This window comes from Lathyrus oleraceus, chromosome 7 (assembly GCF_024323335.1).
Source record: "Lathyrus oleraceus cultivar Zhongwan6 chromosome 7, CAAS_Psat_ZW6_1.0, whole genome shotgun sequence".
NCBI lineage: Eukaryota > Viridiplantae > Streptophyta > Magnoliopsida > Fabales > Fabaceae > Lathyrus > Lathyrus oleraceus.
The window spans coordinates 524,565,753-524,709,931 of record NC_066585.1 but is presented as its reverse complement, the minus strand read 5'-3'; the positions used below and the strand labels follow the sequence as shown (position 1 = coordinate 524,709,931).

The window sequence follows — 144,179 nt, the reverse complement described above, 5'->3', positions numbered from 1 at the left end:
GGTTCAGGGCTAAAATCAAACAATGTGCCTTAGTGTCTGTATACATGCAGTGAAATTCCCAGAGAACCTACGCAAAGTTAGAGTGATAAAGACATACCTGAATATCCCTCATGATGACAAATGTGTTTGACTTTTTATGCACTCACCATGTTAGGTAAAGCTTGACAGCATCCACAGTACTTCAAGTATGGTGCGGCTTCTTGCACAGGGAACCTACGTTAGTTAAGCTTTATAAGTTGTGTCCGATCTTTTCTTCAGCGGTATCGACTTTCTGGGAAGATCCTTCACAACAAGCAATAGTAAGTGGAGTGATCATTTCATCTACTATCGCTATTGATCATCACCTCATCCAACGATAATACCAAGAACCTGAAATACATGCAGCACGTGATACCCGACAGTAAAAATAAACCAAATGTGAAACGGTAAAGATTGGGAGCTAATCAAATAAAACATAAAATAAAACAAAAAAATAAAAGCAAAAAGCATAGTAAAACCTCCCCCACACTTGAACTAAACATTGGCCTCAATATTTTAGAACAAGATAGAAGGAGGGTGATTCACAGTGCCCTACTAAGGGGGCTGGGGCAGAAAGTGCAACATGCCCACATGAAATTCAAATTTTCCAAACAAATTTCAAATCCGCATGCCTGACACGGGCCGTGTCAGACTGCTGTTATGCTCATTTTTCCAACTTTTTCCATGTGAGTACCTTCGCCTTTTTATGCAAGGCATTGTGCAAACCTAAAACAACAAGCAAACACAAACAATAATTAGAAATAGAAACGCATGGGTTGCCTCCCATGAAGCGTTTCGTCTAACGTTGCATGGCTCGACGGCTTATTCCCCTTGTTATGGGGGGTACTTCAGCCTCCACACCTTGTTGCACTTCTTTTCCAAAACTAAGAAGTCGTCTTTTTCATAGGTATGGATTCCTTTGTGCCACGAGTCCTTTATAACCTTCATAACCTTACCTTGTTTTCGTTTTCTTTTGGTTTTTCGAAATGAGATGGGAGTCTTTCCATTCAGGTTGGCTAATGGCAGTGGTGATAGTCAAGAGGGCCTTCCTGTATCTTTCTTTGATGTTGGTATGTTACTTTGCCTTCTCGCCTCTGTCCTGATTAAGCCTAATTAATAGTGAGCTTATGTATCTTCCTCTAGCTCTTGGTCTTCAATAGCATTCAATGTTATTTCTTTATCGTAAACTTTAAAACTTAACATGCCCTTATCCATGTCGAGATTGCATCGACTTGTCTACATGAAAGGTCAACCCGGAATGATGGGTGCCTCTTCATCTTCAGGTATGTCTAAGATTACAAAATCAACAGGAAAATTTAAGTCCTCTATTGTTACCAACACGTCTTCTACATATGCATCCTTTCTCGAGTGATTCGTAAACTTCAGATTTGTCTTCGTATCACTGACATTTTTAATACCTAATTTGTGATAGATTGATACTGGCATCAGACTCACACTAGCTCCAGAATCTATGAGTACCCTTTTGAAGGTTCTGTCTTTAATTGTGCATGGTATTGTTACCATTCCAGGATCCTTCTGTTTGTTTGTAATTTTCTGCTCCAGTGAACTTGCAATATACTTTCCCTTCCAGGCTACCGGTTCTTCGGCTGTTGGTTTCTTTTCGGCCATTACCTCTTCCATGAATTTCTTGTATATGGACATTCTCTCGAGTGCTTCAAACAAAGACATATGACCCTCTACCTTTTTAAACATAGTCATGAAGTTCTCACAGTCTAACTCGTTTGGTTCCTTCTTTGTCACTCTCTGCTGATAGGGCAACTTAATCACCGGTTTAGTCTCCTTTTTAATTTTCTCTTTAGTTGGCTTGCCAAGTGGTATAATTGTTTCCTTTTTAGCGGCCTTTTTCTTCTTCGTCATGACAGTACTAATATTCTCCTGATTTCTAGGATTTTGAATTGTTTCACTTGGTAAGGAACCCGGTGTTCGAGAACTTGCTAGTTGTTGTGCTATCTAACCCAGCTGAACTTCAAGATTCTTTAGAGAGGCGATGGTGTTTTTATGATTGTTTCTGGTTTCTTCTTCAAATTGCCTATTTTGAGCGACCATGTTTTCAATGGAAATCTCCCAGTATGCTTTCTTTGGAGCTTACTGTTGTTGATATTGAGTCTAATGTTGACCTTGACCCTGTTGTGGAACATTCCCTCTCTGATCCTTCCAAGAGAAGTTAGGATGATTCTTCTATCCTAGATTGTACGTGTTAGAGTATGGATTATTTTGCTTCAAGAATTTTATTTCTTCAATTTGTTGAGGAGTTGCAAGGCGATAAACAGTGTGGTGAGGTCCATTACATATTTCACAAATGATGGTCTTAGAAGGTTGAATTTGAGCTACCTGTTGAGTACCTGTATTCATTGCTTTTAATTTCTTTTCTACTTCAACAGTGACTGTATCTTCCAACTGGATTTTATTAGCTTCCAGTTTTAGATCAATGACTCCTTCAAGTTTGCTTGTACACCTATTATATAATTCCAGATGCTCATTTGAGGTTATCTCTTCAATGATCCTTTTAATATTGGTGGCTGTTGAGAAATTTGTTGACCCACCAGCTGCTATCGATCAACTATTTTATCTTTTTTTCAGCCCATTAACAAGCATCTACGTTTGTTCAGTCTGATCCATATTGTGAGTTGGGCAAGCTACTAGGACCCTTTTGAATCTTTTGTAGGTATCTCCCAAAGACTCACCATCTTTCTGTTTGAAGTTCAAGATTTCGTATCTTTTTCTCAAAAATACTGATGTTGGAAAATACTCATTTAAGAAGGTTGTTTCCATCTCTTCCCATGATGTAATAATGCCAGCTGGAAGAGAGTAGAACCACTCTTCCACCTCTTCAGATAAAGTGAACGGGAACATTCTTAACTTCTTTGCTTCATCGGTATGACCATCAATTTTCAAAGTAGTACTCATGGTCAGGAATCTCTGCAAGTGCTTGTTTGCATCTTCATTAACCTTTTCGGTGAAAGATGTTCTTTCAAGTTGATTGATTATGCTAGGATATAGTTGAAAATTTGTCACATTCACCGGTTGGTTGACAATGGTTAATCTACCACCCGACGCATTTGCACCACCATAGTCACCTAGGAGTCTTTCAGGAGGTGGGGGAGGTGGAATCAGAGGTTTTTCAGCCATAGTTTCTTTTTCGGAATCTGAGTGATCGGAGGGAACTTCTTCTTTGGAATCCACTCTTGTGCTTCTGCGTCTCGGGTGAAGAGTTCTCTTGATTTCAACGTCAAAAAGAAATCATGTTTAGGGCTCTCCTCGCATACACAAATTAGTGAATGAAATTATATAAATAACAGAAAAATAATTTTATTGCAGAGCAACAAAATTTTAATTGAACTTAAAATTAAACTCTATATTTTGGCAGTCCCCGACAACGGCGCCAAAAACTGTATCGCAAAAATAGCAAGTCTATTATTTTGCCTGTTATAGTAATAAAGGGGAAATTCCCCGAATGTCGATCTCAAGGATTGCAAGTCAATATCGAGTTCAAATTATCATTCAATTAAACAAAAACTATGGTTGGGGGTTTTTAGATTCAGATATAAAAAAAGGCAAAATAAAATAATACTATAAAAATAAGGGTTTACAAGGTATGAGGAACAATGCCAGGGAAGGTGTATGATTTGTCCCTGTAACAACTCTGAGTTACTATTGCACCAACAAATATTAATTACTATCATTTCTCAAGGGTATTTTCTCCCAAGTCCTCGGTGAGAAAACCTTTAATCATTATACCCTAATTTCTATGTCCATAGGCAATTAGGGTGAGGTTAAGCTTTAATCATTCTACCATAATTGAGTCCATTGGATCTTCTCCGTGGACCTGAAGGGCATAAACACGAAAACCAACGCGTAAAATCACGAAAACACAAAATAAAATTGACAATTAATAAAAATTCTTAAATAACTTACGGGAATGAAAATTAACTTTAAAGGTACCATAATGCGTACACAGTGTCTCAAAATCCTTAGTTTCTTGTCGAATAAGCAACAAAAACATAGTGAAAATGGTGACCGAACAGTTGTAAAAGGAAACAGACTCAAAGAATGAGCCCAAGATGAATCCAGTGGGAGGTGCAGAATGCTAGAGGGTGTTGGTTTGGAGGTCCAAACGGGTTGGGCCCAATTGGCCCAAACCCTAATCACTAACTACAAAACCCTAGAAAGGAACACCACAAGGAAATGGAAGGTAAGAGGGCGACCGCCCCTCTCTATTGTCTACCATGCATCCTAATAAGGGGAAGAATTCAAAGTATCTAAATTGAAAGAAACGGTATTGATTATAGGCGGACTGCAAAGGGCAACATGTTATTATCCATCGGGGACCTTGACAGGCCCACAATTAAATGGCATATATAGAAATAATGATTTATTAAACAATTAAAGTTAAATGGAGTTGATTGTTGCTTTGGTTTGAAAACCTCATCAGCAGAATAATAACAAAGCATTCTCCTTTCCTCCTCTCTCTTCATCACATGTCATTTATGGCCTTTTTAAAAAACAATTAATGGAATCGAATGTTGCATAGTTGATATTCATGATGAACATACAAAACACATCCTTTTTCCCTCACAAATTAGATTTCCTCTCTCTCTCTCTCTTCTCTCTCCTCTCTCTCTCTCCTCTCTCTCTATTATATATATATATATATAGATATATATATATATATTATATATATATATATATATATATATATTATATATATATTATATATATATATATATATATATATATATATATATATTATATATATATATATATATATATCTGTGGTGTGTGTGATGCATGCTTCTTATCCTCTTCCCTCATCTCAACAGCGGCGACGCCCGCGGCCCAATGTGGCCGCCGCCGCCTCCTCCGGTGACCTCATGTGTGTGTGTGTGTGTGTGTTATGCATTCTTCTTATCCTCTTCCCTCATCTCAACAACGGTGACGCCCGCGGCCCAACGTGGCCGCCTCCTCCTCCTCCGGCGACCTCATCTGAAATCCAAAAAACATTAAAGCTAACCCCCCCCCCCCTCCTCAAATTTTACGTAGATTCCAAATGTGGTCTTACATTTTTCAAACAACTCCTCCACTCGACGAATTGGCCTTCCAGAATCAGAAACCTAATTGTACAAAAATCAAACCCAACTTACACAATTTCGCTCATCTCTCTCTTTTAATTAAACAATCATACACACACAAAAAAGCAGACCATCATACATAATACCCTTAATCCTCATAGAACCCTAACCCCATTCCATTATTTCTTATGTTACAACATACATATATCAAAAACGGAAAAGAGCATTGGAATTAAAAACAACAAAATTACAAGAACCAAAGGGAGCTACCGAGTGAAAGCTTCAAATAGGTAAAATTTGTCTTTGTTCTTGCCTTATTTTTCGTCCTCCTTCTTCTATGATTGCTTCTTTGTGTTGTGTATTGGTTGTTGTTAAATGGTTGAGTTCAAACTTACTCAAGCTTCAATGTGAAACTTGAGAAAAAAAATTGATGAACTTTTAGGTGTGAGATTAATGAATGATTTTAGCATAGTGTAGTTAGAATTTTTCTTGATGAATTTGGGTGTGTGACAATATTATTATATATGGGTGTTAGTGGTATTTGAGAGGGGAAAATTGGTGAATGAAAATGGAATTGGGGGGAAGTTTGTGAATGAATGTGTGTGCTTTTTATGATCAATGGTTGGGATGATTTTATTTGTGAATTTGGATTTGATTTTTTTATAATTTAAATGAAATGCAGATGAAATTTGGATTTGGATTGCTGTGAAACGTACATGAGTTTTGTGTTATTTATGTGGTCCCAACTCCATGTATGGTTATGCATGCATTCATGTATCATGCATCATGTTGATTTTTGCTTGCTGACGAACTTTTATTGTTTCATGCGCTTGGATGTGGTGATGAGCACGGAGATGATGGTAGCAAGAAGGAAAAATGCATGGTAAGAGCCGCAAGAGGACTTGATTTCTTTTTCTTTTTTTCTTTTTTTTATACTAGTATATTATTATTATTATTATTATTAGTAGTAGTAGTAGTAGTAGTAGTAGTAGTATTAATTTATGATGTAATAAAACAAATTAAATGAGAAATAGGAGAAGTTATGTATTATTCAATTTTTCTTTTTAGGTAAAGTGTAATTTTAATTCTATTCTTTTTTATGTAATGTGAAATATTAAAAAAAACTTATTCAAATTCTATCATTTTTATTATTAAAAAAACACTTAAGGGACAAAAATAAATGTGATAAAAAAACTATAACAACAAACCTATTTAAACTATTTTTTTTATTTTTTTTGAAATTTTCTAAAAATAAACTAAAAAACAATGCAAAAATAACCTAATTTAATTAAAATCAAAAAAACTTTTGTTTAATATATGCAACTTCTAACATTAACAACAAAAATGACTAAAAATGATTAATAATCAAGACATGCATTAAAGCTAAAAGTTGGAATAAACATGGAAAAACTAAAGATATGTATGAAATAGCACTTAAATTAATAAAGTCAAAAATCAAACAATGACTTTGACATTTCTTCACATGCAAGTCAATGGTCAACAAACGATGCATGTTAATTCATTTAATCAGTGTAGAAAAGCAAGGAAACAATTTAAACAAGGTCAAAACTTCAAACTTATGCAGATGAATGATCTTTGAGCTGAGGACAATTCATGACCAGATGAAATGACCATGTTGATGCAAATGGAAATAAACTGAAAAGGAAACAATGTAATGCAAAATAGGTAGGAAAAATTGGGGTATGACAGGAGGATCCTTTGTTTTTACTAGTTGCGATAGTGGTTTCAAATATGTAGTTTCTGAATAGGCAATATTCCTCAGTTGCTCTTTGATGTGTAGTTTTATGTTGTCATCAACATTCAAAAATCTCTCTTGAATCACTTCCCATTTATACATGATACACATATTCTATTTACCATCCTTCATTACACCATCATCATCAAACCATGTCCTTTTTAAGTGGGTGTAAACCTCATCCATTCGAATGGGTATATCCAATTCCATATTCTTAGAAATTAAACAAGCGCGTGGAAGATCATAAGCCTTCCTAAGTGTATACCATTTGAATGGCTATCTGAACCCACTTTCACAACTCGTTTAGCTTCGTGATAAATAAAATGTAATCCCAATTAGGATATATTATCCACCAACTGTGAATAAAGATTGATGTCTTTAAATCTATGTTCTAACACTATAATATTGTGACTAAATGTTGTTTGTATCTCGTTATGCCGATTTTGGATCATTTTGTTCACAAACTCTCAAACTCTACATGCATCACCTTTACTATTTCTTAACCAACTTTTCAATGTAGCATGAGGAGATTCAACTCTATTAGTTTTTGTATTTCCAAAGTGTCTAACCTTATCCTCCCAAGCACAAACAATCTTCTCTTTCACCTGGTATAGAATTGTACTTTCAACATATTTTTAAAAACCCGGATATTTCTCACACACCCTTCTAAAATGTATTACAGATTTGGCATATAACTCTTATGTAGAAGAATTTATTATAACATTCCAAGCATATAACATTTTTCCATCTTCACTTTTGATTAGTTTGGTCGTTACCGCAAGCTTAAGTCTACTTCTCACATTTTTTATTATGTGATACCTACAAAGTAATGTATATGATTTAGAAAACACTTTTGCAACTAAATTCATCAGTGCGGTATCGTGATCGATGACAATGACATTTGGTATATTTTATTGGTTCTTCAACAAAGTTAGGCACACTTCTAAAGGCCAATAACATTGTCCTCTTTTTTACTTTACAAAAATGCAAACCCGGGTGAAAAAGTTATCTTCATAGAAGTAACACCAACAATTTCCAAAAGTGGAAGCATGCACTTGTTGGTCTTATCTGTTGAATCAATAATGAGTGTAGTGGTAAATATGTTGAACAACTTGATAGAAGCATGATGAGTCCAAAATATATCTCTAACGATTTTTCCATCCTCGCACATTTTGTACCTAGATACATAATGGTTATCATCCAAAAGCTTTCACAATAGTTGCGTTCCAGTTCTTGGACCTCTTATCACTTTATTGTTTCAGGCACTAACATTGTATATTTGCTTTATATTTGAGATATTTTGAGGTATTTTTCGTTTCAAAGTTGCAAGTATGTTTTTGGCCTGCACCATGTTCAAGAAATAAGTTTATTCTCTCAAGTTTAAGGTTACATGCAATGCAATGTCTAACTAACTTGTAACATGTATCATGACTATGTACACCACAAATCACATTAAATCTCCATCTATTATTCTCCATAAGGTACCCGCGCAACTTAAAAGGACATTCACATCTCCTAAAACCGGTCTCATACTGTTTCAACTTCCTGATAATTTTTGTGTAATTACCATTTCTTTTGCATCTCGGTGTAACAAATGTTTGTCTTCTATCTGAACCATTATCTGACCTCTCGATTACAATGTCGAACCCCAATTTGACAGCCTTTATGCAGGTCCATTGTAGCATATGTTCACGAATAGCAAGCTCTTGTTCATTTATAAAAAAAATTACTAACATCTACCTTGACATCAACTGGTTTGACATTCGTAGATACAATAACTTTTGGGACAACATCAAAGGGAACCATATCTAAGGTCTCATAACAGAAAAATTAAAAAGTGAGAAAATTCAACGTTGAACTAATCTGGAATACAATTTTGTATGTCATTCAACAACAATCCAAAAATACATTTTTGGACGTAACGTTCGTTTTTTCAAACAGAAAACCATATTATAGCAAGTAATGAGGAAGAAAATACATATACATTACCCTAAATTACAGCTTCTTTTGCTGCTTTAGATTTGAAAAAACATAGAAACATTGTTTTAAAGTAGAAAAGTTGATTGAGTGTGGAAGGAGCTCTTGGTAGGGTTTGAAGAAGAAATGGTGGTATGATCATGAGCGAAGCAAACATGCAAGGTGATATTATATTAAATTCCCTACTTGATAAATTCGAAAATACACTTCCAAAATATTGAATGAGTTAAGAAATACATGTAAGGTGGCCTTTTTTCAAATTTCCGCATGACAAATTCAAAAATGCACTTTCGAAACTGTCACTAAGTTGTGAAATAAACAAAATTATTGTAGAGATAAGTCGATATATACACTTCTGAAATAGTTTTTAAAAAAAATAGGGGTGTGTCTCACGTAAAACGTATCTATTTCCAAAATTAAAAAATACAAAGTATTATTCACCACTAAAAGAGTGAAAAGAGCCCCCTTAGTCTAGGAGAAAGAAAAAAAGTCTCCTAATTCTTTTAGCTGAATCTATTTACTAACAATCTCATCACAAATTACATAACACAGTACAAAGTTATAATATTAAATGATAGCCGTCTCAAATTTTTGAAGACTTTGAGTAGGTTAGTCTTAACTATAGAAAAATAAATAAAAGATCTATTTAATCTGAATTTAATCTAACAACTATTTAATAAGATCCTATTTAATTACTCCCTCTGTTCCTTTTTAAATGTCATTTTCTTTAAAAAAAATTGTTTCTTTTTAATTGTCACTTGCAAAAAGTTTAAGATAGTATTAAATGTATTTTTGTCAAAATTATCCCTAGATAATTATTATAGAGACAGAAAAAGTAAAATGAATGTAATAAATGATTAAGGATATTATAGGTCAAAAGAGAATTATTATTTGAAAAGTAGCAAAAATGATTAGTTGTCTTGATATGAATAAAAAGTCAAAAAAAGACACTTAAAAAAGAACGAAGAGAGTAATAATTTAACCCTAACCAATTGAAAATTATGTGCAATAATCCTCTTTACACCTCCTTAAAGACGGTTGTGCGTCTTACACGTGAAAGAAAGAAAACACTTAAAGGAGAAAGACAATCAAAACTAGGATAAAGATTGTTATACCCGCTTTCGATAATTTATGGTTTATGATTGCACACCACCTCTTATGTAGGACACCATATAGTTAATGAAGTAGGGTCACACATGATTCTATCTCACATGATGGCATATTGATATGATATCTTCCACTAATGATTCCATTCCTTTCATGTAGATAGGAACAAAACAAAGAAAGTGTTGGGTCCAAGTCAAAGTCTTTAAGAGCCATGCCATTACCATGTGTGACATATAAAGTGATGGACATGACAATGTGTATGGTGGCAATATCATAATATAGTCATAGCCATGTGCTGTTGTAGTTCACTAGTTGATTTTGTAGGAAGTATACTTCTTATCTTATAGGAAAGAGGATGGAAGATTATACTAATAGACATGGTTTTTGATAATTATAAATACAATGAAAATATCCTAATTTGTGTTCAATGTATCTAAAAGTTTGTTAAGGTTGAGGTGATATGTCCAAATCAACAACATTTCACACGAAGACAATGTGATTGGATGATAAATTTTAATAAAAAGTTTTTTTAAGTAATTAAAAATTATTCAAAAATTATTATTTAGATATAAAAAATATATGAAAAATTATTAAAACAATATAAAATTATGATAGATTTTAAGGTTAATATCCGATTTGCCCTTCTATATGGGATTAATTGAAAGAAAGAAAAAAAATTGAAAAACAAAAACACAAATTTCCTCGTTGAAGTTGTAAGATTTTTCTATTTTGATTCGTTGTATACTCAAATTTAGAATTTAGAGTTAAGGGTTAGAAATTTAAGAATCTACTGAAACCAAATATCATGTCAAAATTCAAGATTAAACTGTATTATTTTTTTCCAAGTTCGAGTGAGATATTAATTCTATAATTTATCTAAATTATATTTAAGAAAAGTTAAAGAAAAGAAGAATTTAAAATTTTCTACTACTTTGTTTAATTTTAATGTTAAATTAGTTATTATTATTTTTTTAAAATTTGTAAGTTGATTTCAATATTTTTTAATATTTTTAAATTGACTTCTAAAATTTCAAAAAAGTTGTAATTTGGTTTCTAATAATTTTTAAAATTTACAAAGGTAACCCTTTTAAATTTTTAAAATTTGCAAATAAATCCATTTTAAAACAAAATTGTTTTGGAACAAAAATAAAATAAAACATATGTGTTAATCTTATTATTGAAAATTGTTTTAAAGATGAAAAACATTTTATAGGTTTATTTTTAAAAAATATTTTAAAGATAAAAAACATTTTATAGATTTATTTTTAAAAAATATTTTAAAAAATTAAAAAGAGAACTTGTTTTATACATATTTCATTTTTTACAATAAATTGTTTTATATCTTTAAATTTTACCTAAATATAATTCAAAAATATTTATAATATGATATTTATTATGTTAGTTTTTAAAAATATTTACTTTTTTCATCAATTATATTTATATATACAATGTAGATACTAAAATACACTTATTTATATCTAATCATCTCTATTTTACATTAATCATCTTTAGATTCACAGTATGAATATTTATTTGCCATATTATAATTATTTTTGTGAGTGTCTATGTGCTTGTATGTATATATTAATTATATATATTATATATATTATATATTATATATATAATAATATTATATATATAAAAGACCATTCATATACATTCATTTTATATTTAAAATTGCAGAGTATTACAAATATGCTATGAAAGAAAATTATATAATTTTTATTTTATTTTTATCCCAAATCTTACTAAAAGCTCTACAACTTATTTTAATTTTTAGGTTTCAATTATAAATAGATAGTATTTTTTTAAAAATAATTTTGTAAAGTTAGATAAAGAAAAATTTATATTTTCAAAATTTAAAAACTAAAACAATTTTATAAAATTAAATTAAACAAACCCTTAATTTTTCTTATTTTGGAAACTCTTTCTAGAATAAACTGTAAAGACTCATTTTTAATAAAAATTTTGATTTATTTTAATAAATTTCATCCACGTATTTTATTTAGAGATTAATTGAAATACACTGTCAGTGTAAAAGAGTTTTACACCATCACTTAATTATGGGCGTTGGATATTAAAAGAAGTTTGACTTTTATTTTAAAAATCTATAAAGTAATACAAACGGGTGATGATGATGAACCGACTGTGTAAAACTTTTTACACTGACAGTGTATAGTAATTAATCTCTTTTATTTATATTAGTTAGAGAAAAAATTATTTTATTTTATTTTTTAAAAAATATTAAACTCACAATAATTCTAATTATTTGCCTACTAGTATAAAAGATATAAAAAAAGTGTGTTGATTTTTCCTTACAATAGGAAGGAACATTTTTGTTTTACCTTAAAAAAAATAAAAATTTTCTTTATATTTTTAAAAATGGTTATAAAACCGTTTTTTAAAATATTTTAAATATTTGTATATTAATTTTTTAATTGAAAAATTAATTTTGACATCCTATAAAATAAACATACATTATTGAAGATCTAAACATTATCGAAATCGTAATTTTTTTTTTAACAATTATATCGCAAAAATAATTTTTATGAAAAACTATTTGAAATAGCTTCGAAATTAAGTGACATCCTATAAAATAAACATATATTATTGAAGATCAAAACATAGTCGAAATTGTTATTTTTTTAAATAATTATATCGCAAAAATATTTTTTATGAAAAATTATTTTAAATAGCTTCAAAATTAAGTGATTTTTTTAAAAAATTATATTAAAAAAATTCAATAAAATGATGAAATATCTAAATTAACATTTTAAGAATAACTATTCAAACCAAAATTTTATTTGAAGCTTTTATGAAAAATTTCTATGTAAATGTTTTTACACAAAATTATGTTATACTATAAAAATTATTTTTAAAAAAATGCAAAACAAACGGGTTATTTATCCCAAAATACAAAGGCAATTTATTTTCCCACCCTTATAGGTTCTCCTAAATCCTAGGCAAAAAGTTAAAAATTCCCCTTGTTTCCTCAATTTTTTAAAATTTATTTTGGAGATGCGTCTTCGTATTTGTTTTAGAGTTTGTTCGCATATGCATCTCTGAAATAACCCTTATTCAAAGGAATATTCAAAGATGCACCTCCGAACGTGTTAAATATATATTATATATATATATATATATATATATATATTATATATATATATATATATTATATATATATATTATATATATATATATATATAATATATATATAATAATATATATATATATATATATTATATATATATATATATATATATATATATATATATATCGCGTCAGACTCTCCCTCTTCTCCTTTTTCATTTTTTGAAACTTTTTCATCCTCAAATTCAAGGAACATTGGAGCTCGTAGAAACATACTTCCAGTCCATTTTTCAAGCTTCTTCAAGGATAAGCACTACCTCTACTTCAAACATTTCAATCCCAACTAACTTCACTTATTCATCCTCAACACTTTTTTGAGTAAGTTTCTCATTTAACTTATTTTTATTTTTTATTAATGTATTAGGTAAAATAGTTTGTTATAAATGCATTAGATAGTAGTCAAATTCGTAATAGATGGTTGTTAGAGACATGCACTATGATTTGATTGCATTTTGGGTTGTTAGGGCAAGTCTGATATCGGTTTCTGCCATTGATGCAAACACGAGCTTTTTTGGAGATGCATCTCTGAATTAGTGGTTTGCTGATTTTCAGAGATGCATATCCAAAATTGTCCTAGATGCAAACTGATGTCTTTTTCTCATATTGTTTTAGGAAAAATGCTTGCAAACAATGATGACGGACTGAGACTCAACAGTGAAACCCAGCACGCATCTGTTTGACGTGAGAACGCTAGGTTTCAAAATGAGCAGGCCAAAGTTAGGCGGGAAACATCCCTAGGCCTCTTGAGGGGGAAGCATCTACTTTTAGGAGCCGCCTATCACAGGGGTCCTCATCCCAAGGCCATGTCCCCCCTGATCACGTAGACCGGAGGAAGCTCCTACTGCTACACATGATGGTGTTCCTCCACTTGCAGACCCTTTCTCATGAGGGCCCTTTGACACCTCCTTACTGATATACCATAGAGATCATGTTGTTGGGTATGTATGGGTTGGAGAGGTATTTTTGTTAACGATTATTATTTATATGTTTTAAAAAGCTTGCTCTGCGACTGATATTTTGTTTTTTTAACAAGAGAACGATTGTTTGAAGTTTGTTAACCACGATAGAAAGATTATAAAGCTTTATTAGCCTAAGATCATTAGTTTCGGAGTGTTCTCTAGTACTCCGATTTTGTAGGTTTGTGTTCTTCCGGGTACAAGGCCATTGGCCATGGAATGCAAGGGGATTTTTCTGAGAGATGGCATAAGAAAACATCATCTTTCCACTTTCCCATTAGCGAGATGACGATTACACTTGATGATGTTGCTTGTCTTCTACACCTTCCCAACAGGGGGAAATTACTTGATCATCCCATGATCAAACGTGATAAAACCCATGAGATGATGGTCATTTATTTGGGAGTTGACCAAATGGATGCCTTGATGCAGTGTGAGAGCACCAGAGGTGCACATGCCAAATTTTCTTACTTGGAGACGGTATGTCAAAATAACTTGGAGTTGGTCGAGAATGTCGACGACAATGATCTACAGGTTACCTACCACCGAGAGTGTGCTTTGAGGTGTTTCCTCATATTTTTGGTTGGCACATCCCTTTTTGTGGACAAAAGTGGAACCTACGTTAATGTGGCATACCTTAAGTATTTCATCGACTTGTCAGTCATTCATGAGTGGAACTGGAGGCCGCCAATTTGGTATACATGTACTCCAAGTTGGGCAAAGGTTCTCTTTGAACGACAAAGAAAATGACAGACTCCTGCACCCTAGTAACGGTAATTTCCATAGCCACTATTAATATTAAAACCATTTTTTTACACTTGTTACTAATACTTTTTTCTTATTCATTTTCAGAGATGGATCATATCCCACTTTTACTGCATACACGTGTTTGATCGTGTGCTAGAGTATACTGAGAACTGACACTTGCTTAGGTATATTGCTCGTGCAGAGAGAATGATGTTGTGCGGCTGTTCTGTGTGTATACTGACCGAACTCAGCATGATAACATCGATTAGACACCATACAACACTCATGAGGACATTGTTCCATTCAACCTTATTTCATTTTACTCTGGATGGCTGGCATGTGGGACAAATCTGATGTATATGTATCTTCTGGAGCGATGCGTGCGTCAGTTTGGATGTGTGCAAATCATTTTCAGATCCCTTTTCGTGGCTTCTCCTAACAGCATCGTCCGCAGACAGTTTGATGACATACTGGCGGATTATGAGAGTCATATGGTACCAGAGGAGTATCGAAGTATGTCAGCCATAAGTCATTGACATTATGTGAACGGTTACATAACTTGGTTATATACTATGTCACACCATGTCATGACATCAGACGCTCCTGGACGTCCGCCTAGGCTTGCTCATGAGGAGATTTGGAGACTGAGCAGGTCAAGGATGACCATGCCATTTATGTGTTTTCGATATGTCATAATATTATGTGGATTACGCGTGAGGGCATAGAGTATGGGCTGTTTTAGAGAGGTGGCGATGATGTGGTTGCTCTAGCACATTTCATTCTTACTGAGGCACGAATTGTCTTAGGTTGTCGACGGGTGAGGAAGAGCCATGGGGTTAAGATTAAGCATATGCAGTAGATTGTGCTTTTATTTGTATTTTGGGATGTTTTAATTTTTTTTTCATACTTTGAGAATAATGTTTGTAATATGATTGGATGTTTTTTTAATTAACGCATTATCTTGTTCTGTGATATTCGTGTTTATTAATGTTTGAATCAAATAATGACAGTGTTAGTCAAATTAAAATGACTTTGATTCAAAAAAATACAAACTTAGGACAATGTTTCTGTCCAAGAAATATGCAGAGAAGATTTCAGAGATACATCTTTGAATTTATCCTAGAAATATTCACAAATGCATTTTCAGTCCATTTTATTTTTTTGCAAAAATGTGATGGCTACTTGATATACGAAGGAAGAAAGATGATTTCGGAGATGCATCTTCGAATTTGTCCTAGAAATATTTGCATATGCATTTCCAAATCAATTTTCGATAAAAATTAGATGGCTACTTGATTTATAAAAGATGAGGAGATTTAAGATGTGCTCGAAAATGAATCTCCGAAAATTTCTAATGACATTTTTATATTTTCAAAAGTGTAAAGCTACACCATAAGAATGAAAAAAAAATACCAAATATAAATCTATTTATAAAAAATATGTTAAATTTTTTAATAATTTTATTAAAAAATCTCCATTAAAAGAGAGATGATTTAGACATACATCTATAAGTAAAAGATAATTTAATTTTCATCTTACATGTCATCTTATAGGTTAAATAAATTAAGATCAGTTCAAATTTTAATAGTTTGAAGTGGTGTGTTAAAAATATCCTATTGTATTAAGAGTATCCTATAGTGGTTAGATTGCTCCGATAAAAATTAATAAGATTTGACCAATTCACTGATCAAACCAATGAACTGATGATTTTCTTGATTCAGCTAGTTGATATTTTTTTATGTTTATTCTATAGATTAATTATAATTTCAATTCTTTTTTTTATTTTTCTTAAGTTGTGTCAATATTTTAAAATCTGATTTTATTAATATTTATAATTATATTAATTATTTATAGTAATTAAATATTTTAAAATTACAAAAATATAATTTTGAAAGTTGACATTTTATTTAAGACTATTATTCAACTTATTTGCATGAATAAAATCAAAGTTCCTTTTTTATATTCTCTCATGTCTCCATAAGTATATTCTCTCATACTTAAGCCAATGTAAACAAATATGGAAATTCATAATTTGACACTTGCATTTACAATACATGCATCGTGCAACACCATAAGAATCTTGCTTTTGCCAAAAGGGATGTCCCCTTCTGTTGTTACATGTAGAAAGCATGCTCGTTAGTAATAATACTTATTCACAGCCTCTTGGACGAAATCGGACGAAATCATTACTATCGAGTGATTCAAAAAATTGTGCTTCACTTTTGAAGGCCAAAAAAATGCACTTTTTAACTGGAAAAAAAAGTTATATTTGCAAATACACTGCCTTTAAAGTATATATACTTCATTGTCATGCATAATAGTATGTTTTTAGAGTATACTTATTTTTGTGAATTCAGGAGAACTCTTAGAAATATGTACCTGGCCTTATCAATAGAGGTAGATGCTTATTGTCAAGGCCTAAGTCAACACAATGCCTATATCTAACTCATGAAAATATAGTCACTAATTGCTACAACCAAGCGACGGATTCGGTTGCGATAGAAAATAAAACCAATATGCACAAATCAAGATAAGCAGACAGACCATGTGGATTTGAGGATTCACAACTTAACTGGACTGAAATTTCACAAAAAATAATGGGATTTTGTGATTTCAACTTTCAGTTGGTGGTGTCAGAGTCGCTCTGGTTTTCATCTTCATCGGTGGAGGAAGCAGGATCGTCTGGTATAACTATTAAATCCGAAGAATCTTGTCCACGGCTTATCAGCATCCTTCGATATTGTACAAGCTCGAGCTTGTGGTCAGGAGTGTGTTTTTGATTAAATCGTCCTGGACGCTTTGAGCGGTTCTTATAGCAATCACCACAAAGATCAAAGCCGATACGCTCTTCACAGTCAACGCATCTATATCTGTCCCCGATTATTGGGTACATCTGTAGGGACCAGTTAAATACATCAACACATTGGAAAAATGGAAGCACAAATGGAATCAAGAAAAAATCATATCCAATAGTGTTGAATAATGCATCAGTATTTTAGCATAATGCAACTTTCAAGTGATACCATACAGACAAATTTTGAAAAACAACTAAACGGGGTGGTCTAATGCGCAAGGCTCCTACCAAGTGGAGTCTGAGGCGGGTTTATAGATTTAAAGATGTATGCAGCCTTAACCCTAAAGATAGTTTAAGGCTCCTACCATAGTCTGAGGCAGGTTTATAGATTTATAGACATATGCAGCCTTAACCCTAGAGATAGTTTTTATGACTTTGTTAAGAAATGCGGTTTAGGCCTAACTCATCTCTACAAAATGGCTTGTAGTGTGACAATTGCCCCCACTTATAAGCACATGTTCATATTTACACTTATATATTGTCCAATGTGAGACTCTAACTACACCCCCTCACCGCACCCCCTCACGTTCAGGAATGGACATCTGGAGCATGGAAATAAATGGTGGGTAGGTCGAAAACAGAAACCTGATAGCAAGTCGCCCATCGGATCTTAAACCAAATGTGGTTTAGGCAAACCACACCCTACAAACCGGTTTTGTAGGGATGAGTTAGGCCTTAACCACATTTCTTAACATGGTATCAGCGCATGGTTTTACCTGGCTCAATCCTACAAAACCATCTTATAGGATGAGGATTGCCCCCACTTATAAGCACATATTTAAGTCATATATTATCCGATATGAGACTCTTGACCGATTTTAACCCGTGACCTTCTGGTAAAAAAAAAAAGCACCAATCTCACCATGGTGCCAAAGCTTGCCTTTGCATTATCAAAACAGACTATGAGATAAATATTTCTAAAATCATTATTTTATATGGCAGTGGTCATCTCAAACTATATTGAATATATGTCTCCTAATTTACTAGTGTAATTGCAAAATTATAATTTTAGAGCCAGAACAGGGTTATAGCGATTAGCGGCTATCCGACAAAATTTTGTACTAAATAGCGTATTGCAGAACAATATCGGTAGGATTGTCTAAATTCCACTACAATATAGCAGCTACTTAACATTGCTTGACATTGATTATTGGAGCAAATGTTAGTCCCAAATCATATCTGTAACAGTCAACAAAGGCAAGCAGCCACATATTATGAAACAGAGTTTTGACCAAGTATAAATCCTCCTACTCACATTCCATACACTGATTTCAACTCTCACCAACCATAACTAGACAAAAAGGAAAAATAAAGCAAATCAACGATTGAATAAAATAAATGCTATGATAAAGAGATTTTACCCCGCAAAAATCACAACCAGCTCCTCTGTGAACCAACAATTCAGGATTAGACCACCAAGATATCTTTTCTCCACTGTCCTTAGGCAATGAACCTCGGAGAAAACAATATGAAACAATATCAAAGGAACACACATTTGCATATCACTGGTCAGTTGTTCTAATATTTTCTTTGTTTTTGTTTCCATGATCATTGAGAAAAAAAGAAATCAATATTTATTTATAATTCTAAAACGATTAGAAAGCATTATGAGAACTATTAGAAACCTAGGGAAGAAAAATGAGAAAATGAGAGAAATTATTGAGAAAGATGAAAATGAAAGAGCATTTAAGTGAATATATGTGTATTTTACAGAAGTGTTATGTCATAAAGACATGTAATACACAGACACCACTACATTGTTTACATTATTCTGAACCCTGTGATGCAATATGACCAGGATCGCTGGAAATGTGTGGTGTGGTTGAACTATTGGGCTTGAATTGGTTCGTAGGATCACAAGCTTTGGGTCATTCATTATGCAATGGTCCTTCCAGAAACAGGTCGGGTATTTTGAAAAAACCCGTGTTAGGTAAACACTTTGCTAAAACGCAGACTCTAAAGTGAAAAGAGATTAAAAAACCCTAAATTTGTCTCACTCTTGTTTGCGCGCTTGGTTTGCCACCTTTCTCTCCCTTCTCCTTTTTTTCACATGGCCCTTACTTCTTTTGTTTATGGCTTTATCGTGTACTACGTCTACTTTTTTGTTTTATTCTGCCTTTCCCTGTCTGAACTATGTAGTGTAACCTGCAATGGCTTCGAGTGGGTCTTAGGCCTTATGAATTATGTCTTGAGTTACTTATTAAGTACTTCTGGTAAGGTATGAACATAGTTTTGAGTTATTTAAGAACTCATGGGTTGATGGTTATGAATTTTTAATTAACTCAGTTTAATGTCGTGATTTAGAGTTTATTTTAGTCATTTATGATAGTTTTTATGCTTGTGTATTTAAGTACCATTTTCTCTTTCGCTAGGATCTTACTAGACATGTTAAGATCCTCACATATTCGCCTATTTACTATTTATCTCTAATTGTTACAGCTACTAAATTCTCTATTATTATTATCCCCCTTTGCTTAAGGAGATAATTAAGTTGTAATCTCTCTATTTAAACTAGTTCGTATTTAGGAATAAATCATCAGAGTATTTATCTATTTTCTCTAATATTATATGGTATTAGCACCTCTAAGTTCACAATCTAGGGAAGAAGTCCTAAGTACCGGCTGCAACGGAAACGGCGCTGGCCGCTGCAACGGAAACTGCGCCGGCCGCTGTAATGGAAACAGAGGTGATGCACACAACACTGCTCACAATGGGGACAATGGCAAGTCCGGTACTGAATATGGTGATGGCAACGGTGGTGGCAACGATTTCAATACTGGTTTCGATGACCAAGAGAGTTCCTACAAACTCTCTAAAAATCAATATCCCCCGGACGAATGGAGTAAACTATAGTCTATAATCAATGGTGTGATCACTGCAAACGCGCATGGCATACTGGGGAGACTTGCTGTAAACTCAATGGAAAGCATCTGAACTGGAAGAAGAAAGGTTGTAATGAGGGCCGTACATTCCATGCTAGTATTTCTAGTCAAGGGCAGGAGTCATCCTGAAGTACACTTTCATTCACTTCAGAACAGATGGACAAACTAGTCAAACTCCTCGAGTCATCAATTCCTTGCTCTATAGCACAAAAAGTACATTTCTTAATGTTAGTCCAAACCACATCTGGATAATAGATTCAGGTGTGCAATTAATCACATGACAGGTGAATTTGCGTTAAGTAGTCAGCAGTCTTCGATGCTCACGCGTGTGGGGCCATGCTTGACTATATACTAGTATATATTAACTTTTTAGTGCACTCTTAAATAGCACTAAATAAGTTCAAATATTTCAGTAGTATTAACTTTTTAGCAGTTCATTGGTACGTTATATTTTACGTATTCTGTTAGAATTTTCATGAATCAGTTTGCAAAAGTACCGTGAACCGGTACTCTCGTACCACTTTGTAGTTCTCTAGGGGGCCAGTAAATTATGTAGCAATGGTTTAGAGAATCCTAAGATATTTGAAGGCTTGTGTACTTGTGTTATTCCTCTTTATCGACAATTTCCTATATCAACCGGGGATAAGAGCCTGCATTTACTGGAGATTATATTTTGTGAGGATGAAGCTATTCAAAAAGCAATACACAGTAATATGTTGTCGTAGCAGTGTGAAGGATTACATAATGGCCCTGTCATATTAATTGAAAAATACGCTCAAGGGTTTTAGACACGTAAAATGAACTAATTACTTTCAGAGGGTCCAAAGCACCATCCTACATTAGGGATCATAAAACAGAACTCCACATTTTAAGAAATAGAGCTCCAAGTATCATCTCTTTGTTTGCAGAGTAGCAAGTTGGACCTAACTTTACATGTAGCGGGTCCAACCACCATGATCTCGTAAGGTGTTTGCATTAGCATTTATACAAGTGAGGGAGCTTCCTGAGGAAGTGAGGGAGCTTCCTGAGGAACTTCAGTCTAGGAATAGTTGCAGTTTGAATTAGTGATATACATTTCAGTTTCTTTCACATTGGGTTCCTCTCATATGCTTAGAGGAAAACATCAATAATTATATACATTTGTGTCAATGACTTAACAAAACAATAGGTTTCACACTATCAAAATATAAAAATAAAAATAAAAAGTAGTAGGCAAAGACACATACAAGAAGATATGGTCTCGGGTTGGACTTTCATTTGGCCAAGTTGAATTGCATCTCTTCTTTGGGTGTACTCTTCTAGAAATTGCTTCTCTAAAAATTGGTCAAGAGCCAAACAAACTTTGGGAAACCCTCTGGGATGTGGACTTTGACAAACTTTACATCTAAGCATCTCAAGAGATAAGTCAGTAATACAAGTCTGACAATATACTGCAGAGAATGAGCGCAAAATTGGTATAAAAACATGTTAATGAAGTAATTTGCTATTGATAGCTCTAATATATTATTAACAGGATAAAAAAGTAGAGCATCTACCATGACCACAATTAAGAACAACAGGATGAACCAGCAGTTGCTTGCATATTGGACACATTAAATCTGTAACTAATATTTTTGGTTGCTGATTATGCTCATTTTGAGGCAATGTTTTTCCCTCAACAGAAGGAGTTCCTATAATTTGAGGTTTCCTGTCAGAAGAGTATTCAGAAATGATTCCTTCATCTCCTTTATGATTTGCAGACCCTGATTGCTCCATAATTTCAAAAGATTCTGTGCTGCATGAGTTAGATGCCTGATTTATGATAGTAGAGGTAGGCAAATTCCCCGGACAATCACATATAATTTGAGGTGAGAAGAAACCCATTTCCTTTTCTTCCTCTGAAACATAAGGTTAAATTGGAAATTGTGGTGAAACGTTCCACAATCATAGTAGACAAATGGATTAATTGTCTTTTATAATAACTGCAATTTTATCAGAACACAACACCAGATAGTTATATCGATACATATACTGCGTGTGGTTCTAAACACCTGTCTGTAGTAAAAAAAAATATTATCAAAACTAAAAACACCCCTCTATCTTAGTAGGTCTGGAACTTTCCTTGCATTGTGTTGCAATAAAAGCCATTCTATATACATTGAAGTTCTGATTGCAAGGGAATATAGTTATATTTTATATTCCATAATGACAACAAAACCCAATCAGCAAAGTAGTCAGAAAGAAAGAAGAGTTAATCATATCTGCAAGTTACAACACTTCTAGTAATCCTTTTGCTTATCGAGTTTTGGGAGGTGATAATTCGGAGAAAAAAGATGGATCGGTTGTCAAGGGATCAAAAGCACCAGTATCCAGAACTAGAGATCCAACAGGTGTAATCTTAGAGAGGTAAACTGTAATATTACCAGTACATGCAACAACAGTGAAAATTCAACCTTTGGTTCAACTTTCAGAGTTTCTTGCATGATGAACAAACCAAAATGTAAAGCTGACGCATAGCTAGGGACAAGTAGAAGCCACAGTGACGAAACCAATTTACAAAAAAATAAATGAGTCAATATAATAAAGACAAACGTACATGGAACAAACCCAAGTAAGAGACCCTGAAATCAAAAGTGGTCTCAACAGAACTACGAATGAAAACAAAATTTGAATAGCCGGGCGACAAAAAGACGACAAGAAGATGGAGCTTGCACCCACATGCCAGCAAGAAACTACTTCTATAGTGGAAGTGCTCGAGGGAACAGTCAACTGCGGTATCTGAACCAAACAATGGGGTTTTTGACACCCGACGACCAAATAAGGTCAACCTCCTTGATGAATGGTGAACCCAAAACAAGTGTTTCTAAACAAGAAAATAATTGGACCATATTAAGACTCAATAATGAATATTGTATGCATTGGAACGGGGATGATTTGTACAATGTACAATCTATAACATAAAATTGAACAAATCAAATCCTAATTCCTAAACTTTAAGGATTAGAATCAGCTAAGTAAGGTAGGAAAGAATACAGTAAATACTATAAAATAGATATATCAAATCTTAAAAAATATTTCAGCATAGAGTAATTTTTCTAAATGAATTATTGCCATAAAAACAGTGTTGTCAAATTGCGTTAAAGCGCAATGGAATTTGAATAAATTGCTATTGTTCCACAATATGCTATTTAATGCAAAGTATTGTCAAAAAAGTGGCTATAACAACAACAACCAAGCCTTATCCCACTAGGTGGGGTCAGCTACATAGATCAAACTCCGCCATAATGTTTTATCTAGGACCATACTTCTATCCAACTTGTTAATCTCAAGATCTTTCTTAATAGTTTCTATCAGTTTTTCTAGGTCTTCCTCTACCTCTAGCGATTGACAACGCTACATGAAAATAACAACGGCTACCAATCCTTCAATTAGCTAAAATTCTAGTAAAATATGAAGATATGCTTTTACAGAAGACAACTTTGTGACACAATCTCCAAACTTATATTTGATTATGCTCGTGTATAAGCCCTTAGAAAGAGAAACATACCAAGTGTCTGATTTTCCCTTCTCTTGTAAGCTGCAGGATATGTCTTAAGAAGCAAAAAGTGAAGCATTTCACAGATTGTGGGAAAGTTATGGTATGGATTCCTACAAACTGGACAATGAGATTCACGCGAACTATTCATCGATTTATGGACACACCAGAAACATGATACATGACCACAAGCTACATACAAGAGAAATAATAATGAAAATTCATCACAATTTACTTAAATTAAGTATTTTTCAGAAATTGATGTTGTGTCTTACATAGCACAATGGGCTTGTACAAGAGATCCCTGCATTATAAAATTAGTCAGATTCAGTAAGGAAGGTTTGATAAAGTTACTATGGCAGTTTATAGACCAACTTAAACAAACACAATGATAAAAGTCAGCTACATCCTAAATAGACAACATAACTAAAAATAAGTTCAAAAGGGTTAAATATGTTTGCAGTCACCATAAAATACCCTCCTATCAAATTTAGTTCATGCATACAAATTTTCCATTGATGTGCAATCTTTGTCATGCAATGGAAGGAAAACCAAGTCATAAAGACCAAAAAATCCAGTTTTAACCCAAATAATTTTCCATCAATGTGCAAGTTTTTTTTGTAAAGATTATACTTGATTAGTGAATATTGTATAAGAACTAAAAACATGTTTTAACCCAAAGATCATAAATGTGCAATCTTTGTCGTGGAATGGAAGGAAAACCAAGTCATAAAGACCAAATAATTCAATTTTAATTATGCATATAAACTCAGCTAAATATCCAATTGTACTATCGAGCAATACACTATACAAGTGAAGTGAAATCACAGACTCGAGCAATCTTTAGACAAACTTTACTTACTTCACGACCAAGACCAAAAAAATGAATCTAACTCCTTGAAAGTAAGTGTAAACCGATAAAATCAATAGGTGTTATTTGGATTTTCAACAACTCCATGATTTGATAGTGCACATACATGTGATTACAACAACTTTATCCAAAATCATGTTTATATCCATCTATCCAAATTGTTAATTTCAAGATTCTTCTTAACAAGTTAAAATAAATTTAAAAACTGAAAAATCACTCTGACTTAACAAAATTCAAACCCTACATTCTTCCTCAACCGAAATTGGATCATATAATCAAATCACCATATCAATCTATTCAATCAAAACTCCAATGAAATTTCAGAAATCTAAATCACAAATTCCTAACATAAACACAACTTAAACTGAATAAAATAAAAACTAAGAAACAAGATAAACAAAAACACGAAGAACTAAAACAAACTCACAGGCAAACGCAGCAAACAAAGGATTCATAGATTTCTTGTTGTTCATTTACAACAAGCTGTTCATCTTTCAATGCGTTATCATCCATTCTCTGCAAAACTCAGCAACGAGTTGAGAATTAACAACCGATGAACGAACGAGTCAGGTTGAATCGAACCAACTACGCAACATAAGGTTTTTTTTATGGTTTAAATTCAGTTTTGGTGAAATTCAACTTAATTTTTTGATATTTAATATTCAAATTAAGTGATAAAATAATAAAGGATTAATTAATATGTACCGTAAGTGTCTTTACACTCTCGATTCATCGTATCATTCATTTAAATTATTTTATAAATTTTTAAAATGAAAATCAAATTTATTTTAATATTTAATGTTTAAGATTAATTTCTATCGTATTTCAATTAAATTATTAATTAAAAAATATAATTGAAATATAAAAATTAAGCGATATATATATATATATATATATATATATATATATATATATATATATGACAAAAAGAATAATTAATAATTAAAATTGAGATTGAATAAGGAATAATGTTATGGATTGAGTTGTCACTTCAGTATGATTAGGGATGTTCAAAATCAAACCAAACCAATAGAAAACCGCAAACCAAATCAAACCAAATCGAAACCGCAAAAAACCGCATTTGATTCGGATTCGTTTGGGTCATTTTTTAATAAAACCGCACGGTTTGGTTTGGTTTGCGGTTTGTATTTTGCAAACCGAACTAAACAAACCAAACCGCATTATGTTACAACCCAAAGTTCACTTATCCCACATCCAACCCAAACCTCAAACCTAGTATGCCTTAACCTTACAATTACAAACGATTTTCTCTTAATCACACTTAGGGTTTCAATTTCAACCTTCTTAAATCTCTCATAGTAGTATCACACATTCTTCTCATCTTCTTTTCCATGTAGGTCTCGCCTATTCTACTCTAATAAGTCATCTATTATGTTCTTTCTTTTTTATCTTTTATGTTACTATTTTCTCTTCCAATTACGTTTTTATTGCACTTTTCTTCTCAATCTCGCATCTCTTATGTTCTTTTTTTCATCTTCATTATTTAGTAATGTATGAATGACTAAACACAAAGTTATGTCGTTATTTATATGAGTATATATGGCTCAATAAAAATATTATAAAAAATCGAACCAACCGAACCAACCCAACCCGCGTTGATTTGGTTTGGTTTGGTTTGGTTTTATTTCTAAAAGTCAACCGAACCAAACCAAACCGCATGCTTTTTTCTCTTGCGGTTCGGATGATTTTTATCGCAAAAATCGTTCAAACCGCACCGCGAACACCCCTAAGCATGACTGTATGTTTTTAGATTTATAAAGAATAATAAGGGTTTGTTTGTTTTCTGTTTTTCTAAAAGTAATTTTTACAATATTATATAGTTTTGTGTAAAAAAAAATCTATTTTTTAAAATAAAACAAACAGATCTTAAATCATTTTTTTAAAAAAACTAATCTTATAAATTTGATTTTGAAAGAAAATTGTTTAAATAAAAAAAGAAATTTTTTTATTCATATACCCCACATTTAAAAAAAAATCATAAAATAATAAAATAACACGTTTTCAAACAAATTTTCAATCTATTCAATTTCAAAAAAAAAGTATTAAGATGTAGGTGTCAGACCAATTGACGGTTGTCCTTAATTTTTAATAGGGACGGCAATTGAATTGGCTACAGCACATGGTGTTGTCAATCCAATTGGCACTCATGTATGCTATATGAGAGGAGACGCAAATTGGTATGGCGCCTCAGTGTAATATGCAATTTTTTTTTATAAATAGAGTTGTTGTGTGATTCATTTTTCCACACCTCTTTGCATCATATTGCAAACATGTTTCGTATTCGTCGTCGCTATGGAAAAGTGATTTATTCGAGAGACAAGCCTCCGATGGAGATGCTCTTTTGGAATATGTGTCGTTTCGAGCAACTAAAGAGGGAGTTGGTTCGTTGGTTAGATGGAAAAATACCAGAAGAAAAAAAATTAGAAGTATTGAGAGACTCGATAGTGTATTTGGTTTGGTGCAAGTAAAAATTGATAAGGATGCTAGGGAAATGATGTTTGGACTAGATGACATCAGGTTGATTGTTGTAATCAATTAGAAATGTTGTTTTCTGATATTGTGATTAAGTATTTTCATTTGTATTCGACATTTGTTGTTTGTGTTGTTTATTTAGACTTGTTCGGTTTTAAGTGTGCTTATGTTGGAGTGATGTTTGTTGTTAACCTTGTTGTAACAAAAAGTTATTAATATATAAAAATCCAAGGTTACAAAAAATAAAATGAGGTACTAAATTATGATGTAGAGGTTGCTCCTAGATTGGTTCATTTGTTTTTATTGTGTCCGGGTTGACGACCTATATTACATAATCTTATCAATTTATCAGTCGTATCCATTTCTATTCTAATATGCGTCTTGTTTGACCGTCCTTTTTTCTTTCTTCGCATTTCATCGTTGTGCCCAGTGGCGGAGCCAGATAAAAAAAATTGGGATGACCGCTAACGTAAAATAAAGATTATAAATAAAATGTAAATAGTATTTTAAATAAAACATTAAAGTTAAAATAAATACAAAGTTAATTACTAAAAATTTAAATTACATGACTTAAAACTACCTTAAAGTAATGTTTTACGCGTTCCGAGTGACTTGAAATTGTCAATAATTAACTCCGAACTAATGTTTGCACTAATCTCCCTTTCAATATATACTGTCATGCTATCTCCAAGAAACCCATCATCCATCTTGTTTCTCAACTTAGTCTTAATAATTTGCATTGCTGAAAAAGACCTCTCAGTTGTGGCCGTAGAAATGGGAAGAGTCATGATAAGACGAAGTAGTCTATCAATCAAGAAGTAAGTTTCAGCCTGTCCAGATGCAACCAAACATGAACATAGTTCTTGAATAGTTGATAAATTATTCAAGTTTGATGCTTGACGAGCAACAAATAGAAAATGTTGGAGTTGAAATTGCAAATTATTCTTCTCTTGATCACTAAAATCCATAGGATAATATTTTTCAACAAAAGAATAAATAGTATCAATGCTAAAAGCTTTATATCCATCCTTAGGAGATAAAGAACAAGAAAGAGTTAACAAATTCATTGCCTGCTCACTGAATCTGCTATTCAACTCTTGTAATTGTTTGTCAATGGTAGTGAAAAAGATTTCAACTTTAAAGTAATGTTGAATTATGACTTGATTCTCTTCAATACGGGAGCGTCCAAATCTTGTTGTTGAAATAACATCATTAAGATCAGGAATCTCAATACCATGTTTTTCACAAAAAGATACCACTTTAGTAAACAATATATCCCAACCATTTTCTCTCAAACCTTGAATAAGATATTTTGTTGAACGAACCAAGTTCATAGCATTAACTACATCTTGATTTTTTTTTGTAAGGCTTGACAAAGCATATCTGTTATTCGCATTATTTCTTTCATCAAGTGCAAAATAAATATAAAATCAAATGCCTTCAAGTAATTGTAACAACTATCTGCATCCCCACGTGTAGCATAACTCCCTCTATCTTTTGCAAATTTTTTTAAAACTAAACAAGTTGCTTCATACATGTTTATCAAGCTAGAAATTAAATCGTAATGTGATACCCAGCGAGTATCTCCAGCTCGTTTCAATGTACCAACTTGATTTGCACCTTTACTAGTTACAATCTCATCAATCTCTAACAAATAAGCAATTTCTTCTAATTGGGCAGCTTGTAACTCATCATGACGCTTTGTAGAAGAACAAACAACATTCACAATAAAGATCAGCTTCTCAAAAAATTTATGAACAGGTTTGACTTCTCTTGATGATGTAACTAATGCAAGTTGCAATCGATGAGCAAAATAATGAACATAGTATGCATAAGGACAATCCTTCATAAAGAGGGCTTGTAAACTATTCCATTCTCCTCTCATATTGCTAGCACCATCATACCCTTGGCCACGAATGTTAGAAACATCAAGGTTATGTCGAGAAAGTATATCACATATTGCTTCCTTAAGAGTTAAAGATGTGGTGTCTTTAACATGTGCCACATCAAAAAATCTCTCTTGTATTAAACCAACTTTATCAACAAATCTTAATACAAGAGCCATTTGTTCCTTTTTTGACTCATCACGAGCTTCATCAACAACGATACAAAATTTGGAATCACCAATTTCCTCACGAATACTCTTTTTCACCCTACTAGAAAGAATTTGCAAGAGCTATTTTTGAATTTGATGTGAAGTATACTTGCAATTTTGTGGAGCATTTTCCAACATAACTTTTGCAACTTCATCATTGTAGGATGCTAAAAGTTTCAATAACTAAGAAAGTTACCTTGATTTCTTGATTTGCTACTTTCTTCGTGACCCCTAAAAGCACAAGCTTGTAGTGTTAACCAACGAACAGTGTCAATTGAAGTCTTGAGTCGTAACCGATTATTCATTCTTTGACTTGAACTTTGCACTTGAATAACATTTCTAATATGACCATCTTGATTCAACAAGTCTTGACAAGCTTTCATTGCACTGTTGTGTGGTGAGCAAGGATCCTTCCCTATGTTTTTAAGAAAGGAACAATATTTTCCATTCCTAACTTTCTTCCAGTTTCTAAAACCCATAGAAATAAAGACAAGTGATCTGGGACGTCCACTTAGTTTTTTTCTAAAAAGGTAACATGGTAAGCAATATGCGGCATCTTCAGATGGTGAATATTCTACCATGATGGAAATATGATAAACCAAGTATGTTGAAACCTTCTCGGATGATCCTCGTTACCGGATAAAAGATAGTTTTCTAAATGAATTTGATATGGACCCCATTTTAGATAAGCTCTTCGTACTGCATCCACTTGATTTGGTGGATATTGCCAAATCGGAGGACGCTTTCCAGGATCGCGTTCCAAAGAATTTTCAAAACCATGATGCTCTTCAATTGTTGGATTCTCAAGAACTGTTTCAAATTCGGATGTCGGGATTATAATTTCTTCATCTCTCTCTTCTCTTTCAATTTCACATGCTTTCCTTTTGAAAAAAGAATCATTTTTCCTATTATTCATTTTTACTCTTCCTATAATATCATATCAGATCCAAAAATCAATTTAGAGAACATAAAAATTAAAAGAGAAAAAAATTAATAAACTTAATTAATCAACTTTAATCCGTTTTCAAATACCGGTAACTTCACTATTAGAAATTAGCAGCAACAATGATTAAATAAACCTTATTACAGTGTATAACTATATTTGTAAATTACAGTGTTATGAATTGGCTTAATAAACCTCATATAAATTATTTTAACACATCAAGAAAGAAGAACCCTAAAAATCTCAAAAACACAAATCAAGCAATCACTTTAATTTGTTACTTTTTATAAAAGAAGAATGAATAAAGTTTTTTACCTGTTAGATGCCGATCACTTTAATTTGTTCCGATCCCAGTGCCGGTAACAAACCCATATGAGAAAGAAAGGAAAGGTAGGAGCTTTTTACCTTATCTGTATTTTAACCTAACTTTGAATGAAAAAGAAAAAATAAAAATTAATTTTACTTTGAAATAAGGATGTTTTAGTAATTTAATATATATGAATTAAAAAAAAGTTGAGGGGTGGTCGTGGCCTTCCCACGTCCCCCCTCAATTCCGCCATTGGTTGTGCCAAACTATGTCCCCTTCATATGGAGGTCAGTATTCCTCCATTGCTAGCACTGAGAAGTTTTTGTTATACACATTCATGACGGTAATGGCCTTGTAAACATCGGATAGATGGTTGTAAGCGTCCTGGCGAGTATGTGTGCATGCCGCAATGACATGGGAGCAAGGAATACAAAATGCCTGGAACTTTCCACAGTCGCATCAACTTCTTTTTAGTATGACAACATAGGATAAATTTGACATTCCCTCATTGTGGTCCTGTTTACTGTGGAAATTGGTAAACAACCGCTGGTCCTCCCTAGGCCTTGAGACTAAGGGTTACTTGCAGGATCAACCAGTTGATCCTAGGACATGTGCTAGTGCAAGTGTGGCTTATTCAATTCGACGGAACAACTTTATGAGGAACGGCTCCTGACAAAGTATTGAACAAGCGCAGGTTTTTCCACACGAATTGTTTAAACGACGCTATAACCTATGGGTGACTCGTGACCGACAGTGCTACAACATTCAAAAGACGTACACGACGAACACACTTTTGGTGAACTCTATTATCGTAATAGAATCAGTGTCGACAACGTAGACGACAACGTAAAGTGATAACTCAAAAGTAAATGAAATTAAAATATAATGTTCAACGGGAACAATTGAAAAGTAAGTAAGTTGCATTGAAATAAATGTGGTGATTCACGTACATAACACTCTTAAAAACTCTTGCTTCCTCGCGCTGGGAATGAGAAGTTTCTTATAAGTGATTTTTAGTACAAAGTGAACACCTCGAGCCCCTCGTGGGATATCCTATTTATACTAAACTAAAGAAAACTCCCTACAGGCTAAAAACTCCTAAAAACTAGCAGACGTCGTGCCACACGATCTGCAAACCGCTATACCCACGTTTTGAAAACTGCTCCATGTTCTGGCGCTTTTATTCTTCTTGTAACTGCTAGTCATTTTTCAATTTCAAATTTCTCCCGCCCAGATATTTAGGGCGACGTTGTCTTCTAGGTGTTTGGCACGATCCAAAATTCTTTAAGTCCCAAGCTTCATTTTAGTCGACGAAATGGCTTGTCGACCAAACGTGCTTCTTCTGTCGGCTTCATCCCTTGATGACTTACGTTTTTCTCAACTCTTGCTTATCTCAGGCACATCTCCACCCTTTGATGGGGTATAAACCCCAGATTAACAAGACCCTTTCACCAATTACGCCTTCAACATGCCTTAGATATTTCTCGTGGTAACAAAATGCCCCCAAGAGATGTCATTTTTGAATGTCGACGTTGGTGAGATGATGGCATCTTTGAGATGTCAACTTGCCCCTTACTGCTTCCACTTCTACTTAGTGGGACACCTGTTTTCCCCACGCTGATGACGTCATATAATCATGACGAACGTTTCCTTTTTTCCCTCGAGACGCACAAAATCACATCCCCATCACTTCACGTCTTTATGGTTGAGGCATGTTTACCATCTTAACTGCCTTCTCTCTTCTACGTGTCTGCAGACGTGGGAACATGGGTATATGTGTCGAAGATGGAAGATCAAACGTTCACTCTTCTTTTCTCAGGGTTTAACCCTTATAAAACCCTTGTTCTTTCTTCTTCTTCCCTTTTTTCTCCCTTTTGCTTCAGCACACAATCATCTCCTGCACTCTGTTTAAAAACTCTTCTTCTCCAAAAAAACTTCCATTTCCTCCATGGATAGCTCCAGTAAAAGTAAAGCATTTCCCTCCGCTGCTAAACTGACACATCCTCTCACCATTTATGGTAAGAAGTACGTTCCTGAGCCTCCGTTTGCAGAAGAGAAGGCAAAAATCTGGCGTTCTCAGGTATTTATCACTTTCTCCTTGGCTGACGAACCTTTAGCGTTCTTAGGTCCTCTTCCAGAAAATCGCCACCCTAAGATAACCAAAACAAATTCTTCCCTCTTCCCTACCAGTCACATCTCTGAACCCTTGGTTTCTGCCCAAAAGCCTTTTTCCCTTCGCTATGTCGACAGAAACTTCAGGACTGCTCCTCCCAAAAACTATCCTAAGTTTTGCGCCTGGATGGATCGATTATAATCAGAGAAAATCAACCATTGGAAAAGGATGGGCATCTACACCCTTCTACAGATTGCCCGTTGTGCCCCCCCCCAACCTTGTGGCATGTTACTAGCTGCCCTCCAATTTTGGGATAGTTTGACTAACTATTTCCGTACCAAGTGTGGCATGATTACGCTGACACTCTTGGATATTGTTGCCATCACTGGCTTAAAACCGACTGGCGAAGTCTTCGACTGTGAAGCTGCAGCGCCAATCTCTTTGCGGTTTGACATTGGTGACTCTCGCAAGCCGACGTGCAACAATTTCATTGATCATCATGCCACCTCTTCAGGCCCTGTGACCGACGAGGAACATGTGGCTTTCCTGACCCTCTGGCTATCTCGCTTTGTCTTTTGCTCCAGATCTATGCATATAGCCAAGCATTTTGCTCTCCTGGCAACTCAACTGCATCAAGAGCGTGATATCGCCTTGGGCCAATTGATTTTAGCTTCTCTTAATGAATCTCTGTCTGAGGTCATCTATCAAATCAAACTCTTTGACCCTGAGAATTCAAAGAAGAAAAATGTGTTGGTACATGGACCTTTCTAGTTCTTACAGTTGTGGCTCAATGCCACTTTCTCTAAAGACATAGCCCCATATGGGATGCGAAGGGTTGAGTGTCCCCTAGAGGAACGACACCTCGTTCAGAAGCGATTGATCCCTCTGACGCCTATCGACAAAACCTTCCCTGACCTCCAGGTGTTTCGCCTCTTGTTCAACATCATGCTGACCCGTGCCAACTTTCTCCCTTCTATGGCCCCTTTCAGCCATCGAACTGAAGGTCCTGCATGGTTCACCAGAGCTTTTCCTCCGAATGAAGATGAGCATAGAGATGAAACCTTCCTCATCTAGAGACGTCTTCTGGTCCCTCGATTTCTGTCGGCTGAAACCTCCAGTAGCAACCCTGGCCTAGTGGCTTATCATCCTAACTTGGTGGCCAGACAATTTGGCCTTTGCCAATTTATTCCCAAGTCCCTATTCTCTTCTCCTGAATTACTCACAAATATCCTCTGTGGTCAACCCTGGAGTGTGATCCAGGAGGATCTTGAAACCATCTGGGAAAACCGACCACGACTCCACTCCACTCCCTTTCGACCAGCCTTCTTCTGCACCAAAGAGCTCGATGATTGGTGGCAGTTGTATCTTATTGTTTATGTTGGTGCTCCTGAGGCCAAATTATCTGAACTAACTCAGGCTTTTGTTTATTTGCAGGCGAAATCGACCAAGTGTAAGACTCTCCATGCAAAACAAATTCGTGCTTTCCAAAACTATTTCTAAGTTGTGTATCGACCAGATAATCTTCGTCGGACCGTCTTTGAGGTCGCAGCCGAATTAAAGGAGAAAGTAACCGACAAGCTCCCAAAACTTAAAATCCCTAGTTACGCGAAAGGCAAGTATCTTTATGCCCTTCATTTTGGAAACATCAAGTTCCCTCCTTTGCCATCTAGCCCCTTGGCTTCGGGCTTTGGCCATTCGGTCCCAGAGTGGTTTTATTGTCCCATTTCACACGTACAAAATGCCTATAAGAAAAAGGCCGACAAAGTGGTCCCGACGAAGCATTATCTGCCTGACTACTCAGGGCCACTTCATATTGATCCTCAATATGTTAGCATGTTCGAATCCACACAACTTGGTAAAACTTTTCTGGAAAGTTAACACCTCCTTTCAATTGGATTTCATCGTTCACTTGTGTTTCTTCTGTTTATTTGTAGCGATCCCTCTAGACCCTATGGATCATGCTCTTGCCAAAGAACCTACTCCTTCGACACAAGAGGCTCAGGTTCGACTCTGGCTGAGTTGCCGTTTTCTTTTGCTTTTTGTTTTTTTATTCTTAGCCGTCATTTCCCCTTTTGCAGGCTGCTCCTGAGAAATCCTCTGATGATGATGAGCGCCCTATTGCTCAAGTCTTGAAAAAACCCAGTTCTTCGGTATGCACCTATATGAAGCAGTCTCATTTACTCTTGTGATTTTTTAAGGGAAACACTACGTGGTCTCTAATTTCTTACTTATGTGCAGGGTCAACCACGTTCAACAGACCTCACTGTCTCCTCTCACTCCAAAAAATCCAAAAAAACACAAACGCTCTGCCGCCACAGGATCTGAGGTATTTTTTATCGGCTTGTCTGATCTTCTGACCAGAATCTCTGCTTATAACCGCTCTTCATGTCTTCAGCCAACTTCCCAACCATCTTCTCAGCACTCCCACAAATCCAAAAACCACCATGGCCACAAAAGGAAGAAGCATGATTCTCCCTCTAGGAGTGGAGAAACCAAGAAAAAGAAACACCATAAGGTGCTCACTCTAGAGGCTCCTGCTTTAGATGCCGACACTATTGTGGTCGACACTTCCATTCTCAACAAGGCCCTTGATCCAGCTGTGGGGGCTTCACAGTTGACTAGCACCCCCGCTGCTGCTACCTTGGGGAAAGAAAATCCAGATGTCGTTTCCCCTGCATCGACACAGGTAATCACTTGTTTTATTGTCTATTCCCTTGGATTATTGTACTTCTCTTACAAACATCTTTTTCCTTACAGCAGGTTGATGCTTCTGCTGAGCCATCTCAACCTGTCGCCGACTATACTCCTTCGTCGCTGGCTTCTTCTCCAGCTCACCCACTACAATCTGTCTAAACCGCTGGTGAGTTCATTGGCTTCCCTATCCAGATTAGTGATAGTGACTCTGACTCAGTCACTAGTCATACAACGTACACGGATTCCAGTTCGACTAGTTCTGACTCTAGTCTTTCTTCAGCTTCCTTGCCTTTGCAGGATCCAAGGGGACTAGTGGATGTCGACACCACTAAGAACCCACCTTCTCAAACTACTCCACTGTCGGCTGCTTCTCCTTCTTCTCAAACTACTCCTTTGTCGGCTGCTTCTCCTTCATCTTTCCCGGGGCTGGCGATAAAGCCTTCTGCCTTGAAAGCAATTGCTAGGCTCCGTAACCTAGTGAGATCGTGTGATGCCTCTTCTGACTCTGAGCAGCTTCACCACTCTGGAAAAATGGGTTCTGAGGCGACGAACACCAAAACTTTAATGGACAAAGTTCGCTTTCACGCCTTGAATCTTGACCTCTCTTTTGTGCTCATGCATGAACCTGCTGTCGGTCCAGAAATCTTGCGCGTGCTTGCCCAACTTAAAGATCTTCAGCTCTCAGAATATGTCAAGCATGCAACGGCCGCTTTAGAACAACTTCTGGTTCCCATGTTGCGCCATCTCGACAACGTTAGGGAAACTGAATGCTAGATTGCTTCTACTGAGGCCTTTGTGAAGGAAAAGTGGGAGTTGGTGATGAACGCCGACGCGGAGGTCACCAAACTGCTGGGGACTATGAAGGAGAAGAAAAAAGAGTTGATCTCCAAACAAACAAGGGCCACTGAGATACGCCAACAAATTGATGCCCTTCGGCGTCAAATTACTACTTTGGACAGTGAGTTGGAGTCAATTACAAAGGAGGAGTCGTGCTTTATCGACGAAGTTCTAAAACATGCCCAGGCCACTGTGGAGCAAACCACCGGCGATGCCTTAGCGGTAGCTGAAGAGCTTTCGACTGTTGAGAAGAAGCTTGAACATCTTAAAGCCCAGGCCGACACCTTGGAGCCTACGTCTCTCCATTACAACTTTGAGCTTAAGTCTTTTCAATCCAAATTCGGCCAACTTTGACCGTCTTTATTATTTTTTTGTAATATTCGAACAATGGCTTTTTTCCAAATTAATGTTATCATTCTGTTTTAGCACTGTGTATTTATTTTCTGTGCCTTTTGTAGCTGGTTTCCAACATAGTTTTTCCAACATAGTTTATTCGACAGTCATTTAGTTTGTTACAATCTTGACCTCTTGAAGGAGAGGCCTATATTTTTTCAAGTACTTTCCATTTACCCTTAAGATTCGCCTGTCTGGTGCCAACTCTTCGACCTCGTAGGCGTTGTTAGAGAAGGCCTGCAGAATCTTAAACGGTCCTTCCCAATTAGGGGACCATTTACCCAAAACTCTATCATTTCTATCCATAGGCAAGATCACTCTCCAAACTAGATCGTCGACAACGGACATTTTTCCTTTCACCTTTTTATTGTAGGCTCTAGCGACCTTTTCTTTCTGCCTTTGTAGTGAATCCAAGGCTAACATTCTCTCCTCATCTAAATCGACCAGTTCGTCTGTCATCATGCTCCAATAATCTTCAGAAGGTATTTCATATTGCCTTTGGGTTCTGACTGCCTGAACCTGAATCTCTACTGGCAACACTACGTCGTGCCCATATACCAGTCGAAATGAAGTTGTTCTAGTTGCTTCTTTTGGTGACATTTGACATGCCCACAAAGCTTGATCTAACGTCTTATGCCAATTTCTTGGCTTCTTGCCTATATGTTTCTTTATTAGGCTGATGATCACCTTATTGGCAGCTTCAACTTGGCCATTCGCCTGTGCGTAATAGGGGGTAGAAGTCAATAATTTGATTCCCATTTCTTTTGCAAAATCTTGCACTTTTCAACCAGTAAAAACTGACCCCTGGTCGGTTGTGATTGTTTCTGGAATGCCAAATCTGCTGATGATATGACTTTGGACAAAATCTATCACAGCCTCTTGGTCTACATTTGTTAATGCCACGGCTTCGACCCATTTTGTGAAATAGTCGATACCGACCAAAACATACCTTTGTTGTTTCGACGAGGCTGGTTTTATTTCTCCGATAACATCCAGTGCCCACCCTCGAAAAGGCTAGGGCTTCACAATTGTATGCAACTCGCTTGCAGGCACATGCTGTATGCCCCCATGCAATTGGCATTCCTGACAGCTTTTGACAAATTCAATGCAATCTTTCAACATTGAAGGCCAATAAACTCCTGAGCGCATCAAGAGCCATTTCATCTTCAAACCCGCTTGATGCGCCCCACACGTTCCACTACGTACGGTAGACACAGCCACATATGCCTCGCTTTCTCCTAGGCATTTTAGTAACACTCCTTCAACTGTCTTTTTAAATAGTTCATCATTCACTAAGACGTAGCTAAGGGCCCTATATTTTATCTTTCGATCTATCGACCCTACAGGATTACGTAGATAATCGACTAGCAGTTTACGCCAATCACTTTCCCTCTCGTCGTCGACAGTCAGAATTTCAAAATGATATTTATCTACAACTCCCAACTTTATAATCGACAAATCTGATGGTGATAACAATGTCGCTCGTACTTTCTCTCTTACTTGGACCTCTTCATTCTAGTCTTTCGACGCTTTGTACCCTGAAGCCTCCTGCGCCAAATCATTTGCTCTCTGGTTCTCTTTCCGTGGTATATGCTGGAGGTTGACTTGCTCAAACCTCTTGAGTAATCTGATGGTGACCATAAAATACATGATTAAATTTTCTTTAACACACCTGTATTCTTTTGATACCTTCTTAATCACTAACTCAGAGTCTCCCATAATTTCGACATTCCTTGCCCCCAATTCCAGCAGTAGTTCAAGTCCTGTAATCAACGACTCATATTCTGCTTCATTATTTGTGCAGACCCCTTCAATTTTGTATTTGAACTATGCTGGAATTCCATCTGGAGAAATTATGACTCCTCTTATCCCAGATCCATGCTTATGTCTTGAACCGTCGAAGTATAATCTCCATGGCACTGTGTCTATGTAATTTTGCGCCATTTCGACCATTGAATGGTCGACAAGGAAATCTGCCACTACTTGTCCTTTCATTGCTTTCAAGGGTACGTATGTCAGAGAGTACTCCGTTAACGCCAAAGCCCATTTCCCAATTCGACTATACAAAATTGGTTTAGATAACATGTGTTTAATAATATCAAAGTGGGAAGATACATACACATCAACAGGCTTAATATATTGCTTTAGTTTCATACAAGAGAAATACAGGCATAGACATAGTTTTTCTATATCACTATACCTAGTTTCAGGGTCATTAAGCATTCGACTAAGGTAATACACAGGTCTTTCGACACATTTTTCATCCTCTTGGACTAACATACTTCCTATAGTCGATTATGAGGCTGCAATATACAACCTCATTGGCTTATTCCTAACATGAGGGGCCAGTACTAGAGGCCTAGTCAAATACTCTTTGATTTTGTCAAAAGCCTCTTGGTGCTCTTCTTGCCACTTAAAATCCTCATTCTTCAGTCGAAGTAGTGGGGAAAAATCTTTTGTTTTGCCACTTAAATTTGATATAAATCTTCTAAGAAAATTTATTTTGCCCAATAAAGATTGTAGTTCCTTTTTGGTCGACAGAGGCTTGACGTCCATAATGGTTTTTGTTTTGCTTTGGTTTACTTCAATACCCTTTTTATGCACCACAAAGCCAAGGAAATCGCCTGCCTGCACACAAAAAGCACACTTTAATGGATTCATTTTCAATCCATATTTCCTCATCCTTAAGAAGGCCTTTCGGAGATGTTCGACGTGAATATGTCGACCATTTGATTTTATCACAATATCATCAATGTATACTTGCATGAAATCTTCAATAAAATCATGGAACATTGAGTTCATTACCCTCTGATATGTTACTCCGGCATTTTTCAAGCCGAATGACATGACAACCCACTCATATGTTCCCAAGGCTCATGGGCATCGAAACGCCGTCTTCGGCACATCTTCTTCTGCAATAAAAATTTGGTTATATCCAGCATCACCATCTAACATACTTAAATACTCGAAACCAGCGGCCGAATCGACCAGCATTTCCGCTACGGGCATGGCATACTCGTCTTTGGGGGTAGCAACATTTAGATCTCTAAAATCAATACATACTCTTAAAGACCCATTTTTCTTGATGACTGGAACAATATTGGCCAACCATTCGACATACCTTGCAGTTTGTATAAACTTGCTTTTCAGGAGTCTTTCTACTTCTGCTTTTATCTTCGCCATGATCTCTGGGGCGAAACGCCTAGGCGTCTGCTTTACTGGTTTTCTTCCAATTTTTATTGGCAGCTTTAGCTCGACCAAATCCCTGCTTAAACCTGGAATTTCGTTATAATCCCAAGTAAAACAGTCTCTAAATTCTTTAAGTACGAATATTACCTCAGACTTTAGTTCTTTGTCGATGTTGGCGTTGATGTATGTTGGCCTTTTTTCGCCATTTTCGCCAAGGTCGACTTCTTCCAAGGGGTCTTTTGGTTGCATTTTCTCTGGTGCCTTTGGGACTTTTTCAAACCCTAAAGGTTCATCGTCATAAATACAGTCCAAACGCTTCATGTTGATGTTTCCTTTAGCCAAAACTAGCTTATCCGAAGGCTCTGATCCAATAGCCACATAACCCTCTTTATTTAACACATAGGCTTCGACAACCATGTTTTCTTCATCCTCTAGAGCCGACTTTATTTTGTTCTCGGCAACGTATGCCGAAATCCTTCTTAGAGCTTCTAGCTCAGTCATCATCAGTGACATCTCCCCAGCCTGTCGGTCGGATACCTATATAGGGTGAATCATCCAAACGTTCCACATCCCAAATGAAGCCATGAGTCTCGTGTAAAGTTAGAGAAACGAAAGCCTCACTCAGATGAGCATATACATCCTCAGCTGGAAAACAAGGAGAAATGTTGGCCATCTTTCTCTCGAATTCCTTCTTGCCGACATTATTCACGTCATCCATGAAGTACCCTTGGTCGACTTCGATATTTTCGACCACTCCATCTTCTCTCCAAATCACCAATCTTTGATGTGCTGAAGACGGTACGGCCCCGACACCATAGAGTCATTCTCTTCCAAATAACAAGTTGTAACTTGGCTTGTCGTCTATCACCATAAACAATGTCGATCTAGTTATTTAACCCACCGTGATGTTCACCATAATCACACCCATTGTGCTTTTCGTTTTTCCCCCGTAGTCAGACAAGACCACGTTGTTGGATCTGATGTCAGTATCATACTTGCCAATCTTCCTCAGAATATGGTGCGGCATGATGTTGACAGTGGCGCCACAATCGACCAAGACTTTGTTGATAGTTACGCCTTCCACTTTGGCCCTAATCAGCAATGGTTTCAAATGATTTTTCATAGTCATCGTGGGTCTTTCGAAAACTGCTTCTTGGCTTTCAGCAGAACCATCGTTTAGCACAAAATAGCATCTTGGCTGGTGCAAAGCCATTTCTTCAGCGTCAGCATCGTCTATCGACTCCTCCACTTCAGTCACACAATTATATTCTTATGGTAGAATTGACACCACGTTGACCAAGATGTCGAGACTTGCTTCGGACTCTGAATTGAAGTCATCAGTAACTTCATCAGAACATTTCTCAGTTGGTCGACGAACATACTCTCTGATCCGTTCTTTTGCTGCTGTGTCGACCTTCAAAACAACCTTCTTTCCAGCATTCGCCCCATTGGCCATGCCTCTTCCAGCTATCCCTCTAGCAGCCTCTCTTTTGGCCTGCTTACGCCTCTGGAAGCGTCTCCATTGAGTCCTCGACATGGGGTTCTTCCCCAAATAATTTTCAGAGACATGAGTCCTTTTTTCAGACTTGAACTCACGCCTGTAAATAATTGCTAGACCTCCTCTAGCAGCAACAACAACCCCTTGTGGGGTCTCTTGTTTTTCCTGAGGTTTGACCCAAGTGCCTCTAGGGACACTTGCCGACGGTACAAAGCTCCTAGGCCTCGCCTGAGTATTTTCCACAGCCTTTTCTGAGCCTCTTTCATTCTGGTGCTCTCTGGTCGGCTCGTTTCTTTTGCTCTTGCCCAACTGCAGCTTCTGGAAATTTTCTGCGGCTATTTTGTCGGTGACAACACCACATATAGGGCACAGGCAAACTTGTGAACCCTTGTTCTTGCAGCGATACAGGAAATCTACCAAGTCTTCATCAGCCATTGGGTAAACTTCAGCTATGTCGATATCTGGGCTTTCACCAGTTTGCTCCAGCATGTCGACCTCGTCGTATTTGGTGATCTCGACCATGTTGATCTCGACTGGCTCCACGAATAGAGCTTCCTCCTGGTGGAGAGGGTCAGCGTCGATCTTCATTCTGCGGCCAACAAATTTCAGCCTGCCTTCTTGAATCGCTTTCTGAACCAGATCCCTAAAAAGGTAACAATTAGAGGTATTATGACCAAGATAGTTATGATACTTACAAAAACCTCTTTTCTGTCTTTGTTCTAATGGTGGTATTTTAGTACCAGGTGGCACCACCATTTGACCATCTTTGACTGACAGATCAAAAATTTCCTCACACTTTGTCACATCAAAAGTATAAGTTTTTGAAGCGAATTTTAGATTGTTTTCGACAGGATTTTTTCCTTGCGTAGGAAGTAATGATCGACACTCGTAGGCAGATCCTGACCTTAACTCAGCCACGTCAATTTCTAATTCGGCCGATGAAGCATAATCAACCTCATATATTGGATTTGTCGCGTCGTGGTCGACAAACGCTACTTTTTCTTTCTTAGCCTTATTATGTCTAACTTTTTCTAACCTTAGCCGTTCGAGATGTCGAACTCTATCAGCCAATTGTGACATACTTTTCACAAAAGTTGGGTCTATTTTCTTCCTAATGGAATAATCTAACCCTCCTGCAGCCATCTGAACAAGTTCATGTTCTGGCACTTGCGTAAAGCACCTAGCCTTTAATGATCTAAATTGATTCAGATAGTCGTCGATGCTCTCAGCAAACCTTCTCTTGATACTAGACAATTCTGCCAAACTAATTTTGGAGTGTCCTTCATAAGACTGTTCATGGAACTTCTTCTCTAATTTGGCCCATGAATCGATTGAACTTGGGGCCAAAGAAGTGAACCATGTGAAGGCAGCCTTAATCAGAGAGGAGGGAAAGTTCTTTACTCTCAAACACTCATTATGAGCTAAATCTCCTGACTCTGTTAGATATCTGGCAACATGCTCTATTGTCGATTCACCATATTCTCCCCCAAACTTAGTGTACTTGGGCACTTTAATTCCTCTAGGTGCCTCAGCTTGGAGAATAAATTCAGCCAACGGGGAGGCGTACAGTGGCCTTTGGAATGTGGCACCCATATCACTTCTAGCCATAATTCTTTCGACAATAGTTGTCAAATTATTTTCTACTGTCAAGTCTTCTTGTCGATGTTGATCGACAATTTGATCAGCATCTTGGTGTCGGTTAACCAATACCATCTAATTACGTCCTACGACTCCTGATTCAACGCCTTGATTTTGCTGGGGTCTAAGGATTTGTCCTTCGTGGACTGTCTCATCTTCTGCTGCCCCTATCTCCATCTGAACAAGAACGGTTTGCCTAACCATTTATGCCATCTGTCGAGCCGGTGCCCCCAGAAAATTACACAAGCGCGTCAATTGATTCGCCACCTGCCTATTTGTTTTACCAGATTCCTGTATAACTGGATTAAATACTATGCCCATTTGATTGGTTAACATGTTAACCAATTCATGGTTACTATCATCCATTTGCTGTCTCAACACCGCTATTGACGTGTTCGACAGCGGCATGGTTCTGTTCTGAGTATTACTCCTAATGTTGCCCCCTTGCGCTGATCCTTGCAAGGATGGATTCGTGTTTTGAGCATTGTCTGAAAACAGTGTTGCACTTGATGTCGACTGATATCCTGGCATTAAGGAATACGGCATTCCATAAAGAGGATATGTGGTTCCAAAGCGAGGCATATAAGGTCTATCGTTGATCCTGAACCCCCCGGTGGAGGTAGAGGATTTGATGTTCCAACCGCACCCGTAGTCGACATTGTTGAGGCTGCACTTGTCATCGGTGGCAAAGTGGCAACCTGTGAGATTACTGTTTTCGTAGTGGATAAAGTTCCTCGTGGTACTTCATCTGTATTGGAATCTGACATGTTCAAAGTTCTTCGTGGCTCACTATATAGTTTGCCACTTCTAAGTTTCATGCAATTTCGCAACTGCGCTAGCACAGTCCCACTGGGCATGCCATTTTGTTTACTGTGGAAATTGGTAAACAACCGCTGGTCCTCCCTAGGCCTTGAGACTAAGGGTTACTTGTAGGATCGACCAGTTGATCTTAGGATATGTGCTAGTGCAAGTGTGGCTTATTCAATTCGACAGAACAACTTTGTGAGGAACGGCTCCTGACAAAGTGTTGAACAAGCGCAGGTTTTTCCACACGAACGGTTTAAACGACGCTATAGCCTATGGGTGACTCGTGACCGACATTGCTACAACACTCAAAAGACATACACGACGAACACGCTTTTGGTGAACTCTATTATCGTAATAGAATCAGTGTCGACAGCGTAGACGAAAACGTAAAGTGATAACTCAAAAGTAAATGAAATTAAAATAAAATGTTCAATGGGAACAATTGAAAAGTAAGGAAGTTGCATTGAAATAAATGTGGTGATTCACGTACATAGCACTCTTAAAACCTCTTGCTTCCTCGCGCTGGGAATGAGAAGTTTCTTACAAGTGATTTTTAGTACAAGGTGAACACCTCGAGCCCCTCGTGGGATATCCTATTTATACTAAACTAAAGAAAACTTCCTACAGGCTAAAAACTCCTAAAAACTAGCAGACGTCGTGCCACACGATCTGCAAACCGCTTTACCCACGTTTTGCAAACTGCTCCATGTTTTGGCGCTTTTATTCTTCTTATAACTGCTAGTCATTTTTCAATTTCAAATTTCTCCCGCCCAGATATTTAGGGCGACGTTGTCTTCTAGGTGTTTGGCACGATCCAAAATTCTTTAAGTCCCAAGCTTCATTTTAGTCGACGGAATGGCCTATCGACTAAACGTGCTTCTTCTGTCGGCTTCATCCCTTGATGACTTACGTTTTTCTTAACTCTTGCTTATCTCAGGCACATCTCCATCCTTTGATGGGGTATAAACCCCTAATTCATAGGACCCTTTCACCAATTACGCCTTTAACATGCCTTAGAGATTTCTCGTGGTAACAGGTCCATTATTTCATGTACACTGAAATTTTGCCTATGATGGTCAAAGATTGTAATTGCGTGTGTGGTAGCTTTAATAGTTTCCTCTTTCATCACTTTCATACAACATTCACTGAATAATTGACCTGACATTAACATTGCACTCCATCTTTCACCTCTGGTTGTGAATGTAGATGTCAACCTAAAATAGGTTGTCTGACTAATGCAGTTATTGGTAGATTTCTAATGCCTTTGAATACGTCATTCATGCATTCCACAAGATTTGTTCTCATGTGGACCCATCAACAGCCTCTGTCAAATGCCCTTGTCCACTGCTCTAATGGTATGTTATCCATTTCCCTGCTTCTGCATTAGACAATCTAATTTCGTCACGATAATGTTGAAATGGCGGCTGAGTTAGAGCATACCCTACATTCACCACTTTTTTGTGAAGGTTCTTGTCTTTGATTACACGCATGAAGTTTTTTGTGATATGTCTAATGCAATAAACATGGGTAAAAGGAGGATTATGCCATTTGTTATCATAGTTATTGTAAGCACTCTCAATGGCAGCATGTCTATCTGAAATCAAACAGAGATTGACTTGTGGAGCGACATGTGTTCTGAGATGACGAACGAAGAAACCCCAACCACCAGTGGTTTCACCTTCAACTAGAGCAAAAGCAATGGGAAAGACATTATTGTTGTCGTCTTGTGCAACAACGATAAGTAAAGTACCCTTGTATTTGTCGTATAACCATGTTCCATCAATTTGAATAATAGGTTCGCATAATGCAAAACCTTTGATGCATGGCTGAAACGCCCAAAAGAGGCGGTGAAAAATTCCTTTACCAGTAACACAAGTTTCGTCTGACGTAAATGTTGGCAATGTCTCCATAATTGCAATAGTTCCTGGTGCGTATGTTTTAAGTGCCCATAAAAACTGTGGTCCTCCCAGTTTCCAAATACATGTTCAACCGCCTTTGTCCTTGCAATCCAAGCTTTCTTGTAAAAGGGAGTATAATTATATCTTGTGACGATATGAGATATTATTGTACTCACCTTCACTGATGGGTCTTTGTTAACAAGCGGCAAAATGTCTTGACATATCAATGCAACGCTTAATTTACAGTGATCTTGTACAACATTAATGGCAATGCAATTGTGAGTTAGGTATATAAAAGTTATCTCCCAAGAATCGCTTCTCTTCTTGTGAGACAGAGCCAACTGAAACTTGCAAAGGATGTTACGACATTCAATGATATACCTTCTCGAATCAGTGTGTTTCACGGTGAAATCAGCAGAGTTATTCATGTGAATTTTTTTGATAGCGTGCACACATTCTTCTTAAGTGTGGAACTTGTCTCCCACTTTTAACTCACCATCTGATCGTGGATACAGGTTATAAAAACACTGTTGGATGTTTCATCGTCATGCAAGTCCATGTTTGTCATGTGTTGCAGTGGATTATACACATGACTTGGAGGTAATGGCACTGGATGATCATAATCTTCAATCAACATATGATCGACCCGTGTCTCGGTTTCTTCTTCTTCCTCATCAACGACGTTGACTTCTGCTTCTGCTTCTAGGTTGGCTTCATCTGATTCTTCTGAATCAAATTCATCATATTTAACTTGATTAGTTATCTGAGATTGTTGAGATGATATACTTTGTTGGAGATTAATATATAACTCAATATAGTTGCAACTAGAATGTTCGTGACAAACAAACATATATTCAACATCTTCATCGTCCCGCACCTTTAGCGGGTAAAATTTACATTGATTGTTTTCAAAATAAATTGGATTTTGGTATGTGATTTGTGACACAAGACCAGATCCTAGGCAGGATTCTATTCGTTTTTTCAAATGCAAGAAATTTGAATTTCTCTTGATCATAAATTGGATAGTGTCAGTGTTTCAAAAACAAAACATGTATACATCACACTCATATGTCTCATCGTTGCAATGAGCATTCATAAAATATTTGGATGCAGATGACATAGTAATATTTGGATGCAGATGAATTGGTGTTGGTTTGAGGATGAATTTGAATTCTTGTTGGTATGAGGAAGTATGAGGAAGACAATTAAATAGAATGTGACATGGCATGCATGCAAGAGCTAATGTCATTCCATTTGGCGTCTGCATGTATTTTTTAAACATGGGCGTCAGTCCATATGGCGCCTTGTATGTGCAGACTTCGAGAGTCTGTGTTGCATGCAAATAGCCATGCAGACTAGGGAAAATACCATGCATGCAACCTGCCATGACCTAGGAAGCTCCAGTCCATTTGGCACTAGCTTGCATCAAGTACATGTGCACGTCAAACCAATTGGCACTAGCATACATGCTCAAGTTTCCATGCATGCAAACTTATGCATGTCTCTCGTTATAAATAGCCATGTAATAATCATTTCTTCATCAGCAACAATCACTTCTACACCTGCAATAGCCACTCTTTCATCTGCAACAACCATTGTTTCATTTGCACCACTACGACACGATGTCTCTGCTCACTATGGGTGAATCACATAGAGGCACAGTTGCAAACATAACAACTTATGTAAGTGTTTAATTCTTGTATTATTTTTCTAACACAATATTTTATACGGTAACTTATTTTGTTGTTTATTTTGTAGGATGTTTCTAGGTTTCGAACTCATGTCCACGAACTTGTTCACATGGACGTGACGATTCAACCTTTTGTCGAACTCGCCGGTTTTGGACATGTAAGAAAAATAATATCTTGGTTGGTTGTACTAAATTTATTCTTGCATTATGTGAAAGATGGCGTCCCGAAACACACACATTCTGGTTTCCAATCGGTGAATGTACCATGACGTTAGAAGATGTCTACATGTTATTGGGACTGCCTATCGAGGGTAAGGCAGTAAATGGTAAAACCAACTATGCGAATTCAATTTGCATGGATCTCTTGGATGCTGCCTTGTTAGATGATAACTTGAGAGGTCAAGGTATACTCATTTCACGCCTTAAGGCATATTACAATAGCTTATAGTTAGATGAAAATTATACCAAAGAGGCTTGGATAATAAAAACTAGGTGTTATATTATGCTTTTAATTGATTTATTTTTATTTCCCGAAGATAGTGGTTCTAGTATGCATGTTATGTATTTACCTTTATTAAGACATGTAAATAGAATAAGAAATTACAGCTGGGGGTCCGCTTGTTTGGCTTATCTTTATAGCTCTTTGTGTAAAAATGCATACAAAAACACATATACATTCTCTGAATGTGTTGTTTTACTCCAAGCATGTGGTTGGTCCAAACTACCGTCCCTAGCGCCCGTCAACCACAATCCGTTCACATTCCCGTACGCACAAAAGTAAGTTCTTAACAATGGACTATATTTACTTGCTTTACTAATTATTATCTCTAATTAATATATTTAGTTTTATGGTGCAGATGGTCGGCACGTGGTATGAGTTACAACAGATGTCCTAAACACTGTATTACCTAGTATCGCAATCCCTTGGATCACCTTCAACCAACATATGTATTGTCATTAACCTAATTAATTCTTAATAGTTTGTTAATTTCTTCTAACAAATTTATAATCTAATATATGTTCACATTTCAGTTTATTTGGCGTCCATGTCTAAATTTGGATCACGACCATGAAATCACCGAACAAGACGCAGTCGTTTGAACTACATACACATCGATCATAAGATTCACCATTATGGAGATGCACCATAATGATCGTGTTAAATTGCAGTTCGGTATGCTTCAACACATCCCAGAACCCCCGATAAACCTCGGAGAATGGCATCTACGAAAAGTTAACGACCAATGGAACTTTAACCCTTGGCAAAGCTTCGCTAGATCTGAGTGTCGAAAATGGAAGTACCGACAAGACCATGTCTTAACTGATGTTGGGATGCCAACCGAATAAAAACCAAGTCGTAATTATATGGCTTGGTATAGATTAGTTGGATTTGAGTTCCTCGCCGAGGATATGTACATATACGACCCACGCCAGGTAACTTACACACAAGAAGTTTCAACATCTAACCCCCAATAACATTGTCAGACCGGTTACTCACAACCCCATATCCATCAAAATTTCTGATCCACAAACACACAAACCTACGACCCTAACATGCTAAACACTCAACCACAATACCAAGAGCATACCCCGTACCACCACCAATAAGTAAATCATCATCAAGACACCCAACATTGCTATGCACCCAACATCTCTATGCACCTAACTCATCACCTACCATAGCCTCCTTAGCTAAAACACCTAACAATCATTTAACACCAACCGTCTCTCCTCCTACTATAGCCAAGAAGCCCAAACATCACAAAACCAAAACATGCAATAACCATATGGCTACCAAATACCACAATAATCATTTCAACCTTTCCTCAATGCATCATTCACACCAATGTCGCCCTTCAATCTTCCCGGTCACCCTCCAATAACTCAAACACATCCCAACTACTCTGGCATATGTCACAAACTCAGCTATGGCGGTAGCGCTTCAATGCATACACAAGACTACACAGATTTGTCTGAATATCTTAGGCAATCTCATGCAGTTGGTGGTGATGTTCCTGGCCCCTCAAATATTCAAACACATGAGGTGAATCATCAACGTGGGTTAGGGTCACGCGTTCGGGTAGCTAGGGGATGTGGGACCGGAGGTCGGTTAGGTCATCCCGGTCTACAACATTAGTCTTTTTATGTAAATGCATATTAATATTAATATCAATTAGTTCGATTTCGGTTATTATCTAAAATGTACATTGTTTTTCAAAAAAATTACAAAACACACATAAGTGTCAGACGAATTGGCACCTCCTTTGTAAATTAACACACAGGCGCCAATTGGATTGGCAGCACTAGGTTCACTAGCCAATCCAATTGGCGTCACCTCTCTAAGTTAAAGAGCACGCGCCAATTCATCTGGCGACACCTCTTCAAAGTGGGATACTTTAGGAAATAATCTGAAAAGTGGGTTATTTTTTGAAAATTTGGGTTATTTGGGTAAAAATTTCAAAAAAAGGGTCATAAATCAACTTGATTCTACTAGCTTTTTGAAATAAAACATCTAATATGATAAATGAGAGAGAAATAAAATTTAGAAAAAAAAGTTAAGTGATTTTATTTTAAAATTGCTCTTACTACATGTTTCGGGTTTATGAATATTTTTTTCTTTGTAGTGTTCTAATTTTAAATTTTAATAGTGTGGTCATATTATTATTTATAGGTAGTGCTAACTTGTGCCTTTAGGATACAAGTTAAGAGATAAATATAGAAAAAAATTCTTGAAAATTATGTACTGAATTTATTAAAAATTTACAATTAATAACTTTATTAGTTTTTTCAATACAAATTTTCTATTTGTGGGTTTCTTACCATGTATCCTTGGGATACAAGTTAGCATTATCCTTTATTTATTTATATACTAAATTATAATTTATAATTTTTCTATTAATTTTTCTTTCAAAATCTCCATTGTTCTTATTCTTTCACAAGATCTATAACAAAAGATTTAAGAGCGAGAGTTAAAAGATACACAAAACAAGTAGATTTTTGTTCTGACCAAAAACAGACAATTATATCTTATAACACATCAATCACCGTCTTATTCAATCTAACGGTTATCTGTGGAGTATATTATATCACATGTGAGCAGTTTAAACTACTCTTGATATATAAAGATAAAATATGTCATTTTAGATATTCAAATTCATTCTCACTCACACATTATTTTTTATTTTTCTCACTAAATTGGACGTTGGATAGCTAACCTTGCATGTCCACCCCGCTCCATTACATCGGAAGTACTACTCCACCACTTTATCTTTTATTTCTAGTTCCTATCTGAGCATTGACACCTTATGTGGGAAAAACATGTGATTCCAGCTAATTTTCATGAAAAATCATTGTTTCTCCACCAAAGATCCCGATTACTAGGGTCACTTCATCCGATGTTATACGAAGAAGATCTTCATCATCTATCTCATCTTAGTTTTAATGAAGATAAAAGTTTATCAATGAAGAAAAAGATTGGAATCAAGTATCAAGATTGCATAAACTTTGAAAATCAAAGGATTGAATCATGAAGATTTTCACATGTTTATATAATCTTTACGTGCTCAAGAAACTTCATATCATCTTCTCTAAAGATTTATCATTCATTCATATAACATGCTCTATCAAAACATAACTTTTCAAAGGCAAAATTCAAAAATTACATTAGTGTAATCGGTTACATGAAATGTGCAACTGATTGCTTCATATCTCTGCCTGAATTTTTTTTAATGTTATAGCTAGTGTAGCTGATTGATCCAAATATGCAACCGGTTACACCTACAAAAGTTTAGAAAAACCTTATCCAGTTTGATACCTTTCATTGTAAATGTTCATGAAACCTTTTCCAAACCATTGCAATTAATCATGAACGTTTTTCAAACATTGCTACTGATCTTAAGAGGCATGTTATGGAATATTTAAAGCAATCATTTTTCAGATTTCAATTTAACCTCTTTCATCACAACTTTTCAAACAATTCTTAGTGTTTTTCAAGTGTTCATACATGATAGATTAGAAACTTGTACTGCATAATTTTCATACATCAGAGAAAATTTTCGTAAACCATTGAGCACTTAATGTTTACATATTCTTGAATTATTTATTGGAAAGAGATGATTATATTTTCACAATATTGGAAAGAATACAAAATTGTCTGTACACAATTTATGTGTCTATTGTAAATTATTCACCAAGTGTATGGTGACATTGTCTGCGCAGAAAGTGTGTGTACTTTCTACAGGTGTTTGTAAAGAGGAAGTCAAGCTCTTTCTATTTGTTGTAAAAAGGTCATTTGAATTAGGGGGATTCAAATTTCACCATTGGTGTGTTGTCTTAGAAGATTGTAGGAGAGTCTTGGTGTGAGGCTTGTACAAAGATCTAACATAGTGAAAATCCTTATGAATAAATAAGAAAACTGAAAAACTATTAGGTGATTCTAGACGTTTCATCATCTTAATTATGTCGTCGACAGATCTTGAAATCTTCGCATCTAACTCGATAGGCCCCTAGTTAGCCTAGGACAAAATGATCTCCACATAACCGTCAAATCTTCATCGATCTTCAACTTAATAAGGTTGTATTCACCCTTCCATCAATATCAATCCAATCTTCACGAACTTAGATCTTTCTCACTTTTCTGTTATCAATATCAGACAACAATTCATTCAACTTGGATGTCAAGACGGCGAGAGATTTTGTGTCATCCGGAAGCCAGAATTCTATAGGAGGTGCAACTCCATTGAAGTACACACATGCCTTAATCAAAAATCGAGGAAGAGGCATTTTGAGTGTTTTTCTAAACAACAGGTGACCCATATTTATTCAACTTTGAATTCATTCTAAACCACACAAAATAGTCGGTGCAATCACAATCATCCAAAACTGTAGGTAAAATCCTAACCGTTGAAAATCTTATAAATCTGAACTACTGAAAATTTCACATTGGTTGAAATTTCTGGTATAACATGATATTTTTAAAAAATACCGATAAAATTGCAAGTGTACTGAATTTTTTTTTAAATTCTGATATTAATTCATATCAAAAATTCTAAATATACTACCGAGATTTTTAACTGTATAAGAATTTTTTAATCGCGTTTCAAAAAATTTTGTACGAAAATTTGATTACAATTTTAATGAGAGAAACATTTGAAATTATGTGGGGTATAAGTATAAAAGAGAGAAACTTTTGAAACTTTTGATTAAATCCTCTTTGATCAATAAACAGTTTTACAAGTGTATCTTAATCAAAACAATGGTCTTAAACTATTTCAAAATTGAGGCCATTCACAATTTTAAGTAACACCTCTTTTTTATTAATGGGCTAAAAGCTTATATATCTAGCCACGATTTTCGTTGTTTCTTAATTTTGTTTTAGATTTTGGTCTAACCCTTTCAAATTTAATTTTTTATGTTTTTTTTTATTTGAATAATTTTAATTAGAGTGTCGATAGGTGGTATCTGGGTGCCAACTTAATTAGAATGTTACCTCGGTTATGCATATTTGTTATAAAAAATTAAAAAAATCAAATAGAAAAAAGTTATAATTTTGAATAAAGTTATAATAGGATAGAATTTAATTAAGTAATTTAAAAAAATTCATTGAAAAAGAAAAAGTAAAGAGAAATATCTAACTTTTTTTAAATATCAATAATATAGTAAATATATTAGTTTCAAAATACATTAATATATATTCATTAATATTTTTATTGGTATCACTTGTATGGTCAAACTTTACATTAAAGTCTTTCAGATATTTTTTCAAATTAAAATAAAAAATAATTTATCACAATTATTAACATTTTAATAATTTGTATAGCTTAATCATAAAAATTATATGTCTTTATTGTTACAACTAAGTAGGTCTGTTAAATTAATTTATTATATTTAACAAATTCTTATAGTTTAATTATCATATTTATATAATTAATTTATCATATATTTTCTCATATTGCAAATGTTTATTTTATATTTTTATTTCTTAAAATTATATAGTCAAACTCTTACCATCAATAATATTTTTCTACGAGGTCCAAAAGATGGAGGGCAAAACTCATAATATTTTTCTACCATATTATAGAAAAAAAAGGATAAATAATTTAAATAGAAAATATAAATTTTTTATTAATTATTTTAATATTCTAAAATAAATTTAAAACAAATTATATAAAGAAACAAAGAATCAGCAATAAACTTTTTATGGAAAAAGAAAGACGGTGTGTTATATAATAAATATAAATTTAAAATAAAGTTAAATTTAATGAGATAAAGACAAAGTCTTTTCTTAAAATAGTCTAAATTATAAATTTCATATTTACTCATATTTAATAATTGTTGAAATTCAAAGAAAAAGTAATTCATGAATAATGTGTTAATTGAGTTGGTAACACGACTCTGACTAAAAAAAGTTTTTGATAGACAACTCAACTCATATAAAAGGTCTAAATCATGGAATAACTTAAGACACTTACTAAATGTTAAAGACCTTTACGTTGGATTAGTAAAAAATAAAACAAACTTAAAATTAAGGGGGAAAAAAGACAAATATTATGCAATAAAATGAACAGGATTACTCGGTGGAAAATAAAGAAAAACAAAATATAATATAAATAAATAATATGAATTGCTAAACCACGGTCAAAGATCACAATATATGTCAGACAATTAACAGGTTTGATTTCATGCAGATAATCCCAAATTGTGAGTTTGCACAGTAGTTTACGTATACCATGGGCGAATGCAATTTTTTTTTGTTTTCTATTTTTTAGTAATTTTTTTACACTATATAAACAATACTACTGACATATAAATGGTATAGTCTATCATACAGACAATACTAATAAGAGATTATATGTACTTTGGAGATAAGAGAAATTGTAGATAGAGATCTAACTTTTCAAATTCACTACTTAATTCTTTCAAATTTGTAAGTTTTTCTTCTTCTTCTTCAATTTTATTTTGATGTTTTTTCTCTATGTAGTTCAATGTTTTTCCTTGATCATCAAATTTTTTCAATTTAGTATAAATTATTGTGTATAAAAAAAGTGAATGAGAATTATGCTAATTCAAATTACAAGTATATTATTTATCAAAAATAATTTTTCTAATGGATTAATGTTGTAGTTCTTTAATTTAGATATGAAATTCATCTTTTTGATTGAATTTATTTATCTGATTAATTTTCAAACACTCCTCACTTTTATATTTGAACTTTTTTCCTATGGTAGCTCACAAATATCTGACATTGAAGGTTAAAATTTTTTAGAACATTAAATCATGAATTTTGATAAGATGATATTGACAATTGGATACTCATTACCATGTGTGTTACATTTGTGTGCATGTGTTGTACCTATAAAGTATTGATGGGTGATTTTGTACCCTCTTTTTTCCATTTTCAATAAAAAAATGTTTGAAGGAAATTGTTTGATAGTTTTTCATTCCATTTAACATTTGTAGAGGGATTTTTTCATATATCTTAGGAGATCGTTTATATTTGATGTCAAAATCATATAATAAAGATAATTAGTTTTATTTTTATTATCATCACGTTATGGATCTTCAAAGAAATAAAAACTAACTAAATATAAAAAAAAAACACAGGTGATGTCTAAAAACATAGAAGACCGAGTGGAAGATCCTAAGGAAATGCAAGAGCAAAAGAATCAAGAAGAGGGAAATGAAAAGATTGTCATTTTCCCTTCCCTTTCAAAAAGAAATAACAATGAAAAACGACATGTTGGTGAGACTTCTGATCCATGTTTTCTTATTCAACAACTTGGTCGGGATATATCAATTCATTGTCTCCTTCTATTGTCAAGATCTGATTATGGATCAATTGCTGCATTAAATACAAGTTTTAGATCACTAATTCGATCTGGGGAGCTTTATCAACTTAGGAGAAAAATGAGAATAATAGAACATTGGGTTTACTTCAGTTGTGAAGCTCTTAAATGGGAGGCATTTGACCCAAATCGTGGTCGATGGATGCAATTACCTAAAATGATTTGCGATGAATACTTTATGTTGTCTGATAAGGAGTCGTTGGCTATTGGTACCGAGCTTTTAGTTTTTGGTAAGGAATTAATGGCTCCTAAAATTTATAAGTATAGTCTTCTAACAAATATGTGGTCAGTTGGGAAGATGTTGAATACTCCCAGGTGCTTGTTTGCTTCTGCTAGCTTTGGAGGAATTGGCATATTAGCGGGTGGATGTGATATGCGTGGTAACATCTTAAGCTCTGCTGAGCTCTATAACTCTGACACTGGAAAATGGGAAACCCTTCCAAACATGAATAAAGCAAGAAAGATGTGTTCAGGTGTATTTATGGATGGGAAATTTTATGTCGTTGGTGGGATTGCAGCTGACAAAATAACACAACTTACATGCGGTGAAGAGTTTGATATGACGACAAAAGAATGGCGTGAAATACCTAACATGTTCTCAATACGAAATGAGGTGCTTGAGAGACCACCGCCTTCTGGGTCACCTCCTTTGATTGCTGTTGTAAAAAATGTATTGTATGCTGCTGATTATTCACAACAGGAAGTAAAGAAGTATGTTAAAGGAAACAATTCATGGGTTACCATTGGAGGATTTCCTCAACAAGCAAATTCAATGAATGGTTGGGGACTAGCATTTCGGGCATGTGGAGATAAGCTAGTATTTATTGGAGGTCATAGTCTTTATGATGGAGGCATGCTTGAGATTAATGCTTGGGTTCCAGACGAAAATGCCCCACACTGGAACCGACTTGCGACAAAGAAATCAAGGAATTTTGTTTATAACTGCACTGTGATGGGATGTTGATGCTGTTTAGTGTTGTATGTATTTTATTGCTTATAATAATTTCAAGATTTTAAGTTATCCCTAAATCTTGTTTTCCAGTGATTTCTAATTTGTTAACGTGGGAGTTACTTTTGTAATATTGAATTATGTTACTTTTATTCTATATTAGTGTTGGTGTTTTAATTTTAAATTTTTATTGGTGGCAACAAAAAAATATTAAACTAATTGTAATGATGGAAACAACTTTACCTAAATATGTCTAAAATTAGTTAAAATTACTAAGACTAAAATATTTCTCTCAACATTTGTCAAAGACTAATTTTAGAAGTGGAACCAACTTAATTCATATGTGCTTAGGATTTAAGGAAACTCAAGAGAAGTTCCCCTAATAATATAATCAAATCAGACCCACTTTTTCTATTCTGTCTCAAAACCCCATTCTTATACTTTAGAGAAGACTAAAGAAAAATGGAAGACTTGGTAGGCATAAAAAGGAGAAACTAAAGAGAGAAGAGGCAAATCTAGTGAATCATCGTCGAGTAAGTATTATCATACTATTCTCATATTTAAGCTTTCAATTTCATTTTCATCACAAATTTGGTATTTTAGCTAATGTTATATTTTCATCTTTTTTTTTATCTTCTTCAAATGCACATATGTAATAATGAGGTTATAAGAGTAAACTCTCCCCCAAGAAAAGAAAAGAAAAAATTCATTGTATTTCTGATCTATGAAATAGTAAGTAAAACATATTCACCATCAAAGCTTTCGAGAAATCTTAAACATTAGCATTTAAGGTATTACACGTGTGCATTAATTCTTTTTATTGTAACATGTATATTTTGTATTGGAATTTGTGTTAAATTAAGTTTGATAATTATTAAAAGATATCTCTATAACATATTTGAGTAAACGAGTTGAAAATATAATTCTTGAAAAGAGATCCTGTTAAATTTTACATTGGAAATACAAGAAAAATGACTAAGGATAATGAAAAATAAATTTGGCTTTGCTTTTTAACACTATTTATGATCACATATAAATAAGTAGAAGAAAATTAAATTAAAAAAATTAAAAAATGTTAAAAGAAGACAATAAAATCAAAGACAACCCATCATATATATCTTGTAAAATGTGAAATTTGCATTGGTAATATGCACTTCAATTAACTTCATTAAATATTGATTGCAATATTAAATATTTCTATAACACAATTGAGTGCATTGGAGAAAAATATCATTGATTAGAGTTTTACTAAAGTGATCTGAATCACATCAGAGTTAAATCGAATCACCACTCCTATAGAGTCACTTTATTTAAATCACACATGTAGTGATTGTAAGACCCCAATTTTGACCCTAAGATTCCTCATGCTATCTCATCATATGCATTGGGATCATACATTGTCATCCTCCTTATTCCTCATTCATTGGGTTTGCATTGGGAGAGATCACCAAGCACATTTGATTGTATCATACTTTTTTTCTCATTATTTTACTAACCAAAATACCAAAAATATGTCAATGTATAGTTTGTTGCTTTTGTAGGTAGTGTGTATGCTCACATATGCTCCATCAAGCTCACATATATGGTTTAAGACCCTCAATGCAAGGAGTGTAACCAAGAAATGGTTCACATTGGTTATAAGCATCATATATGGATCCCCATGATCTTCACATATCATTTTGATCAAGAAATCACCAAGAGTTTGAAGTTTGTTTGCCTTGGAAACCCTGATTCATCTGGGTATCTTGTGTAACTTCTTCAACAAGTTTCTTCAACAAGTTTCCTCAACAAGTGATCAAATATTTCAAATTATACTTCACATTAAATAATCCTACACATATATGATCCTCCATGAGTCCCAAAAATCAAGATAATGTCAAGCTAGCAAGATGGTTCATGGTGGTTGACTAGAGAAAGTCAACTAGTCAAAACTGGGGTTCCCTAGACCCTATCTCCTACAATTTTTGTCATATGAAAATGATTCCAAGATCAAAGTTACTCAAAATGACATTCCAAACAATTTTCATGTTTAAGTCAAGAGCTATTTTTTCTTGGAAAGTCATTTTTTATGGTGAAAGATTATAGGTTATTTTGTCTGAACCCTAGTTTGGAGGTCAACTCCCCAAAACCATAACTTATTCAATTATTATGAGATTAAATCCATTAAAATTCTATGATCAAATTAAATATTTATACTTAAACTTTTATGTTTGGAGGAAGTTCAAATTCAACTTGCAAATGCATGTGCCAAGAGGAAACATGATAAGTCATTTTGGGCCAATACCATTGAACAAGTGATTTTCCTCAACTTCTAAAATACATAAATCCTTCATGACAAATCCAAATGAGGTAAAATTTGTGAATAAAGTGAAGAGGTTTTAAATAGATACAACTTTGATGAAGGAATGTTTCTCATTTGAAGTCCATAGAAAAAGTTATTCAAGGTGGAAGAAGTGAACATTTAACTTGGGACTTAAAAACTTTTCAAATATGTTTGATTTCCCAAATTTCCACCAAAGCTTCAAATAAAAAAGTGTACAACATGAAAGTTGTTCCCCTTGATTTCACATTTCCAAAAAGTCCAATATAATCTCATTTGGCCAAAGAAGGAAGGACTTGCGCATGGGTGCAATGTGAGATACCATTTGGATGATTTTCACTTCCACATTTCATACACAAATGCATGGACACATGACTTGGTTTCAACATGATTCTCACTCATTTTCGGACCTGAATACATCACTTGATGGTCCTATCACACGCCCATGCAAGCATGCAAAGGGAATTACTCAAATTTTCCAAATTTGGAAGTGTGTGGAAATGAATCTCCTTGAATATAAATAAGACCATCATTGCTCAGAATTAAGGTCCTGATGCCTAAGCTTTGAACCTGCAATTCAAACCCTCTCCATTAAAGGATAATCTTGAAGGTTTTCTTTTGAAAATCGAGTTTCAAATCTCCATCTGTTTTGAGATTGAAACTCCAAGAGTCCATACCATTTCTTGATCCTAATCACTTCCAACAAGCTTCTGAAGCAAGGCCACACACAATTGGAATCAAGATCAAGCAAGTTTGAAGCTCCATTGAAGGTGAATTTTTAGAAATTTCATCTCTTAGATTCTCTCTCAATTATTCACCATTCTTTGTGATTTTTAGTTGTCTGAAGTCCTATCAATGTAGGCAAGAAGATTGAGTTACTTTGAGGTCAAATCGAAGCAACTCAGTTCATGATCCTCAAAATTCAAATCCCTTTATCTCTTTATATACTTGGAATTGGAGAAAATTGAGGCCAGATTCGTGCTTCTAAGCATTTTTCCTTCAAATTAGTGTATTCATTTTTCATTTTTCATGAAGTTGAGCTTGAACTAGACCAATGGTGATCACCGAAGAAGATGACCGGAGCTAGGGCTCCGGTGGTGCGATGGGTCAATTAAGACCATCTGATCTGGTTCCCATGTTCTAATCTCACGCATCTAAAGTGATTACCATGCGTGTGCACGCATTGACTGCAGTGTTTGATGACCCTTGTTTTTTTGAATTTCTTTTTATTTTTTGATTTTTCATTTAATCCATTTTATTTTGGTTAATTCATATTAATTTCATTTTTAATCCAAAAAATATGGAAGTTTCACCAAAAATCTTTAAATATTTTTCCATTTCATTTTCTGAATTAAAATTATTTTTTGGGTTAATTTTGATATTTTTCATGAATTAATTGTTTTTGTGCATATTTTTAATTATTTAAAAATACTTCTGACTTTTCAAAAACTATGAATTTTTTTGTCTAAGGTCCTTTGACTTTGTTTGACCTAGGATAAATCTCTTGGCCATTTATTTGGTGTTTTGAAGAGGTTTTAGGTTTTGACCAAACTAAATTTAATTTAAATGCATTTTTAATTGATTAATTGTGTAGAAATTATGTTGAGCCATTTTTATTGACTTGTGATGTTTGACTACTTGTTTGGGCCTTGGTCAAAGTTGATTTGACTTTTGTTAAGTTAAAATCATTGGATTTAGGGGATTGATGAAATGTATATTTCATCTCCCAAAATGAATGAATGATTTTAATTTGATAAAATTCCTCCCATGATCAAATTGTGTTTCTCTCATCTCCCTTCCCTCTTCATCTTCAATCCCATTCTCTCCCATCCTTTCCATTGACCAATGAAGTCTCAATATCCTAAAGCTAATTGGTTCATCAATAACCTTGTGTTAGATGAACCAATAGAAGTATGGATGAGATAAGTCCATCCTTTGATCTTTTATTTTTTATGTGTGATATGTTTTAGGAGTTTGGTTCATTATACCATATCTCTAACATGCATTAACACCAAAATTTCTATTGCCCGACCTCAGATAGTTGTGACTTCTACATAAGTCCAATTACGTTTGCTTAACATAGAGATAAATTTTGACCCTAAAGGCATATCATTCTAGTAAGTGAGATTGTAAGTCTCCCCCCTTTCATGGTATTGTATGGAAACTTGGCCTTTTTTCCTTCTTTTGGAATATGTCTTGGTTCAAGGATGCATGCTTGTGAATAGAGGGTTGAGTGTTCTCCAAAGAATGACTTAATCAATTGAAAAGCAAAACATCACTAACATCTAATCAACTAACATTTGACTAACTTTTATTAATATTGCTTTATTTTCAAGTCATTTATTTATGAAATTTAAATTCAAGTCATTTATCATTCATTTGTCATTTACATATCATTTAACTTGTTTATATTTATGTCATTTTCACTTTGCTCACTTGAGCCATATATTGTGATTGTATATATTTGTTTGTGTTTGTGGTCTTAGGACCTTAAAATACCTAATAAACAACAAAAACCCTAAAAAATGTTTGATGGACTGTTGGGCTTGATCTGAACTTTTGGATTTAGGTTAGGCTACATTCCATATGCAAAAGGACTTGGACAATGCCAACCTTTCTAAGACTAAGTTATTGTGATTTGAGCTTTCATTTAATGCAAGTATTGGATCCACATGAATTCATCTGCTACATGGTCTTGATGCAACTGTTACTTTGAACCTGTGTCTAATGCCTCATTCTGAGTTAACCAAGGAGTATTTCATCTAGAACATGAGAAGACAAAGAAGACTATTAGCCGTGAAGTTGCTTGCTTGGATGTGACCATCTTTATTTGATGCCTTGCTCTTCATATTGATATTTGCTTGTTGATATTGCTTGATTCAAAATCCAAAGGGAAAGTGGGTTTTCTATATGACATTCTTGTCTGTTGGATTGTATCCCATTGGTCAGATCTTTTCAACTCTTAACTTTTAATTTTATGCTTAGGGTTAGTCTCTTCATCTCCTCCCATTTCTTAAATTCCAAAATCTCCCCCCCCCCCCTTTCAAAAATCTTCTTTGCTTATGATTTCAAAATATAGACTTTATTTCAAGTTAGAAACTTTGGCCTTATGCCATTGCATTTTTAAACTCTTTTCTTAATCAAATTTGTAAATGAACTTAACCATATTGACTTAAAATTTCAAAAGATAAAAAGAACTAACACTCATCCAAACTTTTTAGACTCCTTTATGCCTCTTTTAAATTTAAACTTTTGTTAAAAACAATCTACTTATTTTGAAATTGATACCACAAACTACTGTAAGAACAAAAAATGTTCTACAACAGATTCCTTGATTTTGATGATAACAAAGGATGAAACCAAAAATGGCACCCTAACGAAAAGTTTCTAAGTGTGCAGGGTTCTAAAGAAAGAAGGAAGAAATCTGATGACATCATCAGATACAGAACCAGATCAGATACAAATTATCAAATGATCAGAAGCATCTGAAGTGGAAACACGTTCTAGAAAGTCTAACTCTGAGCAATACATCAGAAGCATCTGAACAAGAATACGCTCTAGAGGTTCTGACTCTGAACAACCGTATGTCTAACTCCAGAAACTCTCAGCGCTATCTGAAGAATCCATCAGAACTCAAAAGAGATCTACATCAGAAGCAAGATTCCAAGATTCTCAGATACACGAAGACTCTGATCATGGAATTGCTAATTATGAAAGAGTAACGTTAAAGTCAAGTAAAGATTTGCAAATGGATTTCCTAATACAGAAAGAGACGTTAATCTCCAATTTCAATAAAGAAGGTACCATATGTGGTAAGTAGTCATTTCAAGGAGAGAAAGTTATCCTGCAGAAGCTATTTATGTTATGGCGTAAATTCATTTCATTACTCATCAGTTTCAACTACTACCTCACTGATCTATATAAAGGACTGCAAATCAACATTCAGCAACAACATATATACAAGCGAAAAATATACTGAAACATCAACGTTCAAGAAAACTCTCTTACTCTCAAAATCTTCACGAAGCTTTTGCTTATAACGTGAATCACTTTGTTCTTACTATTGTAATATTTGCTTTCTTAGAAGCACTCTAGATTACATAAAACTTTCATTTATTGTTTGTTTATTTCCTCAAGTGACTTTGTGTAGTCTGTATACTTGAGAGGACTAAGAGATCTTTCTCTTAGACGTTGTTTGTAATCAATCTTTCAAGATTAGTGGATTAAGTCCTTGTTGAAGGCGAAATCACCTCGGCCGGGTGGACTGGAGTAGCTTTGTGTTATAAGCGAACCAGTATAAAATCCTTGTGTGATTTTCATTTTGAAAAAGCGCTTATTTTTCCAAACAATTCAAACCCCCCCTTTCTTGTTTTTCTCACCTTCAATTGGTATCAGAGCTCCGGCTCTGTTATTAATTTTCTAATCAAACACTTAACAGTGTAGAGAGATCCAGTACGAGAAAAACTATGGCCCACTCAAATGAAAGAGATAGTTACAATGCTAAGCCTCCTGTTTTTGATGGAGAGAAGTTTGACTACTGGAAAGATAGAATCGAAAGTTTCTTTCTGGGTTATGATGCTGACCTCTGGGACATTGTCACAGATGGATACACACCTCCAGTCTTAGAAAATGGAGCTGAAGTTCCCAGAAATAAGATGTCAGAAGATCAGAAACGTGTCTTCAAAAATCACCACAAGGCCAGAACCATACTTCTAAATGCCATATCGTACAACGAATATGAAAAGATCACCAACAGAGAAACAGCCAAAGATATACTTGACTCTCTGAAGATGACACATGAAGGAAACTCCCAAGTCAAAGAGACAAAGGCTCTGGCGCTTATCCAGAAATATGAAGCCTTCAAAATGGAAGATGATAAAGCTATAGAGGCAATGTTTTCTAGATTCCAAACTCTTATTGCAGGTCTCAAGGTTCTAGACAAAGGGTATACAACTGCAGACCACGTCAAAAAGATAGTCAGAAGTCTGCCAAAGAAATGGAGACCTATGGTTACTGCTCTGAAGCTGTCAAAGGATCTGAACAATATCAGCCTTGAAGAACTTGTCAGTTCTCTCAGAAGCCATGAGATAGAACTAGAGGAAGATGAGCCTCTGAAAAAGAACAAGTCTGTAGCATTAAAGTCCAGACCTGAAAGACGCAAACCTGACAGAACCAAAGCTCTCCAGGCAGAAACTGAAGATGCTGACGACTCTGAACCAGAAGACTCTGATGATGAAGAAGAATTGTCCCTACTAACCAGAAGAGTTAAGCAACTCTGGAAAAAGAGGAACAACAACTTCAGAAGACCAAGACCCAGAGGGGATCGATCAGAATCAACTTCAAAAGGTAAATCTAACAAAGATATTACCTGTTATGAATGTAAAGAAACAGGTCATTACAGGAATGAATGCCCCAAGCTAAAGAAAGACAACTCTAGAAAAGAAAGCTTCAAGAAAAATACCTTCAGGACAAAGAAAGGACTGATGGCTACCTGGGATGATAGTGAATCTGGATCATCAGAATCTGACTCTGATGAACAGGCCAACGTGGCACTTATGGCTACCACATCCGGGAGTAGCTCAGATGAAGAATCTGAAGAGGTATTTTCTGAACTTTCTCGATCTGATCTAGAATCTTGGTTGTCAGAAACTCTTAGCTCATATCAGAAATTAAAACAAAAGTTTAAAAACATTAAAGGCTGTCTTAAAGCAAAATTTGAAGAATGTAGTGAACTTGAGATGACAATTCTAGCACGAGAAGATACAATCAGATCTTTAACATTAGAAAGAGATGGAGCAAAGAGAAAAAGCTTAGAATTAGAAGAAGCGTTGTCTCAAGCACCACAAACTTCAAATAAAATAATTTATGAATACGAAGAAGCCTTTCAAGAATTTCTGAAGAATGGGATAGATAGGAGTATTATGGCATCCATGATTTATGGAGTAAGTCGAAACAATAAAAAGGGAATTGGGTATGATCCTAAGGAAGATAAAACTTCTACCAGTGACCAACTTAAATCTCCCTTTTCATATCATTACACACACACAAGAACACAAATTTAAAAATGCTAGAAAACCCAAAGTTATAAGAAACTCTGGGAAAACTAATCTGAAAGGACCCAAGAGATTCTGGGTACCGAAAGATAAGATTATCTATGTTGCAGATATCCTATGCAGCAAAGTTCAGACACCAGTCATGGTACCTGGACTCTGGATGCTCGCGACACATGACGGGAAGAAAGTCTATGTTCCAAAGTCTGGAACTTAAAGACGCTGGATTTGTAGGCTTCGGAGGAGATCAGAAAGGAAGGATCAAAGGCTCCGGAACTATTGGTAATGGTACTCTTCCCTCTATATCTGATGTCCTTTATGTAGAAGGATTAATGCATAACTTGTTATCCATAAGTCAATTAAGTGATAACGGTTATGATGTAATCTTTAATCAAAAAACATGTAAAGCCATTAATCAGAACGATGGCTCTGTCCTTTTCACAGGCAAGAGGAAAAACAACATTTATAAAATTAATCTTTCTGATTTAAAAGAACAAAATGTTAAATGTCTGATGTCGGTTCACGAAGAGCAATGGGTATGGCATAGACGCTTGGGCCACATTAGCATGAGGAAACTTTCTCAGCTAAATAAACTCGAGTTAGTCAGAGGCCTACCTAAACTGAAGTTTTCTTCAGATGCTCTGTGTGAGGCATGTCAGAAAGGAAAATTTTCAAAAACGTCTTTCAAAAAGAAAAATGTTGTTTCTACCTCTAAGCCTCTGGAACTTCTTCACATTGACTTATTTGGTCCTGTGAAAACAGCATCAGTCAATGGAAAGAAGTATGGACTAGTCATTGTTGATGATTACAGTCGCTGGACATGAGTGAAATTCCTAAAGCACAAGAGTGAGTCTCACTCTGTATTCACCAGTTTCTGTTCCAAAGTGCAAAAAGAATTTGACTCTAAAATTATTAGAGTCAGAAGTGATCATGGTGGGGAATTTGAAAACAAAGATTTTGAGGAATTATTTGACTCTAATGGAATATCCCATGATTTCTCCTGCCCTAGAACTCCACAATAAAATGGAGCTGTAGAGAGGAAGAATAGGACACTCCAAGAGATGGCCAGAACCATGATCAATGAAACTAATGTTGCAAAGCACTTTTGGGCAGAAGCTGTAAATACAGCGTGTTACATTCAGAATAGAATCTCTATAAGACCGATTCTGGAAAAGACTCCCTATGAACTGTGTAAAGGAAGAAAACCAAACATTTCATACTTTCATCCTTTTGGATGTTCTTGCTTTATCTTAAACACTAAAGAACATCTGAACAAGTTCGATTCCAAAGCACAGAAAGGTATTATGTTAGGATACTCAGAACGCTCTAAAGGCTACAGAGTATACAACACAGAAACCAAAATTGTGGAAGAATCTATTCATGTCAGATTTGATGATAAGCTTGACCCTGAAAAGTCAAAGCTAGTTCAAAGTTTTGCAGATTTAGAAATCACGCTTGCAGGATCTGATAAAACTCCAGAAGCAACTATCACTCAGAACTCTGAAGGAATTAAATCCCCAGAAATCCCAAAGAAAGTTAAAAGTCGTATCAATGTATCTGAAGATTTGATTCTGGGAAACAAGGACGAACCTGTTAGAACCAGATCTACCTTCAGGACTTCTGAAGATACTCCTCTGGGACTAGTCTCTCTGGTTGAGCCTACGTCTTGTGATGAAGCACTTCAAGATAACGACTGGGTTTCAGCCATGCAAGAAGAATTAGATCAATTCTCAAAGAATGATGTCTGGGATCTCGTTCCTAAACCCAGAGGCACTCACGTCATTGGAACCAGATGGGTTTTCAGAAACAAGCTGAACGAGAAAGGAGAAGTCGTCAGAAACAAAGCTCGACTGGTAGCTCAAGGTTATAGTCAACAAGAAGGTATTAATTATAATGAAACCTTTGCTCCAGTCGCAAGGTTAGAATCTATTCGTCTTCTTGTATCTTTTGCTATTAACCATTCTATTAAATTATATCAAATGGTTGTCAAGAGTGCATTTCTTAATGGTTATATATCAGAAGAAGTGTATGTCAACCAACCTCCAGGTTTTGAAAATCCAAACTTTCCAGAACATGTTTTTAAACTCAAAAAATCTTTATATGGACTTAAACAAGCTCCCAGAGCTTGGTATGAACGTCTAAGCAATTTTCTTCTGGAACAAAATTTTATCAGAGGGAAAGTTGATTCCACACTCTTCTGTAAAAACCTTAATAATGATCTCATGATATGCCAGATTTACGTTGATGACATTATTTTTGGTTCTGCTAATATCTCTGTTTGTCAAGAATTTTCTGAGTTAATGCAGGCAGAATTTGAAATGAGTTTAATGCAAGAACTAAAGTTCTTTCTGGGAATTCAAATTAACCAAACTTCAGAAGTTACATATGTTCATCAAAGCAAATATATTAAAGATGTTCTGAAGAAATTTGACATGGCTAACTGCAACTCTGCAAAAACTCCAATGCATCCAACATGCATTCTAGAAAAAGAAGAAGTAAGCTCAAAGGTTTGTCAGAAGCTCTATCGAGGTATGATAGGCTCTCTTCTCTATCTGACTGCTACTCGTCCTGATATTCTCTTTAGTGTCTGTCTCTGTGCCAGATTCCAATCAGATCCTAGAGAATCTCATTTAACAGCAGTTAAGAGAATTCTTAAGTATCTGAAAGGAACTCCTAACCTGGGCCTGATGTATAAGAAAACATCAGAGTATAGACTCTCGGGTTACTGTGATGCAGATTATGCAGGAGATAGAATAGAACGAAAAAGCACTTCTGGAAATTGCCAGCTTCTGGGAAACAATCTAATCTCCTGGGCTAGCAAAAGACAGTCAACTATCGCTCTATCAACTGCAGAAGCAGAATATATCTCAGCATCACTGTGCACAACTCAGATGCTCTGGATGAAGCATCAGTTAGAAGATCTGCAAATTTTTGAGAGTAACATCCCTATCTTTTGTGATAATACTGCTGCTATTTGTCTAAGTAAGAATCCCATTCTACATTCCAGAGCCAAACACATTGAAATAAAACATCATTTTATCAGAGACTATGTTCAGAAAGGGATAGTAACATTGAAGTTCATTGATACAGATCATCAATGGGCAGATATCTTTACTAAGCCTCTAGCTGAAGATAGATTTCTTTTTATCTTAAAAAATCTGAACATTCAAAATTGTCCTGAATGAATTGTGCCTTTGAGAATGTAAAATGAGACTCTGATGTAAACAAATGTACTTCTGCCTCTGACTCTGATACTTCTACCAAGTTAAGAAGATATCTGAGTTAGAAATCTTCAGAAACCAATCCTTTGGTATTCCTGAAGATCAGATACATCAACACGTGGAGCACTTAGCGTCTAACCCTAGAACTTCTAGACAGCTGTCCAGAAGAAGATCAAAGGTGAAACGTTTGAGATCTCCTCGAGCAGTGTGCGTACTGTTGGGATTAGACATTCATTAATTAGCCTTAATCATTTCTCCCCCAAGCGGGCTAAATTGAAATTTGTGCTAACGCAATATTGTGTGTCGTTTTGCATGTGTTTTAACTTAGGGTATTTAAACACTTTTCTCACTTTTCACACACTTATCACTCTCACTCACTCTCAAACCCTCTCTAAAACCCTAAACCTCTCTGAAGCATTTCTGCAAACTCTTCATCTTCTTCTTCAACCATGGACGCTCAACAACAAGAAGTTTTCAACTTCTCTCAACAAATGGAATCCACCACCACTGCTCAAACTTCAAGCATTCCAACTCCAACTGTTACAGGAGTCTCCATCACCCCAGTTTACAAAGAACCCCATGTTCTTGACCGTGCACCCCACATTAACCTAGCAACTCCATTTGAGGGATTGGATGTGTTATGTGAAACACTGGTGGACTTTGACAACTTGAGAAGAAATGGCGTTGATCTTACTGAAGAACTTCGTCAACAAGGTTGGGGAAACTACTTCCAAAGGCTCTATGGCCCTGTTTACCCACTTCTCATCAAGGAGTTCTGGAGATTTGCAGATGCTGATGATCATTTCATCGTCTCCTTTGTTTTGGGTGTAAAAATAGTAATTACTGAAGAGTCAATTGCTTCCTTGTTGAATATGGAGAAAGATGGAGGAAAAAGGATTTACAACATCAACCCTAGATCAAGGCGCGTTGCTGAAGTAATCAATCCAACCATCTTCAAATCCAACTCTGAAGGAAATCCTTCAAAGTACAAAGAGCTGCATCAGAACCTCAGAGTGTGGCTTAAGATCATTCTGGGAACTATTCACCACCGCCCAGCATCTAACTCTTCTGATTACATCAATGCAGATCAGAAGTGCATTCTGTATTGCATCCACAAGGGTGTGAAGATCTGCCTTCCTGCACTACTCTTCAGATACCTAAGAGACTCTGTCAGGGAGACCAGAAACAACATGAAGCCCAGATCCTACATCCCTCTGGGAAGATTGTTATCTGATGTTTTCATTGAGAATGGGCTGGTAGATCATCTGGAGAAGGCCAAGCTGATGCAAGATCTGGCAATAGATACTGGGAAGCCTCTGAATGCCACAAATCTCAAGAGTATGGGAATAATAAAGAAGATTCAAGTCAGACCCACGCTGGACACATCCTGGGATTCCTTGAAAGATCAGAGGAAGCTGCCTCATGGTCTTGCTAGGTTCTACAAGAATGAACCCAGAGATGCCGTTGCTATCTATCTTAATCGTCTGCTGGATGAAGGTGTTGACATCTCTGACTTCAGCCTCGACGATTGTCTAGAATCAGAAGAAGACTTCGTCAGGTACAAGAGAGGTCTCTCTGAGAAGAAGATAGCATCACATGCAAAGAAAGCAAGACTTGGAGAATCCTCTGGAAGCAGATCTCCAGCTCCTCTGAAAATTTCTACTGGTACGTCTGTTCCTCCTATTTCCTCTGAACCTCTGATGGTTTCCTCTACTCCTTCCTCTAATCCTCTCCCAACACCACCCATTTTTACAACCTCTGAAATCCCACCTTCAACCACCAGAACTTCACAACCTTCACCAATTTTAAATATCGCCCGTACATTCATACCTCCTTCTGAACCTGAACAAATGAACCAAAGCACTTCCTCTTCATCATCTTCAGAACCAGAATCACCACCATACCTTCAAATCTCCTCTGACCAAGAATATTCTGACCCTGACTCTCCAACCTTAGCCCAAATTCAGGCTCAAAACCTTGCTTCCTAACAACAAACACAAACACAATCTGAAGCAACTTCACCTCCACCAGAACAAACAACCAACATTACTTCTAAAGACCAACCTTCTGAAACTCAACCCTCTGACCTCCACACCTCTGATATCACCCCTCCAAACACCTCCGCTGAACCTGAACCTGAAGCTGAAACTGAATCTCCAGCATTAGACTTAAACCCTCTTTACGCTTCACCCCAAAGCTCTGAACCTCAACCTGAACCAGAATCTGAACCTCTCACTTTAAATCTCAGCCCTCCAATTTCTTCACCTCAAACCTCTGAACCAAACCTTTCTGTACCTACCCTTGAGGAAGCCATCATGCTGGTCGCAGGGGCTTCAGTACAAAAGGTCAAGTCTCTGACCACTAACTCTGAAGTCAGTGATGATCCTGACTCTGTAAGGACACACTGGAATAGAGTCATTGGCTGGATGACCTCTGAGGCTTTTAGACTGAAGAACATCTCTGAACAAGTCAGAAATGGCTACATCAGAGATGCTGAGGAAAGACTTCAGGAAAGACTTGCTAGAGAAGCTGAAGCCAGAAGGCTGGAAGAAGAGAGATTAGCAAGAGAAGCTGAAGAAGAGGCTAGAAGGCTGGAAGAAGAAAGAGCAAGAGAAGCTGAAATTCTAAGGATCAAGGAAGCTGAATCACAAGCTGCTGCTGAAGCTGAAGCACAAGCTGCTGCTGAAGCTGAAGCGCTGGCTGCTGCTGAAGCACAGCAGGCTCTGACTCAGGGGGAGTCTTCTTCTTCTGTTATCCCTATGGTTCTCCAGACGCTGAAAGAACTTAAGCAAGATCAGAATGAACTCCGTGCCAGAATGGATAAGCAAGACACTGTCAACGACAACATTCAGAACATGCTGGCTATGTTGCTTCAGAGAATGCCTCCACCTCCGAACCCCTAAGCACTTAGGATATTTCTTTTGCTTGCCTGTTGTTTTTTGTTTGCTTTCTCTGATTCTGATGTTTTCCTGTTGCCTTTGTGCTTTTATCTGAATACAATGTTTTTCTCTTAAATTCCTTATTTTTGCTATGTCTTTTTGATTCTGACAAAAAGGGGGAGAAGTCATTAATTGCTCTGATGAAAATTATGTCTAAATACCTTAAGCACTCTGCAACATATTTTTCTTAAAAATTAATTTATCTAACTCTAGACTTAAGAAATTGCAGAAGGTATCAAGAAACCTCATTGCTTGGAAGCTCTGGTAAGAACTTCTGAACTCCCTAGCTTATCTCAGGGGGAGCTTCTGTCTATCTGATCTAATATTATTCATGTTTCATCTGCTAATTAAGTTTGTTTTGTCATCATCAAAAAGGGGGAGATTGTAAGAACAAAAATTGTTCTACAACAGATTCCTTGATTTTGATGATAACAAAGGATGAAACCAAAAATGGCACCCTAACGAAAAGTTTCTAAGTGTGCAGGGTTCTAAAGAAAGAAGGAAGAAATCTGATGACATCATCAGATACAGAACCAGATCAGATACAAATTATCAAATGATCAGAAGCATCTGAAGTGGAAACACGTTCTAGAAAGTCTAACTCTGAGCAATACATCAGAAGCATCTGAACAAGAATACGCTCTAGAGGTTCTGACTCTGAACAACCGTATGTCTAACTCCAGAAACTCTCAGCGCTATCTGAAGAATCCATCAGAACTCAAAAGAGATCTACATCAGAAGCAAGATTCCAAGATTCTCAGATACACGAAGACTCTGATCATGGAATTGCTAATTATGAAAGAGTAACGTTAAAGTCAAGTAAAGATTTGCAAATGGATTTCCTAATACAGAAAGAGACGTTAATCTCCAATTTCAATAAAGAAGGTACCATATGTGGTAAGTAGTCATTTCAAGGAGAGAAAGTTATCCTGCAGAAGCTATTTATGTTATGGCGTAAATTCATTTCATTACTCATCAGTTTCAACTACTACCTCATTGATCTATATAAAGGACTGCAAATCAACATTCAGCAACAACATATATACAAGCGAAAAATATACTGAAACATCAACGTTCAAGAAAACTTTCTTACTCTCAAAATCTTCACGAAGCTTTTGCTTATAACGTGAATCACTTTGTTCTTACTATTGTAATATTTGCTTTCTTAGAAGCACTCTAGATTACATAAAACTTTCATTTATTGTTTGTTTATTTCCTCAAGTGACTTTGTGTAGTCTGTATACTTGAGAGGACTAAGAGATCTTTCTCTTAGACGTTGTTTGTAATCAATCTTTCAAGATTAGTGGATTAAGTCCTTGTTGAAGGCGAAATCACCTCGGCCGGGTGGACTGGAGTAGCTTTGTGTTATAAGCGAACCAGTATAAAATCCTTGTGTGATTTTCATTTTGAAAAAGCGCTTATTTTTCCAAACAATTTAAACCCCCCCTTTCTTGTTTTTCTCACCTTCAACTACGAGGTTTTGATCCCTCATTTTCATGTTGGTACGTAGGCACAAGTCCAAAGGTCTTGTCAAACACAAAAATATAATTAATGAATTCTTTTCTCACCCTCACACTCTATTTGTTTCAAACATAATTTATACCAAAACACATACACACATAAAAAAGGGCTCCCTAGGAGTACCTATGACACTTTGGATGCTAACACCTTCCCTTTGTGTAACCAACCCCCTTACTTGTAATCTCTAGCATTTTATTAGTTTTGATTTGAAAACTTCTTATCTTTGGATTTTGTTCGTACTTTTTCCTTTTTCTTTGGAAACAATAAAAGCGCGGTGACAACTCTGGTTTTATTGACGTTAAGTTTATCCATAGCTTAATGGTCATGAATTTACCGCTACAATGATATGAATCACATTGTTAAACTGTTTAAAAACTTGTTGAGTGGTTTCAATCTCAATTTCTTAGAAGTATTAATTGATGTATATTTTTAACATTTTTGGAAATTAGTTAACAATTATTTTGATTGTGAATTTTTATGCAAAGTTAAAATATTGTAACTCAAATATCATGTGATGCGAATCTATAGACCAACCATACAAACTTGAAGTGAAGTATCATCAATTGATTTTGGTTATAACAATTAATGGTTGTTGACGGTAAAAATTTCACTTTCAATAAATAAACTTGACAAATTAATCTAGGACTTGAGTTAGATCATATTAGATTCTTAGTTGACATGTTTACAAGTTCAAAATTCAATGTAACATTTAAATTACAAAATCTATCATGTATTTTGAATGAAGTGCAACAATTGCATAGTAAAAAAGAAAAGTAATAAAATGCAATAAAATAAGAAGAAAGAACTGAACGATAATTGTATATATTTACTAATTATGAGGAGAAACATACATCATTCATTTCATGGTAAAAAGTTTGAGAATATTATTCTTTGTGTATGCGGATATGTAATTTATATTTTTTTAAAAGATTTTAAACGAAAAATGAAATTCCCTTGGCAATGAAGTTTTCTTTTTAATATAAAGAAAAAAAAAAAGGAAAAATGTCTCATTCGTTTCATAGATGCCCACATGTAAAACAACCACGTTAAAAATTAACTCTTCGCTAACTCTCGAATGTGATTTAAAATTGTCATTTTAAAATGCTTATGTAATATGAGTGTGCCCTTTATATTTTTCATGACGTCTAGTTGTTGCTAAATTTCATTTTTTTGTAACATGTTGTTAAAGGAAATTACTTAGCAATATTTTAGATTACTTTTATATAGTTGTACTTCAATCTTTCTTTATTTGTAAATATATGAGTTTCTTATGCATGCCATTATCTTATATTTTTTCTTCAAAGTTTCTATTCCATTTGCAACCAACAAAAATGTCTTTTTCTAGCATATCTATGGCGAAATTTCAAAATCTAAGTTGGTCATGAAATATGGTTATGGGTATTTACTTGATTTTAAGAAGTAACCAATTTGCTTCATTTTAAGAAGAAGCAAAACAAGAAATATGTGGAACCATGTTTTGGAGGTTAATTTCAAGAAGTAATCAAAGAATCTTTGGTTTTTTATGATGACAACTAAAATATGTTTGATAATAACACCTAAACCACAAGTGGTTAAAGATGCAAGAAATTTCTTTAGAGTTTGATGATCATTGCAAACATCATCTGATGATGACACTTAACTTGAGTAAATCTCAAGCCCCATCTACAATAAGAATTAAATAAAATGTCTAAATGATTGAGTTACCTAACAAGTCTTGAAACTTCAAAGTATAAAAGAGAAGAAGTGTGAAAGCTCGCCATGTCACGTCTGAGTGAACCATGGTTTGTAAAAACACAAGTTTTTTTTGTAAAGTTATACAGCTAAATCACACACACACAAAAATAAGTTTTTAAAACTATTTTTCTTAATAAAATATTTCTAAAAAAGTTTTGGAAATGTGTCAGTTGAATCGGGAACTGTCTGAATAATTTTTGAATAAAATTTGTACTGTCAAATCGATTGATACTTATACCCAATCGATTAGGATAGTACAAAAACTTTCCTTAAACATTTGGGATAACGTCTTAATGAATGATATCGACTATATATCGTTTCCTTCAATTTTAAACATCTTAAACATTCATTTTGAGGTCTTCCAATTGATTGGAGCAAGATGCCAATAGAATGACACATTAAATTGACATCGACTATATATCTCACTCCTCATTATCTCTCTCTAAAAATATTTAACTTAAATGCGCTTTTAGTCCCACTAGTTTGATGTTTTTTTTAAAAAAATTTTCCCCTAATTTAAAAATCAGTTTTTTGGTCCTTCAAATTTACTTCCCTTAAATATTTTTGGTTCTCCTCCAATTTTATAGACGTGATAATGATGATTAAGACAAAAAATTATTATTAATGAGTTAGAAACAATGTCTTGAATAATTTATTATTTAAAATTTTTTATAGAATAAATTAATTTATTAAATTAAGTTGTTTTTATAAATATATTTTGAAATTATTCACGGAAAATCACTCCAACCCACATATGCCTGCAAATGTTTCTTATATTATCTTTTTCAAATCTATATAAAGACTAGAAGTTTTAGTAGAGAAAGCGATCTGAAACTTCTATCCACCATTTTTCTGAAATTCTATTCATCGCTTGCTATTAATGATATTCACCAACCTTTTTGATAATCCATAGCAAAAACTCCACATCCAGCATATGCGAGTTTTTCAAATCTTTTCAGGTTTTAAATCTATGTATTTCATAACGAACAATCAATCTTTCAAATCTTTTCAGCTTTCACCATTCACATAGTACTTTCAAATCACCCCAAGCTTCTTCAAATCCTAATCTTGTAAATGGTAGTGGTATTGTTTCAATGCTGCAAAGGCCAATGAACCAAAATGTGGTTCTAATAATCCAAGTAATTTAGCAATGTGATTGATTAAAGAGATGTTGCAAGATCTGGGGTTACTCTTGAATTCCCACATTGTTTTGATTAGTATTTCTTTTATTTTTTTATATAGCTTTTACAAACATTACATAGTGAAAATGTCTGGGCTTGAGAGATGTTGCAAGATGTCGGCCTAGCCCAAAATATTTCTTTTAAAATTTATGTTAATTAATTTCTAATGTTTTAAATTAAAATTAAAAGTATTAATTAATAAATTATCCTAGTCATCATTGACACGTCATTAAAAATATATATATATATATATATATATATATATATATATATATATATATATATAATTATATATTATATATATATATATAATATATATATATATATATATATATATATTTGTCCTAGTCTTCACTGTCGCGTCTACAAAACTGGAAGGAGACGAACAAAATCCCAAGGGAGGTAAAGTTGTGGGACCAAAAAGCTGTTTTTTTAAATGAGAGGATTTAAAGTTAAAAATCATCAAACTAGGAGGACCAAAAGTGTATTTAAGCCAAAATATTTCTTACTTTCTCTCACTTAAATTTAGCCGCAGCGTTGCGAGAAACTTCTTTTATTTAGTAAGGTATTTTTGTAATTCTAAAAAGGGCATTATTGTAAATTCACCAAGGAATACTTTATCTTGATTGAATAATTTATCCATAAGAGATTTTTTATTTGTGTTAAAAGCTAAACCCATTAAAAACTTTGGTTTGAGGATTTAGATTCTAAGTCACTGTATAGGTTCTTAAGCTAAGCCTAGTTAAAAGCTTACTTTGGTTCGAGACCAGTCTGGTTCAAAATCTTAACTAGGTTCGAGGTTATCCATGTGAAAAACCCGGTTCAGTTCTGTCGTACCCCAAAATTTGCCCTCATCTTTTCATATTTCATCCAACCCGTGACTTGAGATTCATCTGCGTTCATGTGCATGCATTCATTCTCACAAACATCATTGATTCAAAGATTATGAATAACATAATGTGGTCTTGCTTTATCTTGAGGGATTGCATCTTGATCTTTCATGCATAAACCCTAATGTGCTTGGCTCTTTTCCTAGATTAATCTTTTGATCCATAAAACCCTAATTGTGGGTGCTCATCATGGGTGATTCAGTTGTTGACCTTACTTTGGGATCAATACCCTAGTTCTAGAGGGATGGATATGAGCTTACTTCTTGAGCCTTGATACTTGTTCATTTCACCCTTCACCTTGATCATATTAAAACCTAATTTTGTTGTGACTCTTGATTCAGGGTATTATGGACCATCTGGTCATCTCTTGACCATGTAGCTTACAAACCCTAGGCCCTTGACCCCTTGTTGTTTGTCCTATCATCTATGACTTAATCTTTGATCCCAAGCCCTAATCTAGGAGGTGCTTCATGCCCAGTCATTTGTGGATCATTTTGTGCCCTAATTCTTGTTTAGGGCCTGGTCCTCTGATCAAGGCTCGTGTTTCACCCTTAATCCACAAAGGTTTCAACTTGCATCATTCACTCAATATCATTTGCATTACATATTGCATTTCCTAGCTAAGTTGACTTCTGGTCAACTGTTGACTTTTTGGTTAACCAGTTGACCAAAATCCACCGATCATTAATATTGATTCTAAGTGTAATCTATTACATAAAATGAAACTTGATTTAAATTGAACTTGAAAATGGCGGCAAGCTTGTTCTTGATCCAAAGTACAAACGGTGCGGTAATTAAAAGGTGTGACAATCCCTCAATGTGAGTTATTGCCATTTTATAGGTAATTTTATGCCTAAAACTAAGAAGGAATTTTGATAGAGCTTCTGCGCGAATTCGATGGATGGATAACACTCCAAAAATGGTCCTATATATAGAGTTCATAACCTTGACAACTATTTTGATCGTGCAGACCTAGTGGATGGAGTGGCGGTTGAGAATCTGATGACTACGCAGAATTGCCTTTTGCATGATAATGGTGAACGCCAATAGGGGTGGTGAACGCAAAACTGCCTTTTGCATGATAATGGCGAACACCATCCGTTCAGAATGGTCAAATCCAACTCTTTTGCTCCTCTTTAACTCCTTTTTCTCTCCTTTTCCGTGAGACTTCCAAATCTCCAATGAAATCGACTAACAACTACAAAACAAATAAAACGGAAGTAAAAGACGATAAAATGCATAAAATGAGATATCTATTGTATAACCTTAATTTTGATAATAATAAAAGTATTCATTCTTCATTCCTCTTTCAATATTTTGAAAACAATAGTCATAATGACTATACGTTAACATGGTATTAAGAGTATATCCATTATATGCTCTGGTTTTTTTTTCTTCTATAATTAATTTTTCAATCTCTCTAATTTTGGAACCTTACATGTGTATTCCTAAATATCTATTTTTTCAAGATAAATATTATTTTATTCCTGCCATAAAATCACCACGTGGCTTCATTTCTTTAGCCAGTGCAAATTTCCCACCTCTCTCTAGTTGTATTGCATTCAAATCTCACTAAATGTAGGCTTTTTTTTCATTCTTTCTCTTCACCGTCAACCCCATTCATCTATCTAAACCCACTCAAGAATCCATAAATATCCACGTTCATATTATTAATCCATTTCATTCTTAAACCCCGAAATCACCCACCTTTAACCTTACATACAATCTTCAACATAAAAACTTATTCAACCTCAAACCTATAAATCATCGGAACCCAGAAAACCCCCTTCAACAAACCATATACCTTCAACGAAACCTAAATCTTCGACCCTCAAAACCTCCTTCATTTTTATCTTCATATGGCACAAAATTGTATTTCACCTAAAATCCTAAACCTTAATCTCCATATTCATCTAATAACCTTAAATACTGTAAGAACAAGATTTGATTCTGCATCTGGCCTTTAGTCTTGATGATAACAATGCATTGTTTCTTAGAGAATAATTTTGTATCCTAATGGTTGTGTATAATGTGTAGCTTTTGTTAACAAATTCTGGATCTGAAGAATTGACGTGTGACGTCATCAGACTCTAGACTCAACACACTCTGACTCTGAAGAGATACAACATGCTTTACAAGATGATGTCAAGTTCTAGAAAGCTCTTAGACAAAGACTCTGATGAACGTTTGTGCTAAAGCTTCTGACGATGACTCTAATTAAAGAGCCTCTGAAGGTGTGTCAAGCCTTCAAGATTATGCACTCTCAAGTTCTAAAGACTCTGAAGAACAAGATCTGAAGATTCTTAAGACCAGGTTCTGAGGAGCTGTGTCAAGACACTCAAGACCAAGGTTCTGGAGACTCTCTCAACTAGTATCTTGATCATTATAAGCATACTTCAACATCATTTATTCAGAAGCCTCTGAAGATTAGAAGATGAGATCAAAAGGTTTTGCGTCAGAAAAATAGTACATATTATAAGATCAAATTTGCCTCCAATACGCTGTTTTTATGGGCTAAAGACAATACTATTATACCATTTTGCCTCCTATATGCAAATCGTTATACAAGGACACAACTTCATTCTTGATATTCCAATTCTACCCTCCAACAAATTTTTTCACTCCCTATATAAAGGAGATTTAGAAGATTGGACAAGCTGCTAATTTATATTGCTATTCACTACGTTATTACATAACACTTTTCCTGAAATATATATTATTGTGAATAGAATTTAGAAACACACATATATCTTTTGTTCGTAATTGTGTGAGAATTTCATTGTACTAAACTTATGTTATTCTACTTTCTTAGAAGCAATATTGTAAACAAATTCTTGTAAATCTCATTTGTTTGAGTGTATTCCTTGAGTGACTAGGGTTTTAGTCAAATAGACTCAAGAAGACAAAGGTGGCTTGTCTTTGTGTGTCTGTAATCAATTTTGGTTATAGTGGACTATGTCCTTATTGAGAAGGAAAAATCACCTTGGTGGGTGGACTAGAGGTATCTTAGTTAACAAAGAACCAGTATAAAAATAATTGTGTTATTTTTCTTGTTTGTGTTCACTATTTGATTATGTTAGTTTTAAAAAGCTTTCATTTTTAAAAACCTATTTCACCCCCCTTCTTGTGTTTCTTGCCACCTTCAAATGACATCAGAGCTCCGGTTATGGTCTTGATAAGATTATCAAACACCTAACAATGCAGATAATGATCCAGTGTGAAACACAATGGCTGAACTTCCACCACCAGCTGCTCCTATAAATGGTAGATACCGCTATAATCCTAAACCTCATGTTTTTGATGGAGATAAATTTGATTATTAGAAAGATAGAATAGAAATCTTCTTTTAAGGTAATAAAGTTGATATATGGGACATGGTAGTTGATGGCTACATAAACCCTGTAGATGCAAGTGTCAATAAATTAGAAAGAAGAGTGATGACGGAACAACATAAAAGAGATTCTAAAAATCATCACAAAGCTAGAACTATCTTGCTGAACGCAATTTCATACACTGAGTATGAAAATATGACCAACAAATATACTACAAAGTCCATATTTAATTCTCTAAGGATGAATTATGAAGGGAACGCACAAGTCAAAGAAACCAAGGCTCTTGCCTTAGTTAAGAAATATGAAGCGTTCAAGATGGAAGACGAGGAAACTATTGAGAACATGTTCTCGAGGTTTCAAAATCTTGTTGCAGGACTTAAGGTTATGGACAAAGGGTATTCTACTGCTGATCATGTGAAAAATATCATCAGAAGTCTACCCAAAGATGGAGACATTGGGTAACTTCTCTGAAGTTATCAAAGGATTTGAACAACACCTCTCATGAAGAACTGGTTAATTCTTTAAGAAGTCATGAAATTGAGCTTCAGGAAGATGAGCCTAAGAGAAAGAGAAAATTGAGCTTGCAGGTGTGATGCAAAATTGGTTAATTGCTGCAGAATTTGGGACATGGCCTTTGAATCGGTTCCGTCGTTTGAAGGTTTTTTCAATTGACGTTCTTGTGAAGTTATGATGTAGTTGTGAATTTGGTTGAGTTGGTTAGGTGGCTACCGTTAAAAGTCGATTTTGTTACGGGTTTGTTACTGTTTTTTTTCTCTTTCTTGCAGGTCTTGTTGGAAATCAGAATTAAACAAAGCTTCAAAAGTGAGTGGAGGAATGTATATTATTCGATTAATTAGTAGCTAATATATAGCCATCTTATAAGTAAAAAGAAATAACCAACTCTACTTTTTACATGCCTATAGAGTAGGAACACAAATAACAAACCCTATTTCTCCTAAAGAATAGGTCTTATTCAAACAGACTAAGACTAATAAAACAGTAGATTAAGACAATAATAATGTCCACCTAACATTCCCTCCCTTAAACTAAAACACATGTATTTTAGTTTAACTCTGACGCACTAACCATTCCAAGCATACCACAGGGTTTTTCAAACTGCTCAAGTTTGAGTGGTTTTGTCATCAAGTCTGCTACTTGCTCCTGAGAGTTGCAGTACTTTAATTTTACAACACCTTCATTTACTAAATCTCTTAAAAAATGAAATCGCACATGAATATGCTTACTTTTTCCGTGAAAAACTGGATTCTTAGCCAATTGAATGGCAAAGCTGCTGTCACATTGAATTATAGTTCCTTCAACCTACTTCACTCCAATCTTTCTCAAGATTCTCTTTATCCTATACACTGACAAGCACATAGAGCTGCTGCGATATATTCGGTCTCGGTAGTTGATAAAGTCACCACATGCTGTTTTTTAGATGACCAGGATACAACTCCAGATCCTATCATGAACACATATCCAGATGTACTTCTTCTATCATCAAGATCACCCGCATAGCCACTATATGTGAATGCCAAGAGTTTTCAAAAACCTTCATTCTTTGTGTAGAGAATGCCTAGCTCAGTTGTCCCTTTTAAATACCTCAAAAATCTTTTGGCTGCCAACCAATGTGACATGGTTGGTCTAGACATATACGTGCTTATGAGACTTACACCATTCATTAAGTCAGGACGAGTTATAGTTAAATACATGAGACTCCCAACCATTTGTTTGAACAATGTTGCATCAACTTTAGTTCCTCCTTCATCTTTTGACAACTTTGTTCCTGGTACAATTGGATTTTTCACACTATTGTTGTTTTCCATCTCAAATCTTGCTAACACTTCTCGTGCATATCTTCTTTGACAAATAAAAATACCATCAGAATTTTGTAGCACTTCCATTCCAAGAAAGTGCCTTATTCTTCCTAAATCGGACATATCAAACTCTATCATCATTGACCTTTTAAATTCCATACACATGCTCACATCACTTCCAGTAAAAATTAAATCATCTACATAAAGGCTAATTATTAAAATTTTACCTCCTTTTGACTTGGTGAACAAAGTATGCTTATTGGAACATTTCTCGAAGCCTTCACGCAGAAAGTAAGACTCAATTTCGTTGTACCATGCCCTTGGCGCTTGCTTAAGGCCATATAAAGCCTTTTTTAGCTTGTAAAACTTCCTTTCTTATCCTTTCTTAACAAACCCTTCAGGTTGTTGAACAAATACTTCCTCCTTGAGTTCACCATGAAGGAAAGCACTTTTTACGTCAAGCTGAAAACCTCCCAGCCAGACTGTGCTGCTACTGCAAGTATTGTTCGAATGGTATCGAGCCTTGCTACTGGTGCAAATACTTCGGTGTAATCAACTCCATACCGTTGTGCATAACCCTTAGCTACCAATCTCGCTTTATGTTTCTCGACATCCCCATTTTCATTAAGTTTGGTCTTAAAGACCCACCTAACTCCAATAGGCTTGGCATCCTTAGGCAAATCCATCAATTCCCATGTTTGGTTCTTCTCTATAGCTTCCATTTCTGCTTCCATAGCCTCTTTCCACTTCTCACTTTTGACTGCCTCTGCAAATGAAAATGGATCATTCTCTGTTACCATCATCATTGCATGCATATCTTCTTCTTCTGAGAGACCTTCTCCTGTTTCATAGTCCGCCATCCATACTGGTTTTGTTCTGAGTCTTTCAACCCTCCATTCAGCTGCAACTTCTTGAATGTTTACTTCATTTTGTGGTGAATAATCGGAAGGAGTATTTCTGACCTCCTCAATATTATCCTCGCCGACATGCTCTTTTTCACTTTCATTATCATCTTCTAGCACATCCAAAATCAGTTCTTCTTCAGTTCTTCCCCAATCCCAACTCTCTTCTTCTTCAAATTGAACATCGTTGCTGATGATGATCTTCTTAGTGGTTGGATCATATAATCTATAGGTCTTGGATTCATTGTTAACCCCCCAGGAACACACACTTCTTGCTTTTGGCATCTAACTTGCTCCTCTTTTGGTCTGGAATATGAGCATGTGCTATGCAACCGAAAACCCGGAAATAAGTTGTTGTTGGCTTCACTCCACTCCATGCTTCCTCTGGAGTTTTCTCTTTTACCGCTGCGGTCCGGCTCCTATTTTGAACATGAACACACCAATTTACAGCTTCTGACCAAAACACTTTTGGAACTTTCTTATCAGCTAATATTGAGCGTACTGCATTCATGATTGTTCTATTCTTTCGTTCAGCAACTCCGTTCTGTTGTGGAGTGTATGCTGCTGTCAACTGCCTGCTTATACCATGAGCTTTACAAAATTCTCCAAATTCATTTGAGTTAAACTCACCTCCTCTATCTGTTCTCAAACAAGTTATATATGCACCAGCCTCTTTTTCAATAAATGCTTTGAAATTCTTGAATGCACTAAAGGCTTATGATTTTTTATGTAAAAAATAAACCCAAGTTTTACATGAAAAATCATCAATAAAACTTATGATATACCTTTTGTCACTGTTGGAAGCAGGTTTGATAGGCCCACACAAATCAGAATGCACAAGTTGAAGTTGCTTTGATGCTCTCCAAGAACTTTGTTTCGGAAAGGATCCTCTATGCTGTTTGCCAACCAAACAAGTTTCACATAACTTTTCTGGAACTTTGAGCAGAGGCACACCGTCTATCATTTTCTTGTATACAAGTGTTCTTAATCCTGAGTAATTCAGATGGCCAAATCGACGATGCCACAAGTGTGACTCTTTCTCGGAGGAAATTTTAGCCTGAAGACACATCGAATTTCCTTTTGCTGCCATAGATGCTAACATATAAAACATTCTATTTCCACTCATGTTAGTTTGCATAATTAACCCTCTTTTAGGATGATAAAATTTACAAGTCCCTTGCTGAATTAGAATAGCTAAACCCTTCTCCTGAAGTTGCCCTATGCTCAACAAATTACTTTTCAACTCAGGTATGTAAAAAACATTTGAGATTACCTGAATAATACCATTTACTTGAAGTCGTACACTCCCTTTAGCTACCACTGCCATTCTAGTGTCATTCCCAAGCTTCACTGTTTGTTTAAATCCTTCCTCTAGCTCCGAGAACCATTCTTTGTTTCTGGTCATGTGATTTGAACACCCCGAGTCAAGAAACCAAGCTTCTTCTATTTTGGTTTGACCAGCATCAACATAAGACATTAGCAGAACCTCTTCTCCTTCTTCTACATGTTCAGCGTAGTTAGCCCGTTTCTCCCAATCAGAACACTCATATTGAAAGTGTCCCAACTGATGACATTTGAAACATTCTACAGTGGCTCTATTCATAGATGACCTCCCTCTTCCTCTACCTCGACCCACTCGGAATGAGCCTCTGCCCCGTCGTGGTTTGTCGTTATAAGAAATTCTTAATGCTTGTTCTTCCTCTTGATTCCCATGCATTCTTTGCTCTTGAACAAGTAAACTTCCATGGAGCTCATCAACAGTCATAGTATCTATGTCATTTGACTCCTCAATTGAACATACAATATAATTGAATTTGGGAGTCAAAGATCTCAAAATCTTACCCACCACTGTGCTTTGATTCATATCTTCTCCATTCACTTTCATTTTATTTACCACCATGAGGGTTCGTGAAATGAAGCCATCGATCTTTTCTCCTTCTTTCATAACCAGCATTTCAAACTCCTTCCTCAATGCCTGCAGCTCCGCTCTCTTTACTTTGGTTGATCTCTGGTACTTCTGTTTCATTGAATTCCATATCGCCTTTGATGTTCTTTTGTCAAGAATGGTTTCCATGATCTCTCTGTCAATCGCTTGAAAGAGATAGTTCTTAACTTTCAGATCTTTGAGTTTTGTTTCTTCGACACTTTTCCTCTGGGCCTCACTTGCCGAAGAAGTCCCGATTGCTGGTGTTGGAATACCTTCATCCACCAGGTTCCACATCTCTTTGCTCCTCAAGAAATTCTCCATCAACATCGACCAGTGATCATAATGGCCGTCAAATCTTGGAGTCACAAATTTCTCAGAGTTTGTCATGCTTCACTCACTCTCACACTCCTATTTAGTCAGCCCCTTTTGAAAGCTCTGATACCAAATGTTGGAAATCAGAATTAAACAAAGCTTCAAAAGTGAGTGGAGGAATGTATATTATTCGATTAATCAGTAGCTAATATATAGCCATCTTACAAGTAAAAAGAAATAACCAACTCTACTCTTTACATGCCTATAGAGTAGGAACACAAATAACAAACCCTATTTCTCCTAAAGAATAGGTCTTATTCAAACAGACTAAGACTAATAAAACAGTAGATTAAGACAATAACAATGTCCACCTAACAGGTCTTTGAAGGGTTGTTATAAATCGGTTGGGGCGGTTAGGATTTGGTTAGTTAGAACTCGGTTAAAGTAAGTTGTTTTTATAAAATATTGATGAACTGCTAGTAAGTGTCATATGCCATGGATTTGTTAAGTTGTTAGAAATGAGTCTCTTATGAAAGTGTGAACATGTTGCTTAATACATGGTCTGCTAGATGATTGTTGATATTATGCTATCACTTCCTGTTAAATGTTGTTGCCATTGTAAAGTTAATTTGTTAGTAAGGTGAAACAATTTTTGTGTTGTTAGTTATGAATGTTAGTTCAGCTACTGCAAAATTTCACTTATGCTTAATCACGGTATGAACATTATTATGGACCTGTTTGGTTATGAAGGATTGTGAATTGTTATTGTGGCATGATGCTCTTGATCATGGCTATGGACTGATCCAAGAAACGCTTTATCATGTTGCAGGGGCGATGGGATGTGTGGTTCTCTGCAGGTTTGAAGAATATTGGTTCTGCTAATGTAGCTGTCGGAAACTCTCGGCGTTTGGAGCTGATGCATATGCTTTGGCATTTAGCTGTCGTTGTTCGTTTTGACTAGCTTTTTGTCTTGGACTTTGGACATGGCATATATGGCACTGAATCTTCACGTACTCCCTTGTACCTGCACTTCGTTTATTGTCTTACTTGGTATGATGTGGCTTAGGTTATGAAGTGGACCTAAGGATATTGGGCCTAAAAATCAAAAAGGAGAAAATTCTAACAATTTAAAATGGACCTCTAAGAAAAATCAGTATTAAGAAGTTAATGATTTCTACAATCAATTCACATTTCAAAATTGACTCGAGATCAAAACCAATTTGAATCTCCAAAATCCATTTGATTTAGAATCAATTTGAACCATAATCAATTCTGAAATTAAAACTATCTTGGCAATCGAATCCACTTGAAACCAAAGTCAATATGCCACAATGATGAATCCAATATCTATGTGCAGTAGACTAACGAACGATCACAAGGCTTGTAAGTCAAGCAAATCAAATGACTCAAGTTGAAAGAAAGCTCTTTATGCTTGTGGAATACGTCATGCAAGCCCTCAGACACTAGATGACATGAACTGCGATGATACGTATTATCACTACATATATAATGATTAATGAGTAACCTTGAATGAGAATGGACTCGGGTCCCACGAATGGAAGTGTAACTGCACTGATGAATCATGAAACATGTAGCCGAGAATCAAATAGTTGACTTTGGACGGGCATAAACCCATGAGGCACAAAACCAAATGGATACCTAGACAATATGTGTTAAATTGCAAAGATCAAGGTGTGATCAAGCATGATCAGATGTCTCAAAAATACGTGATTCACCGTGAAAGTGAGAGTGTCAAGAAGTTAGGGTTTCCAAACCGAGGCAAACCACGGTGTGAAGCCTCCCCAATTAGGGTTTCAGGCCAACCACGAGAATAAGGTACAAATTATCCAATCCAAGGTCACCAACCAAGAGGTCATAAAATGACATGAATCAAGCAATTAGGGTTTCACCTTCACATGATGAGGAAAACCATAATCTTCAAGCCAAAATCCCGGTTTTACCAACCACAACCCTTGAATCTATGATACTCATTAACAAGTGTTAATCATGAATGACTGATGTGTATGAATGAGACATGAATGAGGTTATGTAAAAAAGGCTAAAATGGAGGGCGAATTTTGGGGTATGACACATACATAATGGATTAGAAACTTTTACTGCATAATGTTCATACATCAGAGAAAACTTTTGTAAACCATTGAGCATTTAATGTTTACATATTCTTGAATTGTTTATTGGAAAGAGATGATTATATTTTCAGAATATTGGAAAGAATACAAAATTTTATGTACACAATTTATGTGTTTGTTGTAAATTATTCACCAAGTGTATGGTGACATTATCTATGCAGAAAATGTGTGTACTTTCTACAGGTGTTTGCAAAGAGGAAGTGAAGCTCTTTCTATTTATTGTAAAAGGTCCTTTGAATCAGGGAGATTCAAATTCCACCATAGGTTTGGTGTGTTTTCTTAGAAGATTGTAGGAGAGTCTTGGTGTGAGTCTTGTACAAAGATCTAACATGGTGAAAATACTTCACGGGGTGTGGAGGGATTGGACTATCCTTGTTTTGAAAGGGAAACCATATCCTTGTGTTATTTATTCTTTATCCACTTTTATTTTTTTGCACTTTCATTCATACGTTTATTGTAACGCCTCATACTACTTTCAGGACTACCGATTGACCCCACAAACCAACACAGATCTTTTTAGCATGCTTTGTCCTCACTCACACATTTTTCGAGAAATTTACCAGAAGTTCACCCATCCAAATACTACTACTGCAAGTCAAACATGTTTAACTATGAAGTTCTTATTTGTTAGGTTACCGAAAAGAATATGCATTTTGTTGGTATAGGTAGTACCAATCAATCCTTATAAGTTTTCTTTCAACCATCCAGTCTCATACCTGCATAGCCTCAGGATCCCTCTCATTTTGACATGAATTTGGTTTTTGCCGAGGAGCTGCCAGGATCTGATGCACAAAGCATGACAATGAGAGGTTCATGGTAGCTCATAGACGATGTTTAGAATATGTCTAATTCTATAAAAATGATTCAAAAAATGTGTGGGAAAACAAATATGGTCATTTGCTTCTGAATTAATGAGTAGGGATGACAACGGGTAGGGTTTGGGCAGGGTACTATGGTCATTTACTTTTGAAAAAATCCCCGTGCCCGAGCCCATACCCGCTCGAGTGCCAAAGTTAGCATTCGTACCCGTGCCCTATGGGTACGTAAGTACTCATACTCGTACCCATGATCCGCATTCCTATTAAAAATAAATAGATCAATTATAAAATATTATATAATTTTAAGTTTTTAAAAAGATTAAAAAGTTTTCAAACAATTTTATTGTTGAAATAAACTAACACTTACATTAAATACATAATGATTTAATTGATATACGTTTTATAAATGGAGAAATGTTTTACCCATATATAAGCGAATAAACTCTCGCTTCTTGACATTATCGTTGTATCTCTCACAGAAGAAGCCTAACACGCATTTTCTCCCCTCTTCTTCGTTATTAGCTTTCTTATTCTACATTATTGCCTCAATCTTATTCTTTATACATAAATGTATTCTTCTTCTTCCTTATTCTCTCATTTTCGTGTATGTTGTTCTTATATTTCACACGATTTTCACATGATTTTCTGTTTGTTGTTGTTGTATGTTGTATGTTGTTGTTGTTGTTCATAAATGTTGATAAATGTTTGTTGACGTGATTTTCATATTATTTACTTCGGTTTCACATGTATTGTTGTTGCTTGTTATTGTTGAGAAATATTTTTCCATATTTTCTCTTCTTTGCGTATGTTGTTGTTATAGTTATGTATGCTGATAAATATTTGTTGGATTACAATGTCATGCTAGTTTATGTTAGTTATGTTGATGTTATTGTTATGTATGTTGATAAAGGTATTTATGTTGTTGATAAATATTGTTGTATGTTGTTGATGTTGTTTTGTTTCAAAATATGCTTATGTTTCAATAGATTGTTTCATAAATGTGGTTGTTGATAAATATTGTTATATGTTGTTGATGTTGTTATTGATATTGTTGTTGATGTTGTTTTGTTTCAAAATCTGCTTATGTTGATGTGTTATTATTTATGTTTCAATAACTTGTTTCATAATGTTTGAACTTTCTGATTGTTTTGACTTATAGGTAGGGATACTTGTTTCAATAACGAGGATGAAGCTAAAGTGAGCATTGCAAACTTGTGTGAAAGACCCAGAATTATATCCATTAAAAATTAACACAAGTTTGCAACTCTCACTTCAGCTTCATCCTCCTTTCATTGTGGATGTCATTGTTTGAGACAAGTACGTTTTTGGAACAGTCTATGAGTTGATATATTGTTGTTGTTCTTATTAATAAAAGTGTTATGTTGTATGTAGTTTATGCTATATGTTGATGATTTTGTTGTTTTTATTAAGAGTTGTTTGTTGTATCTTGTATGTTGTTTAAGGTTTGTTGTTGATGAATGTCATTGTTAATGTTTGTTTAAAAGATGAGTTTATTATATCTTATGTGATTTGAGTGTTTTTTCAATCCCTTACCGAATATATAATTTTTCATATTGCATTAGAAAATTATAATATGATAGATAAAGTTATATTAGAAAACAAGTACACATTCAATTCTAGATAATAATTCTTCAGCCCGTTATCTGTATTTCGTTCTTTAACAGTTAGAACTTTATTTAATGCTTATAGTTCTTCAACCTTCCAGTTATCCACCTCTAATTTTGTTTTCAAAGTAAATAATATTTTGCAAAATGAACTAGAGGTGAATGAAGGGAAGGTTGAAGAACTAGGGGCATTAAACAAAATTTTAACTATTAAAAAGCAAAATATGGATAAGGAATTGAAGAACTCTAGTCTAGTATTGAACGTGAACTTGTTCTTCTAATATAACTTAATTGTCATATTATAATGTTCTAGATCAGATTGAAAGTTATATGTTTAGTGACCATTCGGGAAATAACCATGCTACATAATTTATAATAAACTCGATGTATATCTCACAATAGTTGTTTATACCAACCGTTGCTAAATGTTATGCGTTAAGAATATCACAACGGATGTTTAAAGTAATCATTATGATAGGTAGCGCGCTACATATCTTATAATCACGATCGCACGATCATGGTGGAAAAAATAATACATATAACCACCCCTTACTTCACAACAGTTGGTCAGACGTGGTGGTATCCTTTTTCCAACCGTTGTGAAATGACTTTTCCGTAGTAGTGGTATTGCATGTATTGGCAGATGATGAAGGTTTGTTAAATTGTGGATGACCATACTTTTGGTAGAAAAAATAAATGGTGTAACCATATTTGTGACAATTAATGCAGTACCTAGGATTGCTTTTTCCATTACCTCCATAATTACTTCTCTTGCCTCAACCATAAATTTTCTTGGCATCATATGCATTAGTAAGAATGGTGGCTTCATCAATAAAAGGTGCATAAACATTATTGCTTTCTTCTTAAGCAATAAAAGAATAAACTTTGTTGACAAATGGAAGAAAATCCATTAACAATACTTGAGTTTTTACTACAAAAAATTATTCATTTAAGCCAACCAAGAATTGGAAAATTTGATCCTCAAGAATGTAGTTTCTTGCTGATCTCATAGCCTCACATTTGTAAGGGTGAGGACAGGTACTAGATGGAATAAATTGATAGGCTATGATTTCATCCCATAGAGCTTTCATTTTAATGAAATATTCAAGGACATTTTTAAACCTTGTTTTAGATTATTCAATTGAAATCTAAGAGTGGTGACACGAACACGATCAATTTTGGAAAATCTCTCATTTAGATCACTCCATGTATTAATGGAGTTTTCATGGAAAATAGTTGTTTGACTAGTAGAATCAGAAACTAAGTTTAAGAGCCAATAATGTATCTAGTGGTTGCCTCTTTTTCAATATGCTCAATTCAGGTCATCAAAATCAGGGATTGTCAACGAATCATTTATGATTGGAAGCTTGTTTTTAGCTTCAAGAGCCTTGTGCATGGACTTGCTATAAGTTTCATAGTTATTTCGGTCAAGATGCATTATAGTTGCAACTGAATCAGGACCATCACTTGGATGCACATAGAAAGTTGAATCACTTTGGGGTTGAACTTGTTGAATTTGAGCATTTTTTGTGACATTTCGATGAAGAAAAACGCAGATGAATAAATGACAATACAAGCTCGAATCGTCCAAAAATGGATATCGTAACGGATAAAAAATCAAGGATCGGAAAAGGATTAAAGATGATCTAGTTTCATGGTGAAACTTGCAACAACAAAAAAGAAGAAATCAAACTCTCCAAAAGTGAGCTCTAGATATCATGTTATGAGAAAAAGTTCACCTTTATTTATTATGAAATGAATGAGTACAAGTTATTTATAGTGATCCAAGATACATCAAAGTTATGGTGGGATCTCTATATGTTATAACTTCTAAGAATGTCTAACCACCATAACTAACTAGACATAAATATCTAACTAAATCTAACTATATTTTTAGCTTATGTAACAAGTTAGTTATTCATTTAACTAATTTGTTAGTTATTCATTTAACAAATTGTTACTTACATGATGATGAGTTATTTGTGGTATAATGTTACTTCAATAAGTTTAGAGTTGTGATTTAGGGGATTGAGTTTGAGTGGCTAAATGAGGTTGCTTCAATAAGTTTAGGATTATAATTTTGAGGAATGGAATCAACTTTTTTTTAGGAATTGATACAGATCAATAATACTCAATTAAAATATGAAAAGGAAATTAAAAAAAAAATCTTATTCTATATATTTTTCATTTCAATTTAAGTAAAGAGGAAATAGTTTCCTATTGAGTTTCTAAAGTTCGTGGATATCGGTGTGGTTTGAAATCCATATTTAAAAACTTTAGCATATAAGAAATAAGTAAAGGTTCTTTGGTCCCTCTAAAACTTTAGCTAAAGTCTTACTTCTTATTGCAAAAACTTTGGAACTAACATGTTTGAATTATATGTTTGTTGTATTCCTATGTTTTGTTTTAGAAACAGGCAACTAAATTTAGGTTTCAGGGAGGCATGCTAATGAAAAAATCATTCCAAACATAAATGATTTGTCCTAAAGTATAAAGGAGACATGAAAATAATATGAAATTTATTTTTGGGAAAATTATGTAGAACCAATATTTTTTGTCTCTATAGTATACATGCATGTTTAATTAGCATACACATTATTGCAATAAATGGTTTAAACTATTTAATAAAGTCAAGCAAACACTATTGCCTAACTTCTATTAATAAGCATTAAAGAGTAAAAAAATTAGGTCAACAAATATTTCATAACAAAATACTATATATCAGAGCAAATGTCATAAGAGCAAATCTATTATATTATCAATCTATTAAATAATGGCTGAAAATATATTCATCATTAATGCTCTTGAAAAATACAAACATTAGAATTTCAGATATTATATGTGCATTAAAACAATACACAAAGCATGTAAGTTTGACATGAACCTATGTTGCAATTAAATGTGGCATATTGAATATTGATTGGGTAAAAAAACATGTAAGTTTGACATGAACATATGTTTCAATTAAATGTGGCATATTGAATATTGATAGGGTAAAAAAACGTGCATATATCACCCTTGAGTAATTAATGAAAATAATATATGTTAAAAAGTATTTATAGTAATTCAAGTGATGTAACATGTTAACACGAGTGTAATCGATTATAATAAGACAAATATCACTTATGAGCGGAAGAAAGTGAATACACATTGTGATTGTAAGCGGTTAACGTAATCACTTAATCGGTTATCACTGAAAGATAATTTATTTTGTTACAACTATAATCGGTTATATGTTTAATGTAACCGGTTGCATACCCGAATTTTCAGTTTTTCAGTTATTTGACTTATGTTATTTTATCTAAATCATTATGTAATACTTGTATAAATGTCTTGGAGACATCCTCATCAATTGCTAATAAAATATTTTCACCCTTAATTATCTTTCTCTCCCTCTCCACACTCTAATTTCTTCATTATTCATTAATCTTGTGGTTCCAAGTTCTAACATTTGGTATCAAGAGTCTGGTTCTGATCCACAAACACCTAGTGTGCAACATAAATTCTGTCTCTAATGAAAGAATCCCTACAAATCTACCAATCCTTGATGCGAAGAACTATGACATATAGTACAAACAAATAAAAGTATTGTTTGGCTACCAAGATGTTCTTGAAGTGATCAAGAACGGGGTGAATCCTCTTATCGAAGGTGTAACAGATGCACAATGAGTAACACATAAGGAAGATAAGAAGAAAAGTTTAAAGGCGTTATTTTTGATCCATCAATGTGTGGATGGTGACAACTTTGAGAAAGTTGGTGACTGTGAATCGTCAAAGCAAGTGTGTGAAATCTTAGAGAAGGCATACACAGGGGTTGATAAGGCGAAGATGGTGAGGTTACAAACTCACAAGCGTCTACTTGAATTGATTCAAATGGAAGAAAAGGAGATAATAAATGATTTCACAACAAGAATCACTCGATTAGTGAATCAAGTGAAGGCATGTGGTGAAATAGTCACAGATTTTAACATCAAGATTTGACAATGTGGTTGCAGAGATTGAGAAATCGAAGGATATTGCAATGATGAGCAAAGAGGAGCTGCAAAGCTCTCTTGAGGCTCATGAACAAAGGAAGGATGAGATAAATAATGATAAGGCAAATGCAGAGATCGCTTTACAAACTCGTTTCAACGAGAAAGATAAGAGATCAAAAGGAAAATGATCCATGAAAAGTAAAGGTAATTTTCAGAATTTTGGTGGAAGAGGGTCCCAAAATTCCAAGAATTCGATTTATCAAAGAGGTGAGATCGACTACAACAAAAATGGTGGTCATGGCTACTTTAGAGGTAAAAATAAGAGGTTTGGCAAAAGCAAAGAGCAATGCTTTAAGTGTCAAAGGTTTGGTCATTTTGCAAGAGAGTGCAACACGAACAAGAAGGAAACTCAGAGAGATGAAGCCAATGTTGAAAGACAAGAGTTTGATGAAGAGAATACACTCTTGGTCATGATCACATAAGGAGAATGCAACATCAACAACAATTCTGAGAATGCTCTAAAAATAGGCAGTAACCGGTTACATGAAAGCGTTAACTAATTACATACAGAAGAAAATGTCATGGTAACTGTGAGAGAGTGAGTCAAGTGGAGTGAAGAATGGTATTTGGACTCGGTATGTTCTATTCAAATGACGAGGAGGAATGATTGATTTGTTAAAATCAATTGTACCATGAAGAACAAAGTGAAGTTCGTGGATGACACCACTCTAGCGGCCGATGGGATCAATGATATTTTGATCATGAGAAGGGATGGTGGAAATTCCTTGATCAAATATGTATTGTACATTCCAGGAATTAAATGTAACCTTCTAAGTATTAGCCAACTACTTTAGAATGGTTGCAAGATTCACATGGAAAATAACGGGTTGCACATTATAGATGCAAACATGGTTTGGTCCTTAAAGCTCCTATGATTGCGAATAGAAACTTCAAGGTTGAGATGAAGGTTATGGAGCATAGATGTCTTGCTAAGACGGCAAATTGAGAAGAGTGGATATGTCATTATCGTCTTGGGCATCTCAATTTTCGAGATCTCAGAGACTTGCAAAAGAACAGAATGGTAACAGGGTTTCCATTGATCAATATACCAACTGAAAATTGTGAAGAATTTTTACAAGAAAACCAACATAATGGTAAATTCAACAAGGATGCATGTTGTAGAACCAAGGATCACCTTGAGGTGGTGTATTTGATTGTGTATGAATCAATGCAAGTAGATTCCAATGGTGGCAATATATATTTCATAGTAGAAAGATATGGACATACCTAATAAAGAGAAAGAATGAGGTATTTGAAGTGTTTAAGAAGTCCAAGTCCATGGTTGAAAGGAAAAATGGTCACAAGCTCAAAGTGCTCAAAATGGATGGTGAAGGCGAATATGTCTCAAAAGACTTTGAGAGATTTTGTGATCAAGAAGGGATTATACATGAGGTTGTACCACCTTATACACCATAGCAAAATGGTGTTGTAGAAAGGAAGAATTGATCGATCGTGAACATGGTAGGAAGCATGTTAAAGAGGAAGAACTTGCCGAAAGAATTATGGGGAGAAATGGTATCCACAACTGCCTATTTGTTGAATAGGTGCCCAACAAAAAAGCTTGAGAAAGTAACACTGGAGGAAGCATGGTCCAGATTTAAACCGAATCTAAACCATTTGAGAGTTTGGTTTGTGCAGCGTATCGAAATGTTCTAGGGCAACTTAGAAAGAAACTAGATGATAAGAAAGAAATAATGATACTTGTAGGGTATCACTCTACCGCTGGTTACGAGTTATTTGATACAACAAAGATGAGGATTGTGATCAAACTAGATTTAATTATCTACGAAATCAAGGAGTTACAGCAACCTGTAACTGGTTACGTAAAAGCTGTAACCGGTTACAACTTTGAAAATTCAGATTCTATAGATACAGAAAGAGCATAAACCCCCGTTGCCGAAGCACTACTTGAAGAAAATGTGAGAAGATCAACAAGGAAAAGAGGTTTGCCTCAAATACTCCAATATTTTCAGTTGTACTGAGACAACAAAGTCAATGATGATAGTGATTTCGTCCATTTTGCACTTATGGACGAATCTAAACCTGTTAAAATGGAATAGGCTTTAAGTGATCAAAAACAGATTTGTGCTATGATTGAGGATCTGGAATCTATTAAGAAAAATATACTTGGGAGTTGGTTGATTTACCATAGGAAAAGAAGCCAATTGGTGTGAGATGGGTGTTCAAAGTGAAGACAAATTCCAAGGATGAAATAATCAAGCATAAGGCTCAATTAGTTGGAAATGGATTATTGCAAAGAGAAGATATAGACTTTGAAAAGATATTCATAATGGTTTCTAGGATTGATACCATTAGGCTAGTTGTTGGTATTACGAAAAACAACAATTGGCCCATCTACCAAATGGGTAACAAATATGCATTTTTTAACGAACCGCTTGAAGAAAAGGTGCATGTAGAACAACCCCTAGTTTTGTTGTGAGAAACCAAAAGCTAAAGTTCTATAAGTTGAAGAAAGCGTTGTACGGTTTGAAGCAAGCTCCAAGAGCTTGGAACAAGAGAATATATGGTTTTCTAAAGGAGGTTGGCTTCAAGAAATGCGTGTCCGAGCATGGCGTGTATGTGAAGACGAATACAAGTGAATGAATGAGTATTATTTGTCTATATGTAGACAATTTATTGATAACAAACAACAATGGAAAGTGCATTTTTAAGTTCAAGAGTGAACTTATGAAAGAATTTGAGATGACCGACAATGGCCTCATGGAATACTTCCTTGGCATTGAGTTCCTTAAGTCCAAAAAGGGACTTCTCATGCACCAAAAAAGGTATGCGCTTGAGGTATTAAAGAAGTTTGAAATGGGGAATTGTAATACTGACATTACTCTAGTTGAACTGAGGCTATAGTTGTCGAAGAATGAGGATGAGCAAGATGTTGATCCATATCGCTATAGGAGGATTATTAGATCCTTGCACTATTTATGCAATACCCGACTGGACTTGGTGCTTAGTGTCGATATTGTGAGTATATTCATGGAGAGATCAAAGGTGTCTCACTTGGAAGCAATCAAGAGGATCCTAAGAAATGCCAAAGGATTGATTGGCTACACAATTCTCTTTCACAAAGCTAATACAGGCAGAAAATGCAATTTGCTTGGTTTTACCAATTTCAATTGGTGTGGAGATAAAGATGCTTGAAATTCTATAGTTGAATACATATTTATGTTCGGTGGAACATCAATCTCATGGTGTTCGAAGAAGGATCCAGTAGTTGAAGTCTCGTCTTGTGAGGCTGAGTACATGCTGTTTTATTATGTGCGTGCCAAGTCGTGTGGCTAATGAATCTATTGAAGGAGTTGGGAAACAATGAGGGTAAGGATGTTATACACCTGGATGACAATGTTTTCATGATTAGTCTTGCTAAGAACCCAATTTTACATGGGAGGAGAAAGCACATTGAGATGAGGTTTCACTACTTTAGGAAGCTTGTTATTGAAGGAGAGTTAATATTAAGATATTGTAGAACTGAAGATCAAGTGGCTGATTTGTTGACTAAGGGAGTCACAAATGATGTGTTCAAGAGGTTGAATATGAACATATGCATGGAAGACTTGGAGCACTTGAATTAAGGTGGTGTGTTAAAATTACTTTTTGGTAATTCAAGTGTTGTAACCGGTTAACACGAGGGTGTAACCGGTTACAGCAAGGCAAATATCACTTTTGACCTGAAGAAACTAGACATGCATCATGGATGTAACCGGTTAACATAATCACGTAATCAGTTACCACTAAAAGATAATTTATTTTGTGTCAGCCGTAACCGATCACAGGTTTAGTGTAATCGGTTACAAGCTCGAGTTTTCAATTTTTCAGTTATTTGGCTTATGTAATTGTGTCCCAATCATTGTTAATTCTTGTATAAATGCCTTTGAGTCATCCTCATAAATTGCTAATGAAATATTCTCACCCTTAATTATCTCTCTCTCAATTCCTCTCTCTCCCTCTCCACACTCTAATTTCTCCATTATTCACTAATCTTGTGGTTCCAAGTTCTAACAATATATACTTCTCAATAAAGGTATCAATCAATTCAGTATTAGAAATATAAAAAAAACAATTAGGAAAATGAAAAATGAAACTAAAACTATACATTCTCTCATATAAAAAGATAAATTATAATAATAATAAAAAATATTCATGGTGTATTAAAGAAAAAAATTAAAGAAAATGCTAACGAGTGTCTTAGGTATAAGCATGTAAGTTATGATCTTCTTTTCTCCCGTTAGGGCAGAAGTATATATAAAGTTATTTTGGGCCTAAAGTTTAGGAGACCTTAAGAGAAAGTAACCACTCTCCCATGACTAGGAGAGACCGTTGACTACTTACTTTTCAAGGAGTTATGGTATGGCTCCTTTTTATGTGACTATGGAAGATAACGATGGTATACATGTCACCTGCCCTACGAGCAAGCCCCCACATTATGTGAGGATGTTTCCCAAGCGATATCACACTAGGTGGGGGACCCGGGAGTCACCCTTGTTTGGGATTGTCACAAACGTGACACTACACAATCCCTTAAGAATGGGGGCTTGTAAAAGGGAGAGGTATTTTAAAGCTTCTTTCGGGTCCTGCCCTGTGGCAAGGAATATGATCCTTTTGTTTTAGGAGGCGAGCCCCTCAGCTGAAGGCAACCTTATCAATGAGAGAAGAGTCCCTCAGGTTGGGGCGAGTCCCTTAGCTGAAGGCGACCTTTTTAACGTGAGGATAGCCCCACTTTTTATTTACATAAGCTCCCTAATTAATGGATGAGTCATCTCCCATTTCCTAATGTTTCATGATTAGCTAAATGTCATTTGGGAATGACAATCAATCATTCAAACACTCACACTTACGTCTATTTAATGTAAGTAATGATAAACTATTTTTTGAGACCTTAAATGCTAGTGGCACGTGTCAGAAGCGTGTTGAACTTTTAAAAATTATGAGGGAGTTTAAAAGGTCCCTTGTGGTTTTAACTCCCTTATAAAAGTGTCACCTTCCATTTCATTACTCTATTTTTCTCCCACGACTTCTACAATCTCATTTGAACTGTACGACTCTTCTGCACCCCTGATTCTTCGTTTATAACTTTTTTCAGGTATGAATTTCCCTTTCTCTCTCATTTTCCCTAGTGAGTAGGGTTTATGAAGAAATGTTTGAAATAAGGTTTAGGTTAGTGTGGTGCTATAGGGTTTGAGGGTTATAATAACCACCTTTGACGATTGCGAAGGTGGTGGTGATTTCTTATTTTTCTACTATTTTCCCAAAAACAAAAAGACAATGTCTGTCCATTTCATCGTGCCCAAAGACGCAGAGGATATTAGACCTTATTACACCTCTGATGAACAAATCCTCTATTTCTGAACAAAAGTGAAGCTTTCCTCTTTAAAAGATGAGGATATGGCTGTTTTTCATACTTGCTCCCCGTCAGAGAGAGTAACCATGCCTGTCTCATATGATCATACTTCTCCTTATTCTTACTTTTACCTCCCCTTTATCAAGGACATGGGGTTTTCCTCGTTTCCCCTTTTTCCATGGAGGTTTAGGTTTAGAGGGTTCTTAACATCGCGCCCTTCTAGTTATTCTCTAAGATTTGGGGTTTTATCTTTTGAGATGGTCTATGAAGACATGGAGATTACTCCTACTGTTGAAGTTTGAAGTCATGTACTCTCACACAATAATTAAATTGTGGTTGGAGGGTGGATATAATCTCGCCGTTTACCTGGGTGAGTTTTGAATACCCTGTGTTCTTTTATAGGTATTTTTAGACAACATCTTTGACTTCCGTGCATTTTTTTGCAGATCAGATGTTGAAGATCTCTGTTGAAGATAAGAGAATAAGATGATAGAAGATTCAGGATGTTAGTGGCAGAAACTAAGATCCTTTAGAGTCACCCAAAGGGTTTCACCATCTAGGGAATGAAAATCCAAGCTAAAGATCCAACTCCAAATTCGCCCAGTATGAAGGCTCAAAGGATGGAAGAAGGTTCTTCTGCCATCGTTGATACCATCTTGCCTATGTATGGGAAGACGAGCAATCAGACGCCACCTGAAGGCGAGGCTCCCCCACTTTCCACTAATTTATGGAGTGACACTAGTTTTGAAACTCTCCAATTCAAGAGCTCTCACCTCCCTTTCTCCAAGGAGTTTCCTGTTGACTACCAGACGCTCCAATTCTAAACCGACCTCTGCAACCGTAAGCATGAATGACAACCTCTTGATGAGGGCATTCAAACTAGAAGATATCGATTGGGAGAGGTGATGACAATTCTAACAAGTGTACTAGTCTCGTTGAAGTAATAAATCAAATTCTTCTGGATTATGGATTTTAACAATTTAACAATAGTGAGAAATTAAGTAAATAATAATGGGGGATTTCAAGGTTGATTCAGTACAAGAATAAAATGAGAAAATATTCAGAATGAAATTCAATAGTTAAAGGAGATTAGGTCTTCTTTTGACTCCTCTACTTATACTTGTTGATGAACTGTGCATTAACTAAATTTCTAGTATGTTAAAGTCTCACGACGAATTTACATGGCCAATGTGCCCAATTTCTTGGTGTACAACTCACTAATCTACACAATGATTCCCCGAATTTCTTAGGCCAATTCAAAGTTAAATTAGACGTTTTACGTCCATGAATTCAAAAACAACAACTTATAATTACATACTCCTAGTTAATTACTAAGGGTGTGTTTGTTTCAAGTTATAAAATAACATTCCCGAGAATATGATATTGGAAATGCAATAATCCCACATTTGTTTCATGTTTTAAAAATTGTTCCTAGGTATTCTTTATTCCCATAAATTTATTTTACACATGATATTTTCTTTAATTATTCCCATGTTAAAGGGTGAAAACCCATAATTCCCATGAGAATAAAGTCCAACTAACTCTAATTTCCCACTAATATTCACTTTTATTTTTATATTGATTTTTTATAATTTTTTAATTAAATTAAATTCGTAGACATTCCTTGAAAATCTAATATTTGGTCAAACACGTGGATATGAATATTATTCCTGGAAATAATAATTCCATAAATATGATTCCAAGGAATGTTATTTCATAACTCGAAACGAACACACTCTAAGTTGAATAATATCCCCATATCAGATTGGTAGACTTACAATTAATAATTCCTACTCATTTGATATCGATACATGCATTCGCCAATAAATAAAAAGCATTAAGATGAAAGACAATTAAATAATAACTTAACATTTAACAAACGAATACATAACTTAGACAAGCGATTATATAACTTAAGAAAACAATAATAAATAAGAAAACTGAAACACTACTAGGTGATTCTGGACGTTTCAGCATCTTAATTTTGTCATCGGCAGATCTTGAAATCTTCGCATCTAACTCGATAGGCCCCTAGTTGGCCTACGACAAAATGATCTCCACATAATCATCAAATCTTCATCGGTCTTAAACTTAATAAGGTTGTATTCACCATTCCATCAGTATCAATCCAATCTTCATGAACCTAGATCTTTCTCACTTTTCTGTTATCGATATCAGACAACAATTTATTTAACTTGGATGTCAAGACGACGAGAGATTTTGTGTCATCCGGAAGCCATAATTCTATAGGAGGTGCAACTCCATTGAAGTACACATATGCCTTAATCAAAAATTGAGAAAGAGGCATTTTGAGTGTTTTTCTAAACAACAGGTGACCCATATTTATTCAACTTTGAATTCATTCTAAACCACACAAAATAGTCGGTGCAATCAAATCATCCAAAACTGTAGGTAAAATCCTAACCGTTGGAAATCTTATAAATCTGAACTACTGAAATTTTTATATTGGTTGAAATTTCTGGTATAATATGATATGGAAAATTTTAAAAATTCCGATATTAATTTATATCAAAAATTATAAATATACTACCGAGATTTTTAACTCTACAAGAATTCTTGAATCGCCTTTCAAAAAATTTTGTAAGAAAATTTGATTACAATTTTAATGAGAGAAACTTTTGAAATTATGTGGGGGTATAAGTATAAAAGAGAGAATGCTATGGTCTCTTTTAACTTTTGAAACTTTTGATTAAATCCTCTTTGATCAATAAACAGTTTTACAAGTGTATCTTAATCAAAACAATGGTCTTAAACTATTTCAAAATTGAGGCCATTCACAATTTTTGAGTGTATCTTAATCAAAAATTGAAACTTTTGATTAAATCCTCTTTGATCAAAAAGTTATAATTTTGAATAAAGTTATAATAGGATAGAATTTATTTAAGTAAGTTAAAAAAATTCATTGAAAAATAAAAAGTAAAGAGAAATATCTAACTTTTTTTAAATATCAATAATATAGTAAATATATTAGTTTCAAAATACATTAATATATATTCATTAATATTTTTATTGGTATCACTTGTATGGTCAAACTTTACATTAAAGTATTTCAAATATTTTTTCAAATTAAAATAAAAAATAATTTATTATATTTTAATAATTTGTATAGCTTAATCATAAAAATTATATGTCTTTATTGTTACAACTAAGTAGGTCTGTTAAATTAATTTATTATATTTAACAAATTCTTATAGTTTAATTATCATATTTATATAATTAATTTATCATATATTTTCTCATATTGCAAATGTTTATTTTATATTTTTATTTCTTAAAATTACATAGTCAAACTCTTACCGTCAATAATATTTTAAAAATGTTATTTATTATACATTTGGTTGAACATGTTAGATGAAATGTAAATTTTTTATTGAAACTTTATGAAAATTTATACTCAATTATAACTTTTCATTTGATGGTTGGATTGTTGAAATTGAATGTTCATAATAATTCACTTTAGAGTTATTTGTATATTCAATAATACACAAATTTGATGTATTAATAAATGGAAAAAAATGGCTTTGTAATCTTACAATACATAGTTTTAATCTTCTCCGAAACATTTATACAATGATTATTAATATTAATTTAATTAATTAATAAAAAAATAATTTTCCCCAATTTAATTTTTGAAATAAATCCTTAACATGTTAACTTAGTATTCTATTTTGATTTAATATATACTCCAACCATTTCATTTGAGTTATCATTTGAAAAAATGTTCATATATATATATATATATATATATAGATATATATATATATATATAGATATATATATAATATATATATATATATATATATATATATATTATATATATATATATATATATATATATATATATATATATATATATATATATATATAAAAGGATAAATAATTTAAATAGAAAATATATTTTTTTTTATTAATTATTTTGATATTCTAAAATAAATTTAAAACAAATTATATAAAGAAACAAAGAATCATCAATAAACTTTTCATGAAAAAAGAAAGACGGTGTGTTATATAATAAATATAAATCTAAAATAAAGTTAAATTTAATGAGATAAAGACAAAGTCTTTTCTTAAAATAGTCTAAATTATAAATTTTATATTTACTCATATTTAATAATTGTTGAAATTCAAAGAAAAAGTAATTGATAAATAATGTGTTATTGAGTTGGTAACACGACTCTGACTAAAAAAAGTTTTTGATAGACAACTCAACTCATATAAAAGGTCTAAATCATGGGATAACTTAAGACACTTACTAAATATTAGAGACCTTTACGTTGGATTAGTAAAAAATAAAATAAACTTAAAATTAAGGGGAAAAAAGACAAATATTATGCAATAAAATGAACAGGATTACTCGGTGGAAAATAAAGAAAAACAAAATATAATATAAATAAATAATATGAATTGCTAAACCACGGTCAAAGATCATAATATATGTCAGACAATTAAAAGGTTTGATTTCATGCAGATAATCCCAAATAGTGAGTTTGCACAGTAGTTTACGTATACCATGGGCGAATGCAATTTTGTTTGTTTTCTATTTTTTTAGTAATTTTTTTACACTATATAAACAATACTACTGGCATATAAATGGTATAGTCTATCATATATACAATATTAATAAGAGATTATATGTACTCTGGAGATAAGAGAAATTGTAGATAGAGATCTAACTTTTCAAATTCACTACTTAATTCTTTCAAATTTGTAAGTTTTTCTTCTTCTTCTTCTTCAATTTTATTTTGATGTTTTTTCTACATGTAGTTCAATGTTTTTCCTTGATCATCAAATTTTTTCAATTTAGTATAAATTGTTGTGTATAAAAAAAGTGAATGAGAATTATGCTAATTCAAATTACAAGTATATTATTTATCAAAAATAATTTTTCTAATGGATTAATGTTGTAGTTCTTTAATTTGGATATGAAATTCATCTTTTTGATTGAATTTATTTATCTGATTAATTTTCAAAAACTCCTCACTTTTATATTTGAACTGTTTTTCTATGGTAACTAACAAATATCCGACATTGAAGGGTAAAATTTTTAGAACATTAAATCATGAATTTTAATAAGATGATATTGACAATTGGATACTTATTACCACGTGTGTTATGTTTGTGTGCATGTGGTGTACCTATAAAGTATTGATGTGTGATTTTGTGCCCTCTTTTTTCCATTTTCAATAAAAAAATGTTTGAAGGAAATTGTTCGATAGTTTTTTCATTCCATTTAACATTTGTAGAGAGATATTTTCATATATCTTTGGAGATCGTGTATATTTGATGCCAAAATCATATAATAAAGATAAATAGTTTTCTTTTTATTATCATCATGTTATGGATCTTCAAAGAAAAAAAAATTAACCAAATATAAAAAAAACACAGGTGATGTCTAAAAACATAGAAGACCGAGTGGAAGATCCTAAGGAAATGCAAGAGCAAAAGAATCAAGAAGAGGAAAATGAAAAGATTGTCATTTTCCCTTCCCTTTCAAAAGGAAATAACAATGGAAAACGGCATGTTGGTGAGACTTCTGATCCATGTTTTCTTATTCAACAACTTGGTCGGGATATATCAATTCATTGTCTCCTTCTATTGTCAAGATCTGATTATGGATCAATTGCTGCATTAAATACAAGTTTTAGATCACTAATTCGATCTGGGGAACTTTATCAACTTAGGAGAAAAATGAGAATAATAGAACATTGGGTTTACTTCAGTTGTGAAGCTCTTAAATGGGAGGCATTTGACCCAAATCGTGGTCGATGGATGCAATTACCTAAAATGATTTGTGATGAATACTTTATGTTGTCTGATAAGGAGTCGTTGGCTATTGGTACCGAGCTTTTAGTTTTTGGTAAGGAATTAATGGCTCCTAAAATTTATAAGTATAGTCTTCTAACAAATATGTGGTCAGTTGGGAAGATGTTGAATACTCCCAGGTGCTTGTTTGCTTCTGCTAGCTTTGGAGGAATTGGCATATTAGCGGGTGGATGTGATATGCGTGGTAACATCTTAAGCTCTGCTGAGCTCTATAACTCTGACACTGGAAAATGGGAAACCCTTCCAAACATGAATAAAGCAAGAAAAATGTGTTCAGGTGTATTTATGGATGGAAAATTTTATGTCGTTGGTGGGATTGCAGCTGATAAAATAACACAACTTACATGCGGTGAAGAGTTTGATATGACGACAAAAGAATGGCGTGAAATACCTAAAATGTTCTCAATACGAAATGAGGTGCTTGAGAGACCACAGCCTTCTGGGTCACCTCCTTTGATTGCTGTTGTAAAAAATGTATTATATGCTGCTGATTATTCACAACAGGAAGTAAAAAAGTATGTTAAAGGAAACAATTCATGGGTTACCATTGGAGGATTTCCTCAGCAAGCAAATTCAATGAATGGTTGGGGACTAGCATTTCGGGCATGTGGAGATAAGCTAGTATTTATTGGAGGTCATAGTCTTTATGATGGAGGCATGCTTGAGATTAATGCTTGGGTTCCAGACGAAAATGCGCCACAGTGGAACCGACTTGCGACAAAGAAATCAAGGAGTTTTGTTTATAACTGCACTGTGATGGGATGTTGATGATGTTTAGTGTTGTATGCATTTTATTGTTTATAATAATTTCAAGATTTTAAGTTATCCGTAAATCTTGTTTTCCAGTGATTTCTAATTTGTTAACGTAGGAGTTACTTTTGTAATATTGAATTATGTTACTTTTATTCTATATTAGTGTTGGTGTTTTAATTTCAAATTTTTATTGGTGGCACGAAAAAATATTAAGCTAATTGTAATGATGGAAACAACTTTATCTAAATATGTCTAAAGTTAGTTAAAATTACTAAGACTAAAATATTTCTCTCAACATTTGTCAAAGACTAATTTTAGAAGTGGAACCAACTTAATTCATATGTGCTTAGGATTTAAGGAAACTCAAGAGAAGTTCCCCTAATAATATAATCAAATCAGACCCATTTTTTCTATTCTGTCTCAAAACCCCATTCTTACACTTTAGAGAAGACTCAAGAAAAATGGAAGACTTGGTAAGCATAAAAAGGAGAAACTAAAGAGAGAAGAGACAAACCTAGTGAATCATCGTCATGTAAGTATTATCATACTATTCTCATATTTAAGCTTTCAATTTCATTTTCATCACAAAATTGATATTTTAGCTAATGTTATATTTTCATTTTTTTTATCTTCCTCAAATGCACATATGTAATAATGAGGTTATAAGAGCAAACTCCCCCCCAAGAAAAGAAAAGAACAAATTCATTGTATTTCTGATCTATGAAATAGTAAGTAAAACATATTCATCATCAAAGCTTTCGAAAAATCTCAAACATTAGCATTTAAGGTATGACACGTGTGCATTAATTCTTTTTATTGTAACATGTATATTTTTTATTGGAATTTGTGTTAAATTAAGTTTGGTAACTATTAAAAGATATCTCTGCAACATATTTGAGTAAACGAGTTGAAAATATAATTCTTGAAAAGAGATCCTGTTAAATTTTACATTGGAAATATAAGAAAAATGACTAAGGATAATGAAAAATAAATTTGGCTTTGCTTTTTAACACTATTTATGATTACATATAAATAAGTAGAAGAAAATTAAATTAAAAAATGTTAAAAGAAGACAATAAAATCAAAGACAACTCATCATATATATCTTGTAAAATGTGAAAGTTGCATTGGTAATATGCACTTCAATTAACTTCATTGAATATTGATTGCAATATTAAATATTTCTATAATACAATTGAGTGCATTGGAGAAAAATATCATCGATTAGAGTTTTACTAAAGTGATTTGAATCACATCATAGTTAAATCGAATCACCACTCCTATAGAGTCACTTTATTTAAATCACATATGTAGTGATTGTAAGACCCCAATTTTGACCATAAGATCCCTCATTCTATCTCATCATATACATTGGGATCTCACTTTGGCATCCTCCTTATCCCTCATTCATTGGGTTTGCATTGCGAGAGATCACCAAGCACATTTTATTATATCATACTTTTTTTAAAATTATTTTACTAACCAAAATACCAAAAATATGTCAATGTATAGTTTGTTGCTTTTGTAGGTAGTGTGTATGCTCACATATGCTCAATCAAGCTCACATCTAAGGTTTAAGACCCTTAATGCAAGGAGTACAACCAAGAAATGGCTCACATTGGTTATAAGAATCATATATGTATCCCCATGATCTTCACATATCATTTTGATCAAGAAATCACCAAGACTTTGAAGTTTGTTTGCCTTGGAAACCCTAATTCATATGGGTATCTTGTGTAACTTCTTCAACAAGTTTCCTCAACAAGTGATCAAATATTTCAAAGGATACTTCATATTACAACATCCTACACATATATGATCCTCCATGAGTCCCAATAATCAAGAGAATGTTAAGCTAGCAAGATGGTTCATGATGGTTAACCAGAGAAAGTCAACTGGTCAAAACTGGGGTTCCCTAGACCCTATCTCCTACAATTTTTGTCATATGAAAATGATTCCAAGATCAAAGTTACTCAAAATGAAATTCCAAACAACTTTCATGTTTAAGTCAAGAGCTATGTTTGCTTGGAAAGTCATTTTTTATGGTGTAAGATTATAAGTTATTTTGTTTGAACCCTAGTTTGAAGGTCAACTCCCCAAGACCATAACTTGCTTAATTCTTATGAGATTAAAGCCATTAAAATTACATAATTAAATTCAATATTTATAATTAAACTTTGATGTTTAGAGTAAGTTAAAATTCAACTTGGAAATGCATGTGCCAAGAGGAAATATTATAGGTCATTTTGGGCCAATACCATTGAACAAGTGATTTTCCTCAACTTCTAAAACACATAAATCCTTCATGACAAATTCAAATGAGGTCAAAGTTATGACTAAATTGAATAGGTTTTAAATATCTACAACTTTAATAAAGGAACGTTTCTCATTTGAAGTCTGTAGAAAAAGTTATTCAAGGTGGAAGAAGTGAACATTTAACTTGGGACTTAGAAATTTTTCAAATATGTTTGATTTCCCAAACTTCCACCTCAAAATTCATCATGATCAAAGCTTCAAATAAAAAAGTGTCCAACATGAAAGTTGTTCGCCTTGATATCACGTTTCCAAAAAGTCCAATATCATCTCATTTTGCCAAAGAATGAAGGACTTACACATGGGTGCAATGTGAGATACCATTTGGATGATTTTCACTTCCACATTTCATACACAAATACATGGACACATGACTTGGTTTCAACATGATTCTCACTAATTTTCGGACCTGAATACATCACTTGATGATCCTATCACACGCCCATGCAAGCATGCAAAGGGAATCACTCAAATTTTCCAAATTTGGAAGTGTGTGGAAATGAATCTCCTTGAATATTAATAAGACCCTCATTGCTCAGAATTAAGGACCTGATGCCCAAGCTTTGAACCTGAAATTTAAACCCTCTCCATTAAAGGATAATCTTGAAGGTTTTCTTTTGAAAATCAAGTTTCAAATCTCCATCTATTTTGAGATTGAAACTCCAAGAGTCCAAACCATTTCTTGATCCTAATCACTTCCAACAAGCTTCTGAAGCAATGCCACACACAATTGGAAGCAAGATCGAGCAAGTTTGAAGCTCCATTGAAGGTGAATTTTCAAAAACTTCATCTCTTCGATTCTGCCTCAATTCTTTACCATTCTTTGTGATTTTTGATTGTCTGAAGTCCTATCAATGTAGGTAAGAAGATTGAGTTGCTTTGAGGTCAAATCGAAGCAACTCAGTTCATGATCCTCAAAATTCAAATCCTTGTATCTCTTTATATACTTGGAATTGGAGAAAATTGAGGTTAGATTCGTGCTCCTGAGCATTTTTCCTTCAAATTAGTGTATTCGCTTTTCATTTTTCATGAAGTTGAGCTTGAACCAGACCACTGGTGATCACCGAAGAAGATGACCGGAGCTAGGGCTTCGGTGTGCGATGGATCAATCAAGACCATCTGATCTGGTTCCCATGTTCTAATCTCACGCGTCCAAAGTAATTTCCATGCGTGTGCACGCATTGACTGCAGTGTTTGATGTCCCTTGTTTTTTTTGAATTTCTGATTTTTCATTTAATCCATTTATTTTGGTTAATTTATATTATTTTCGTTTTTAATCCAAAAAATATGGGACTTTCACCAAAAATCTTTAAATATTTTTCTATTTCATTTTCTGAATTAAAATTAATTTTTGGATTAATTTTGATATTTTCATGAATTAATTGTTTTTGTGCATATTTTTAATTGTTTAAAAATACTTATGACTTTTCAAAAATTATGAAATTTTTTCTCTAAGGTCCTTTGACTTTTTTGGACCTAGGATAAATCTCTTGGCTATTTATTTGGTGTTTTGAAGAGGTTTTAGGTTTTGACCAAACTAAATTTAATTTAAATGCATTTTTAATTTGATTTTTAATTGATTAATTTTGTAGAAATTATGTTGAGCCATTTTTATTGACTTGTGATGTTTGACTACTTGTTTGGGCCTTGGTTAATGTTGATTTGACTTTTGTTAAGTTAAAATCATTGGATTTAGGGGATTGATGAAATGTATATTTCATCTCCCAAAATGAATGAATGATTTTAATTTGATAAAATTCTTCTCGTGACCAAATTATGTTTCTCTCATCTCCCTTCCCTCTTCATCTTCAATCCCATTCTCTCCCATCCTTTCCATTGATCAATGAAGTCTCAATATCCTAAAGCTAATTGGTTCATCAATAACCTTGTGTTAGATGAACCAATAGAAGTATGGATGAGATAGGTCCATCCTTTGATCTTTTATTTTTTGTATGTGGTATGTTTAGGAGTTTGGTTCATTATACCATATCTCTAACATGCATTAACACCAAAATTTCTATTGTCCGATCTCAGATAGTTGTGACTTCTACATAAATTCAATTACGATTGCTTAACATAAAGCTAAATTTTGACCCTAAAGGCACATCATTCTAGTAAGTGAGATTGTAAGTCTCCCCCCTTTAATGGTATTGTATGAAAACTTGGCCTTTTCCCTTCCTTTGGAATATGTCTTGGTTCAAGGATCCATGCTTGTGAATAGAGGGTTGAGTGTTCTCCAAAGAATGACTCAATCAATTGAAAAGAAAAACAACACTAACATCTAATGAACTAACATTTGACTAACTTTTATTAATATTGCTTTATTTTCAAGTCATTTACTTTATGAAATTTAAATTCAAGTCATTTGTCATTTACATATCATTTAACTTGTTTATGTTTATGTCATTTTCACTTTTCTCACTTGAGCTATATATTGTGATTGTATATATTTGTTTGTGTTTATGGTCTTAGGACCTTAAAATACCTAATAAACAACAAAAACCCTAAAAAATGTTTGGTGGGCTGTTGGGCTTGATCCAAACTTTTGGAATTAGGATTAGGCAACATTCCATATGCAAAAGGACTTGGCCAATGCCAACCTTTCTAAGACCAAGTTATTGTGATTTGAGCTTTCATCTGATGCAAGTATTGGATCCACATGAATTCATCTGCTACATGGTCTTGATGCAACTGTTACTTGGAACCTGTGTCTAATGCCTCATTCTGAGTTAACCAAGGAGTATTTCATCTGGAACATGAGAAGACAAAGAAGACTATTAGCTGTGAAGTTGCTTGCTTGGATGTGGCCATCTTTATTTGATGCCTTACTCTTCATATTGATATTTTCTTGTTGATATTGCTTGATTCAAAATCCAAAGGGAAAATGGGTTTTCTATATGACATTCTTGTTTGTTGGATTGCATCTCATTGGTCAGATCTTTTCAACTCTTAAATTTTAATTTTATGCTTAAGATTAGTCTCTTCATCTCCTCCCACTTCTTAAATTCCAAAATCTCTTCCCCTTTTCAAAAATCTTATTTGCTTGTGATTTCAAAATATAGAATTTATTTCAAGTTAGAAACTTTGACCTTATGTCATTGCATTTTTAAACTCTTTTCTTAATCAAATTTGTAAATGAACTTAACCATATTGACTTAAAATTTCAAAGATAAAAAGAACTAACACTCATCCAAACTTTTTAGGCTCCTTTGTGCCTCTTTTAAATTTAAAATTTTGTTAAAAACAATCCACTAATTTTGAAATTGATACCACGAACTACAAGGTTTTGATCCCTCATTTTTATGTTGGTACGTAGGCACAAGTCCGAAGGTCTTGTCTAACACAAAAATATAATTAATGAATTCTTTTCTCACCCCCACACTCTATTTGTTTCAAACATCATTTATACTAAAACACATACGCACATAAAAAAGGGCTCCCATAGGAGTACCTAAGACACTTTGGATGCTAACACCTTCCCTCGTGTAACCAACCCCCTTACCTGTAATCTCTGGAATTTTATTAGTTTTGATTTGAAAATTTCTTATCTTTGGATTTTGTTCGTACTTTTCCCTTTTCCTTTGGAAATAATAAAAACGCGGTGGCGACTCTGGTTTTATTGACGTTAAGTTTATCCATAACTTAATGGTCATGAATTTATCGCTACAATGATATGAGTGACATTGTTAAACTGTTTAAAAACTTGTTGAGTGGTTTCAATCTCAATTTCTTAGAAGTATTAATTGATGTATATTTTTAACATTTTTGGAAATTAGTTAACAATTATTTTGATTGTGAATTTTTATGCAAAGTTAAAATATTGTAACTCAAATATCATGTGATGCGAATCTATAGACCAACCATACAAACTTGAAGTGAAGTATCGTCAACTGATTTTGGTTATAACAATTAATGCTTATTGACGGTAAAAATTTCACTTCCAATAAATAAACTTGACAAATTAATCTAGGACTTGAGTTAGATCATATTAGATTTTTAGTTGACATGTTTACATGTTCAAAATTCAATGTAACATTTAAATTACAAAATCTATCATGTATTTTGAATGAAGTGCAACAATTGCATAGTAAAAAAGAAAAGCAATAAAATGCAATAAAATAAGAAGAAAGAACTGGACGATAATTGTATATATTTACTAAATATAAGGAGAAACATACATCATTCATTTTATGGTAACAAGTTTGAGAATATTATTCTTTGTGTATCCGCATACGTAATTTATATTTTTTTAAAAAGATTTTAAACGAAAAATGAAATTCCCTTAGCAATGAAGTTTTCTTTTTAATATAAAGAAAAAAAGGAAAAATGTGTCATTCGTTTCATAGATGCCCACATGAAAAGCAACCACATTAAAAATTAACTCTTCGCTAACTCTTGAATGTGTTTTAAAATTGTCATTTTAAAATGCTTATGTAACATCAGTGTGCCCTTTATATTTTTCATGACGACTAGTTTTTGCTAAATTTCAGAACTCCAAAGGAATTTTATTAAACATCATGATTACATTTACATTGGTAACTCTTGCACACATTGAGGTTACACTTTGTCCCCCTATAATTTTCCAATTTGCTTCATTTTTTTGGAACATGTCGTTAAAGGAAATTACTTAGCAATATTTTAGATTACTTTTATATAGTTGTACTTCAATCTTTCTTTATTTGTAAATATATGAGTTTCTTATGCATGCCATTATCTTATATTTTTTCTTCAAAGTTTCTATTCCATTTGCAACCAACAAAAATCTCTTTTTCTAACATATCTATGGCGAAATTTCAAAATCTAAGTTGGTCATGAAATATGGTTATGGGTATTTACTCGATCCTAAATAAGAAGAAGCAAAACAAGAAATATGTGAAACCATGTTTTGGAGGTTAATTTTAAGAAGTAATCAAAGAATCTTTGGTTTTTTATGATGACAACTAAAATATGTTTGATAATAACACCTAAACCACAAGTGGTTAAAGATGCAAGAATTTTTTTTAGAGTTTGATGATCACTGCAAACATCCTCTGATGATGACACTCAACTTGAATAAATCTCAAGCCCCATCTACAATAAGACTTAAATAAAATGTCTAAATGATTGAGTTACCTAACAAGTCTTGAAACTTCAAAGTATAAAAGAGAAGAAGTGTGAAAGCTCGCCATGTCACGTTTGAGTGAACCATGGTTTGTAAAAACACAAGTTTTTTTTATAAAGTTATATAGCTAAATCACACACACACACACACAAATAAGTTTTTAAAACTACTTTTCTTAATAAAATATTTCTAAAAATGTTTTGGAAATGTGTCAGTTGAATCGGGAACTGTCTGAATAATTTTTGAATAAAATTTGTACTGTCAAATCGATTGACACTTATACCCAATCGATTAGGATAATACAAAAATTTTCCTTAAACATTTGGGATATCGTCTTAATGAATGACATCGACTATATATCTTTTCCTTCAATTTTAAACATCCTAAACGTTCATTTTGAGGCCTTCCAATTGATTGGAGCAAGATGCCAATAGAATGACACATTAAATTGGCCCAAAAAGTTTTCTTTTTTTTGTCAACCTTTAGTCTATAAATAAAATTCCTTCAGCTCATAATTTCACATCAAAAAACGTGAGCATCATATCTCACTCCTCATTGTCTCTCTCTAAAAGTATTTAACTTAAATGCACTTTTAGTCCCCCTAGTTTGATGTTTTTTTTAAAAACTTTTTTCCCTAATTTAAAAATCAATTTTTTGATCCCTCAAGTTTACCTCCCTTAAATTTTTTTTGATTCCCCTCCAATTTTGTAGACATGACAATGATGGTTAGGACAAAAAATTATTATTAATGAGTTAGCAACAATGACTTGAATAATTTATTATTTAATATTTTTTTATAGAATAAATTAATTTATTAAAATTAAGTTGTTTTTATAAATATATTTTGAAATTATTCATGGAAAATCACTCCAACCCACAGATGCCTGCAAATGTTTCTTATATTATCTTTTTCAAATCTATATAAAGACTAGAAGTTTTAGTAGAGAAAGCGATATGAAACTTCTAGCCACCATTTTTCTGAAATTCTATTCATCGCTTGCTATTAATGATATTCACCAACCTTTTTAATAATCCATAGCAAAAACTCCATATCCAGCACATGCCAGTGTTTGTCCTAGTCTTCACTATCGCATCCGAAACTGGAAGGAGACCAACAAAATCCCAAAGGGGACCAACAAAATCCCAAGGGAGATAAAGTTGAGGGACCAAAAAGCTGGTTTTTTAAATGAGAGGATTTAAAGTTAAAAATCATCAAACTAGGAGGACCAAAAGTGTATTTAAGTCAAAATATTTCTTACTTTCTCTCACTTAAATTTAGCCGTAGCGTTGCAAGAAACTTATTTTATTTAGTAAGGTATTTTTGTAATTCTAAAATGGGCATTGTTGTAAATTCACCAAGGAATACTTTATCTTGATTGAATAATTTATCCATAAGAGATTGTTTATTTGTTTTAAAAGCTAAACCCGTTAAAAACTTTGGTTTGAGGATTTAGATTCTAAGTCCCTGTTTAGGTTTGTAAGTTAAGCCTAGTTAAAAGCTTACTTTGGTTTGAGACTAGTCTGGTTCAAAATCTTAACTAGGTTCGAGGTTATCCATGTGAAAAACCCGGTTCAGTTCGGTTGTACCCCAAAATTTGCCCTCATCTTTTCATATTTCATCCAACTTATGACTTGAGATTCATCAGCACTCATGTGCATCATGCACTCATTCTCACAAACATCATAGATTCAAAGATTGTGAATAACATAATATGGTCTTGCTTGATCTTAGGGGATTACATCTTGATCTTTCATGCCTAAACCCTAATGTGCTTGGCTTTTGTCCTAGATGAATCTTTTGATCCATAAAACCCTAATTATGGGTGCTCATCATGGGTGATTCATTTGTTGACCTTGCTTTGGGCTCAAAACCCTAGTTCTAGGGGGATAGATATGAGCTTACTTCTTGAGCCTTGATACTTGTTCATTTCACCATTCACCTTGATCATATTAAAACCTACTTTTATTGTGACTCTTGATTCAGGGTATTGTGGACCATCTGGTCATCTCTTGACCATGTAGCTTACAAACCCTAGGCCTTTGACCCCTTGTTGTTTGTCCTATCGTCTATGACTTAATCTTTGATCCCAAACCCTAATCTAGGAGGTGCTTCATGCCCAGTCATTTGTGGATTATTTTATGCTCTAATTCTTGATTCAAGGGCCTGGTCCTTTAATCAAGGCTCATGTTTCACCCTTGATCCACAAAGGTTTCAACTTGCATCATTCACTCAATATCATTAGCATTACATATTGCATTTCCTAGCTAAGTTGACTTCTGGTCAACTGTTGACTTTTTGGTTAACTAGTTGACCAAAGTCCACCGATCATTAATATTGATTCTAAGTGTAATCTATTACGTAAAATGAAACTTGATTTAAATTGAACTTGAAAATGGTGGCAAGCTTGTTCTTGATCCAAAGTACAAACGGTGCGGTAATTAAAAGGTGTGACAATCCCTCGAAGTGAGTTATTGCCACTTTACATGTGATTTTCTGCCTAAAACTAAGAAGGAATTTTGACAGAGCTTTTGCGCGAATTAGATGGATGGATAACACTCCAAAAATGGCCCTATATATAGAGTTCATAACCTTGACAACTATTTTGATCGTGCAGACCTAGTGGATGGAGTGGCGGTTGAGAAACTGCTAAGAAAACGGCCGACTACGCAGAACTGCCTTCTGCATGATAATGGAGAACGCCATTAGGGGAATGACAAACACCATTCCTTCAATACTTAAGTGATGTGGCAAACATTAGAGATGGCGAACGTGATCCGTTCAGAATGGTCAAATTCAACCCTTTTGCTCCTCTTTAACTCCTTTTTCGCTCCTTTTCCGCGAGACTTCCAAATCTCAAATGAAATTAACTAACAACTGCAAAACAAATAAAACGGAAGTAAAAGACGATATAATGCATAAAAATATAGAAAAATAATATGTGAAATAAGCCTAAAAATACGATACGATTTCACGTTATCAATAATTGTCATCACGAACATTCTACTTATGTTCTGTTCCACGCCGAAAATATATTAACTATTGTTTTGTCAACAATACTCCTATAGGAGAAAATATTATTTGTTTTCTTAATATTCTAAAATAAACTTAAAATGAATAATTTGAAGGAACAATGAATTGTTAATACTTTTTCCATGGGAAAAGAAATAAAACGTGTTAGACAATAAATGTAAATTTAAAAGTAAAGTTGAATTTAATGTGATAAAGCAAAGTCTTTTCCTAAAATACTTCAAATTTTAAACTTCACATTTAATCATATTCAATAAAAGTTGAAAGTTAACGAAAAAATTACACATCAATAAGGTGTTGATCGAGTGAATTGGTCACCCAAAAATTTGATAGTCCACCTAGTTATATTAAAAGAAAAGGAAGTCTCGTGATTGCTTTAAAAGTTATGTTAAAATATAAATTAATTTTTTATGTTTCTGTTTGTATTGTTTTTAGTTTGTTCGACCTTTTCTTAGTTTATTATATATTTTTTAGGTAACTATGTTGGAAACTACTATATATAAAATGAGATATCTATTGTATAACCTAATTTTGATAATAATAAAAGTATTCATTCTTCATTCCTCTTTCAATATTTTGAAAACAATAATCATAATGACTATACGTTAACATGGTATTTAGAGTATATCCATTATATGTTCTGGTTTTTTTTTTTCTATAATTAATTTTTTCATCTCTCTAATTTTGGGACCTTTCACGTGTATTCCTAAATATCTATTTTTTCAAGATAAATATTATTTTATTTCTGCCATAAAATCTCCATGTGGCTTCATTTCTTAAGCCAGTGCAAATTTCCCACATCTCTCCGGTTCTATACTCATCTATCTAAACCCACTCAAAAACCCATAAATATCCACGTTGATATTATTAATCCATTTCATTCTTAAACCCCGAAATCACCCACCTTTAACCCTACACCGAAATCACCCACCTTTAACCCTACATACAATATTCAATACAAAAAACTTATTCAACCTCAAACCTATAAATCACCAAGAACCCAGAAAACCCCCTTCAACAAACCATATACCTTCAATGAAACCTAAATCTTCGACCCTCAAAACCTCCTTCATTTTTATCTTCATATTGCACAAAATTGTATTTCACCTAAATTCCTAAACATTAATCTCTGTATTCATCTAATAACCCTAAATACCATAAGAATAAAATTTGGTTCTGCATCTGATCTTTAGTTTTGATGATAACAAGACACTGTTTCTTAGAGAACAATTTTGTATCCTAATGGTTGTGTATAATGTGTAGCTTTTGTTAACAGATTCTGACTCTGAAGAATTGACGCATGATGTCATCAAACTCTGGACTCAACACACTTTGACTCTGAAGAGATACAACATGCTTTACAAGATGATGTCAAGTTCTATAAAACTCTTAGACAAAGATTCTGATGAACATTTGTGCTAAAGCTTCTGACTGTGACTCTAATTAAAGAGTCTTTGAAGGTGTGTCAAGCCTTCAAGATTCTGCACTCTCAAGTTCTAAAGACTCTGAAGAACAAGATCTGAAGATTCTTAAGACCAGGTTCTGAGGAACTGTGTCAAGACACTCAAGACTAAGATTCTGAAGACTCTCTCAACTAGTATCTTGATCATTCTAAGCATGCTTCAACATCATTTATTCAAAAGCCTCTAAAGATTAGAAGACGAGATCAAAAGATTTTGCGTCAGAAAAATAATACATATTACAAGATCAACTTTGCCTCCACTACGCTATTTTTGTGGGCTAAAGACAATATTATTATACCATTTTTCCTCCTATATGCAAATCGTTATACAAGGACACAACTTCATTCTTGATATTCCAATTCTACCCTCCAACAGATCTTTTCACTCTTTATATAAAGGAGACTTGGAAGATTGGACAAGCTGCTAATTTACGTTGCTATTCACTACGCTATTACATAACGTTTTTCCTGAAATATATATTATTGTGAATAGAATTTAGAAACACACATAGATCTTTTGTTCGTAATTGTGTGAGAATTTCATTGTACTAAACTTGTGTTATTCTACTTTCTTAGAAGCAATATTGTAAACACATTCTTGTAAATCTCATTTGTTTGAGTGTATTCCTTGAGTGACTAGGATTTTAGTCAAATAGACTCAAGAAGACAAAAGTGACTTGTCTTTGTGTGTCTGTAATCAATTTCGGTTATAGTGGACTATGTCCTTGTTGAGAAGACAACCAGTATAAAAATAATTGTGTTATTCTTCTTGTTCGTTTTCACTATTTGATTGTGTTGGTTTTAAAAAACTTTCATTTTTAGAAACCTAATTCACACCCCCCCCCCTTCTCTCTTGTATTTCTTGCCACCTTCAAATGATATTAGAGCTCCGGTTATGGTCTTGATAAGATTATCAAACACCTAACAGTGTTAGATAATGATCCAATGCGAAACACAATAGCTGAACTTCCACCAGCAACCGCTCCTATAAATGGTAGAGATCGCTATAATGCTAAACCTCCTGTTTTTGATGGAGATATATTTGATTATTAGAAAGATAGAATATAAATCTTCTAGGTAATAAATCTAATCTATGGGATATGGTAGTTGATGGCTACATAAACCCTGTAGATGCAAGTGTCAATAAAGTAGAAAGAAGAGTGATGACGGAACAACAGAAAAGAGATTATAAAAATCATCACAAAGATAGAACTATCTTGTTGAACGCAATTTCATACACTGAGTATGAAAGTATCACCAACAAATATACTACAAAGTCCATATTTAATTCTCAGAGGATGAATTATGAAGGGAAGGCACAAGTCAAAGAAACCAAGGCTCTTGCCTTGATTAAGAAATATGAAGCGTTCAAGATGGAAGACGAGGAAACTATTGAGAACATGTTCTCAAGGTTTTAAACTCTTGTTGTGGAACTTAAGGTTATGGACAAAGGGTATTCTACTGCTGATCATATGAAGAAGATCTTCAGAAGTCTACCCGAAGATGGAGACCTGTGGTAACTGCTCTAAAGTTATCAAAGGATCTGAACAACACCTCTCTTGAAGAACTGGTTAATTCTTTAAGAAGTCATGAAATTGAGATTCAGGAAGATGAGCCCAAGAGAAAGAGAAAATTTGTTACTCTGAAGTCTTCGGGAAGGTTTGGAAAGATAAAAGTTCTTCAAGCAAAAACATATGAAGATTATGAAGAGGAATCAAAAGAAGAAGATGAATTGTCTCTTCTCTCCAGACATGTTAATCAACTCTGGAAGAAAAGGCAAGGAAAATTCAGAGGACAAAGAAGGAAAGGTGGTCATTTTGAGTGTATTTATGGATTCAAGAAAGCTGAAGCCAACAAAGATCTTACTTTCTTTGAATTCAAGGAACCTGGCCACTTCAATAATGAATATCCCAAGTTAAAGAAAGAAAGACCTAAGAATAACTTCAGAGGAAAGAAGAAGGGTTTGATGGCTACATGGGATGATTCAAAATCCTTAGGAGACGACTTTGAGGAAGAGCAGGCTAATATGGCACTGATGGCTTGCACAAAAGCTCCTATTGAGACGATTCAATTAGAATCAGAATCTGAGTCAGATTCTGAAGAGATATTTACTGAACTCACTCGCTCTGAACTTGAATCTAGTTTATCAGAAGTTTTGGACAAGTATCAGAAGATTTTGGAAAAATACAAGGATCTGAAGAAGATTCATTTATCTGAGTCAGAAACGCACTGTAAGCTTAAGAAAGATTTCTCAAGTTTGAGTGAAGAAAAATTTATTTTGAAAAACAACAACTATGTACCTCATAGCAAGAGTCTCAAATCCGAGAAGAAAAATATTTCAAAATCCTCTACAGGTTCTGGTGATATCATAAAGAAATATGATAAGTCCTTCTAGAAATTTCTCGCTAAAAGCCTGAGTAGAAGCTTAATGACTTAAATAAGTTATGGCGTAAGTAGAAACGAAATAAGAGGTATTGGTTATGATTATGAAAAAGATGATAAACCAAATACTCTTAAGTCCCATTTTGTCCCTTCTGGTAAACAAAATGGCATTGTGCCTAAAGGTAAAAAAAAATTCAAAATCTAAGGCTAAAGCAAAAGCTCATTCTCATTTCAATTATGCATACATGTATAAATATCTTGCACAGAAACTCAAGTTTGTTGAAAACTCTAGGAAGACTAACCCAAAAGGACATAGAAAGTTAAGGGAAAAGTACGAACAAACCCCAAAGATAAGAAGTTTCCAAATCAAAACTAATAAAACGTAAGAGATTAGAGGTAAGGGGGTTGGTTACACAGAGGGAACGTGTTAGCACTCAAAGTGTCCTAGGTACTCCTAGGGAACCCTTTTTTATGTGTGTATGTGTTTTGGTATAAAAGATGTTTGAGAAAAAAAAGAATGTGGGGTTGAGAAAAGAATTCATTGGTTATATTTTTGTGTTTGACAAGACCTTCAGACTTGTGCCTACGTACCAACATAAAAATGAGGGATCAAAACCTTGTAGTTCATGGTTGCTTTTAATCAAAATTTAAGTTAAAGGGGGCATAAAGAGGCCAAAAGTTTGAATGAGTGTTAGTTCTTTTTGTCTTTTGAAGTTTTAAGTCAATATGATTAGATTTATTTACAAGTTTGATTTAAGAAAGAGTTTGAAGATTCAATGGCATGAGGCTAAAGTTTATAATTGTTAAACAATGTCTAAGTCTGAAATCACAAGCAAAGAAGATTTTTGAAAAAAAAAAGGGAGAGATTTTGAAATTTAAGAAGTGGGAGGAGATGAAGAGGCTAACCTAAGCATAAAATTAAAAGTTAAGAGTTGAAAAGATCAGACCAATGGGATGCAATCCAACAGACAAGAATGTCATATAGAAAACCCATTTTCCCTTTGGACTTGAGTCAAGAAATTATCAATAAGCAAAGAGCAATATCAGACATCATGAAGATCAAAGACATCAAATAAAGATGGCCACATCCAAGCAAGCAAATCCCATAGCTAGCAGTCTTCTTTGTCTTATCATGTATTAGATGAAATACTCCTTGATTAACTCAGAACAAGGCATTAGGCATGAGATTAAAATAACAGTTGCATCAAGACCATGTAGCAGATGAATCCAAGTGAATCCCAATACTTACATCAGATGAAGGCTTAAATCACAATAACTTGGTCTCAGAAATGTTGGCATTGGCGAAGTCCTTTTGCATATGAAATGTTGCCTAATCCTAAGTCCCGAAGTTCAGATCAAGCCCAATAGTCCACCAAATGTTTTTTTAGGGTTTTTGTTGTTTATTAGGTATTTTAAGGTCCTAAGACCACAAACACAAACAAAATACACAAACACATATATATACAATCACAATATATGACTCAAATGAGAAAAATGAAAATGACATAAACAAAACAAGTTAAATGATATGTAAATGACAATGAATGGTAAATGACTAGAAATTAAATTGCATAAAGTAAATGACTTGGAAGTAAAGCAATGTTAATAAAAGTTAGTCAAATGTTAGTCACGGTTAATTCAATGTTAGTAGTATTTTGCTTTTCAATTGATTAAGTCATTCTTTGGAGAACACTCAACCACCGATTCACAAGCATGGATCCTTGAACCAAGACATCTTCCAAAGGAAGTAAAAAAGGACAAGTTTACGCACAATACCATAAAATATGGGAGACTTATAATCTCACTTACTAGAATGTTATGGCTTTAGGATCAAATTTAGCTCTATGTTAAGCAATCGTAATTGGACTTATGTAGAAATCACAACTATCTGAGGTCGAGCAATAAAAGTTTAGGTGTTAATGCATGTTAGAGATTTGGTATAATGAACCAAACTCCTCAAACAAACCATACACTAAAAAAAGATCAAAAGGGATGGACCTATCTCATCCATACTTGTATTAGTTCATCTGACACAAAGTCATTGATGAACCAATTAGCCTTAGGATATTGAGATTTCATTGGTCAATGCAAGGGATGGGAAATAATGGAAATGAAGATGAAAAGGGAGGGAAAATGAGAGAAACACAAATTGGTCATGGGAGAAATTTTATCAAATTAAATTCATTCATTCATTTTGGGAGATGAAATGTACATTTCATCAATCCCCTAAATCCAATGATTTTAATCCAACAAAAGTCAAATCAACCTTGACCAAGACCCAAACAAATAGTTAAACATTACAAGACCATAAAAATGGCTCAACACAATTTTTACACAATTAATCAATTAAAAATGCACTAAAATACAAAATTAGTTTGGTTAAAATCTAAAACCTCTTCAAAACACCAAATAAATAGCCAAGAGATTTATCCTAGGTCAAACAAGGTCAAAGGACCTTAGAAAAAAAAATTCATGATTTTTAAAAAGTCAGAAGTATTTTTAAACAATTAAAAATATGCATAAAAATATTTAATTCATGAAAAATATCAAAATTAATCCAAAATATAATTTTAATTCATAAAATGAAAGATAAAAATATTTAAAGTTTTTTGGTGAAAGTATCATATTTTTTGGATTAAAAATGAAATTATTATGAATTAAACAAAATAAATGGAATAAAGATAAATTCAGAAATTAAAAATAAAATTAAAAAAACAAGGGCCATCAAATCTCCCTCATTAATTGAGATGGCAGATCTGATGGCCACGCGCTAAGGTGCACCAAACATATGAGTTAAGCGCGCTGCAACATGAGTCAAACAAAACAAAGGTCAGGATTAAAACGTGAAATCAAGATCAAATGGTTGGGAAGCTGCCAACACACCACCAGAGCCTTAGCTCCAGTCATCTTCTCCGGTGAGGACCACCAGACTGGTCCAATCAAAACCTCATGAAAAATGAAAAATGAATACACTAATTTGAAGGAAAAATGTTCAGGAGCACGAATCTGACATTCATTTCTTCCAATTCCAAGTATATTGAAAGATACATGGATTTGAACTTTGAGGTTCATGATCTGAGTTGCTTCGATTTGACCTCAAAGCAACTCAATCTTATTGCCTAGATTGGTAGGACTTAAGGAAACTAAAAATCTCAAAGAATAGTGGAGAATTGAGAGAGAATCGAAGAGATGAAGTTTATGAATTTTCACCTTCGAGTTGCTTCAAACTCACTTGATCGTGATCTGAATTTGCTTGATTCCTCTTGCTCTTGCTTGCAGTGATCAATTGAGATGGAAAGGGCAATGAATTCTTGGAGTTTGAATTTCAAAACAGAAGGTGAAATTCAAACTCGGTTTCAATGAAATCTTCAAGAATTTATATGGAATGAGGGGTTTGGATCATCTTGGAAAAGCTTGGGCAAGGTGTTGATGAAGTTCTGAGCTCATTGCACTTGTATTTATAGCCAATTCAAATGCGCTTTATACACTTTCATTTGAAATCCAAAAATAGCAATTGTATCATGCAAGCTTGCATGGGCGTGTACAAAGCCTAAATAATGATTGGCAAAGGTCCAAAATCGTGCACAAGTCATGCTGAAAGCAATGCACTAAGCCATGCAATGTTGAAATGAATTTGAACATGAGAATCTTCCAAATGGTACCACACATTACACCCATGTGCAAGTCCTTCAATTTTGATTCAAATGAGATGAACTTCAACTTTTTGGAAAGGTGAGATCAAGGGGAACAACTTTCATGTTGAACAGTTTTACATTTGAAGCTTGGATCATGATGAATTTTGAGGTGGAAGTTTGGAAAATCAAACATAAATGAAAATTTTCGAAGTACCAAGTCAAATGTTCACTTCTTCCACCTTGAATAACTTTTGTTATGGAATTCAAATGGAAACGGTTACTTCATCAAAGTTGTAGTTCTTTTAAACCTATTAAATTTAGTCACAAATTTGACCTCATTTGGATTTGTCATGAAGGAGTTATGCATTTTAAAAGTTGAGGAAAATCACTTGTTCAATGGTAGTGGCCCAAAGTGACCTATAATGTTTCCTCTTGGCACATGCATTTTCAAGTTGAATTTGAAATTCCTACATGCATAAAAGTTGAATTATACATATTTAATTTGATCATGGAATTTGAATGGCTTTCATATCATAAAAATTGAGCAAGTTATGGTCTTGGGAAGTTGACCTCCCAACTAGGGTTCAGACAAAATGACCTATAATCTTTCACCATATAACATGAGTTTCCAAGCAAAATCATCTCTAGACTTCAACATGAAAGTTGTTTGAAATGTCATTATGAGTAACTGTTCTCTTAGAATAATTTTCATATGATAAAAATTATAGGAGATAAGGTCTAGGGAACCCCAGTTTTGACCAGTTGACTTTGTCTGGTCAACCACCATGAACCAATTTGCTAGCTTGACATTCTCTTGATTACTGGGACTCATGGAGGATCATATATATAGAAAATGATGTAATATGAAGTATCCCTTGAAATATTTTATCAATTGATGAAGAAACTTGCTGAGGAAGTCATACAAGATACCCAGATGAATTAGGGCTTCCAAGGCAAACAAGCTTCAAACTCTAGATGAATTTTTGATCAAAATTATATTTGAAGATCATGGGGATCCATATATGATGTTTAGAGTCAATATGAACCATCTCTTGATTGATCTCCTTGCATTGAGGGTCTCAAACCCTAGATATAAGCTTGGTGAAGCAAAGGTGAGCATACACACTTCCTACAAAAGAAACAAATTATACATTGACATATTTTTGGTATTTTGGTTAGTAAATAATAAAAATCAAAGTATGATACAATCAAAGGTGCTTGGTGATCTCCCCCAATGTAAACACAATGGATGAGGGGTAAGGAGGATGCCAAGGTGTGATCCCAAAGCCAATGCATATGATGAGATAACATGAGGGATCTTAGGGTCAAAATTTGGGTCTTACAACTACCCCTATTTAAGGACATTCTAACTAAGGATGTGAAGGTTAAAATCTGAAGGTGAGAAAAACAAGAAAGGGGGGGTTTGAATTGTTTTAGAAATTAAAAGCTTTTTCAAAAATAAGAACACACAGAATTTTATACTGGTTCGCTTATAACACAAAGCTACTCCAGTCCACCCGGACAAGGTGATTTCGCCTTGAAAAAGGACTTAATCCACTAATCTTGAAAGATTAATACAACCAAACGTCTAAGAGAATGATCTCTTAGTCCTCTCAAGTATACAGACTACGCAGAGTCACTTGAGGAACAAAAGCAATTTAGGCAAAATAAATTTGTTATGGAAGGTGCTTCTAAGAGTAAGCAAGTATTACAGCAGAATATTAAAGCAAGGGTTTTCACGTATGAGCAGCAGCTCGTGAAAAACTGAGAGATAATATAAAGGATTTTTCTGTGCGTTGTTGTGTATCTCTCAATGAGGTAGGTTGTCCTTTATATAGTAGTGAGAAGGACCGTTGGAGTGATGACAGAATATTGGTCTTTGATGAGCATTCAATGTCATTACTTCTGTGTTTTTTGCCATAACCAATTTGTCTCCCTGACTAACTTCTTTCTAAAAATACTTCATTTCCATAATGAGAATTTCTTTTTGTTACTCTTTCTGGATTTGGTGAATCTTCATCAGAGTCTCTGTTGTCTCGGAGTCATACGTTAGAAGGAGATTATGTTGAAGTTACATCAGAGCTTCTCAGTGTACTAGTCTTCTAGATCATCAGAACTAAGACCAGTGGATATTTAGAGCTTCTAGTTCTTTCTACTATCTTGCTTTTCTCAGATTCAGAACTCATTGGGTGCACTTCTTCCTCAGGTGCGTCTGATCTTCTAGTACTTTGTATTTGATCAAAATTTGTATCTGATAAAACGATCAGAATCCTTTGTTGTTGTTCAGAGTCCTGCACACTTAGAAATTTTTTGTTAGGGTGCCATTTTTTGTTTCATCCTTTGTTATCATCAAAATCCTAGAATTCTATTGTAGAACTAATTTTGTTCTTACAATCTCCCCCTTTTTGATGATGACAAAACAATCTTAATTTAGAGATGAAACATTTTTAGATAAGAATTTTAGATCAGATAGAAGTGAGCTCCCCCTGAGATAAGTCTGGGAGTTCAAAAGTTCTTACCGGAGCTTCCATGATATGATGTTTCTAGATACTCTTCTGCAAATTTCTAAGTTAAAAGGATTAGAAACAATGTTTGCAGAGTACTGATAGGAGTTAGATATGTTTTCATCAGAGCTGTTTTTAGTTCTCCCCCTTTTTGTCAGAATCAAAAAGACTTAGTTAAATGAACAAAAAAAAAATATATAGATATATTCACAGATGCCAGAAGCACAGACAACAGATAACAGCTAGAGAACATAAGGCAAAAACAAACAAAACAGAAAGCAACAAGAAAATCAGAGCAAAAGAACACAAAAACAAGTCCTAGGTGCCTAAGGGTTTGGAGGTGGAGGCATCCTCTGGAGCAGTTGGGTCAGTAGATTCTGAATGTTGACATTTACTGAATCTTGTTGATCCAATCTGGCTCAGACTTCCTTCTGCTCTTTCTGAAGATCTTCAAGTGTCTTTAGAAACAGAGGGACAAAGGTGGAGGACTCCCCCTGAGTCAAAGCATCCGGTTCTACCCTTGTGGCAGACTCTTCAGCAAGGCGTGCTTCAGCTTCAGTGGCAGCTTTGGCTTCAGCTTCAGCAGCAGCAACATCAGCAGCATCAGCTAGAGCTTTGGCTTCAACTTCCTTGATCCTTTGCAGTTCTTCTTGCCTGGATTTCTCTTATGCTTCCTTGCGAGCTCGCTCCTCAGCTTCTCTGGCTAGGCGCTCCTGTAGTCTGATCTCAGCGTCTCTGATGAAGTCGTTGCGGACTTGCTCAGAGAGGCTCTTCAGTGGTCATCCAACCAATCACTCTGTTCTAGTGTGTCCTTATAGCTGAAGGATCATCATTGATGCCAGAGTTGATGGTCAGAGACTTGACCTTGTCAATTGAGGCTTCTGCAAACACCATTATTGCTTCCTCAAGGGTTGGAAGGGTGTTTTCAGGTTCAGAGGCTAGGGGTGGAGAAGTGGGAGGGCTTAGGATGAGGGTGGGAGTTTGTGGTTCAACGGATGTAGTTGGTGGGGGTATGTCAGAGTTGGTTGGTTGTGTTGCATCGTGGATTGTTTCAGATGGTGGAGGGTTAGAGGTGGTTGTGTTTGGTTCTTCTGCGGGTGATGAAGTGACCTCTGGTTCAGGTGTGGGTTGTGTTTGTGAGGCCAGAGCACGAGTTTGGAGTTGGGCCAAAGTTGGAGAGGGAGGGTCAGATTTTTCAGTATCTGTGGAAACATTGTAGTAGGGGGTGATTCTGGAGAAGAAGATGAAGAGGGTGAAGTGGTTTCGTTCAGCATTTCTGCTTCTGAAACGGGTAGGGTTGTGGTGGCAAGATTGAATTTCTAAGATGGTTGGTTAGATGTTCTGGTGGTTGAGGGAGGAGTGTTTGAGGTGGTATAAATAGGTGTTGGTTGAGGGATAGAGGAAGGAATATGATGAAGTTGTATAGAAGGAGCAAGAGAAACAGACTTACCAGAAGATCCAGTCAGAGGTACTAGAGGTCTTGATCCGGAGGATTCTCCTAGCTTTGCTTTCTTCACTTGCTTTGCCTTCTCAGACGGCCCTCGTGGTCGCTTCATGAAGTTTGGAGGCTCATCTGGCAGTTGGCTTATGTTGAAGTTTGAGATATCTACTCCTTATTTTCGTAGATCATCTAAGTAATACAGGATTACCTCTGGAGGGTCGATCTTTGAGAACAGATAGAGTCCATGTGGGATCTTCCTCTGATCTTTGAGAGCATCCCAGGAGGTGTCCATAGTGGATTTGAATTTTACTTGATCCAGAATCCCCATGCTCTTCAGATTGCGGGCATTCAGAGCTTTTCTAGTGTCGATCATCACGTCGTCCATGAGTCTGAAGGTAATCAGATGATCTACGAGACCGCTTTCAATAAGAACATCAGAGATGAGTCTACCCAGGGGAATGTAGTTTCTAGGCTTCATGTTATTTTTGGTATCTCGCACAGAGTCTCTGAGGTACTTGAAGAGAAGTGCAGGGAGGTAGAGCTTCAGACCCTTGTGGATGCAATACATAATGCACTTCTGGTCTGTGTTGATGTAGTGTGAGGAGTTTGAAGCTGGGCGATGATGAATGGTGCCCAAGATGATCTTCAGCCAGACCCGGAGGTTCTGATGTAGCTCTTTGTTCTTGGAGTGGTTACCTTCAGCGTTCTGTTTGAAGATAGTTGGATTAATCTCATTGGACAGATACTTTTCCCTAGGATTAATGTTGTAGATCCTTCTTCCTCTGTCTTTCTCCATGCCCAGAAGACCAGCAATGGACTTCTCAGTGATCACCATTTTGACTCCCAGAACATAGGAGACGATGTAGTGATCGTCCGCGTCTGCGAATCTCCAGAATTCCTTCACTAAGTTTATGTACACTGGACCATACAGACGTTGGAAGTAGTTTCCCCAACCTTGATTCTTCAGTTCTTCAGTGAGGTCAATACCATTTCTTTGCATGTTATCAAAATCCACCAAAGATTCACATAACACCTCCAGTTTCTCAAACGGTGTTGTAAGGTTGATATGAGGCTCACGATCAAGAATGTGAGGCTCTTTGTAGATGGGAGTTGAGACGACACCGGTAACCGCAGGGTTTGGGTTGCTTGAACTTGGAGCTTGTTCGTTTGAATCCATATGTTAAGAGAAGTTGTATACTGATTGTTGTTGGGAATCCATGAATGTTGTTGAGAGCTGAGTTGAAGGTTGAAGAACTTGAAATTCTGCAGGAATGCCTTGAGGGAGAAAAGAACTTGCAGAGGGTTAAGTGTTTGTGAGAGTGAAAAGTGTGCAATGTGTGAAAAGAAGTGTATAAATACCCAGATTAGGGCGCATGCAAAACGACACACAAAACAGAGTTTAGCACAAAAACCAAGTATGCACGTTAGAAGGTGTAAGACCCTAATTTTGTCCCTAAGATCCCTCATGGCATCATAACATTGCACTTGCATTGCCTCAAGGATCATTAGCATCGTGGTTCCCTTTGCCTCTGGGTGGGACCTTCTGTGAGGTGGTTTGAGATCACCAAGCATGTTTGAATTGTATATCATTGCTTTTCCTATTTTGTTTACTAACCAAAAGCACAAAATTATGTCACTAACATCTTTTGTTTGTAGCTTGAGCAATCACAAGGTCCAAAGCTTCTAGGAGGTCATTGGTACAAAAACATGGTCAAGAGGAGATGATAGAAAGCATGGTAATGGTTCCCAAAGCTCTCATCCATCAAATATGCCTCCCTAGCATCTCAATTCATCAGTTTGGTCATAGCAAGTCAAAAGGTTTGAGGTCTTGTTCTTCAAGGAAACCCTAATTCATCTGTGCACCACAATGCCTTGCTCCTGAAGCAACCTCATCCCATGATCAAATATAATCAAGGGAAGTTCTTTAAATCTTCATTTCATGCATATTTGAACTTATTTAAGTGTCCTAAATCACCAATTCCTCAAGATATGAGTCATGGACTTGAGAAGTTGATCAGTCAATTCATCTGACTATTTTGAAATGCACTGAGACCTAACATTTTATGTGTTGGTCAAATGGAGATGGTTCCAAAAGCAAAAATGTTCTTAAGGACAATATGAACAACTTTCATGTTCATCAAAAATTGATTTAAAGCTTGTAAGGCCATCTTTTATTCCAATACATTATATGTCATTTTGACTGAAACCCTAATTTTGGGTCAGCTTCCCAAGGACATAACTCCTTCATTTTTTATGATATGGAGGTGGGATCAAATGAATTGGAAATCTTAAGATGTCTAATTAAAATGTTATGTTGAGCAAAATTTCAAAATCTCAAAGGAAATACATGTGATAATGCAAGACATTATAGGTCATTTTGGACCAAAAGCATTAAAAGGCAAAAAAGTCCAACTTCAAGTGCCCATAACTTCTTCATCAAAAATCCAAATGATGCAAAATGTAAGTCCATTTTGATTGTCTTGAAAAGAGATACAACTTTGATGTTGGAGGTTTTATCATTTGAGGCTTGCATCATCAAAACAGAAGGGCTTGAACATTGGCCAAATTTGGAAACCTTGCATTGACATTTTTTTGCACATCACACTTTAAACTCAAAATTCACTAATTTTCACACTTCAAATGAGCTTTTGTCCAACATAACATTTGTTCCTTATACAAAAACCTTTCCAACCATTACCCACATGCTTATGTTTGGATCTTCTAAATAGTATTTTCGAAGAGGTAAAGGTTTAGGTTCAATTGTGGAATTCATGTTGAAATCTTGATGCACAAGCAAATTCAAAGCAAACTACACGTCCAAACCTTTGGCATTTGAGTTCAGCTTGCAATTGACATTGTTTTTGGGCCTTGTGCATGATCATGTAAGCCCATGCAAGTATTATCGAATCTCGTGCACACAACTTTGTTCATCAATTCCTTGCCACTCTCTCTATAAATAGAGACCCTATGCCATTCAAAAAGGGACCCTGGTTCAACCTGAAATGCTGCAGAATTCTCTCCATAGCCATTACTAAAGAAGCTAGTTCATTTTCTCAAAAAATTTCAGATCCAAAATTCAACTACATCTGGTTGAATCTTTGGATCTAGAGCTTCTAAACCTTCATCATTCATCTCACTGATCTTCTGTTTTGGTAAAGAAAGCAAGGATTCGAGCTCAAGTTTCCAGAAATTAAGCTTACTCTCCAACTGGTATTTTCTTCGAATCTCATCATCCTTTGACCTATTGGCTTAGATCTTGTGTTGGCTGAAGTCCTCTCAATAGAGGCATCATGTTTATGCATTCAATTTTTGAAATCCATTGAGTTCATGATGAACACCAGATTTTTCAACTTCTGATTTCTCACACCATGGAAATCTAGAGTGAAAATGGATGGTATAGGGATGATGTACATCATCCCAGCTTTCCAATGATGTATAGATCGTGTGATTTGGTTAAGCTTTGTTTGTCTGCTATGGTGGCCGGAAACTGCAAGCTCACAGGAGAAGAAGGTGGCTCCGGTGGCTGCTTCACTGCCAGATCCAATCTGGACCGTGTGATTGCTTTCCCAGATTCAATCCATGCCTTTGATTGTTATGACTTTTATTTATTCCACGTGTGGTTGCATTGACTGTGGAACACGTTGGACGCACGCCTCTGGATGCTTGGATCTGCCAGCTCAATTAATAAGCTCAGATCCAAGGGCTCTCGTTTTTTGCCATTTATTAATTTCTGATTTTATTTTCTTTAATTCCCTTTTATTTCAAAAATCAATATCTCTCTCATTTTTAATCCAAAAATTATGGGACCAATTGCATTAGTCTCCAAATAAATTCTAGTTTCTATTTCTGATTATTAATATTTTTTATTTTATCATTTGATATTTTTTGTGAATTTCCTCTTTTCTGGTTATTTTTAATTCATTTTTAATAGTTTTTGATATTCAAAAAATACAAAAATATTTTCTTAACCTATTTGAATGATGATGGATCTATGAAAAAATATTCTCATCAATTTTTAAATTGATTTGAGATTTATTTGAGATTTTAGTTCAATTAGGTTATTTTTTATTCATTTTTAATTGATTAAAAATAGTTTCTGACTTTTAAAAATGCTAAAAAAATTTGTCAAACATTGTTTGACCTTATTGGACTTGGGATAAATTACTTGGACCTTTCAAGGTTGATTTGAAGTAATTTTGAAGTTTGAACTTTCCATTATTTTTAATTCAAGTTTATTTTAATATTAAAAATGCCAAAAATATTATGCTTATTGTTTGATCTCCAATCTTCATCTCATTTCTGATTTATCATTGTTTGACTTTGACTTTCAATGTCATTTGGTCAATACATATGGATTGGTATATATTATTTCATCTTATGCATTTTGATCTTTCCATTTCCTTATCCTTTCTCCATCTCCTTCTTCTTCTTCTTCTTCTTCTTTCCTTTTGATCAATGAGTAGAAGGTTGATAAGTTGGCATTGATTAGGGAGACTTAATCTTCCTTGATTGAAATCTAATTCATCTTGATCAATTGATCAAGTGAATGACTTTGCATTAAGGATAGGTTGTTTTCTAAATCATGCAAAAGGCTTAAACCAATACAAGATCAATTCTCTTTTTTTTTCTTTTTGGCATGGCAAGTTGTTGGGACTTGGTTCACTAATCAAGACTCCTAACTTGTGTTTGTTGCCTACATTATTATTGATAGGTCTCAGATAGTTGTGACTTCTACATAAGTCCAATTACGATTGCTTAACATAGCGCTAAATTTGCCTTATGGCACACTAACTACTAACACTAACTATTGACAATTAACATTTACTTTATGAACTTTACTTTTATTGCAATTTACTATTCTTGTACATATTATCCATTTGCTTTTCTCTTTGCTCACTTGAGCACATGTTTATGTTAATGCCATTTGCCTTTTGCTCTCTTGAGCACATAATTGTGTATATATTATTATGCTTGTCTTTTTGTTTTGATTGTTGTGAACCAAATGCAAAGAAATGGACTTAGTTTCTAGGACTTTCCCTATGCAAAGAATGAAGAATTGGACTTAGATTCTAGGACCTTCCTTATGCAAAATTGGAGTAATTGGATCTTAATGAATAAGATGGATTAGAAGGACCAAATCTCTAAACTCACTCTTGTCCATTCTTGATTTACTTCATGGAGCTTTTGATGTGTGTGTTTTTGTGCTAGGGAATTCTACTTGAGCTTAATTGGAGGATCATGGCCATGATCATTCAAAGTGAAAGATACAAGACACATTGAGGATCTCTTATGAGACTTGTTTAATTGCTTATGCTTTGTGATTGCTTATTCCAAAGGATGAGAGCTACTTGGATCATCAATATGATCTCAAGAGAGGACCTCCTTGTGTGGTTTTGTTCTCTTTCCCCTCACTTCTTGTATGTTTAGGGTCTTAGCCATTCTTCTTCTTCTCTCCAATCTAACCCAAGCCAAAACTTTTGTGCAAACATTTAACTATTGTTTTCAACCTTAGAAACCTAAGCCTTATGCTTTTGATTTTCAAACTTTCTTTTCATAACACTTATTTTGAATTGAATCTTTAAGTCAACTTTGACCATTTTTGTATATACTTCTAATTGGTAAATATAACCCATTCAAATGTCTTTTGTGGTTCCAATAGCCACTTCCTTAAGCAAACTTTTCATAACCTTTAGCTATTAGGTTTGAGTTATACTTGTGGTAGATGTAATACTCACCTATATCCTTAGTGATGGACAATGAGTCTTCCATGCTTATTATAGGGTTAACCCCTCACTAGCATGTTGAAGTTATCCTCACATGGTGGATTTGTGGTTTTAGGTTGAGTTTTCTCCCTCGGATAACAAAAGACCTTGAGGCTTTTGGACCAATCAATTCACCAACTCATTTTGAGATTTTTATCCCAAACTACGAGGTTTTGATCCTAATCTTTTTTATAAGATGGTACGCAATGGGTTTATCCATCCAAACACAAATGTAAATAAACTTGTATATTCTTTCCTCATCTCTCCAATCATGTTTGCACAAACAAATTTTTCACAAGACAACAACCTTATAACAAGTATGAAAAGGGCTCCCTAGGAGTACCTAGGATGTTTTAGGTGCCTAACACCTTCCCATTACATAACCAACCCCCTTACCCAGATCTCTGTTCTCTTTTACTAGTTTTTGTTAAAACTATTAGGTTTTTGTTTGCTTTCTAATCATTCCTTTGGATAAATAGAAGTGCGGTGGCGACTCGACTTGTATAGTTTACCTTGTATTTAGTCAATATCTCTAATGGTAACAAATACCCCGCTACAGAAAAGTGGCGACTCTGCTGGGGAGAAGCAACCTAGTGGGTTTTGCCAACTTTTCATGTTTGTTGTATTGTATTGTCTTGTGACGTATTTTTGTGCAATTTAGGATTACTGTATTGTATGTAATGATTGAATTGCTTGATATTAATTCCTTGTATGTTTGGCGATCTTTGTGAGATGAGTTCTATACCCGGACTCGAGTGCACTTAGGATAGGAGAATGACGTAGTCTTGTTGACTTGTGTGGAGTTATTCCTTAGCAAGTTGACTTGCAAGTCCATTCACTTGGTGGAGGTCATGTTGGGATCAATAATGTCACACAAGTAAGTTGCGGTTAGACATTACTCTTTCCAATATAGACCTTAGAAGCCAAGGACCTTAGTTTACCAAGCCCATCTTGGCCTATTTTTAGGATGTAGTGCGAAAGTCGTTCAAGTGCAAGATTTGATACGATTGTTATACTACACTCATAAAAGTCTCTCTTGAGAATATTTTTGGAATACGAGTAGTCGTTTATCCGATAATATCTGAAAGATGGGATGATGACTATGGGGACCTCTTGTAGAACATGTTTGGCATGTTTAAACCCTAGTACACTCCCTTTGGGTGGTTCTTAACCGAGACTCCATGCTCGTGACTTGCAACAAACCCTTGATTCGTGGTTGATTCGTTCATGTATCCTTAATATCAATGGAACTTGGGTGTTGATAAGGTGTAAACCATAATCCACCAAAATGGATGATTGATATTAAGGATAACATGATCCATCCCATGACCTTTGTTTGGTATGCTTTGCTTGATCCTTGAGTGTGATTGTTGCATTCATGCATTCATGCACTCATTTGCATCCATACCATCAATAATGAAGAAAATTTTCAAGGAACTTAAGGGGTTTATTTGCAAAATTTTCAGACATGGAAAGACAAAGAAGGAATACAAAGAAGTACAGTTTCAGACAACCAGATTTGAAAGAGTTAAGGAATCTGACATCCTATGTATTAGATCCTTTGGGTTTCAAAGCTCGTTTTGGGAAGCTTCTTACTCTTATGACTACTCAGGTGGATGAAGGATTGATGAGTGTATTGGTGCAGTTTTATGATCCCTTGTACCGTTGCTTCACGTTTCCGGATTTTCAGCTCTTGCCTACACTTGAGGAGTATGCCTATCTTATGGGTATACCTATTCTAGACCAGTTGTCGTTCAGTGGCTTGGAGAGTATTCCTACTTCTCAAAAGATAGCAGACATGTTGCACATAGATGAATCTCTGGTCGGTGCTCATATGACTACCAAAGGTGGAATTCAAGGTCTCCCCTCTGAGTTCCTCATTGCTCAAGCTACTGTATATGGGAAGGCTATGAGTGAGGGCGCCTTTGAAGCCATATTTGTACTTCTCATATATGGGTTAGTGTTATTCCCCAACATCGACAAGTTTGTGGATGTGAACGCTATTAGGATCTTCTCTACTCTTAATCCCGTTCCGACTCTGTTGGGTGACACTTATTTCTCTTTGCATATGAGGAACACAAAGGGTGGTGGCGCCATTGTGTGCTGCTTGCCTCTGTTGTATAAGTGGTTTATTTCTCACTTACCGCAGACGGTCGCCTTCAAGGAGAATAAGGGATGTCTACGGTGGTCCACGAGACTTATGTCTCTCACTAATGATGATATCTCTTGGTACAACCGTGTGTATGATGGTGTGCAAATTATCGACTCTTGTGGTGAATTCTCCAATGTACCTCTTCTTGGTACATGTGGTGGTGTAAGACCCCAATTTTTGTCCCTAAGATCCCTCATGGCATCATAACATATCATATCATTGCCTCAAGGATCATTGTGCACCTTGCTTCCCTCCTAGTGGGTGGGTTATCTTGTGAGTGTGGTTCTTGATCACCAAGCATGTATTGCATTTGTATATCATTTCTTTTCATTTGTTTACTAACCAAAAGTACAAAAATATTGTCATCTAACCCTGTTACTTGCAGATGAAGCAAACTAGGTCAAAGCAGTCAAATCAGTCATTGAGCAATAGATGGTGGCCATTCTTACAGAATTTGGGCACTATGATCATTCATTAAGAGTACATATGAGTTGTGATATCATTTGGAATCAAGATCTCAAAAGAAAGAGGCTTGAAAGTCATCAGAACATGGCTTAGTCAACCAAAACCCTAGCAAAGTCAACTGTGGTCAACTGTACATTTAATCAGGGATTTGAAGGTGTGAGATGGTTGGAAAGGTCTCATTCATGTCCATACAAGTCTCAATTAGCATTTCAAACATCCACAGTGAAGGATTTGAGGTCAGACAAAAAGTTTCCCAAAATAGTAAGGACCTGTAATTTTCAACTGCCAAAAATGGAAAGTCCTTCTCCTCAAGATTACATGTCCAAGCATGTTTCAAATCAAAATTTGTCCAACATGAAAGTTGAAGATCTTGCTCTTGCCTTTCCAAAAAGTCCAAGAACACTCATTTCTCATGTGTGGTTGGTAAGTTATGATCAAATCATTTTCAAGAATTTTGGGATTTCAAGGAGGCATAACTTTCAAACTATTTGGCCAATTTGGGTGATTCTTTTTTGAGCAAATCCCATTTGACATGTACTATCATGATCCATCATTACATTTCATCAAAAAGCATCACATAAAAAGGTCATTTTCAAGTGAACCAATTAAATTTTGGTGGGAAAAATAATGAATTTGAAAAATACACTTGATTTTCATGCCAAATCAATTCAAATGGCTTTCAAACAGAAAATTGGGTTTGCTTAAACATGAATTGCACTGTTCCATTGGTTCAAATTGAAAAAGGGGTATTTTGGCCAAATGACATAACATGAGCATCTTACTAATCCATTTCCAATTTGCTTAATCATGTTTAACAGTTGGATTAGCAGGTACTATAAGAGCTTAATCATAACAGAAATTCCAGATCCACAATTCATTTTCTCAGATCCAAAGCAAAAATTCTCCAAATTTTCTCAATTTTTCTCACACTTTTTTTCACTTGTTCATCAAGAATTCATCATTCTTTTTGCTTTCTCTCGTGTTGATCTTCACTTGCAGGTGTTATTGAACAACTGTTGAAGGAGAATTGTGGAAGAAACCGGCTGAATCGCAACTGTTGAAACCTTGCTCATCCATGGCAGTTTGAAAGTTCTTCATCATCGAGCATTGTTGAGCTAAGGAATACATTCCAGTCATCTTCCTAATCATCATAGGCCATCTGTTTTCAACTTCCAAGCCGTGCAATCACCTGAATCGAGATCTGCAACTTCAAGAGGTAAGAATTCGATTCTTACAATTGCTAAAATCATGATGTGGCTTTGATAGATCTCTTATTGCTGAGCTTGCTGCAAGTTGAATCGTGTAATTTCATTGAGAATTGATCTAGTTATCTTGATTTAAAGTTTGGATGTGAAACTTGTTTTTGCTCGATCCGCGAAGCATGATTAGAATTAGGTTAATTGCTTGTTAGATTAGTGATCTACATGATGTGATGATTCGATTGGTATATCGCTTGCTAGTTTTTGTGAGAAAAAGTTCATGATGATGACGAACATCAAGAACGCGCGATGAACATTCAAGTTTCGTTCCAGATTTCACGTTTGATCTGCTATGCCTTGCCTTGCGTTTGAACTGGTGTTTCCCGCGCCATGCTGCCAGTCACGTGGTGACACATCACTTAATGAAACGCAGAGTTTCATTAAGTGAGCACATGAATTACCAAAATGCCACGCTCATTACATAATTCATTTTATTTGTTAAATGTTTATTTCATTTTATCATGCATCTTCAAAAAATCATAAATAATTCATGGAGCATCCAAATTGGTTGGGAATTTTTGCATTCATCTCCATTTTTCATCTAGTTTTTTATAGGTATGATAACACAAGTTGTGCACGGGTGATTTTTATTTTGGTCTAATGTCCTTGTTCATGTATGTTTTTTGCATATGTTTTGCCATTTCATTCATGAAATGCTGATGCTTGCTCCAAAATGCTTGAAATTTTATATGCATGATCTAGACTCATTCCTGGTGATTTTGGTATATGGTTTGCTAATTTTTCATTTCTGGATTGAGAGATATGATGTGATCTTCATGAGTGTAACAATGTATGTCACCCTAGGTTTTGTCCAACTTCTTGAATTTTGTTTCCATGCTTATGCTATGCCAATTGCTCTGAATTTTTGCATGTGATTACTTCTGTATGTCTAGTTTGAGCATGATTTTTTGTAGATTTTTTAGATTCGTTTCCTATTTGATTGGGATTTTCTTTGTTGTTTAGTCATTTTTGAACTTTTGTGGAGTGTTTAACTTACATGACTTGTGAAATTCTCATGCCTTATCATATGAAGCTGAAATTTTGTGGATTTATTCTTAACATGTTTAACTTAATTTTGGCTTTGGTGTGGTTCATTTATCTTATGCCATTTCTGTTTTACACTTGCCTAAAGTTGATAATTGATTTGATGCCTTGTTTGAGCTTGCTTTTGCATACCATGATTTGTTGATTTTAATTGACTGGCTTCCACCTGTCCAAATAGCATGAAATTTGGTATGTTGCTCATTGAATGTGTTCTGTTTAAGCTTGAATTTTCTGGGAATTTATTGAGCTATTTTGGTATTGGTTTGATTATGATCATTCTTTTTGCTCCAATGTGATTCCAAAATGCATAGTTTGACATATTTAGCTTATGAAATGGATTTGGTGCATAATTTTGATGTGGGACCAACTGGAATTTATTCTTAATTGATAAATATTGATTTGGATCAATTTTCACTTGCTGTTTTGAATTTTTCACCTCCTTTTGACCCTAGGCTTGTCCTAGTGGTCTTACTTCTCACATTTGAGTTGTTTTTTCAGGTTAAAGAAGCAATTGCTTTAAGGAGTTTAATTCAAGTTGATTGAGTTTGGTTTAATTGATTGTGATGAACTAACTTGGTTTGTTTTGTAGGATGCTAACTCATTTGGTTTGAGTTTGTGCTTTGCACATTTGATTGATTGTGTTGACTGTTGGTTCATAACTTGTCTGTTTTGACTTTGTGATTGGTATGCTGATTATATTTGATTGATTTCAGGTACCATAGTCGCTTTAGTTCCTTTGAGAACTTGCTATTGCTTTGCTTTGCTTAAGCATTGAGGTAGACTCTCTTGTCTCCATGTAGTCTGGAAGACCTGGCTTGTTACTTAGCCAGGCAACTGTCTGAAGTCCTCCTTAAGAGGCAATGTTTGTGATTGTTTAACTTTGTCCCCAAGCAGGTAAAGACCTCATGTGAGGCAATTGGTAGACAAAAGAGATATGTAGCCTATCTCCTACTATTCTGTGAGTCACTCACCTTGCTCACACCACATGTGTTGATGCATAATGAGTAAAAACCCAAGATCTATCGAGTCCTTAACTTGTGGAGAGAGTTCCATCTTTCTGAACTCCCACACCTTCTGATATTCAATGCTCTCCCTGACCAGGGATAAGAGTGATGAGGCACACCCCTCATATCCTTTCATCTGCTTCACCTTGGCTCTCAATGTCAAGGTTAAGAGCACCATTTACCCTATTCCAGTTGACTTTTTAAGTCTAACCCTTTGATTGAGCTTAATTGTTTGGTTATAGTGGGTGCTAAATGACTTTGTTTGATTGATTGCTTGTTGCATTTGTACATGTTTGCTTGCTTGCCTTTGTGCACTCATCATCATTGATTGCTCATTATTGCATGACCATCATTTCATATCTTTGCGATCCATGTTTGGTTTACCCATTGAGGACAACTGTAAGTCCACTCATTGGCCACTGTTCCTATGATTTGGAAGGGATAGAGTGTAAGACCATTTCACTTGGTCACTCATGTCCATTGCCTAATGCTTGTTTGTTTGTTGTATGTGAGGATGCAAGTGTAAGACCATGTTGTTGGCCTTTGTACTCCTATGATCATCCTTTGGAGGTTGGTGTAAGTCCAGATAAATTGGCATCTGACATCCAAGTTTTGTTTTACCTTAGGAGATTGGTGTAAACCCATTTATTGGTATCCGGTATCCGCTTTTGTTTGTGAGATTGGTATAAGTCCATTGATGGCATCCGGTATCACCTTGCTTTTTATTTGCTTGCTTGCGTTGTTGCCTATTCCTAAGGACACGCTTGAATCATCTTCTATATGATCTCAAGAGGTGAACCTTCCTAAGAAGTTTTACATTCCATCATCCACACCCTCTTTGACCTAAACCTTTTCACACTTTGCTTTCAAAAAACTTTTGACTTGTTGTGCAAACATCTTCATGTCTTTTCAAATTAGAAACCTGGACCCTAAGTCCTTGACATTTCAAACTCCATTTCATAACACTTCTTTGAATCAATCTTAATCATACCTTGACCATATTTTGTGAATATTCATAATCAATTAACTTCACACATTCAATTGTTTTGTGGCTTTGTCCATTCTTAATATGTTTTCATGCATTAGCCTTAGGTTTCAATTACCATAGCGGTTGATGTAAATCTTACCTTATCCTTAGTGAGTTGATTGTAAGACTTCCGTACTGAAAACAGGGTTAACCCCTCTAGTACGTCGAAGCCATCCTCGCATGGTGGATTGTTGATTCAGGTTGAGTTTTCTCCCATTGGTAATGAAAAGCCTTGATGCTTGTGTTTTAAAATGAACTCACTGAATTTTGGAAATCTTTTAGCCGAACTACGGCGTTTTGATCCTTACCTTTGATGGAAGGTACGTAGGCAACGGGTTCATCCGTTCAAACACAAAAATAACTAACTTGTACATTCTTTTCTCATCATCCCATTCATGTTTGCACAATATGTCATAAACAAATAAACATTTTCTTATACAACAAGTGTGAAAAGGGCTCCCTAGGAGTACCTAGGACGTGATGGGTGCCTAACACCTTCCCATTGCGTAATTTACCCCTTACCCAGACTCTCTGATCTTTTTATTGGTTTTCTACGTGTAAAACTTCTTAGGTTTTTGTTCGCTTTTTAACCAGTCCTTAGGATAAATAAAAGTGCGGTGGCGACTCGGTTCATTGTATACTTTGCTTATGGTTTAATCAATAAATCATATAGCGACGAATACACCGCTACAGAAAAGTGGCGACTCTGCTGGGGAAGCGGTAACATTAGATCTTCCCTGGTGGTATTGCCTACTTTTCACCCTTGTTATATGATATTTGTTTATGTGTTATTTGACATATTTTTGTACAATTTGGGATAACTGTATTGATTGTAATGTTTGAATTGCTTGATATACAATTGCTGTTTGCTTTGGTGATCTCTGTGAGATGAGTTCTATACCCGAACTCGAGTGCACTCTAGGATAGGAGAATGGCGTAGTCTTGTTGACTGGTGTGGAGTATTCCTTAGCCAGTTGACTTGCGAGTCCATTCACTTGGTGGAGGCCATGTTGGATTAATAATGTCACACAAGTCATTTGTGGTTAGGCATTATTCGTTCAATCATGTGCCTTAGAAGCCAAGGACCGTAGTTTACCAAACCCATCTTGGCCTATTTTTAGGACGTAGTGCGGAGGTCGTTCAGATGTAAGTTCTGATGCGATTGTTACGCGATACTACACTCATAAGAGTCTCTCTTGAGAATATTCTTGGAATACGAGTATTCGTTTCTCCGATAATATCCGAGAGATGGGACGATGATTATGGGAACCTCTGATAGAACATGTCTGGCAGGTTTAAACCCTAGTACACTCCCTTTGGGTGGTTCTTAACCAGGACTCCATGCTCGTGACTCTCAGCAAACCTGTGATTCGTGGTTGAGTCGTTCAAATATCGTTAATATCAATGGAACTTGGGCGTTGATAAGGTGCCAACCATAATCCGCCAAAATGGATGATTGATATTAAGGATATTAGAGCCGGTTCATGTACCGTTAATATCAATGGAACTTGGGTGTCGATAAGGTGAAAACCTAAAATCCACCAAAATGGATGATTGATATTAGGGATACAATGAGCTTTCCCACGACCTTTGTTTGGTGTGACTTGCTTGATCCTTGAGTGTGATTGTTGCATTCATGCATTCATGCATTCATCTGCATTTCATGTCATCAGAAAAAAAGAAAATTTTCAAGGAACTTAAAGGGTTTATTTGCAAAATTTTCATACATGGAAAGACCAAAAAGGCATATAAAGAAGTACAGCTTTAGACAGCCCGATGTGAAAGAGTTAAGGAATCTGACATCTTATGTATTAGATCCATTGGGTTTCAAAGCTCGCTATGGGAAGCTTCTGCCTCTGTTGACTACTCAGGTTGATGAGGGATTGATGAGTACTCTGGCTCAGTTTTATGATCCTCTGTATCACTGCTTCTCATTCCCGGACTTCCAGTTGCTGCCTACCTTGGAGGAGTATTCTCACCTCATTGGGATCCCGATTCTGGATCAGGTGTCGTTCAGTGGCTTGGAGAGTATTCCGACCGCTCGAGAGATTGCAGATTTGTTGCACATAGATGAAGCTTTGATTAAAGCTAATCTGACTACCAAAGGTGGAATTCAGGGTTTTCCTTCCGAGTTCCTCATCGCTCAAGCTACCATCTATGGGAAGGCCATGAGTGAGGATGCCTTTGAGGCTTTATTTGTGCTGCTCATCTATGGATTGGTCTTATTTCCCAACTTCGACAAATTCGTGGACATGAACGCCATTAGGATCTTCTCGGTTCTTAATCCCGTTCCGACTTTGTTGGGTGATGCCTATGTCTCTTTGCATCTGAGGAATGCAAAGGGTGGAGGAGTTATTGTCTGCTGTCTGCCTCTGCTGTACAAGTGGTTTATTTCGGACTTGCCGCAGACTCTTGCTTTTAAGGAGAACAAGGGATGTCTACGGTGGTCTCATAGACTCATGTCTCTCACTAATGATGATATCTCTTGGTATGATCGCGTGTATGATACCGTCCAGATCATTGATTATTGTGGTGAATTCCCTAATGTGCCTCTTCTTGGTACATGTGGTGGGATAAGCTACAATCCCATCTTAGCACGTCGTCAGCTTGGGTTCCCCCTAAAGGATAAACCTCATAGCATTCTGTTAGAAGGTGTGTTCTTTCAGGAGGGTAAAGATCCCCAAGGCCTGAAAGCCAGATTTGTCCGCGCTTGGCGCAAGATCTGCAAGAAAAGTAGGAATGAATTGGGTCCAAAGAATTGCATTGCTTTGGAGCCCTATACCTCTTGGGTTAGACAGAGAGCTGCCGTCTACCTTATGCCATATGATCATCCGAGACCTACACCGTTGGATGTGGCTGGGCCTTCAACCCTCCCTACCCAACGTGTAGAGGAGTTGAGAGAAGAAGACCTTTCACGTGCTTGGATCCGTGAAAGAGAGGAATTGCTTCAGCAGCTTAAGGAGAAGGACGCTCTGATTGAATTTCTCGAGCATCGGGTAATCGACGATCCCAACGACACTTGGACTTCTTTGCTTCCTCGGTCTTCTAAGTTCTGGAAGAGGAAGTATGATCAGCTTGCGAAGGAGAAAGCAGATATGGAAGCTGCCTATGAGAGAGAGATCAAGAAGCTGTGTGTTTCTCGTCTTCCAGCATCCCGAGCTATTAGGGATCCATAGAATGTTATTTTCCTTTTCTCCTTGTAATTAAATCAAAAATGTTGTACTTCTTCGTCTCGATTATATTGAATGAGATATTTTCCATAATGAAGTTAAATGCTTTAAAAATTTCAAAATTGCAAATAATACCCTAAGGGTTCCTTGAAAATAAAATAAAGCATCTGCACAAGCACTTCATGCATCATTTTGCATAAGCAGGTACCTTGTTTCCGGTCTTCTTGTTCTGACTCTGTGCTCTTCATTTATTTTGAAGACAAGCTGACTCACCGGTACTATACTCGAGCCAATTCTGCAAGAGTAATGAATCAGCTAGAACAAGAGAACCGTGAATTGAAAGAAGAGGTCGCCAGACTTGGCGCTTTGATGGAGCAACTTCTTGCTGCTCAGAATCAACCTGCTCAACCGCCTGCAACTCCTGTTCAGAGGACAGTTGTCTCAGAGATTGTGGTTCCGGCCGTGCCAGCCGCCAGTGCTCATTTTGCGTCTCACGCCATGCCAGCCGGGTTCCCTTGGGGTATGCCTCCGGGTTTCATGCCTGATCTGCCTGCTCCAACTTTTGCTCATATGCTGGCATCTAGCCCGGTCCCTGTTGCTGCTCCTCCTGTCGTGCATACCATGCCGAGGGTAGACGACACCATCTATCATTTCGAGCCGTCTGAGGGCCCGAACGTTAATGAAAAGATGGACGCCATGAATGACCAATTCCTTGAGCTGAGGAAGGAATTGAAGACCCTCAGAGGTAAAGATTTGTTCGGCAAGTCTGCTGTCGAGTTGTGCCTTGTTCCCGGTGTCAAGATACCGATTAAATTCAAAGTACCTGACTTTGAAAAATATAAGGGGAACACCTGTCCTCTCGCTCACCTGGTCATGTACGCCAGGAAGATGTCAACCCAAACTGATAATGATCAGCTGTTGATCCATTATTTTCAGGACAGCCTGTCTGGCGCTGCGCTCAGATGGTACATGAGTTTGGACAGTGCTAATATCCGATTCTTCAACGATCTTGGCGAAGCCTTCGTCAAGCAGTACAAGTACAATGTTGATATGGCGCCTGACCGTGATCAGCTCAGGGCCATGTCCCAGAAGGACAAGGAAACATTCAAGGAGTACGCCCAGAGGTGGCGAGAGCTGGCTGCTCAAATTACTCCACCGCTAGAGGAGAAAGAGATGACTAAGATCTTCTTAAAGACTCTTAGCTCATTCTATTACGAGCGGATGGTGGCAAGTGCTCCCTCTGATTTCACCGAGATGGTGAACATGGGGATGCGACTTGAAGAAGGTGTCCGTGAAGGACGTTTAGCAAAAGATGAGAGCTCTTCTTCTAAACGGTATGGGGCGTTTAAGAAGAAGGATGGGGAAGCACATGCTGTGCAAACCCATGCCAAATCCAA

General features: G+C 35.0%; 5 protein-coding genes and 1 long non-coding RNA gene across 7 annotated transcripts; 4 read left to right on the top strand and 2 right to left on the bottom strand.

Annotated features, from left to right (window-relative positions):
* Nucleotides 1-17,082: 17,082 nt before the first annotated feature.
* On the bottom strand, nt 17,083-25,591 carry LOC127100758 (E3 ubiquitin-protein ligase PRT1). The gene is made up of 7 exons (XM_051038028.1): nt 25,350-25,591; nt 24,327-24,355; nt 24,064-24,243; nt 22,073-22,414; nt 21,764-21,967; nt 19,017-19,108; nt 17,083-17,694 (listed from the first exon to the last, which is right to left on the bottom strand). The coding sequence occupies exons 1-7, from the start codon at nt 25,433-25,435 to the stop codon at nt 17,422-17,424; spliced, it is 1,206 nt and encodes a 401-aa protein (XP_050893985.1). The 5' UTR covers nt 25,436-25,591; the 3' UTR covers nt 17,083-17,421.
* On the top strand, nt 19,019-20,236 carry LOC127100759 (uncharacterized). Its single transcript, XR_007794475.1, has 2 exons — nt 19,019-19,163; nt 19,454-20,236. It is a non-coding gene; the product is annotated as an uncharacterized LOC127100759 (long non-coding RNA).
* Nucleotides 25,592-36,908: 11,317 nt separating the features above from the next.
* Nucleotides 36,909-37,397, bottom strand: LOC127104737 (uncharacterized). Its single transcript, XM_051041904.1, has one exon. It carries the CDS (start codon nt 37,395-37,397, stop codon nt 36,909-36,911), a length of 489 nt encoding a protein of 162 aa, XP_050897861.1.
* Nucleotides 37,398-54,305: 16,908 nt separating this feature from the next.
* On the top strand, nt 54,306-56,487 carry LOC127106749 (F-box/kelch-repeat protein At1g74510). The gene is made up of 2 exons (XM_051044055.1): nt 54,306-54,442; nt 55,120-56,487. The coding sequence occupies exon 2, from the start codon at nt 55,123-55,125 to the stop codon at nt 56,323-56,325; it is 1,203 nt and encodes a 400-aa protein (XP_050900012.1). The 5' UTR covers nt 54,306-54,442; nt 55,120-55,122; the 3' UTR covers nt 56,326-56,487.
* On the top strand, nt 54,345-105,195 carry LOC127106750 (F-box/kelch-repeat protein SKIP11). 2 transcript variants are annotated; one of them, XM_051044057.1, is made up of 2 exons: nt 54,345-54,442; nt 103,843-105,195. In XM_051044057.1, exon 2 carries the CDS (start codon nt 103,846-103,848, stop codon nt 105,046-105,048), a length of 1,203 nt encoding a protein of 400 aa, XP_050900014.1. In that variant the 5' UTR covers nt 54,345-54,442; nt 103,843-103,845; the 3' UTR covers nt 105,049-105,195. The 2 variants fall into 2 exon arrangements, with proteins under 2 accessions (XP_050900014.1, XP_050900013.1); XM_051044056.1 differs by lacking the exon at nt 54,345-54,442 and adding an exon at nt 103,064-103,164.
* A 12,687-nt stretch (nt 105,196-117,882) lies between these two features.
* Nucleotides 117,883-119,332, top strand: LOC127104736 (uncharacterized). Its single transcript, XM_051041903.1, has 3 exons — nt 117,883-117,931; nt 118,015-118,348; nt 118,522-119,332. The coding sequence occupies exons 1-3, from the start codon at nt 117,883-117,885 to the stop codon at nt 119,330-119,332; spliced, it is 1,194 nt and encodes a 397-aa protein (XP_050897860.1).
* The last annotated feature ends 24,847 nt before the right edge of the window (nt 119,333-144,179 follow it).

What these genes read in the sequence shown, in the direction of transcription:
- LOC127100758 (XM_051038028.1), bottom strand. Translation starts at nt 25,435, where the DNA reads ATGGATGATAACGCATTGAAAGATGAACAGCTTGTTGTAAATGAACAA. An exon ending in ACCCGAGACCATATCTTCTT is followed by an intron (nt 19,109 to 21,763) that starts GTATGTGTCTTT and finishes GTTTTCTCCGAG; the next exon opens with GTTCATTGCCTAAGGACAGT. An exon ending in CTGGTTGTGATTTTTGCGGG is followed by an intron (nt 17,695 to 19,016) that starts GTAAAATCTCTT and finishes TGGTCCCTACAG; the next exon opens with ATGTACCCAATAATCGGGGA.
- LOC127104737 (XM_051041904.1), bottom strand. Translation starts at nt 37,397, where the DNA reads ATGTCACCAAAAGAAGCAACTAGAACAACTTCATTTCGACTGGTATAT.
- LOC127106749 (XM_051044055.1), top strand. Translation starts at nt 55,123, where the DNA reads ATGTCTAAAAACATAGAAGACCGAGTGGAAGATCCTAAGGAAATGCAA.
- LOC127106750 (XM_051044057.1), top strand. Translation starts at nt 103,846, where the DNA reads ATGTCTAAAAACATAGAAGACCGAGTGGAAGATCCTAAGGAAATGCAA.
- LOC127104736 (XM_051041903.1), top strand. Translation starts at nt 117,883, where the DNA reads ATGCGAAACACAATAGCTGAACTTCCACCAGCAACCGCTCCTATAAAT. An exon ending in AGCAACCGCTCCTATAAATG is followed by an intron (nt 117,932 to 118,014) that starts GTAGAGATCGCT and finishes TAAATCTTCTAG; the next exon opens with GTAATAAATCTAATCTATGG. An exon ending in ATTGAGAACATGTTCTCAAG is followed by an intron (nt 118,349 to 118,521) that starts GTTTTAAACTCT and finishes TAATTCTTTAAG; the next exon opens with AAGTCATGAAATTGAGATTC.